At 42.2% G+C, this 141,274-nt stretch overlaps 3 pseudogenes; 2 read left to right on the top strand and 1 right to left on the bottom strand.

Annotated features, from left to right (window-relative positions):
- The first annotated feature begins 72,433 nt into the window (after window positions 1–72,433).
- On the top strand, window positions 72,434–89,034 carry LOC122448410 (annotated as a pseudogene).
- Window positions 88,712–129,775, top strand: LOC122448409 (annotated as a pseudogene).
- Window positions 129,776–140,533: 10,758 nt separating this feature from the next.
- The window catches only part of LOC122448408, a 3,379-nt pseudogene continuing 2,638 nt past the window's right edge, over window positions 140,534–141,274 (bottom strand).

Genomic DNA, 141,274 nt, shown 5'->3' with positions numbered 1-141,274 from the left:
CCTCTTACACTGTTGGTGGGAATGCAAACTAGTACAGCCACTATGGAGAACAGTGTGGAGATTCCTTAAAAAACTGGAAATAGAACTGCCATATGACCCAGCAATCCCACTCCTGGGCATACACACCGAGGAAACCAGATCTGAAGAGACACGTGCACCCCAATGTTCATCGCAGCACTGTTTATAATAGCCAGGACATGGAAGCAACCTAGATGCCCATCAGCAGATGAATGGATAAGGAAGCTGTGGTACATATACACCATGGAATATTACTCAGCCATTAAAAAGAATTCATTTGAATCAGTCCTAATGAGATGGATGAAACTGGAGCCCATTATACAGAGTGAAGTAAGCCAGAAAGATAAGAACATTACAGCATACTAACACATATATATGGAATTTAGAAAGATGGTAACGATAACCCTATATGCAAAACAGAAAAAGAGACACAGAAATACAGAACAGACTTTTGAACTCTGTGGGAGAAGGTGAGGGTGGGATGTTTCAAAAGAACAGCATGTATACTATCTATGGTGAAACAGATCACCAGCCCAGGTGGGATGCATGAGACAAGTGCTCGGGCTTGGTGCACTGGGAAGACCCAGAGGAATCGGGTGGAGAGGGAGGTGGGAGGGGGGATCGGGATGGGGAATACGTGTAAATCTATGGCTGATTCATATCAATGTATGACAAAACCCACTGAAATGTTGTGAAGTAATTAGCCTCCAACTAATAAAAAAATTTTAAAAAATAAAAAAAAAAAAAAATAAAATTGAAGTATAGTTGATGTCCAACGTTGTATTTGTTTCAGGTGTTCAATAGAGTTGATTGATTACTTTTATAGGTTATACTCCCATTTTAAGTTATGATACTGGTTATATCCCTATGCTGAATATTACATCCTTGTATCTTGTAGATTTTATACCTAGTAGCTTGTACCTCTTTTCCCCTTCCCCTCTCTTGCCCCTCCGGTTGGTCTCTTGCCCCTCTGGTTGGTAACCACTAGTTTGTTGAGTCTGTACAAGGCACTGGTTTGTATGAGTCTGTTTCTGTTTTATAATATTCGTTTGTTGGTTTTATTTTTTTAGATTCTACATACTAGTGAAAGCATTTTGAATGCCCATTGTTTAATCAGAGAATGTTCCCCCTCTCTTTCTTCCACAGAGCAGAATCTCAGGTCAGAGAAGGTTCATATAACTGAACAGTTGCAGGATGTAGAGGAGGAAAAGGATGATTCAAATGAAGAAGAAAACAAGGACAACCTTGTAGATGACGAGGATGAGAAAGAGGACCTTGGTTACGAGGAGGAAGCAGAGGAAGAAGAGGAGGACGGCCCGGCTGCTGGTGTGGATGAGGAGAAGAATGATGCCCAGGACCCAGAGCCCCCGAGGGAGGCCCCGGAGGACGAAGGGGCTGGTGAGGTGGGAGATGACAGCCTGGAGCAGCCCTGCCCGGCTGCCACAGAGGCGGTGGGAGACTCGTTGAGACAGCGCAGAAGTCAGCATGCTGACAAGGGACCGTCGGCCTGAGGACAGTGTTTCAAGGAATACAAACCAAAAGAATATGTTAACTTCCCCTTTTGTCTGCAGTTTAAACCAAATTCTTATTTTCTTTTTGAATGAGCAAGCTTCTATTGAACAATAGTCTTTAGCCATTTAGTCTCATGGCATTAAGCCTCATGTATGTTAGGGAGAATCTTTCAGGCATGACAATCAGGATACAGAAAAAGAAACACGGTGCTAGGGTCTGTTTGGGGCCGGGGGTGAGCACACGTTTGTTTACTCCGGGCTACAGAGCTCTGACCAGAGAAGGCGGTCCCCAGTGTCAGGAGCACTGTTACGGGCACATCCAAGGCTGCAGGCCCTTTAAGTGAACGCAGGGCAAGCTGAGCACCCTCAGAGTGTAGCAGACATCTTGCTTCCTCTTGTTTGAGTGTTTATTTCTGTCAAACTGTGAGAAACATCAGGCACCATACACAGGGGTACTTTTTAGAGACAGAAGTTGAGAGGGCCTTGGAGATTATTGTAGAAAAAAGCTTGGAAATGTTCCTAACTCAGCCTCCCTTCTTGTGTTTTATTTCTTACCTTTAACATTTCCAGTTTTCCCACCATGGGCCTGTGGGCTCCCCACCCTCTGAACAATACTTCTTCAATGAGAGGACTCAGGCAGCAGTCAGCTCGATATCAGCTATATTTATTTTGCCTTAACGGTTTAGATAATCAAGCAGCACAGCCCATGAAGCCATGACTGCCAAGCATCTCAAACAAAATGTTGTAACCTTTGGAGATTCAAAAGGAAGTAGCAGTTTTACAGGAGAGATTTTGGTTGTTTTTAGCCAAAATGTAGTCTTTTTTAAATTTTTTTCAAAAAGCTCCTTTAGCAATATTCTTTTATTGAAGAATATTGAAGTCAGAAGTCTCCTACGTCTTGCCAGTGCAAGGTAATCTTATGATGAAAACTTGAATACTGTGTTGTTTTGTTTCCATTTCAAGGGGTTCCCTGACTCTTGAACCAGTTAAATAATAACTGAAGAAACATTTCTGGTTTTCCTTCACTGATATGCTTTTGCTGAAAGAACTAACGAAAGTGTATATCTGAAAATGAAAGGTTTGATTTCGTTTGCTTCTTCCTTAATCTTGTAAAGAATTTTATTCCTGTAAATCTCAATGCTTAGTCTGCTAAAAGTACCCAGGGGGCTCAATGTCCTTTAAAAAATCCACCCATCTATCTGATTTATGTCTTAGAATAAATTCAGAATATTAGATTCCAAGCTTATGAAAGGTGTCTAAAGTATATCATACATCCCTTGAGTCCAGATGGAATAAGTAGTACAGGTTTATGGAATTCAAAAAGCTTCTGTCATTTTTTTTCTTTTTAGTTTATTTTTTGTTGAAGGATAATTGCTTTATAGGATTTTGCTGTTTTCTGTCAAACCTCAACATGAATCAGCCACAGGTAAACACACATCCCCTCCCTCTTGAACCTCCCTCCCCATCCCACCCCCTAGGTTGATTCAGAGCCCCTGTTTGGGTTTCCTGAGCCATATAGCAAATTTCCCTTGGCTATCTCGTTTACATATGGTAATGTAAGTTTCCATGTTACTCTTCATCTTTAAGGAGAAATATGCAGTACACTCCTATCTGCTGTTTAGATAACCCTTACCTTGTATTAACTTTGAACATGGGCTCACTGGAGGAGGGGGAGGTTCTGAAACTCTGCCCTGATGTGGCTGAATGAGCCTATTGCAAGCCTCACACAAAGGGAGTTTTTATTCTGACAGAGTCCAGTTTTTAGAGTTGGTTATTTTTCATCTTTCCCACTTAGTCACCTGATAGTCTCATCCCCCAGTGTGATGACAGTAAGAGTTGCCGATAATTTTTCTCTTTAGACAGCAATACAACCTCAAGTTTGAGGCCATCACAGAACTGACAGGCTGGGAAAACCTTGACTTGTGCTCACCTCTTGCCCGACCACCATCTGGGGCTCTGACACCTCCTGACCCGAAGCACCAGTACCAATGGTACCTCCAGGGGGGCAGCTCCATCTGCCTGACACCAGGAAGCCTTTCTGGAGCAGAGACAAGCTGAACCTGCCCTCCTGGCACTGGATTCTGTTTTCTTTTCTAATCAGCTGAAACAAAGTTTTCAAAGATAATTCAATTCAAGTTCAACAGTATGGAATAAGAAAGTCTTCATAGTTTGGCTTTTCTGTATGATACTTACCCCCAAGCCCCCTCCCCCATATTGAAATAATTCTTTTTCTGTGAGTGAAGTATTTTACTAAAGGAGACAGAATGAAGAAATAAAATCTACTCTGGCTTTTTATAAATGTAAGGCCAATTTCCAGCTGGACTTCTAATAGTATTTAATTATATAATAAAACTGTATTTTCTTTCTCAGCAATACTTTAAAAAAAAAATAGAGGAAGAGGAGAAAACAGTTTGGAGATGTGGATTCATTAAAAGTTGAAGTATTTGCTATGGGGACTGTTTTTACAGGTTTTTTTTTTTTTTTTTTTTTTGGTGAAAGATGTACACAATAGAATTTAATTTCTTTCCACTTGCAACTTTTAGGCTCATTTTAAGTACTTTCTGAATATAAAACTAAAGGAAAATATCAACTCAAAATAATTTAAAATTAGATTAACCTTTCAGTAAGATTTGATAGGTTTTTCCTGTAGGTAATATATTTAATCCAGAAGTCAAGTGCATAGAAATATGATTTTGACTCAAAAAATAAATTATCATACCTCCCTGTATTTCAGTATCAGTTACTTAGTTATAGAATATCAAAGTTAGGTGAATTAAACAAACTGTTCATTTGGGAATGGGGGCAGTGCCTTCTATGTGAGAAGTGAGAGCAGCGTGCCTGTTCACTGGTTAGAGGGGAAGGGAAACCTCCAGTTATGTTTCCTTGATTTCTTCCTTTTATTATTTATCTCTTGGCGAACGACCCCAGCTTGCTTAGAGTTCTCATTCTGAAGCAACATGTAGGCAGTCTACTTCTTTCTTTCCCTTTAAACTGTAAGTGTGAATGGATGGGAAGCTGGTTCATTCAACTCGCATGGCTTGACACCCCTGAGCACACACCCACTGCTTTATCTTGGCACAAGATCCCAGTTAGCCACAAGCCTCTCTGACTGCAAGAAGAAATCCGAAATTACTACTGTGATAAAAAGCAAGAAGCTTTGGTCAGGCTGACACTGCCAGTGGAGAAAGCCAAATTTTGACTCTCTTAGGGCCCAAATCCTTGTTGATAGCTGTGGTATTTCTACATGATTTGGGTGTGTGTGATTTGCGTAGATGATAGAAGTGTCTTTTAAGGCAAGTACTTGGCATGTGACTTTTTATTACCAAGTCCTTTAAGAGGGAAGCCTGATTTACAGAATGAGAAACATGAAAGAGTCCAAAGAAGGGTACAAATGATAAGGCATACCTGAGCTTTTAGCCTAAAACATTAAATTGGCATGAAGTAAGAAAAGGAAGGGGAGACTGGTGCTTTTGTTAATGTGTATCAGTAGTTTCCTTATGTCCTTTATCTCAGTGTTAAAGTGTTATTTCTGCCAGTATTATAAATGTGTGGTTCATCCATCCTTTCAAATAATAGCATTTGGAAAAATAGTGATGTAAATCTTCTGTGCCAATAGAAAAGTTCCTTCTTGTTCAGTATCTGTTTATATCAGTCTACATTATGATCCCCTTTAGAAGATTATAGCTTATTTTGAAAACCAAAAGTGGAGTCAAGTCAGATCAGTCTGGATGGGGCAGCTTTTTGAGCATCTTTCCTGAGCCAGGAGGTTTGCTTGAAAGGCCTTTGATAGTCTCAGATCAGGACACATGGCCTTCAGATGGCTTATTCTCAGTGAAACTTCGTGTGAACTGTGACACTGTACATATGTGACTCACAACTTTAACGTGTTTCAGTGTATTTTAATCATTTGTTACTAAGCAGTGCAAATGTAGCTTCTTCATGCAAATGTAGCTTTATACTAAAAATACTATTTATTTGTATTGCAATACATTATAAATTTGTTATTTATATTCTTGTAATTGTCTTAATTTTTTTAGCCTAGTGATACTTATTTTTCTCTTCATCTGTATTTTCCTCAAATGGCATCAGCAGCAACTGGAGTAGGAGATCAAGATATGAGCCTCAAGCAGTACATTGCCTGAATTACAGATCACCTTATCACAGAATTGTATGTGATCCTTGATGCTATTTGTTTTAATTTTATTGTAAATTTCCACTTGCATCAAAACCTAATGATGGTGATAACTAAGTAAAAAGAAAACAAAACAAAAGTTCTTTTTCATACAAGAAATTCACAGAAGTCATTTGCCTAGGCAGTGAAAAATATTACTTTGTTAAAAAGTAATTTTCATGAGTCCATCCTCCATCCTGTCTGTTCATTGTTCCTCTCTTCCTCCTCCTTGACTTGAATCCCGAACCCTTGCTTTAGTTTCTCTGACAGGTTCACAAAAACTCAGGAATGAGTGCAAAGATCCAAGGCTTCCTCCTCATCATAGTTGTGTTGCCTATGGAAACTCGCTGCCTTCAGGTCCCCTCTTTCCTGAGGCCTAGAAGTGGCCGACGCTGGAGCAGATGGCATGGGATGCTGCTAACCCTGCAGGACACTGAGCTGACCTGGTCTCCTGGGACATACAGAGGACTGCACTGATCCTTCCTCGTCAGTATAGCAGTGGAAAAGCCCAAAGGACAAACTCCCTCAGAGACTGGGGTGAAATAATGGAATTAGAGTTTTCACTTTTGAAAGATGTTAGGGACATGTGTGGGCTTTCCTGGTAGCTCAGCTGGTAAAGAGTCTGCCCACAATGCAGGAGACCCCAGTTCAATTCCTGGGTCGGGAAGATCCCCTGGAGAAGGGATAGGCTACCCACTCAAGTACTCTTGGGCTTCCCTGGTGGCTCAGATGGTAAAGAATCCACTTGCAATGTGGGAGAACTGGATTCAATCCCTGGGTTGGGAAGGTGCTGCCCTGGAGGAGGGCATGCAAACCACTCAGTGTTCTTGCCTGGAGAATTCCATGGACAGAGGAGCCTGGCAGGCTGCAGTCCTTGGGGTCACAGAGAGCTGGACATGACTAAGCAACCAAGCACACAGGGATGTGTAGTAAGAACAAAATGATTAAATTTCCATGTGACCAAGTCTTTAGAGAAACTTGCTCAGCATGCTAGTGAAAGAACATCCACTCTGTGGTATCTTGACCTACTTGAACTTGGTCATGCATCCTTGGTGGGAGCAAAGCCTGCAGCTTTTGAAACCAACACTGAGATGCAGTCCCCTTCTTTGCTCCAATCTTGGGGGTTCTTTGAAACCTATTCCACTATAATAGGTTATGTCTTCTTAGGACATATGACCCTCTTGAGACTTAGAAAAGGATTAGGCAGTCTAGCCTGTGTTAGTTCAGATCAGTTCAGTTGCTTAGTCGTGTCCAACTCTTTGTGACCCCATGGACTGCAGCATGCCAGGCCTTCCTGTCCGTCACTAACTCCCGGAGTCTACCCAACTCATGTCCATCGAGTTGGTGATGCCATCCAACCATCTCATCCTCTGTTGTCCCCTTCTCCTCCTCCCCTCAATATTTCCCAGCATCAGGGTCTTTTCCAATGAGTCAGCTCTTTGCATCAGGTGGCCAAAGTATTGGAGTTTCAGCTTCAGCATCCTTCCAATGAACACCCAGGACTGATTTCCTTTAGGATGGACTGGTTGGATCTCCTTGCAGTCCAAGGGACTGTCAAGAGTCTTCTCCAACACCACAGTTCAAAAGCATCAATTCTTCAGTGCTCAGCTTTCTTTATAGTCCAACTCTCACATACATACATGACTACTGGAAAAACCACATGGAACAACAGATTGGTTCCAAATAGGAAAAGGAGTATGTCAAGGCTGTATGTTGTCACCCTGCTTATTTAACTTATATGCAGAGTACATCATGAGAAACCCTGGGCTGAAAGAAGCACAAGCTGGAATCAAGATTGCCAGGAGAAATACCAATAACCTCAGATAGGCAGATGACACCATCCTTGTGGCAGAAAGTGAAGATTAACTAAAGAGCCTCTTGATGAAAGTGAAAGAGGAGAGTGAAAATGTTTGCTTAAAGCTCAGCATTCACAAAACTAAGATCATGGTATCTGATCCCATCACTTCATGGCAAATAGATGGGGAAACAGTGGAAACAGTGGCTGACTTTATTTTGGGGGGCTCAAAAATCACTGCAGATGGTGACTGTAGCCATGAAATTCAAAGACACTTACTCCTTGGAGGGAAAGTTATGACCATCCTAGACAGCCTGTGTTAACAGACTCCCAAATCTCAGGGGCTTTCAGAACAAGGATAATTTTATTATTGTTTCTCTGAGTTCAGCCGTCCCAGACAGCAAAGGCTGTCATGCAGGTTTTCCTCTGCATGACTGCAGTCAAGGGAGACTCTGGGTGCTTAATGTGTGGCTTCTGAGGCAGCTGTGTTCACTCTGCCCCAATCACTGTGGAGGTGGGAGCACAAGGAGTGCTTCCAGGGGGTGTCAGAGCCTGGCTGAGTCCCTTCTGTGCACACGTCCTGGGAGAGTTCACGGCCGACCTGCAGTGGGGTTGGGCTGTGTTGTCTTGCCATGTGCTTAAGAAAAGTGAGGATTGCGAGCCAGCATCTCTGCCACAGTGACTTATCTTACCTATCTGTAACTCAAGTGCCTCACGAAAGGTAAGCTCCTGAGAAATGTTAGTAATATGAATGTCATGTCACTGGAGAGGGAAGAACACATGCGGACCCAGGGCTGGCTTCCTTCTGAACATTCCTATCATTGATCGTCAGGATACCAGAGTTTTCAGAATGTTAGAGGTATGTTCTCATGGAGTTCATGTTTGGAGAGATGGAAATCAATGAGTGCAATAAGAATGACAAATAAAAGAATTAAGAGATGCTATGTGAGTTTATAAGAAAGGAACCTGGTCTGGGTGGAGAGTTTGAATGGTATGTGTGACCAGGAGGGAAAGATTAGGAGTTTCTAAGACAGATACGGACTTGGAACCCCTCTGATGAACACAAGCAACTTTTAAGCTGCAAATATTGAAAAACAGTATTAGCATTTATCTCAATGGGAGATTCTTAATATTCAGAGTGGGTTCTGGACTTCATTTTTTCCTTTTTTTTTAGGAAATGAGAGAGGAAGTTTCTTGTTAACCCTTGCATGAGATTTTTCTCCCATTTCTATATCTTTGATATCTAATCAGTAATTTATAAATCTCCCTAAATGGGTTTCTAGTTAATAGATGTCTGATTAATCATGTTAACCTTAAAAATTATACTTTGGGAAATTTTATACCATCAGAATTCTTTGTGTTTTGTTGTCCCTGTTGGGACATATAATTCCTAAAATTATGATTAGTTACTTTGGTAGAGTTCAGAGGATAAAGCCCAAACTCAGAGGAACAACCTGCCAAGTTTACAAAATTACAGAGCTGATACTCTATGGAATTGTCCTTCAATCTCTAGATCTCTGTAAAATAAATTCTGAGCATGAGTCTTGATCTAATAAATAGCATTAGAAACCAGCAGGTTATGGATTAACCATTGACTTTTAACTGTTTTGACTAATAAAAATATTGTACAGGATATTCTAAGACTTTTCACATCCTTAACTCCTTCTTAGATGGGAAGCAGCTGTGGGCAAAGCTATAGCTATACTGTGGCATCAGATTTTTTGACCCTCCTTCAGAGCCTTTATTCCACTGACTCTGGAAAAGTGTCACCTCCTAACAGGGTCAAATTGTCCTATTAAATGGCACAAAATAAGGTGATTTTTTCTTCTATGCTTCTAAACACATATGAATAGTGTCGACATTTGTTTTAAAATTGCTACCTGTTTTAATGCTATAGCAGAAAGCAACCTCCCTACCCACCTCCATCCTGTGAGTACAGCACAATCCTATTGACAGGTTAAAGTAGTGACCTCAAGAAACAGTTAAGCCCATGACTGTCTATGAACTTTCTCATGAGATGAACTGCCTCATTCATATTATACAAACAACACAGTGATTCTGGGGCAAACCCACAACAGGAGAAGTGTTAGCATACATTGTTCAAAAAAGGTTTAAATTTAAATTGTTGTCTTTTGCAGGTTAATGATGCAAATCTCCAAGGAACAGGAAGGGAAAAAAATCTCCAAGGAAGCGGTGAGTTTAGCATTTCTAAAACTTATTTGATAAACAACATTGACGGAACAGAAAACTTGAAAACTCTCCCACCACAAAAACTAGAAATCTTGGCTAAACTGTAGCTGACATCTAATTTTAAAGGCAAAGTTAGCCATTAGAGAAGGAAAAATTCACAGGGGTCAAAAATCATGAAGTAAATAAACATGACCTGGTACTAGGACCGGCCTAGTAGGGGTGGTGGTGTGGGGGTGATGTTAGTGTTGGAAGCTGTGGCCCTAGGTAACCGGATGGTGTGTGGATTTTTGACCACATAGCTATGGGATACAAAGTCTTGACTATACCAAGGTGGGAAGTTGGAACCAAAACGGTATAAAATTCCCAATTACATCCTCAATGAAACAAAAAAAATCTACTCACTAGCACATGGGGAAAGTTTATCTGTTTTGGCCTCATCTGTGTGTAGAAAACAGTAGTCTTCCTTGGGAAATCATAACCACAGGCCTGACTTTTATAAATTTAAGTTTGGATTTACATAAGCTTCATAGTCTCAAAAGGCTCCAAATCAAAAAATTTTCATAAATTTGGGGCAGGAGGGTATACTAGCAAAAGAGGACAAAACTAAATACTCTTGAAAACACTGTTGACCTGGCATAAAAATTCCATTGATAAAGCCCACTTAAAGATTAATTCACAATTCAAAATTACAAATTACATAGGGAGACTTTTTACCAGACACAACGATTAGATTTGCCCTAATCCCTGAGATAATATCAGATAAAAACTTTAAATTTTTAAGATATAAAAGAAGAGGGAACTTTTTCTACCCTTATAATAATATATTTTAGTTTCATCCATGCTGCAGCTATAAACAGTTCAATCCTTTTTATTGGTATGTAGCATTTCATTTGATGAATATGCAACACATTATTCTTCTGTTAACAGACATGCAGAGTACTTCTAGTTTTTGGCTGGCCCATGTTATCTTCTGACTTTACTATTATAGTAATCTTTGGTAGAAATATTGGGATGAATACCAGAAATATATTCCTCAGGATTTTCCAAGGTTTGTTCTTATGTCTTAACCTGTCTTCTGAGAAACGTGTATGAGGATCAAGAAGCAACAGTTAGAATCCGGTATGGAACAACTGATTGGTTCAAGGTTGAGAAAGAAATACGACAGGGCTGTCTGCTGTCACCCTGTTTGTTTAAACTGTACGTTGAACACATCACAAGAACTGCTGGGCAGGATGAGTTACAAGCCAAAAATCAAGATAGGCAGGAGAAACATCAACAACCTCAGATATGCAGATGACACCACCCCAATGGCAGAAAGCGAAGAGGAACTAAAGAACCTCTTGATGAGGGTGAAGGAGGAGAGTGAAGGAGCTGGCTTAAGACTAAATATTAAAGAAAACTAAGATCATGGCATCCGGCCCCATTACTACATGTTAAATAGAAAGGGAAAAGGTGGAAGTAGTGACAAATTTCCTCTTCTTGAGCTCTAAAATCACTGGGGACGGTGACTGCAGCCATGAAATCAGGAGACAATTGCTTCTTGGCAGGAAAGCAATGACAAACCTAGACAGCGTGTTGAAAAGCAGATGCATTACTCTGCCAACAAAGGTCTGTATAGTCAAGGCTATGGTGTTCCCAGTGGTCACATACGGTTGTGATAGCTGGACCATAAAGAAGGCAGAACACCAAAGAATTGATGCCTTCAAACTGTGGTGCTAGAGAAGACCTGAAAGTCCCTTGAACAGCACGGAGATCAAACCAGTCAATGTGAAGCAAGATCAATCCTGAATATTCACTGGAAGGACTGACGCTGAAGCTGAAGCTCCAGTATTTTGGTCATCTGATGCGAACAAACAACTCACTGGAAAAGTCCCTGGTGCTGGGAAAGATCAAGGGCAGGAGAAGGCAGCATCAGAGGATGAAATGGGTAGATGGCATCACCAATACAATGAACATGAACTTGGGCAAACTCCAGGGAGATGGTGAGAGACAGGGAGGCCTGGTGTGCTGCAGTCCATGGGATTGCAAAGAGTCAGACAGGACTGGGCAGCTGAACAACAACTATCTTTGATAGAAATATTGAAATGAATACCAGAAATATATTCCTCAAGATTTTCTAAGATTTGTTCTTATGTCACCAAAAGGCAATGTATTTTACCCCTGCAGGCAGCAGATACTGGAGCAGGTCTTCTGGGGTGAATCCCAGGTCCACCATTTGCCATGATTTGAACTTGAGCAAGTTATCTAACTTTTCTGTGCCTCATCTTTACAGTGGGTATATTAAGGGACATTCACATCCATTGATGACATTCTAGACAATTCTAACCAATCCTCCTAATGAGGACAACTAGAAAAACTGCTTTATATATACATATACATGTACATATACACACATGCATGTGTATACGTATGAAAGTGGTATTCCCAAAGACTGAGCATTAATCAATCTCACCTAACCTCCATTTTCCTGTCACCTACCACCTCTCCTTTCTTACCCTTTCTGGAGAAAGGCCCTTTCTCTGCAGATCCTTTCTGATAGAGATACCCCATCTCAGCTCCTAAGTTTCTTTCACTGTACAATTAGGCCATGTACCCAGGAAAGTTGTAAATATCAAAGTGACATTGCCAGAATTTTGCTTGATTGTGAGGGGAAGTGGGAGAGAGGCCATGCAAGGACATGTGTCAAAAGAAACTGTGCTGATTACACTTTCCATCTGCTGCCCCCAACTTCCCTGGCTCATGCAAGGAAGATCAAGCCCCTGGCAGGGGTCTCTGTCAGGAGACATTGTCAAATTCAGCAGCTTCTGCCAGCATTCATCACTGGAGGCAGAAAATGGGAAAATTCACTAATGGAATTTCTAGAAGAGTATGAGACTGAGTGATGAATCCCCCTGCCTGCCCAGAGGGTCTTAGGCCCTCGGCTTCAGTGCCTGCTCTTCAAAGAGGGAAATGTGATTCATCTGACAAACCTCCTCGGGGCAGAGGCCTCACCAGATGCCCCCCTCTCCTCCACTGTAGATGGGGACAGGGGCACACCTGGCCTTCCAGGTCCCACTGCAGAGGCAGAGGTGAGCCCTGTGTGGACTCACCACTGCTGACTTCTTTCTGGTTTCCACCTGTTGTTGGAAAACTACTGCACTGGAAGCACATTAGTGCCCACCCTGTGAGAAGAGCTGTCTTTCAGGGTCTCTGACTGGGACTTGGGTCTTGTTTACACTTCCCTGAGAAATCTTCAATGAGAGGGAGTATCCCTGCTGTAACTTCCAGTTCCCTAATTCTGCTCCAGGCCTCTGGCATGAGCCCCCCTGGGTGATCCTGAAAGCTGTAAATATGCATTCTTTATCCTCCTCAGCCTAGGTCTCCTTTACCAGTAGTGAGAATTCATGAGGCTTTTCAAGATTAAAACCCAGCAAATTTTTGCTCCCTCACTTAATTGTTCCAACCAGGAGGTTTGCCAAGCCTCCTTCCATCACCCTTGACAGACAGACCACCTTGGGCATGCTTTCTGCCACATATGGGCACATCCTCTCAAAACCATTCTACATTAATTGCAGCTTGTATAGCTTCTGACTTCCTAAGTCAGTCATGGTGTCAGATGTTAGATGCTATAACATCTCACTATTCTGTGTCTGTGCATATTTGTATCATTTTAGTAGGATTGTCAAATTACAACTATGTTTTTTACTTGACCCTTCCCTGGCATGATATTTCCCACGGATTTCTCAATGTTCTGGGGGCAATTATTTTGTTCTGGTGGCTCAAAATTCTGAAGTCAACTTTCATAGCAGCAGCCAGAAGCCAGGTCACCCAGAATAAAGCCGTTCACCACCAGTGAAAATACTGCTTTTACCATCAGGCCCAATTCCCAGGTTTACAGAAAACATGTTTCCCTGCAGTTTCGGAGCTGTGTAAGGACAGGACACAGGACACACTGCGTGTGCATACAGGACACTGCTACTCCATAAGGATGAGAAGAGCCTCCCTGGGGGCTCAGCTGGTAAAGAACGCACCTGCAATGCAGGGGACCTGGGCTTGGTCCCTGGATTGGGAAGGTCCCCTGGAGAAGGGAAAGGCTACCTATCCAGTATTCTGGCCTGGAGAATCCCATGGTCTATGAAGTCCATGGGTTCACAGAGTCAGACACGACTGAGCGACATTCAAGCACTCAAGCAAGCCTGCAGTTTCAGAGCTATATAAAGACACATCTTGGACACACGGTACCATTCCATGAGAAAAAAAGGGTAGGGGAGAGTGTTCTGTGAGTTTTAACTGTCTTACCTGTTGTTACCTTGATTTGGTGAAACTCTACTGTCAGATGACTTCCCACAAGTAGTGGCAAGCAGCCTGCTTCTTTCGGACTACTCAAATACTTGACCATAGTAGTTGTTGTAATGAAGAGAAAAATGAAATAGAGTGTTTTTCTGGCAGGTTTGAGGAGGCAATTATCCGGCTTTCACAGGGGTAAAATTGCTTTTGCATCAGGCTTCAATTCCCAGGTTCACAAAGATATGTTTCCCTGCAGTTTCATAGTGGTATAAAGACACTCCTGGGACCCACCGTACCATTTCTTGAGAAAATAAGTTGGGAGAGTGTTTTGTGAGTGTTGACTGCCATACCTATTTTTACTGTGATCAGGTGAAGTTGTACTGTCAGATGACATCCCAGCAAAAAGTGGCAGACAGCCTGTTTCCTTCAGGAAACTCAAATACTTGACCATAGTTATTGTTTTATTGAATAGAAATCATGTTTTTCTGGCAGGTTTGAGGGTATGATTTTTCAGGTTTCACTGGGGAAAATTACCAATTTTGCCATCAGACCCCAATTCACAGACTCACAAAAGTATGTCTCCCTGTAGTTTAAGAACTGTGTAAAGGTCCTCCTAGGACACACTGTACCAGTCCATGAGAGATTATGTCAGGATACCGTGTTTTGTGATTGTTGGCTACCATACTTTGTTTACCTTGATAAGGTGAAACTGCAATGTCAGATAAATTTCCAGAAAGTAGTGGTAAGCAGCCTCTTTCTTTAGAAAAATGTTTAGAAAACTCAAATATTGACCAAAGTTGATGTTTTAATAAAGAGAAAAATGAAACTGTGTTTTCCTGGCAGGTTTGAGTCTGCAACCATCCAGCTTTCACAGGGCAAAAATACTGCTTGTTCCATCTGGCCCCAAATCCAAGGTTTACAAAAACATGGTTCCTTAGAGTTTCAGAGCTAAGTAAGTGCACACTTGGACACAATGTACTATTTCATGAGAGAAGATATCAAGGGAGAGTGTTCTGTGAGTATTGACTGCCATACCTGTTGTTACCCTGATTAGGTGAAACTGTACTTTCAGATAACTTCCCGGCAAGAAGTTGCAAGCAGGCAGTTTCTTTCAGAAAGCATAAATACGTGACTAAAATGGTTGTAATAAAGAGAAAAATAAACCAGTATATTTTGGGGACAGGTTTGAGGCTGCAACTAACCAACTTTCACAGGAGGAAAATATGCCTTTTAACATCATGCCCTTTATCCAGGTTCACAAAAGCACGTTTTTCCTGCAGTTTCAGAGCTGTGTAAAGACATTCCTGGGTCACACTGTACCACTCCATGTGAATCGATGTGAGGGGAGTGTGTTTTGTAATCATTGACGACCATACATATTGTTACCCTGATAAGGTGAACATGGAGTGTCAGATGCCTTCCCAGAAAGGAGTGGCAAGCAGCTGTTTCAATCAGAAAACTCAAATACTTGACAAAAACTGTTGTTGAAAAGGAAGAGAACAATGAGCCAGGATGTTTTTCTGACGGGCTTGAAGCGCCAACTATCCAGTTTTCACAGGAGGAGACTACTGCTTTACCATCAGGCCCCAGTTCCTAGATTCACAAAAACATGTTTCCCTGCAGTTGCAAAGCTGTTTAAATATACCCCTAGGACACTGTACCATTCCATGAGAAAAAATATCAAGTCATGAGAGGTTAACAGGCAGGAAGGCCAGGGGTCTCCAAACAGAGGAAATAGGCTCAAGCATCAGACATTTTTTATGTCTCTCTTAAGCAGCAGGAGAAAACAAACTACAAGTGTTAAGATTTTTTCCCCTTCTCTATACAAGTTTAAAAGGAGTTTTCTCTTAAAAAGTCTGTATTGCCATGATGACACCTGGCTCCACCTGAACTTAACTTTTCTCAAACCTTGAGCTAACTAATGTGTTTTTCTTATGCAAGGTTTTCTCAAGCTATGCTAATGAACCCTATGTTATTTACCCTCGACTCCATCTTCAGTTCTACCTAAGACTCAGAACCAACTTGACAAACCAGTATGTTTTACTCATGCAAATGTTCTCTTAAGCTATGTTAATGAGACTGTATTTGCTTGGCAACCTGCCTTTCTTCAAGATTCATGTCAATCAGATTATGGCCCAGGACAACTCACTTTGTGCCAATGTCGTCTCAAAATGCAGGTTGTGGGTGAGGGGCCTGGTGCCAGTCTCTGAGTTTTAAGACATTTCCTTTCTCTAATTAGCAGACTGCTAGTAGCTATGTAACATCCAGCTAAAGACTAGTAGGGGGGTACCCTTCTGGCATCTATGTCAGAAGCTTTATCTGTTTTATGCTTTAATAAAACTTTATTACACAAAAGCTCTGAGTGATCAAGCCTTGTCACTGGCCCCGGATTGAATGCTCCTCCTCCGGAGGCCAAGAATCCCATCATCTTTCGTGGTTCAGCAACAACCTTTCAGTAAATGTGTTCTGCAAGTACTGACTGCCATACCTGTTGTAACCCTAATTAGGTGTAGTTGTATTGTCAGCTTACTTCCCAGTAGTAAGTGGCAAGCAGCCTCTAAAACTTGACTCCAGTTGTTGTAATGAAGATAAAAATGAACCAATGTGTTTTTCTGGTAGGCCTTAGGGTGCAATTATCTAGCTTCCAAAGCAGAAATACTAATTTTTCCATCAGGCCCCAATTCACAGGTTTGCAACAGCATGTTTACCTGCCATTTCAGAGCTGTGTAAAGATAATCCTAGGACATACTGTACCATTGCATGAGAAAAGAGATCGGGGGAGAGTGTTCTGTGTTTGACTGCCATACCTGTTGTTACCCTGATAAGGTGAAACTGTACTGTCAGATGACTCCCAACATGAAGTGACAAACAGCCTGTTTCTTTGAGAAAACTCAAATACATGACCAAAGTTGTTGCTTAATAAAGAGGAAGATGAACCAGTGTGTTTTTCTGGCTGGGTTAAAGCTGCAACTATCCAGGTTTAAAAGGGGGAAATAGTATTTTGGTATCAGGCCTCAATTACCTGTTTCACCAAAACTTGTTTCCCTGCAGTTTCCAAACTGTGTAAAGACACTCTTAGGAAATACTATGCCATTCCATGGGAAAATATATCAAGGGAGAGTGTTCTGAGAGTGTTGACTGCCATACCTGTTGTTACCTTGATTAGTTGAAACTGTACTGTTAGATGACTTTCCAACAACAAATGGCAAGCAACCTGTTTCTTTCAGACCACTCAAATAATAGACCAAAATTGTTGTTGAAATAAAGAGAAAAATGAACCTGAGTATTTTTTCTGGCAGATTTAAGGCTGCAACTATGCAGCTGTCACAAGAAGAAAATAGTGCTTCTGTCATCAGGCCCCAGTTCCCTGTTCACAAAACCGTGTTTCCCTGATGTTTCAGAGCTGAGTAAAGACACATCTAGGACACACTCTACCATTCCATGAGAAAAAAAGGTCAGGTTAGAGTGTTCTGTGAGTGTTGACTGGCATAATTGTTGTTACCCTGATTAGGTGAAACTGTACTGTCAGATGGCTTGCCAGCGATAAGTGTCAAGCAGCCTGTTTCTTTCAGGAAACTCAAATGCTTGACCAAAGCTGTTGTTGTAATGAAGAGAAAAATGAACTAGTGTGTTTTCTGGCAGGTTTGAGGCTGCAGCTATCCAGATTACACAGGGGGAATTTTTGTGTAAAGACACTCTTAAAATACCCTGTACCATTCCATGAAAACTATGTCAGGGGAATGTGTTCTGTGAGTTTTGACTACAATATCTATTGTTACCTGATAAAGTGAAACTGTAATAGAAGATGACTTTCCAGCAAGGAGTGACAAGCAGCTAGTTTCTTTCACAAAACTCAAATGCTTGACCAAAGTATTTGCTGTAATGAGAAAAAAATGAACCAGTATATTTTTCTGGCAGATTTGACACTGCAACTATCCTGCTTTCATGGGTGGAAAATACTGCTTTAACAATTAGGCCCAGGTCACAGGTTCATAAAAACATGCTTACCTGTAGTTTCAGAGATCTTAATGATACACCAAGTACACACTGTAAGAATCCATGAGAAAGAAGTCAGGGGAAAGTGTACCTGTGTACAGGTAACCCTTGTTACCCTGATTAGGTGAAACCGTCCTGTGAGAGGACTTCCTAGCAAGGGGCAAGCATCCTGTTCCTATCAGAAAACTCAAATACTTGACCAAATTTTTGTTGTGGTGAACAGAAAACTCAGTGTGTTTTTCTGGCTGGTTTGAGGCTGAAAGTATCCACTTTTCACAGGAGGAACGTACTGCTTTTACAATCTTCACACAGTTCCCAGATTCCCCAAAAAAGGTTTTCCTGCAGTCTCAGAGCTGTGTAAAGACACACCTATGACACATTGTACCATTCCATGAAAAAAGAGGTCAGGGGAGAGTGCTGTGTGAGGGCTGACTGCCATACCTGTTGTTATGCTAATTAAGTGAAACCATACTGTCAAGTGACTTCCCAGTAAGAGGTGGCAAGCAGTCTGTTTTTTCAGTAAAATCAAATACTTGAAAAAGTTGTTGTAATGAAGAGAAAAATGAATCAATGTATTTTTCTTGCAGGTTTTCACAGAAGGAAAATACTGCTTTTACCATCAGGCCCTAATTCCCAGGTTCAGAAAACCATGTTCCCCTGCAGTTTCAAGCTGTGTAAAGACGCACCTAGGATACATGGAATTGTACAATTCCGTGAGAAAATCAGTTACAGGAGTGTGTTCTGTAAGTGTTGACTCCCATAATTGTTACCCAGATAAAATGAAACTGTACTGTCAAATGACTTCCCAGCAAGAAGTGCCAAGTAAACAGTTTCTTTCAAAAAACTAAAAAACTCAAAACTTGACCAAAGTTCTTGCTGTAATGGAAAATCAATCAGGGTGTTTTTCTGACAGCTTTGAGGCTGCAACTCTCCAGGTTTCACAGGGGGATAATATTGCTTTACCATCAGGCCCCAATTTCCAGGTTCACAAAGACATTTCCCTGCAGTTTCAGAGCTGGGAAAACAACACCTGGAACACACAGTACCATTCCATGAGAAAAGAGGTCAAGGGAGAGTGTTTTGTAAGTGTTGACTACCACACCTGCAGCTGCCCTAATTAAGTGAGACCTTATGGTCAGGTGACATCCCAGCAAGAATGGCACTCAGCCTCTTTCTTTCAGAAAACTCAAATACTTGTCTAAATTTGTTGTTGTAATTAAGAGAGAAATGAACCAGATTGTTTTTCTGGCAGGCTTGAGGCTGCAACTATCTAGCTTTCACAGGGGGAACATACTGCTTTTGCCATGAGGCTCCAATTCCCAGGTTTAAAAAAAAACATGTTTTCCTGCAATTTCAGAGCTGTGTAAATATACTCTTAGGATATACAGTACCATTCCATGAGAAAATAGATCAGGGGAAGGGTGTTTTTTGAGTAATGACTGTCATACTTGTTGTTACCCTGAATAAATGAAATGTAATTGTCATATGTCATCCCACAAGTAGTGGCATGCATCCTTGTTTCTTTCAGAAAGCTCAAATACATGAAGAAAGTTTTTTTGAAGAGAAAAATTAACATGGGTGTTTTTGCAGCAGGTTTGAGGACACACCTATAAAGCTTTCACAGGGGTAAATACTGTTTTTGCCATCATACCTCAATTCCAAGGTTCACAAAAGCAAATTTCCCTGCAGCATCAGAGTTGTATAAAGACATTCCTAGGACACACGGAGAAAAGTGATCAGGGGATAGTGTTCAACGAGTTGACTGCCATATCTATTGTTACCATGATTAGGTGAAAAGATACTGTCAGACGACTTCCCAGCAGAAGTGGCAGCTACCTGTTTGTTTTAGAAAACTCAAACACTTGACCAAAGTTGTCATTGTTATGAAAAGAAAAATGAACCAGAGTGTTTTTGTGGCAGGTTTGAGGCTGCAACTATCCAGGTTTCACAGGTGGAATATACTGCCTTTTCGCTCAGGCCCCAATTCCCAGGTTCACAAAATCATGTTTCCCAGCAGTTTCAGAGGTGTGTAAAGACACTCCTGAGACACACAGCACCATTCCAGGAGCAGTGAGTAAGGGGAGAATGTTCTGTGAGTGTTGACTGCCATACTGTTCTTACTTTGATCAGATGAAACTGTATTGTCAGATGACTTCCCAGCAAGAAGTGGCAAGCAGCCTGTTACTTTGAGAAAACTCAAATGCTTGACCAAAGTTGTTGCTGTAATAAAGAGAAAAATGAAATAGCATGTTTTCCCTGCAGGTTTGAGGAGACAATTTTCCAGCTTTTACAGGGGGAAAATACTTCTTTTGCCATCAGGCCTCAATTCCCAGGTTCACAAAAACATGCTTTGCTGGAGTTTCTGTGCCTTGTAAACACACCCATAAACACCCTGTACAATTGCATGAGAAAAGAGGTCAGGGGAGAGTCTTCTGTGAGTGTGACTGGCGTACCTATTGTTACCCCAATCACGTGAAACTGTCCTGTCAGATGAATTCCAAGCAAGATGTGGCATGCATTTTTCCTCCAGAAAACTCAGATATTTGACCAAATGTGTTGTTGAAGAGAAAAATGAAGCAGTGTGTCTTTCTGGCAGGTTTGAGGGTGCAACTATCCTGCTTACACAGAGGGGAATTATTGCTTTTGCCATCATGCCCATGTTCCCAGGTTCAGGAAATCATCTTTATCGCAGTTTCAGAGGTTTGTAAAGACACTCCTAGGGCACACTGTACCATTCAGTGAGAAAAGAGGCCAGTCAAAAGTGTTCTGTGGGTACTGACTGCCGTACATGTTGTTACTCTGGTTAGGTGAAAGTGTACTGTCAGATGACACCCATCCCATCTAAAAGCCGCAAGTGGCCTGTTTCATTAAAAAAACTCAAATCCCTGACCAAGGTTGTGTTTGTCTTGAAGAGATTCTGGTTCATTTTCTTTTCATTACAACCACAGTTTTGTTAAAGCATTTGAGTTTTCTGAAAGAAACAGGCGTCTTACCACTTCTTGCTAGGAAAACATCTGACAGTATACTTTCACTTAATCAGGAAACAAGAGGTATGGCAGTCAACACTCAAAGAAAATCCTCCCCTGAACATTTTTTTTTTTCATGGAATGGAACAATGTGTCCTAGGAGTCTCTTTACATAATCTTGAAAGTACAGGGAAACATGTTTAGTGAACCTGAAATTGGGGCCTGATGGCAAAAGAAGTATTTTCCTTCTGTGAAAGCTGGATATTTTCAGCTTGAAAGCTGGATATTTTCAGCTTTAAACCTGGAGGGAAAACACACTGGTTCATTTCTCTCTTCATTGCAATAACAGCTTTGGTCAGGTTTTGAGTTATCTGAAGGCAACAGGCTGGCTGCCACTTCTTACTGGGAAGTCATCTGACAGTACAGTTTCATCTAATCTAGAGGTATGGTAGTCAACACTCGCAGTACACTCTCCCCAGACTTCTTTTCTCATGAAATGGTACAGTGTGTCCTAGGTGTGTCTTTATGTAAATCTAAAGCAGCCAGGAAACATGATTTTGTGAATCTGGGAAATGGTCCCTTATGGTAAAAGCAGTATTTTCCACCTATAGAAGCTGGATAATTGCAGCTTCAAACCTGCCAGAAAAAAACACACTGGTTCATTTTTCTCTGCATTACAACATCTTTTGTCAACTTTTTGAGTTTTCTGGAAAAAACAGGCTGCTTGCCACTTCATGCTGGGAAGTCATCTGACACTACAGTTTCACCTAATCATGTTAACTAGAGGTATGTCAGTCAACATGCACAGAACACTCTCCCCTGACCTTTTTTCTCATATAGAGTGGTACAGTGTGTGCTTGGTATGTCTTTACACAACTCTGAAACAACCAAGAAACATGATTTTGTGAACCTGGGAATTGGGCCCTTATGGTAAAAGCAATATTTTCCACCTGTGGAAGCTGGATTATTGCAACCTCAAATCTGCAAGAAAAACACTTTACTCTTCATTACAACAGCTTTGATCAAGTATTTGAGCTTTCTGAAAGTAATGGGCTGCTTCCTTCTTCTGGCTGGGAAGTCTCATGAAATGGTAGAGTGTGCCCTAGAAGTGTCTTGCACAGCTCTGAAACTGAAGGGGGACATGCTTTTATGAACCTGTGAATTGTGGCTGGATGGCAAAAAAAAAAAAAAAAAAAAAGTATTTCCCCCAGTGAAAGCTGGATAGTTGCAGTATTAAACTTGCCAGAAAAACACACTGGTTCATTTTTCTCTTCATGACAACAACAGCTTTGGTCATGATTTTGAGTTTTCTGAAATAAAAAGGATGTCTCTGACTTCTTGCTGGAAGTCACCTGACAGTACTGTTTCACCAGATGAAGGTAACAACAGTTATGGTGTCAAAACTCACAGAACACTCTCCTCTGACATTTTTTTCTCATGGAATGGTACAGCACGTCCTAGGTGTGTCTTTACACAACTTTGAAACAACCAGGAAACATGTTTTTGTGAACCTGGGAATTGGGCCCTTATGGTAAAACCAATGTTTTTCTTTTTTGGATCCTGGATAATTGCAGCTTCAAACCAGACAAAACCATGGTGATTCATTCTTCTCTTCATCACAACAACAGCTTTGGTCAAGGTTTTGGTTTTCTGAACACAACAGGTTGCTAGCCACTTCTTGCTGGGGAGTCATCTTACAGTACAGTTTCACCTAATCAGAGTTAAAAATGTTGTGGTAGTCAGAACATTCTCCCCTAACATATTTTCTCATGGAATGGTACAATGTGTCCAATGAGTGTCTTTACATAGCTCTGGAACTGCAGGGAAACATATAGTTTTGAACCTGGGAATTGGGACCTGGTGGCAAAAGATTTATTTTTCCCAGGTGAAAACTGGAGAATTGCAGCCTCATACTTGCCAGAAAAACAGTGTTTTTTTTTTTTTTCTCTGCATTACAACAACAGCTGTAGTCAAGATTTTGAAATAAAAAGGATGCTTCCTACATCTGGCTTAAAAGTGAAATTGACACTACAGTTTCACCTAATCAGGAACAACACATATGGGAGTCAAAACTCACAGAACACTCTCCCCTGACATTTTTTTTTTCTCATGGAATGGTCCACTGTGTCCCTGGTGTGTCTTTGTACAACCCTAAAACAGCCAGTAAACATGCTTTTGAGAACCTATGAATAGGGCCCTTATGGTAAAAGCAATATTTTCCACCTGTGAAGCCTCAAACCTGCCAGAAAAACCCACTGCTTCAATTTCTCTTTATTATAACTACTCTAGTCGTGGTTTTGAGTTTTCTGAAAGAAACATGCTGCTTCCTACTTCTCTCTGGGAACACATCTGACACTACCACTTCACCTGATCAGGGTAACAGCAGGTATGGCAGGCAACATTCAAAGAATACTCTCCCCTGACCGCTTTTCTCATGGAATGGTACAGAGTTTCTTAGGTTTGCCATTACAAAGCTCTGGAAAGTCAGGAAAACATGTTTTGTGAACCTGAGAATGGTAGCTGGATGACAAAAAGTATTTCCAACTGTGAAAGGTGGATACTGGCAGCCTCAAACCTGTGAGACAAACACATGGGTTCTTTTTCTCTTAATTACAACAAAAATTTTGAACTAATTATTAGCTTTCTGTAAGAAACAGGTTGCTTGTCACATTTTGGTGAGAAAACATCTGACAGTACAGTTTCACCCAATCAGGGTAACGACAGGCATGGCTGTCCACTTGCGCAGAATAGTCTCCCAGACTTATTTTCTGAATAGTACAAGGCATTATGAACCTAGATGTTCAATGAGATGACTGCTAAGAAAGAGATCCTGAATGATTCTTTCTTCAGAAAAGTGAGTTGCTTGGGCAAAAATTGACTTCAGTGAACAGAGTCTTCACCCAGAGTGTTTTCCTAGATATTTTGAGTGTGAAACATTTTAGCTGACACAAGGCAAAAACACTGTTTTGGCAAGCAGACCCCAATTGACAGGTTCACACCCAGCACATTACCCTGCAGTGTCACAGCACTGAAAATACACACTTGGAAAAAGCTCGTCTCATCCATGGAGGAAATGGTGTGAACTGGTAGTTATTTGTGTGGTGAATGGCATGCCCATTAAAGACAGTAGGAACCTACATGTTTTATGAGATATGCTCCTAGTAGGAGATGCAAGCAAAGTGTTTCCTTCAGAAAAGTCATTTGATGCACCAAAAATGGATTGTAGTGAAGAGAGAATCAGCACCCAGGGTGTTTTCCTAGGTGGGTTTCAGAGTGAAATATTCTGACTTTTATAGGCTGAGAATGTTGGTCTTGCCAACAGGGGCGAATTGGCAGGTTGATACCCAGTGTATTTCGTGGCAGTGTCCCAGCACTGAAACTACATGTGCAGGACAAACGGATGCATTCCTCTAAGGAAGTGCTGAAAACTGTAGTTCTCTGTTAGTGAGGGGCACACTTAAGAGCTCAAGAGATGTGCTCTTAGTCAGGAGACCCAAGCCCAGAAGTCCCCTGCTTGCGCCAAGAATTAACTGTAGTGCAGAGAGAATCAGACCCCAGGGAGTTTTCTGAGGGAGGTTTGAGAGTGAAACATCCCAGCTTTGACATGGTGAGAACACTCTATTTTTCAAGAGAGCCCAATGAGAACGTTCAAACCCAGGATGCGTCCCTGCAGTGTTCCAGCACAATAATACACGCTTGAGAGGAACTGGTCTTTTCCGTGAAGGAAGTGGTGTGAGCCGGTAATTGACTGTTTGGCCAGTGCCCTACCCATATGATGCATTATGACCCTAAATGTTCTTTGAGATGAGCTCCAAGTAAGAAGCTCCAGACACAGTGTTTCCTTTAAAAAAGTGACTTTGTTGTACCAAGAATTAACTACAGAGAATAGAGAATCAGAATCTAGGAGGTTTTCCTAGCTGGGTTTGAGAGTGAAACTTTCTATCTTTCAGACGGTGTGAACTCTGTTTTTGTCAGAAGACCACATATTAGCATTTTTACACCCAGCATATTTCCCTGCACTGTCCCAGGAGAGAAAATACACCTGGGGACAAACATGTTTTCCATGAAGGAAGTGTTATGAACTGGTACTTTTCATTGTGGTGTCATACCCTTAAAATGCAGTAGGGATCAAGGAGCTCTAGGAGATGAGCTCTTAGGCAGGAGATTCAAGCAGTGTTCCTTGCAGAGAACACCCCTGCTTGTGGAGAGACTCTGAACCCAAGGAGACTTCCGAGGTGTGTTTGAGAATGAGCCATGTTAGCTTTTCCTGAATGGGAGCACTTTTTATACCTGCAGGCCGCAGTTGGCTGGTTCTCACCCCGCATATTTCCCTGCAGCGTCCCAGCACTGAAAGGACCCATGCGGGACAAACTGATGCTTTCCGTGAAGGAAGTGCTGTGAACTGGTAGTTCTCTGTTAGTGAGTAGCATCCCCAAATTCTAGGAGATGCTCTCTTAGGCAGGAGATCCGAGGGCAGTGTTTCTTTCAGAGAACTCCCCTGCTTGTGCCAAGAATTAGCTATAGCGTGGAGATAATCAGAACCCAAGGAGTTTTCCGAGGCGGGTTTGACAAGGAAACATTCTAGCTGACACATGGTGAGAACACTCTTAATGCCAGCGGGCCCCAATAAGGTTCAAACCTAGCATGTTTCACTGCAGTGTTCCAGCACAAAAATGCACACTTGGAAAGAACTGGTCTTTTCTGTGAGTGAAGTGGTGTGAGCTGGTAATTCACTATGCGGCCAGTGGCCTACCCATATGACACCTTATGAACCTAAATGTTCTTCGAGATGAGCTCTCAGTAAGGAATTCCTGACACAATGTTTCCTTTAAAAAGTCATTTATGGACCCAGAATAAACTATAGTGAAGAGAAAATCAGAACCTAGGAGGTCTTCCTAGCTGTTTTTGAGAGTGAATTATTCTAGCTTTCAAACGGGGTGAACTGTGTTTTTGTCAGGACACCCCAAGTTAGCATTTAACACCTAGCACATTTTCTGTTTGTCCCAGGAGTGTAACTACACATGGGGGACAAACGGATGCTTTCCATGAAGAAAGTGTTGTGAACTGGTACTTCTCAAAGAATTCTAGGAGGTCCCCTCTTAGGCAAGAATCCAAGCACAGTGTTTCTTAGAGAAGTCCCCTGCTTGCACCAAGCATTAACAATAGTGTGGAGAGAATCAGAACCCAGGGAGTTTTCAGAGGTGTGCTTCAGAGTGAAACATGCTAGCTTTCACACGTTGAGAACAGCCATTTGGACCTCAGACCCAAATTCGCATTTTCACACCCCGCATATTTCTTGCAATGTCCCAGCACTGTAAATACATGCCAGGGACTAGCTGATGCTTTCGATGAAGGAAGTGCTGTGAAATGGTAGTTCTCTGTTGGTGGTGGCATTAAGAACCTAAGTGTTCTAAGAGATGCACTCTTAGGCAGAAGATCCAAGCATTGTGCTTCTTTCACAGAAGGCCCCTGCTTCCACTTAGTATTAATTATATTGCTGACAGAAGCATAACCCAAGGAGTTTTCTGAGGTGGATCTGTGTGTGAAACATTCTAGTTTTGACACAGTTCAGTTCTGTTCACTTGCTCAGTCGGGTCTGACTCTGCCACTCCAGGACTGCAGCACACCAGGCTTCCCTGTCCATCACCAGCGCCTGGAGCTTGCTCTAACTCATGTCCATCAAGTCAGTGATGCCATTCAACCATCTCATCCTCAGTCATCCCCTTCTCCTCCTGCCTTCAGTCTTTCCCAGCATCAGGGTCTTTTCCAGTGAGTTCTTTGCTTCAGGTGGCCCAAATATTGGAGTTTCAGCTTCAGCATCAGTTCTTCCAATGAATATTCAGGACTGATTGCTTGAGCACTGATGGGTTTGATCTCCCTGCAGTCCAAGGGACTCTCAAGTGTCTTCTTCAACACCACAGTTCAAAAGCATCAATTCTTTGACACTCAGCTTTCTTTATGGTTCAACTCTCACTCACATACATACATGACTACTGGAAAAAAACATAGCTTTGACTAGACAAAATTTTGTCAGCAAAGTAATGACTCCCCTTTTTAATATGCTGTCTAGGTTGGTCATAGCTTCTCTTCCAAGGAGCAAGCGTCTTTTAATGTCATGGATGCAGTCACCCCCTGCAGTGATTTTGGAGCCCAAAAAGATAAAGTCTGTCACTGTTTCCCCATCTATTTGCCATGAAGTGATGGAACCAGATGCCATGAACTTCATTTTTTGAATGTTGAGTTTTAAGCCAGCTTTTTCACTCTCCTTTTTCACTTTCATCAAGAGGCTCTTTAGTTCTTCTTCACTTTCTGCCAAAAGGGTGGTGTCATCTGCATATCTGAAGTTACTGATATTTCTCCTGGCAATCTTGATTCCAGTTTGTGCTTCATCCAGCCCAGCATTTCTCATGATGTACTCTGCATATAAGTTAAATAAGCAGGGTGACAATACACAGCCTTGATGTATTCCTTTCCCAATTTGGAACCTGTTTGTTATTCCCTGTCCAGTTCTAACTATTGCTTCTTGATCTGCACACAGATTTCTCAGGAGGCAGATCAGGTGACCTGGTATTCCCATCTCTTTCAGAATTTTCCACAGTTTGTTGTGATCCACACAGTCAAAGGCTTTTGCATAGTCAATAAAGCAGAAGTAGATGTTTTTCTGGAACTCTCTTTCTTTTCGATGATCCAATGGATGTTGGCAATTTGATTTCTGGTCCCTCTGTCTTTTCTAAATCCAGCTTGAACATTGGGAAGTTCACGGTTCATGTTCTTGAAACCTGGCTTGGAGAACTTTGAGAATTGCTTTGCTAGCCTGTGAGATGAATGCAATTCTGTGGTAGTTTGAATACTCTTTGGCGCTGCCTTTCTTTGGGATTGGAATGAAAACTGACCATTTCCAGTTCGGTGGCCATGGCTATGTTTTCCAAATTTCCGTATTTCCAATATGCCATGACTGGCATATTGAGTGCAGCACTTTAACAGAATCATCTTTTAGGATTTGAGATAGCTCAACTGGAATTCCATCACCTCCACTAGCTTTATTCATAGTGATGCTTCCTATGGCCCACTAGACTTTGGATTCCAGGGTGTCTAGGTGAGTGATCACACAATTGTGATTACCTGCATCATGAAGATCTTTTCTGTATAGTTCTTCTGTGTGTTCTTGCAACCTCATCTTAATATTTTCTTCTTCTTTTAGGCCATACTGTTTCTGTCCTTTATTGTGCCCATCTTTGCATGAAATGATCCCTTGGTATCTCTAACTTTTCTAAAGAGACTTCTGGTCTTTCCCATTCTATTGTTTTCCTCTATTTCTTGCACTGATCACTGAAGAAGGCTTTCTTATCTCTCCTAGCTCTTATTTGGAGCCCTGCACTCAGATGGGTATATCTTTCCTTTTCTCCTTTCCTTTCCCGTCTCTTCTTTTTGTAAGGCCTCCTCATATAACCATTTTGCTCTTTTGCATCTCTTTTTTGGGGATGGTCTTGATCCCTGTCTCCTGTACAATGTCATGAACCTCTGTCCATAGTTCTTTAGGCACTCTGTCTATCTGATATAATCCCTGGAATCTATTTGTCACTTCCACTGTATAGTCATAAGGGGTTTGATTTAGGTCATACCTGAATGGTCTAGTGGTTTTTGCCTACTTTCTTCAATTTAAGTCTGAATTTTGCAGCAAGGAGCTCATGATCTTATCCACAGTCAGCTCTCAGTCTTGTTGTGGCTATCTGTAGAGCGCTTCTCCTTCTTTGCCTGCAAAGAATATAATCAATCTGATTTTGGTATTGACCATCTGGTGATGTCCATGTGTAGTGTTCTCTTCTGTTGTTGGAAGAGGGTGTTTGCTATGACCAGTGCATTCCTTGGCAAATCTCTGTTAGCCTTTGCCCTGCTTCATTTTGCACTCAAAGGCCAAATTTGCCTGTTACTACAGGTATCTCTTGACTTCCCACTTTGCATTCCAGTCCCCTATGATGAAAAGGACATCTTTTTTGGGTGTTAGCTCTAGAAGGTCTTGTAAATCTTCATAGAACCATTGAACCTCAGCTTCCTCAGCATTACTGATTGGGGCATAGACTTAGATTACCCTGATATTGAATGGCTTGCCTTGGAAACAAGCAGAGATCATTCTGTTGTTTTTGAGATTACACCCAAGTACTGCATTTCAGGCTCTTTTGTTGACTGAGAGCTACTCCATGTCTTCTAAGGGATTTTGCCCACAGTAGTAGATATAATGATCACCTGAATTAAATTCGCCCATTCCAGTCCATTTTAGTTCACTGATTCTTAAAATGTCAATGTTCACTCTTGCCCTCTTCTATTTGACCACTTCCAATTTGCCTTGATTCATTGACCTAACATTCCAGGTTCCTATGCAAGATTTTTCTTTATAGCATCGGACTTTACTTCCATCACCAGTCACATCCACAACTGGGCCTTGTTTTCTTGCTGGGGTCCAGCCCCAGCAGGATCCTGGGGGTACCCTCAGGATGAATGGCGTCGGTGAGAGATAGAAGACACATGAGACCAGCCTTGATAGGGCCAAGTCTGTCTTTTATTTTTTGACAACAGTTTATATACCCTCACTCAGAATGTATCCAAGATACAAGATGCTTACTCATGTTTATACAGGGTTAGTTTACATTACATCAGTTTGTCCTTAAGGAAGAACAAGATGCTTTCTGCATTTTTTTTTCTATAATAAATCTTTACACATTATCTTTTGGCCTTAGGGCTTATTAACATTTTATGTAAGTCAGGTGAATATAAGCCTGTTTTCTGTTTCTGCGGTGATCTTAACAGAAGAGTTACAGTCTCATAGGGCAACAGTACAGCATGTCACAACATAGTAAAAATATGACCCTGTTAATACCAACATCAATTCTTCTGCAAAAGTTGTCAGTTAAATTTATCTAAAAGTTTTACCCCATACAGACTCTGCGGCTCTAATAAGGCAGCCTCTGCCTAGCACTCCTGGCTAATAATTAACAACTATTTCATTGTTACAACACTAGGGCTAAGCTCTTATTTTTCTAGATCTGTAACTATATTAACAGTGGTTTCCATAGTACAGCCTTAGCACACTAAAAGCAAAAACATAGCAAGAAAACGTTAACCCAATAACCACTTTTATAACATTTTTTTCTTATATTTTCTAATAGGGCTCCTTCACCCCCCAAAGGTCTCTATATTGATTCTCTGTTTTGATGACCTGTCCATTGTTGTAAGTGGGGTTTTAAAGTCCCCTACTAGTATTGTGTTACTGTAGATTTCCCCTCTTATGCCTGTCAGTGTTGCCTTATGTATTGACGTGCTCCTATGTTGTGTGCATAAATATTTACAATCTTCTTCTTGGACTGATTCCTTGATCATTATGTAGTGTCTTTCTTTGTCTCTTAAAATATTCTTTAAAGTCTATTTTGTCTGAAATAAGGATTGCCACTCTGTTTTTCTTTTGGTTTTCATTCACATGGAATATATTTCTCCATTCTTTTGCTTTCAGTCTGTATGTGTCTCTAGCTCTGAAGTGGGTGTCTAGTAGGCAGCATATATATGGGTCTTGTTTTTGTATCCATTCAGTCAGTCTCTATCTTTTCGTTGGTGCATTTAATCCATTTACATTTAAGGTAATGATTGATATATGTGTTCCTATTGGCATTTTCTTGATTGTTTTGGGTTTGTATTTATAGGTCTTTCCTTTCTCTTTTTTTCCCCCATTTTTTTTAAATTTTATTTTTTCTTTTTTTTTTTCTTTTTTATTTATTTTTATTAGTTGGAGGCTAATTACTTTACAATATTGTAGTGGTTTTTGCCATACATTGACATGAATCAGCAATGGATTTACATGTATTCCCCATCCAGATCCTCCCTCCCACCTCCCTCCCCATCCGATCCCTCTGGGTCTTCCCAGTGCACCAGCCCTGAGCACTTGTCTTATGCATCCAACCTGGGCTGATGGTCTGTTCCACCATTGATAGTATACTTGTTTCAATGCTGTTCTCTCAGGACATCCCACCCTCGCCTTCTCACACAGAGTCCCAAAGTCTGTTCTGTACATCTGTGTCTCTTTTTCTGTTTTGCATATAAGGTTATCGTTACCATCTTTTAAAATTCCATATATATGTGTTAGTATCCTGTATTGGTCTTTATCTTTCTGGCTTACTTCAGTCTGTATAACGGGCTCCAGTTTCATCCATCTCATTAGAACTGATTCAAATGAATTCTTTTTAATAGCTGAGTAATATTCCATGGTGTATATGTACCACAGCTTTCTTATCCATTCGTCTGCTGATGGGCATCTAGGTTGCTTCCATGTCCTGCCTATTATAAACAGTGCTGCGATGAACATTGGGGTGCATGTGTCTCTTTCAGTTCTGGTTTCCTCGGTGTGTATGCCCAGAAGTGGGATTGCTGGGTCATATGGCAGTTCTATTTCCAGTTTTTTAAGGAACCTCCACACTGTTCTCCATAGTGGCTGTACTAGTTTGCATTCCCACCAACAGTGTAAGAGGGTTCCCTTTTCTCCACACCCTCTCCAGCATTTATTGCTTGTAGACTTTTGGATAGCAGCCATCCTGACTGGCGTGTAATGGTACCTCATTGTGGTTTTGATTTGCATTTCTCTGATAATGAGTGATGTTGAGCATCTTTTCATGTGTTTGTTAGCCATCTGTATGTCTTCTTTGGAGAAATGTCTGTTTGGTCCTTTGGCCCATTTTTTGATTGGGTCATTTATTTTTCTGGAATTGAGCTGCAGGAGTTGCTTGTATATTTTCGAGATTAATCCTTTGTTGCTTCATTTGCTATTATTTTCTCCCATTCTGAAGGCTGTCTTTTCACCTTGCTTATAGGTTCCTTTGTTGTGCAAAAGCTTTTAAGGTTCATTAGGTCCCATTTGTTTATTTTTGCTTCTATTTCCAATATTCTGGGAGGTGGGTCATAGAGGATCCTGCTTTGATTTATGTTGGAGAGTGTTTTGCCTATGTTCTCCTCTAGGAGTTGTATAGTTTCTGGTCTTAGATTTAGATCTTTAATCCATTTTGAGTTTATTTTTGTGTATGGTGTTAGAAGGTGTTCTAGTTTCATTCTTTTACAAGTGGTTGACCAGTTTTCCCAGCACCGCTTGTTAAAGAGGTTGTCTTTTTTCCATTGTATATCCTTGCATCCTTTGTCAAAGATAAGGTGTCCATAAGTACGTGGATTCATCTCTGGGCTTTCAATTCTGTTCCATTGGTCTATATTTCTGTCTTTGTGCCAGTACCATACTCTCTTGATGACTGTGGCTTTGTAGTATAGTCTGAAGTCAGGCAGGTTGATTCCTCCAGTTCCATTCTTCTTTCTCAAGATGCTTTGGCTCTTCGAGGTATTTGTATTTCCATACGAATCATGAAATTATTTGTTCTAGTTCTGTGAAAAATACCGTTGGTAGCTTGATAGGGATTGCATTGAATCTATAGATTGCTTTGGGTAGTATAGCCATTTTCACAATATTGAGTCTTCCAATCCATGAACACAGTATACATCTCCATCTATTTGTGTCCTCTTTGATTTCTTTCATCAGTGTTTTATAGTTTTCTATATATAGGTCTTTCGTTTATTTAGGTAGATATACTCCTAAGTATTTTATTGTTTTGGTTGCAATGGTGAATGGTATTGTTTCCTTAATTTCTCTTTCTGTTTTCTCATTGTTAGCATATAGGAATGCAAGGGATTTCTGTGTGTTAATTTTATATCCTGCAACATTACTGTATTCATTGATTAGCTGTAGTAATTTTCTGGTGGAGTCTTTAGGGTTTTCTATGTAGAGGATCATGTCGTCTGCAAACAGTGAGAGTTTTACTTCTTCTTTCCCTATCTGGATTCCTTTTATTTCTTTTTCTGCTCTGATTGCTGTGGCCAACACTTCCAAAACTATGTTGAATAGTAGTGGTGAGAGTGGACACCCTTGTCTTTTTCCTGACTTTAAGGGAAATGCTTTCAATTTTTCACCATTGAGAATAATGTTTACTGTGGGTTTGTCATATATAGCTTTTATTATGTTGAGGTATGTTCCTTCTATGCCTGCTTTCTGGAGACGTTTTATCATAAATGACTGTTGAATTTTGTCAAAGGCTTTGTCTGCATCTATTGAGATAACCATATGGTTTTTATCTTTCAATTTGTTAATGTGGTGTATTACATTGATTGATTTGTGGATATTAAAGAATCCTTGCATTCCTGGGATAAAGCCCACTTGGTCATGATGTACGATCTTTTTAGTATGTTGTTGGATTCTGTTTGCTAGAATTTTGTTAAGGATTTTTGCATCTATGTTCATCAGTGATATTGGCCTGTAGTTTTCTTTTTCTTTCTTTCTTTCTTTCTTTTTTTTTTTTTTGTGGCATCCTTGTCTGGTTTTGGTATTAGGGTGATGGTGGCATCATAGAATGAGTTTGGAAGTTTACCTTCTTCTGCAATTTTCTGGAAGAGTTTGAGTAAGATAGGTGTTAGCTCTTCTCTAAATTTTTGGAATTCAGCTGTGAAGCCATCTGGTCCTGGGCTTTTGTTTGCTGGAAGATTTCTGATTACAGTTTCGATTTCCGTGCTTGTGATGGGTCTGTTACGATCTATTTCTTCCTGGTTCAGTTTTGGAAAGTTATACTTTTCTAAGAATTTGTCCATTTCTTCCAAGTTGTCCATTTTATTGGCATAGAGCTGCTGGTAGTAGTCTTTTATGATCCTTTGTATTTCAGAGTTGTCTGTTGTGATCTCTCCATTTTCATTTCTAATTTTGTTGATTTGGTTCTTCTCCCTTTGTTTCTTGGTGAGTCTGGCTAGCGGTTTGTCAATTTCATTTACCTTTTCAAAAAACCAACTTTTAGCTTTGTTGATTTTTGCTATGGTCTCTTGTTTCTTTTACATTTATTTCTGCCCTAATTTTTAAGATTTCTTTCCTTCTGCTAACCCTGGGGTTCTTCATTTCTTCCTTCTCTAGTTGCTTTAGGTGTAGAGTTAGGTTAGTTATTTGATTTTTTTCTTGTTTCTTGAGGTAAGCCTGTATTGCTATGAACCTTCCCCTTAGCACTGCTTTTACAGTATCCCATAGGTTTTGGGTTGTTGTGTTTTTGTTTTCATTTTCATTCATTTCTATGCATATTTTGATTTCTTTTTTGATTTCTTCTATGATTTGTTGGTTATTCAGAAGCGTGTTATTGAGCCTCCATATGTTTGAATTTTTAATAGTTTTTTTTTTCCCTGTAATTGAGGTCTAATCTTACTGCATTGTGGTCAGAAAAGATGACTGGAATGACTTCAATTTTTTTGAATTTACCAAGGCTAGATTTATGGCCTAGGATGTGATCTATCCTGGAGAAGGTTCCATGTGCACTTGAGAAAAAGGTGAAATTGATTGTTTGGGGGTGAAATGTCCCATAGATATCAATTAGGACTAGCTGTACCATTGTGTCATTTAAAGTTTGTGTTTCCCTGTTAATTTTCTGTTTAGTTGATCTGTCCATGGGTGTGAGTAGGGTATTAAAGTCTCCCACTATTATTGTGTTATTGTTAATTTCCCCCTTCATTCTTGTTAGCATTTGCCTTACTTATTGCGGTGCTCCTATGTTGGGTGCATATATATTTATAATTGTTATATCTTCTTCTTGGATTGATCCTTTGATCATTATGTAGTGTCCTTCTTTGTCTCTTTTCACAGCCTTTATTTTGAAGTCACTTTATCTGATATAAGTATTGAGACTCCTGCTTTCTTTTGGTCTCCGTTTGCGTGAAGTATTTTTTTCCAGCCCTTCACTTTCAGTCTGTATGTGTCCCTTGCTTTGAGGTTGGTCTCTTGTAGACAGCATATATAGGGGTCTTGCTTTTGTATCCATTCAGCCATCTTTGTCTTTTGGTTGGGGCATTCAACCCACTTACATTTAAGGTAATTATTGATAAGAATGGTCCCGTTGCCATTTGGTTTGTTATTTTGGGTTCACGTTCATACAACCTTTCTGTGTTTCCTGTCTAGAGAAGACTGTTTAGCATTTGTTGAAGAGCTGGTTTGTTGGTGCTGAATTCTCTCAGTTTTTATTTGTCTGTAAAGCTTTTGATTTCTCCTTCATATTTGAATGAGATCCTTGCTGGGTACAGTAATCTAGGTTGTAGGTTATTCTCTTTCATCACTTTAAGTATGTCCTGCCATCCCCTTCTGGCCTGAAGAGTTTCTATTGTAAGATCAGCTGTTATCCTTATGGGAATCCCCTTGTGTGTTATTTGTTGTTTCTCCCTTGCTGCTTTTAATATTTGTTCTTTGTGTTTGATCTTTGTTAATTTGATTAATATGTGTCATGGGGTGTTTCACCTTGGGTTTATCCTGTTTAGGACTCTCTGGGTTTCTTGGACTTGGGTGGCTATTTCCTTCCTCATTTTGGGGAAGTATTCAGCTATCATCTCCTCGAGTATCTTCTCATGGCCTTTCTTTTTCTCTTCTTCTTCTGGGACTCCTATGATTCAAATGTTGGGGTGTTTCACATTGTCCCAGAGGTCCCTGAGGTTGTCCTCATTTCTTTTAGTTCTTTTTTCTTTTTTCCTCTCTGTTCCATTTATTTTCACCATTTTATCTTCTACCTCACTTATCCTATCTTCTGCCTCCGTTATTCTACTGTTGGTTCCCTCCAGAGTGTTTTTTATCTCATTTATTGCATTATTCATTTTTAATTGACTCTTTTTTATTTCTTCTAGGTCCTTGTTAAACATTTCTTGCATCTTCTCAATCCTTGTCTCCAGGTTATTTATCTGTAACTCCATTTTGTTTTCAAGACTTTGGATCACTTTTATTATCATTATTCTAAATTCTTTTTCTGGTAGATTCCCTATCTCCTCCTCTTTTGTTTGGCTTGGTGGGCATTTTTCATGTTCCTTTACCTGATGGGTATTTCTCTGTCTTTTCATCTTATTCAGATTGCTGGGTTTGGGGTGGCCTTTCTGTATTCTGGTAGTCTGTGGTTCCTTTTTATTGTGGAGGTTTCTCTCAGTGGGTGGATCTGGATGTTTGGCTTGTCAAGGTTTGCTGGATAGAGAAGCTTGTGTTGGTGTTCTGGTGGGTGGAGCTGGATTTTTTTCTCTCTGGAGTGCAATGGAGTGTCCAGTAGTGAATTTTGAGATGGGTCTATGGGTTTGGTGTGACTTTGGGCAGCTTGTATATTGACGCTCATGGCTATGTTCCTTCATTGCTGGAGAATTTGCATGGTATGTCTTGCTCTGGAAATAATGCCTCTTGGGTGGCAGTTGGTTTCAGTGTAGGTATGGAGGCTTTTGGATGATCTCTTATTAATTTTTGGGCTTAAGCCTCTTGCCTCTGGATTTCAGTCTTATTCTTTCGGTAGCCTCAAGACTTCTCCCTCCATACAGCACTGATAATAAAACTTCTAGGTTAATGGTGAAAGGATTGTCCACAGTGAGGGACACCCAGGGAGGTTCACAGAGTTACATGAAGAAGAGGAGAGGGAGGAAGGAGATAGAGATGAGCAGGAGGAGAAAAGGGGGGATTCAAGGGAGGAGAGACAGATCTAGGTCGTACTCTGTTCCCTAAGTGTTCTCCGCATCCCAGAACACCCACAGAGATTCACAGAATTGGACTGAGAAGAGAAGGGGGAGGGAGGAAATAGAGGTGATCTGGGGGAGAAAAAGGAGAGTCAAAAGGGGGAGAGAGTGATCAAACCAGTAATCACACTCCTGAGTAAAAATGGGTACTGAAGGTTGGATTCCTAAATGTCCAAAATTGATATCAAATACTGAAAAACAAAGAGTAAAAATCTAGAGTAGAGGTTAGACTCTTAAAAGTACAATAATAAAAAACCACAAAAACATAAAAAATTTAAGGAATATATATGAAGTTTGCTTTAAAAATAGGGTCCTTTTTTTTTTTTTTTTTTTTGGCCAGATTATAGTGGGGTTGTAAAAACGAAAATTAAGAAGTAATAGAGGAGTAATAGAGGACTTTTTAAAAAAAGAAAAAAGAAGAAAGAGAAAAAAAATTTTTAATTAAAAAAAATAATAGTAAAAATATATCTAGGAATTTCTCTGGAGCTGTTGTGGGCAGTGTGGGTTTGGTTCAGTTTCAGATAGCTCCTTGTTCCAGCTTACACTTCTCGATATCTATAGGCCCCTTCCGGTAGACGGTGTTAACTACAGGGATTATAATCTGTTGCCCCTGTCACTTCTGAAGCAGTTCCCTTTGTTTATTTGGCTTCTGTTTGCTGGTCTCTTCAGTGTCTAATTTCCGCCCTGACACAGGCCGGCGGAGGTGGTCTCTTGTTTAGGTTCGCTTGTTCAGTCGTGCTGCGGGGAGGGAGGGACGCTGCAGACAAATGTCACTGGCCTGTGTGGGGAGCACGCGCAGTGTTCCGGCCACACTGGGTTTGCGCCCCCTCGCGGGTGTGTGTGCTTCCCCCGTCTACACTGCTCAGGCTCCAGGCTGCTCTACAGGGAGCGGGCCCTGAGTTGCATGCACTTCCCAGGCCTAAACCACTCAGATTCGGGTTTTTGGGTCCTCCACAAAGACGCAGACTTGGTTGGGCCTGCGTTTTGTGCCTTCCCCAGTCGGAGCAGCTCAGGCAGCCAGGAGCTTGACAAGCGCACTCTCCCCAGGTGCGGTGCGCCTTATCCCCTCTGCGGTCTCAGCCTCAGTTTCCGGGTGCGCTGGTCGGGTGCGCCTTGTGTCTGTTCAATGAAGCTGATTTCTGTCTGGACCCTCCCGGTGGATGTCAACCATCCAGAATTTCAGGAAGTCTTTGGTTAGAGGCTGGAAACCTGTTTGCAGTTTGATAAGGGATGCCATCTCTGGGGCCGAGTTTGCCCCTTTCCTCTCCCCCCTGCCTCCTGCCTCTGGCAGGGGATGGTCCAGGCCGCAGCCGGCTAGCTCTTCTCTTGTATTCACTCTGTACTTCGTTCTGGGAATGGGCAGGTAGTGCCTAAGTTTAGTGCTTTTCCCAAGTTAATTCTCTCTTGCAATCCCACAGTTTAAGTTGCTATCTCACGTTAGCTCTCTCCAATTGCCCTCAGGGCATTCAGGCCCCGTCCTTACCCTAAGCAATGCCGCCCGCTCCTCTCCGTTCTGCCCCCACTTGCTGGTGGTGGATGCGAGTGTCTGGGGTAGTTTTCTGCTGGGAGTTGTTTTTAGGCATGTAGTCTGTGGGTTTTATTTATTTTCCCTCCCAGTTAGGTTGCCCTCTGGGATTCGAAAACTTCCCCCAGACCCGCCAGTGAGAGGGTTTCCTGGTGTTTGGAAACTTCCTCTATTAAGACTCCCTTCCCAGGATGGATCTCCGTCCCTAACTCTCTTGTTTCTCTTTTTATCTTATATTTTGTCCTACCTCCTTTCAAAGACAATAGTCTGCTTTTCTGGGTGTCTGACGTCCTCTGCTAGTGATTAGATTTTGTTTTGTGGAGTTTGCTCAGCGTTCAAGTCTTTCCTTCCTCTTGTGTTTACTGACTATGTAAGTCCTTTTAGTATTTGTTGTAAGGTTAATTTGGTGTGCTAAATTCTCTTAACTTTTTCTTGTCTGTAAAGCTTTTGATTTCTCCATCAATTTTGAATGAGATCTTTGCTGGGTATAGTAATCTTGGTTGTAGATTTCTTTTTCTTTCTGTTCTTTAAATATATCCTGCCATTCCCTTCTGGCCTACAGAGTTTCTGTTGAAAGATCTGCTGTTAATTGTATGGATTTTCCCTTGTATGTTACTTGCTGCCTTTCCCTTGCTGCTTTTAATATCCTTTCTTTGTGCTTAATCTCTGTTAGCTTGATTAATATGTGTCTTGATGTGTTTTTTTTTTTTAATTTTTTTCCATTTATTTTTATTAGTTGGAGGCTAATTACTTTACAATATTGTAGTGGTTTTTGTCATACATTGACATGAATCAGACATGGATTTACATTGACGTGTTTTTCCTTGGGTTTATCCTGTAAGGGACTCTGCATTTCTTGGGCTTGACTGACTGTTTTCTTTCCCATGCTGCGGGAGCTTTCAACTATAATTTCTTCAAAAGTTTTCTCAGTGCCTTTCTTTTTTTCTTCTGCCTCTGGGACCCCGATAACTCAAATGTTGGTGCATTTAATATTGCCAAAGATTGTTTCTAAGGCTATCCTCAATTCTTTTCATTCTTTCCCCTTTATTCTGTTCTTCAGCACTTATTTCCACCATCCTATCTTCCAGCTCACTTATCTGTTCCTCTAACTCAGTTATTCTGCTATTGGTTCCTTCTAGAGTATTTTTAATTTCAGTAATTGTGTTATTCATCTCTGTTTGCTTATCCTTTATTTCTTCTATGTCCTTGGTGATTGTATTAACTCTGTTGTTTCTTCCATTTTTCTCCATTCTATTTTCAAGTCCATAGTTATCAGGCACTCTGTCTAGAAGATCTAATCCCTTGAATCTACTTGTCACTTCCACTGTATAGTTGTAAGGGATTTGATTTAGGTCATACCTGAATGGTCTATTGGTTTTCCCTACTTTCTTCAATTTAAGTCTGAATTGGCAGTTAGGAGTTCATGATCTGAGCCACATTCAACTCCTGATGGTGTTTTTGCTGACTTTATAGAGCTTCTCCATCTTTGGCTGCAAAGAATATAATCAATCTGATTTCAGTGTTGACCATCTGGTGATGTTCATATGTAGAGTCTTCTCTTGTTGTTGAAAGAGTGTGTTTGCTATGACCATTGCATTCTCTTGGCAAAATTCTGTTAGCCTTTGCCCTGCTTCATGTTGTACTCCATGGCCAAATTTGCCTGTTACTCCAGGTATTTCTTGACTTCCTACTTTTGCATTCCAGTCCTCTATAATGAAAAGGACATCTTTTTTAGGTGTTAGTTCTAGAACGTCTTGTAGGTATTCATAGAACTGTTCAATTTCAGCTTCTTCAGCATTACTGGTTGGGGCATAGACTTGGATTACTGTGATATTGAATGGTTTGCCTTGGAAATGAACAGAGATCATTCTGTCTTTTTTGAGATTGCACCCAAGTACTGCATTTCAGACTCTTGTTGACTAGTGTGGCTACTCCATTTCTTGTAAGGGATTCCTGCCCAAAGTAGTAGATATAATGGTCATCTGAGTTAAATTCACCCATTCCAGTCCATTTTAGTTCGCTGATTCCTAAAATGTCGATGTTAACTCTTCACATCTCCTGTTTGACCACTTCCAATTTGCCTTGATTCATGAACCTAATATTCCAGGTTCCTATGCAATATTGCTCTTTACAGCATCAGACTTGACTTCCATCACCAGTCACATCCACAACTGGGTGTTGTTTTTGATTTGCCTCCATCTCTTCATTCTTTCTGGAGTTAGTTCTCCACTGATCTCCAGTAGCATGTTGGGCACCTACCAACCTGGGGAGTTCATCTTTCAGTGTCCTATCTTTTTGCCTTTTCATACTGTTCATGGGGTTCTCAAGGCAAGAATACTGAAGTGGTTTGCCATTCCCTTCTCAAGTGGACCATGTTTTGTCAGAACTCTCCACCGTGACCTGTCCATCTTAGGTGGCCCTACACAGCGTGGCTCAGTTTCATTGAGTTAGACAAGGCTGTGGTCTATGTGATCAGGATGATAAGTTTTCTGTGATTGTGGTTTTCAGTCTGTCTGCCCTCTGATGGAGAAGGATAAGAGGCTTTTGGAAGCTTCCTGATGGGAGAGACTGACTGAGGGGGGAAACTAGGTCTTGTTCTGATGGGTGGGGCCACATTCAGTAAACCTTTAATCCAATTTTCAGTTGAAGGGCGGAGCTGTGTTCTCTCCCTGTTATTTGACCTGAGGCCAAACTCTGATGGAGGCAATGAAGACTTCCTTCAGAAGGTCCCATGTAGCACTGCTCCACTCAGTGCCCCCAACTCTGCAGAGGCCACCACTGACCCAAGCCTCCATCAGAGATTCCTGGACACCCAAGGACAAGTCTGGGTCAGTCTCTTGTTGGGTCACTGCTCCTTTCTCCTGGGTCCTGTTTTGCACAAGGTTCTGTTTGTGCCCTTGCAGCATCTGTTTCCCCAGTCCTGTGTAAGTTCTGGTGGCTCTATGGTGAGTTAATAGCAACCTCCTGCAAGATGGCTTATGCCATACCCAAGTCTACTGCACCCAGAGCCTCTGACCCCAAAGCAGTCCACTACTGACCCCTACCTCCTCAGAAGACACCCAAACACCGTTCTGTCTCAGTCTCTGGGTCCTAGTGCACACAAGGTATGTTTGAGCCCTCTAAGCGTCTCTGGTGGATATGAGGTTTGATTCTAAACTCAATTTCACCCCTCCTACCTTCTTGCTGGGGCTTCTCCTTTGCCCTTGGATGTAGGATATCTCCTCAAAGTCTCTCAGCACCATGCAGTCACTGCTCTAGTGCCACACGGATGCCGCTCCAGTGCCTACCATCTTGCTGGGACCTCTCTGCCCTTGGACGTGGGGTATCACCTCACAGTCGCTCCAGCAAGGAAATAAGGGAGAAGAAAAAGAAAAGATAGGGAAAAAAGAGGACGAGGGAGGGAAAAGAGAAATGGAGGGGATGGAAAAGAGGGTTAAAAAAGAGAGAGAAAAGAAAAAAATAGAAAAGCAAAGATAAATAGAGGCATGTGAAAAAGATTTTTATATATTCAGGAATAGCTACAGTTGGTGTAGAGCTATAAAAATAGCAGATGAATGTACCAAAGAAAAATCACCCAAAAGGAGAGGGGTGAAAAAGGAACAAAAAAAGAAGAAGAAAAAAAATCTTGAATTGTTTTCACAAGAAAAGCAAAGACAAAAAAAAAAAAAAAGAGAGAGAAAAACTCCACAGCACCACAAAAGGCAGAAAGAGTAGGGGGAGTAAACAGTGTGATTTATAAGAAAAAAGAAAAAAAAAAATGTTCTCAAGGTCGTCGTTCTTCTTGGCTGTGGAGTCTGCCCCCATGGATGGGGTTGGGTTAGTGTCCTTTGATGTCTTCCTAGTTGGGGGCGGGGGGTGAGGCTTGTGTGTGTTCTGGTCGATGGAGCTGGATCTCTTCTCTCTGAAGGGCAGTGCAGTGTACAGTAGTAGGTTTTAGGGTGTTCAGAATGTCTTTGGGCAATCCTGGCTTTGGAAGTGTTCAGTTCAGTTCAGTTCAGTCTCTCAGTCGTGTCCAACTCTTTGTGACCCCATGAATCGCAGCACGCCAGGTCTCCCTGTCCATCCCCAACTCCCAGAGCTTACTCAAACCCATGTCCATCGAGTCGGTGATGCTATCCGGCCATCTGATCCTCCTGCCCGCAATCCCTCCCAGCATCATGGTCTTTTCTAATGAGTCAACTCTTTGCATGAGGTGGCCAAAGTATTGGAGTTTCAGCTTCAGCATCAGTCCTTCCAATGAACACCCAGGACTGATCTCCTTTAGGATGGACTGGTTGGATCTCCTTGCAGTCCAAGGGACTCTCAAGAGTCTTCTCCAACACCATAGTTCAAAAGCATCAAATGTTTGGCACTCAGCTTTCTTCACAGTCCAACTCTCACATCCATGCATGACCACTGGAAAAACCATAGCCTTGACCAGACGGACCTTTGTTGGCAAAGTAACATCTCTGCTTTTTAATATGCTGTCTAGGTTGGTCAGAACTTTCCTTCCAAGGAGTAAACGTCTTTTAATTTCATGACTGCAATCACCATCTGCAGTGATTTTGGAGCCCCCAAAAATAAAGTCTGACACTGTTTCCACTGTCTCCCCATCTATTTCCCATGAAGTGATGGGACCAGATGCCATGATCTTAGTTTTCTGAATGTTGAGCTTTAAGCCAACTTTTTCACTCTCCTCTTTCACTTTCATCAAGAGGCTCTTTAGTTCCTCTTCATTTTCTGCCATAAGGGTGGTGTCATCTGCATATCCGAGGTTATTGATATTTCTCCCAGCAGTCTTGATTCCAGCTTGTTGTTCTTCCAGCCCAGTGTTTCTCATGATATACTCTGTATATAAGTTAGATAAGCAGGGTGACAATATACAGCCTTGACGTACTCCTTTTCCTATTGGGAACCAGTCTGTTCCATGTCCAGCTCTAATTGTTGCCTTTTGACCTGCATACAGGTTTCTCAAGAGGCAGGTCATGTGGTCTGGGATTCCCATCTCTTTCAGAATTTTCCACAGTTTATTGTGATCCACATAGTCAAAGGCTTTGGCATAGTCAATAAAACAGAAATAGATGTTTTTCTGGAACTCTCTTGCTTTTTTGATGATCCAGCAGATGTTGGCAATTTGATCTCTGGTTCCTCTGCCCTTTTCAAAACCAGCTGGAACATCTGGAAGTTCACGGTTCACGTATTGGAAGTGTTAGACACATCTATTTCCACAGCCACTTCAAAGTAGCCCTCTCAGCATATCTTCACTGCCACCAGCCCCCTACTTCTCCCTAAAATCAAGGCTGGTGCTTCTGTTCCTGGTCCCACCCTGAATTTCTGTCCAAAACTTGCTAGGTAGGGGCTTGTGTGGATCTTTTCCTGGCTCCCTGATCATGCCCTCTGAATCACGGAGACTTGTGTGGGCTTCCCTCAGAGCTCACCCTCTGTGTGGCAGGGCTTGTGTGCACTTGTTTCATCGCACCGGCCCACTGCGGGGCTTGTGTGTTCTTCTTTTGGCTCCCCAGGCCATCCCCCTGTGCTGCGAGGGTTGTGTGTGCTGCAGAGGTTTGTATGCCTCCCCTCTCTCGACTACCCAGGCCTGCCCTCTGTGCCACGGGGTTTCTATGGACTTCTCTCGGTTCCCTGAGCCCATCGTCTGGTTGGGGCCATAGTCCATGAGCTGTTCACAGGCTGAGAAATGCAACTTTCTCTGTTATCTGCCCCCTAAGTCCCTGCTTTGCCTAGTTTTCCGAGACTCTACAGCTCCTCCTTGGGCCCACCTGCAAGGGAGATTCCCTGCGCACCAGAACTCTTCCTGTTTCAGGACTCCCTCCATCCCTCGGGGCACAAGCTCCCATCCAGAAGTTCTCAGTCTTTTCCTTTTTCATGTCTCCATCCTCACTCCTACCTCAGTTTAGGGAGTTTTGCCTGTTCCCCTGGAGGCCTGGACTCTTCTGCTGTTGCCTAGAGGTTGCTTTGTAGGAGTCATTCCATATCTTGACAAGTTTTTGATGTATTTGCTGGGAGGCTGGCTATGCCCGTAAGACAGGAATGTCTTACTCCTCCACCGCCCTAACCTTTGTTTTTCACTGCTTTTTATTATTATAATCATACATAATCATGTGCCTAGGGGAACCCTGCACCTCTGCTTGAAGAGATTAACACTTTCCCCACCCGGAGGCTGCTCATACCAGGAGATAGTTGCAAGGTAATGGTCTTCCTCAACTTCTCCCCCTGTCTGTCCTATAAAAGAAACTGGCATCTAGACCTTGACAAGATGGTTATTTTGAGACATTAGTCTGACATCTTTTTGGTCAGCCAGCTTTCCTAATAAAGTTATATTCTTTGCCTCAACACCTTGTCTCTCACTGAACTGGCCTGTCATGCATTAAGCAGTTGAAACTTGGAAAGTGAAAATGTTAGTCGTCCAGTTTTGTCTGATTTTTTGCAATCCTGTGGACTGTAACCCCCCAGGTCCCTCGCTCCATGGGATTCTTCAGGCAAGAAAACTGGAGGGGGTTGCCATTCCTTTCTCCAGGGAATTTCTTGATCCAGAGATTAAACCCAGGTCTCCTGAACTGCAGGCAGATTTTTTACCTTCTGAACCATCAGAAGGTAATAACCACAAGTTTTGTTGGAGGCTTGGTTATACACTGAGTACTAAAAGAGACACAACAATCTTATAAATTAGACAAGATACAAGTAATGCAGCTAGTGATATTGAAAAGGATATAGTGCTGCATGGAGGCACAAAACACAAACAATTTGAAACAAGGAACAAATTAAAACAATTATTAATTAGTTTAAGGGGAAGATTCCCCTTACCCCTGGAAAGCACAGATTTAAACCGGCCATATTTTTCAGATGGAAACCATAAAATTTACACATATATCTGCCAGTTCACTCAGTCCCCTGTAACTAATCCTTTTCATTAACAACTTTATGAAGGCATCAGTTTTCCCATTAGAATTATTTGCATTTATCCAAAAGTTCTTTTCATAAATCTCGAAGGGAAAGGATTTTGTGAAGGGATCAGAATGTAACTATAACTATCTACAATGACAAAGACTTAAGAAAGCACATTTAAATCTGACTACAATGCAAATATTATGGGCGGAGATTCCTAACATTGTACAGGAGGCAGTGATCAATATCATTTCAAAGTAAAAAAAATGAAAGAAAGCAAGATAGTTATCTGAGGAGGCCTTACAAATAGCTGAGAGAAGAGGAGAGGTGAAAGGCAAAGGAGAAAGGAAAAGATATTCCCAACTGAATGCAGAGTTCCAAAGAATAGCAGGAGAGATAAGAAAGCCTTCTTAAGTGAACAGTGCAAAGAAATAGAGAGAAGCAATAGAATGGCGAAGACTAGAGATTTCTTCAAGAAACTTAGAGACACCAAGAGAACATTTCATGCAAAGATGGGCACAATAAAGGACAGAAATAGTAAGAACCTAACTGAAGCAAAAGAGATAACAAGAATATACAGAAGAACTGTACAAAAAAGATTGTAATGACCTCATGACCATGAGGGTGTGGCCACTCACCTAGAGGCAGACATCCTGGAGTGTGAAGTTAAGTGGACCTTAGGAAGCATCACTATGAACAAAGCTAGTAGAGGTGATGGAATTCCAGCTGAGTTATTTAAAAATCCTGAAATACAATGTTGTACTCAATATGCCAGCAAATTTGGAAAACTCAGCAGAGGACACAAGACTGGAAAAGTCAGCTTTCATCCTAAACCTAAAGAAGGGCCATGCCCCCAAATATTCAAACTACCACATAATTGTTCTCATCTCACATGTTAGCAAGGTAATGCTCAAAAGCTTTCAAGTTAGATTTCAACATTACATAAACTGAGAACTTCCAGATGTACAAGTTGGATTTAGAAAAGGCAGAGACCAGAGATCAAATTGCCAACATCTGTTGGCTCATAATAAAAAGCAAGAGAATTCCAGATAAACATTTACTTCTGCTTCATTGACTACACTAAAGCCTTGGACTGTGTGGATCACAACAAACTGTGGAAAATTCTGAAAGAGATGGGAATACCAGAATACCTTACCTGCCTCCTGAGAAACCTGTATGCAGGTCAAGAAACAACAGTTAGAACCTAACATGGAACAATGAACTGGTTCCAAATTGGGAAAGGATTACTTCAAGGTTGTATATTGTCACCCTGCTTATTTAATGTACAATAAGAGTACATCATGTGAAATACCAGGCTGGATGAATGACAAGCTGAATCAAGATTGCCAAGAGAAATAGCAATGCCTCAACTAGGCAGATGACACCACTCTAATGGAAGAAAGTGAAGAGGAACTAAAGAGCCTCTTGATGAAGGTGAGAGAGGAGAGTGAAAAAGCTGGCTTAAAACTCAACATTAAAAAAAACTATGATTATTGGCATCTGGTCCCATCACTTCATGGCAAGTATATGGGAAAAAACTGAAAACAGTGACAGACTTCATTTTTGGGGGCTCCAAAATCAAGAGAGATGGTGACTGCAGCCATGAAATTAAAAGACACTTGCTCCTTGGGAGAAAAGCTATGTCAAATCTAGACAAGGTACTAAAAAGCAGAGACATCACTTTGCAGTCAAAGTTACACCCAGTCAAAGCTATGGTTTTTCCAGTAGTCAAGTACAGATGTGAGAGTTGGACTATAAAGAAAGCTGAGCACCAAAGAATTGATGCTTTAAAACTGATGTTGGAGAAGACTCTTGAGAGTTCGTTAGAAAGCATGGAGATCAAATCAGTCAATCCTAAAGGAAATCAAACCTGAATATTCATTGGAAGGACTGAAGCTGAGGCTCCAATACTTTGGCCACCTGATAAGAAGAGCTGACTCATTGGAAAAGACTATAATGCCTGGAAAGATTGAGAGGAGATAGTGAAGGGCGAGGAAGCCTGGCATGCTGCAATCCATGGAGTTGCAAAGAGTCTGATATGACTTAGTGACTGAACAACAACAAAGCAATTGACAAGGCAATCCAGTTACTGATGTGACTTATCAGAATTTCATATAATCTCTAGAATATCTGTATTATTTACCATACAATAAAAACTGAGAAAATGTATTGCTTATTTGATCATTCTTCCCTTGTAATTTAACATAACAAGTGAACCTAATTAATTAATATATATTTTGGGTGTTTCAAGGACCCTTTGGAGCAGCCCACAGTTAGTTAGAGGTCAAAGAAACAATTTGATTTGGGAAGTTCTGTCAAAAGAACATCAAAAGATCTTAAAACACAACAGGATCATAGGTCACAAAGCCAAAGTAACAATAAAAGATTTCAAAGGCAAATGCAGGACAACTCACTTACAAGGTAAAGAAACTTCAAATCTGTTATAAAAGGCATCTTAAGAATTTGAATTTGTCTTTCTAACAGAGAAGTCAAATTGAAGTTTTGCACCAGCTTACTTTTAAGACCCAGAGGAATCGGGTCATTTACTATGGCTGATTCATATCAATGTATGACAAAACCCACTGAAATGTTGTGAAGCAATTAGCCTCCAACTAATAAAAAAATTAAAAAAAAAAAAAAAGAGAGAATTTGTCTTTCTAACAGAGAAGTCAAATTGAAGTTTTGCACCAGCTTACTTTTAAGTTCATTTACTCACGTAAACATATTTTAAACTTACTTAATCTTGATTGATCGCTTAACTTATTTTAACACAATTTTTAACTTTCAATTTGTAGAATATGTGGAGAGATAATTATCACTAAAAGTTCACTCAAAACTCTTATTTGTATTTTCTTTCCATAAATTTTCTTCGCATCACAATTACTTTCCTTGCTGACAAATGTGTAAAAACAAATAAATATTAATACCAGGTACTAATTTAACGTTAAGTATTTTTTAGTTCATGTGACCTGAATCTCATTTTACCTTAATTTTTCTTGTATTTAGAATTACTTGATTTATTAGCACTTATTTTTCTGTAAGCCAATTAAATAGAGTTCTCTTACAAATCAATAGGGCAATGATATCCAAAGACAAAGACACAAACATATGGACAAAGAGGCCTCAGAGAAGAGTCTCATTTCAAGATTTCAGCCTTCAGTCTGGTTGTTGTTGTTTTCAGTCACTCGGTCCCGTCTGACTGTTTGTGACCCCATGGACTGTGGCACGCAGGCTTCACTGTCCTTCACTATCTCCTGGAGCTGGCTCAAAATCATGTCCATTGAGTCATTGATGCCATCCAGCCCTCTGTTGTCCCCCTCTGCTACCTTCAATCTTTCCCAGCATCAGGGTCTTTTCCAATGAGTCAGTTTTACACATCAGGTGGCCAAAATATTGGAGCTTCAGCTTTGCCATCAGTCCTTCCAACGAATACTCAGGACTGATTTCATGTAGGATTGACTGGTTGGATCTCCTCGCAGTCCAAGGGACTCTCAAGAGTCATCTCCAACACCACAGTTCAAAAGCATCAATTCTTTGGCACTCAGCCTTCTTTATGGTCCAACTCTCACATCCATACATGACTACTGGAAAAACAATGGCTTTGACTAGACGGATCTTTGTCAGCAAAGTAATGTCTATGCTTTTTAATATGCTGTCTAGGCTATGACTTTTCTTCCAAAGAGCAAGTGTCTTTTAATTTCATGGCTGCAGTCACCATCTGCATTGATTTTGGAAACCAAGAAAATAAAGTCTTTGACTGTTTCCATTGTTTCCCCATCTATTTGCCATGAAGTGATGGGACTAGATGCCATGATCTTCATTATTTGAATTTTTTTATTTTATTTTTTATTTTATTTAACATTATTTGAATGTTAAGTTTTTCACTCTCTTCTTTCACCTTTATCAAGAGGCTCTTTAGTTCTTTGCTTTTTGCCATAAGGGTGGTGTCATCTGCATTTCTGAGGTTACTGATATTTCTCCCAGCAATCTTGATTCCAGTTTGTGCTTCATCCAGGTCAGCATTTCAAATGATGTAATGTGCATATAAGTTAAATAAGCAGAATGGCAGTACATAGCCTTGATGTATTCCTTTCCTAAGTGGAACCAGTCCATTCATTATTCCATGTCTGGTTCTAACTGTTGCTTCTTGACCTGCATACAGGTTTCTCAGGAGGCAGGTAATGTAGTCTGCTATTCCCATCTCTTGAAGAATTTTCCACAATTTGTTGTGATTCACACAGTCCAAGACTTTGGAGTAGTCATTGAAGCAGAAGTAGATGTTTTTCTGAAATTTTCTTGCTTTATCTATGATCCAGCAGATGATAGCAATTTGATCTCTGGTTCCTCTGTCTTTTCTAAATCCAGCTTGTATATATGGAAGTTCTCGATTCACATACTATTGAAGCCTAGCTTGGAGATTTTGAGCATTACTTTGTTCATATGTGAGATGAGTGCAATTGTGCAGTAATTTGAACATTCTTTGTCATTGCCCTTCTTTGGGATTGGAATGAAAACTGACTTTTCCAGTTCTGTGGCCATGGCTGAGTTTTCCAAATTTGCTGGCATTTTGAGTGCAGCACTTCCATATCATCATCTTTTAGGATTGAAATAGCTCAGCTGGAATTCCATAGCTTTGTTCATAGTGATGCTTCCTAAGGTTACTTGAATTCACACTCCAAGATGTTTGGTTCTAGGTGAGTGATGACACCATCGTGGTTATCTGGGTCATTAAGATATTTTTTATAGTTCTTCTATTTATTCTTACTATCTCTTCTTTTGGAGAAGGAAATGGCAACCCACTCCAGTATTCTTGCCTGGAGAATCCCATGGACGGAGGAGCCTGGTGGGCTACAGTCCACGGGGTCGCAAAGAGCCGGACACGACTGAGCCACTTCACTCACTCACTCACTCACTCACTCACTCACTCACTTTATATCTTCTTCTGTTTGGTCAATACTGTTTTTGTCCTTTATTGTGCCCATCTTTGCATAAAATGTTCCCTTGGCATCGCATTGCCTTGAAGAGTTGTCTAGTCTTTCCCATTCTACTGTTTTCCTTTATTTCTTTACATTGTTCACTTAGGAATGCTTTCTTATCTTTCCTTGCTATTCTTTGGAACTCTGCATTCAGATGTCTGTATCTTTCTTTTTCTCCCCTTTTTTGTTGGAAGTTTTTTTTTTTTAATAGTTTTTCTTTTTGTGCTTGTGAGTCATCAGTTCCTACTTTCTGTTTCTTCCTGGCTCAGTTTTGGAAGGTTATGCTTTTCTAAGAATATGTTCATTTTTTCCAAGTTGTCCATTTTTTTTGGCATATGCTCATAGTAATCTCTTATTATTGCTTCTATTTCTGTGTTGTCTGTTGTAACTTCTGTTCCACTTATTATTTTATTGACTTGAGTCTTCTCCCTTTTATTCTTGATGACTGTGGCTAATGGTTTGTCTAATTTGTTTATCTTCTCAAAAACCCAGCTTTTAGCTTTATTTATCTTTTCTATAGTCTCCTTAATTTCTTTTTCATTTATTTCTGCTCTGGTCTTTATGATCTTTCTTTCTATCAACTTTGGGGGATTTTTTGGTTCTTTCTTCTAGCTGCTTTAGGTGTAAGTTTAGGTTGTTTATTTGATGTTTCTCTTGTCTTTTGAGGTAGGCTTGTATTGCTATGACATTCCCTCTTAGCAAGGTTTTTACTGAATCTCATAGGATTTGAGATGTCATGTTTTCATTATCGGGCTTCCCTTGTGGTTCACCTGGTAAGGAATCTGCCTGCAATGTGGAGACCTGAGTTCAATACATGGGTTGGTAAGATCCCCTGGAGAAGGTATTTCATTATCATTTGTTTCATTTCACTATCATTTGTTTCTATGCATATTTTGATTTCCTTTTTTATTTCTTCAGTGATCTGTTGATTATTCAGAAGCATGTTGTTTCACCTCCACGTGTTTGTTTTTTTAGTAATTTTCTTCCCCTGTGGTTGATATGTACTCTTATAGCATTGTGATCAGGAAAGATGCTTAAAATGATCTCATTTTTAAAAATTTATCAAGGCTTGGTTTGTGGCCCAAGATGTGATCTATCCTAGAGAATGTTCCTTGTGCACTTGAGAAAACATGTAGCATCTATTGGTTTTTAATGAAATGCCCTGTAGATATCAATTAGGTCTAACTCTTTAAAAACAGTCATTTAAAACTTGTGTTTACTTGTTAATTTTCTGTCTGGATGATCTGTCTTTTGGTGTGAGTGGGGTGTCAGGTGATGTTTAACAGTAGGATTCCTGTGTGCTGTTTCCTAACTCTCTTGAGCCCTCTGTTCTTTATCAGTCCCTGTCAGGGGCTAGAGGAGCGGCAAGTGGCTCCCAGGACTGAGATCATAGAGACAGGATGCTTGCATAAGATTTCCTTCATTAGCTTTCCCATTTGGTGAAAGGGATTATTTACGACCCTCTTTTGATATGGATTACCTTTTGACCTTATGGCCTCTATTGCTCTTTGTTTCCTTGGTAACTTGTAAAGTCTGGTCTTTTGATCTTTATCTGAAGAAGCTACCTTGTAATATGATATATATACTCACACAGATTTCAATAAAGCACCCTTGTTCCACCAGAGACTTGGGTCCCCATGTCCTTCTTTCTCTCTCTCTCTCTTTCTGGCTGATTCCCTGGAGCACGGAGACCTGCTGCATAACCCAGGGAATATTAGCCTCTTTCCTTCTTTCACTTTCTTATCGTTGACTCCAGACCACCAGGTTCTGGTCCATTAAAGAACAGCAACAGTGGGGTATTAAAGTCCCCCACTATTATTGTGCTACTGTTGATTTCTCCTTTAATAGTTGTTAGCATTTGCCTTATATATTGAAGTGCTCCTATGCTGGGTGCATGTATATTAGTAATTGTTATGTCCTCATCTTGGATTGATCCCGTGATCATTATGTAATGTCTTTCTTTGTCTCTTATAGCGGCCTTTATTTTAAAGTTTATCTTTTATGCTATGAGTACTGCTGCATCCACTTTCTTTTGATTTCCATTTGCATGAAATATCTTTTTCAAGCCCCTCACTTTCAGTCTGTATGTGTCCCTAGGTTTGAGGTGGGTCTCTTATCGACAGCCTATATAGTGGTCTTATTTTTTTGTCCAGTCTATGTTTTTTGGTGGGAGCATTTAACCCTTTTACATTTAAGGTAATAATTGATAAGTATGATCCTGTCACCATTTACTTTATTGTTTTGGTTTGATTTTTATAAACCTTTTCTGTGTTTTCTGTTTAGAGAATTTCCTTTAGCATTTGTTGAAGAGCTAGTTTGGTGGGACTGAATTCTCTTAGCTTTTGCTTGTCTGTATCACTTTTGATTTCTCCTTTGAATCTGAATGATATCCTTGCTGGGTAGAGTGATCTTCTTTGTAGATTTTCCCCTTTCATCAGTTTAAGTGTGTCCTACCATTCCCTTCTTGCCTACAGAGTTCCTGTTGAAAGATCAACGGTTAGCCTTATGGGAACCCCCTTGTATCTTATAGGTTGCTTTTCTCTTGCTGCTTTTAATATTTGTCCTTTGTTTAATTTTTGTTAGTTTGATTATTATGTGTCCTGGCTTGTTTCTCCTTGGGTTTATCCTCTATGGGACTCTCTGGGCTTTTTGGACTTGGGAGGCTATTTCCCTCCCCATTTTAGAGAATATTTTTGACTATTATCTCCTCAAATATTTTCTCATATTCTTGCTTTTTGTCTTCTTCTTCTGGAATACCTATGATTCGAATATTGGGGTGCTTAACATTGTCCCAGAGTTCTTCCAAGATTTCCTCATTTCCTTTTATTCTTTTTTTCTTTTCCACTCTGTTTCATTTATTTCCACAATTCTATCTTCCAGCTCACTTATCATTTATTCTGCCTCAGTTATTGTACTGTTGGTTCCCTCCAAAGTGGTTTTAATCTCAGTTATTACATTGCCCATTGCTGATTGTTATTCTTTATTTCTTCTAGGTCCTTGTTAACCATTTCTTGCATCTTCTCAATTCATGTCTCTAGTTCATTTATCTGTATCTCCATTTTATTTTCGAGATTTTGGATCATCTTTACTATCATTATTCTGAATTCTTTTTCAGGTAGACTCCCTATCTCCTCTTTGGTTTGGTGGGTTTTTAACATGTTCTTTCACCTGCTGGATATTTCTCTGCCTTTTCATTTTGTTTAGCTTGCTTTTGGGGTGATCTCCTTTCTGCAGGCTGGAGGGCCATTGTTCCTCTATATTGCAGGGTCTGTTCCCTGTGGGTGTGGTTGGACCAGTGACTTGTGAAGGTTTCCTGGTTTAGGAAACCTGTGTTTGTGTTCTGGTGGGTGGATCTGGATCTCATCTCTCTGGAGGGCAGTACAGTACCATTAGTGAGTTTTGGGGTGTTTATGGATTTGGCATGGCTTTAAGCAACCTATTTATTAATGCTCAGGGTTATGTTCCTGTTTTGCTGGAGGACTGGCATGGTGTATCTTGCATTGGAGCTTGCTGACTCTTGGGTGGAGCTTGGTCTCAGTGTAGGTATGGAGGCTTTGGGGTGGGCTCTTGTCTATTAATGTTCCCTGGTGTCGAGTTCTATAATGGTACAAAGTTCTGGAGTTGAGTGTCCTTCCTCTGGGTTTCAGTCTTGGCCTCTTACAATAGCATCAAGACTTCTCAGTTCACACAGCACAGAAGACAAAACCCCTAGGTTAATGGTGAAACAGCTCTCCATAGCCAGGGACAACCAAAGAGATTCAGAGTTATATAGAGAAGAGGAGAGGGAGGAAGGAGAATGAGTTGACCAGGAGGAGAAAAGGGAGAGTCAGAAAGAAAGAGAGCAGCTGGGGGGCGGTCCTATGATGGCAGAGGAATAGGACGAGGAGACCACTTTCTCCCCAAAAAATTCATCGAAAGAACATTTGAACGCTAAGTAAATTCCACAAAACAACTTCTGAGTGCTGGCAGAGGACATTAGGCACCCAGAAAGGCAGCCATTGTCTTCAAAAGGAGGTAGGAAAAATATAAAAAATAAAAAGAGAGACAAAAGAGGTAGAGACGGAGATCTGTCCCAGGAAGGGAGTCTTAAAAAAGAGAGAAGTTTCCAAACACCAGGAAACTCTCTCACTGGCAAGTCTGTGGAGAGCCTTGGAACCTCAGAGGGCAACATAACCAGGAGGAAAAATAAATAAGTAACAAAAACCCGCAGATTACATGCCTAAGGGCAACTCTTAGTGGAGAAGCAGTTCAGACGCTCGCATCAGCCACTAGCAAGCAGGGGCCAGACAGGGAGGAGCAGGCTGCATTGCTTAGGGTAAGGACTGGGCCTGAATGCCCTGATGGCAACCTAAGGGAACTAGCTTGAGATAGCAACCCAGACTGTGGGATAGTTATCCTGCGAAAAGCCCTAACCTAAGACACCACCAGGCCCGCTCACAGAACAAAGGACTGAGTAGAGCTAGCCAGCTGTGGACTGCCCCATCCCGCTGGAGACAGGCAGGCGAGGGCAGCCAGAGCTGGAAGAGGGCAATCACGGTCCCAGAGAGGCATCCTATACCAAACTGCAAGCAGGCTTCATTGTTAACCAAGAGTTCTTGGCATTCTGGATGGTCGACATCCACCGGGAGGGTTGCAGCCAGAGATCAGCTCCCCAGAAGAGACACATGGCACACCTCAGAAGGTGTGCCGGTTGTACACCAAGAAAACCAAACAGCAGGGATGGGGGAGGTGATAAGTCACAGCGCCCACCTGGGGACAACCACGCTTACCAAGCACCTGGTTACCTGAGCTGCTTGGACCTGGGAAGGGTACAAAACGCAGGCCCAACCAAGTCTGTGCCTCGGTAGAGTACCAGAGAACCTGAGCGGCTTAGACCTGGGAAGTGCATACAACTCAGGGCCCGCCTCAGACAGTTCCTGGCAGAGCAACCTAGAGCCTAAACAGCGTAGACTGGGAAAGCACATACGCCATGAGCGGGGGCAAACCCAGTGTGGCCAAGACCCTGCAAGCACATGCCAGTGATGTTTGTTTGCGGTGTTCCTCCCTCCCCACTGCACGACTGAACAAGTGAGCCTAAAAACGTGACCACCACCGGCCCCTTGTGTCAGGGTGGAAATTAGACACTGAAGAGACCACCAAACAGAAGAAGCTAAAACAAACAGAGGGAACGCCTTGGAAGTGACAGGTTCAATAGATTAAAACCCTATAGTTAGCACTGACTACATAGGAAGGGGCCTATAGATCTTGAGAAGTATAAGCCAGATCAAGGAACTATCTGAAAATGAACTGACCCCACACTGTCCACAACAACACCAGAGAAAGTCCTAGATATATTTTTTACTATTATCATTTTTTAAATTTATAAAAAAAATTTTTTTAATTTTTAAGCCCTCTATTACTCCTTTAATTTTCATTTTTATAACCTACTATTACTTGGCAAGAAAAACGACCCTATTTTTTAAAGCCAACTTCATATATATATATATATATATATATTATAATTTTTGTGACTTTGTTTTTTTCTTTAATATTGTATTTTTGAGAATCCAACCTCTACTCTAGATTTTGAAACTTTTCTTTTTAGTATTTGTTATCAATTTTATACCTTTAAGAACCCAATCTTCAGTACACATTTTTACTTGGGAGTGTGATTCCTGGCTTGATTGCTCTCTCCCCCTTTTGACTCTCCTTTGTCTCTGCTAGGTCACCTCTATCTCTGCCCTCTCCTTTCTCTTCTCTACCCAACTCTGTGAATCTCTTTCTGTGTTCCGAGATGTGGAGAACACTAAGGGAACTGATTACTGGCTGGATCTGTCTCTCTCCTTTTGATTCCCCCTTTTATCCTCCTGGCCACCTCTGTCTCCCTCCTCCCTCTTCTCTTCTCTGTGTAACACCGTGAACCTCTCTGAGGGGTCCAGACTGTGGAGAGCACATAGGGAAGTGATTACTGGTTAGCTTGCTCTCTCCTCTTTTGATTCCCCCTCTTCTCCTCCTGGTCACCTCTATCTCTCTCCTCCCTTTTCTCTTCTCCATGTAACTTTGTGTACCTCTCTGGGTATCTTTCACTGTGGAGAAACTTTTCATCTTTAACCTAGATGTTTTATCATCAGTGCTGTATAGATGGAGAAGTCTTGAGAGTATTGTAAGAATAAGAACAAAAACCAGAGGCAGGAGGCTTAAGTCCAAATCCTGAGAACACCAGAGAACTCCTGACTCCAGGGAACATTAATCAATAGTAGCTCATCAAACGCCTCCATACCTACACTGAAACCAAGCACCACCTAAGGGCCAACAAGTTCCAGAGCAAAACATACCACACAAATTCTCCAGCAACGCAGGAACATATCCCTGAGCTTCAATATACAGGCTGCCCAAAGTCACACCAAACCCATTGACATCTCAAAACTCATAACTGTACACTTTATTGCACTCCAGAGAGAAGAAATCCAGCTCCACCCACCAGAACACCGACACAAGCTTCCCTAACCAGGAAACCTTGACAAGCCACCCTTCCAACCCCACCCACAGTGAGGAACCTCCACAATAAAGAGGAACCATAAACTGCCAGAATAAGGAAAGGCCACCCCAAATACAGTAATATAAACAAGATGAAAAGGCAGAGAAATACCCAGCAGGTAAAGGAACAGAATAAATGTCCACCAAACCAAACAAAAGAGGAAGAGATAGGGAATCTACCTGATAAAGAATTCCAAATAATGATAGTGACAATGATCCAAAATCTTGAAAACAAAATGGAGTTACAAACAAATAGCCTGGAGACAAGGACTGAGAAGATGCAAGGAAGGTTTAACAAGGACCTAGAAGAAATAAAAAAGCAGTCAACATATAATGAATAATGCAATAAATGAGATCAAAAACACTCTGGAGGGAAGCAACAGTAGAATAACGGAGGCAGAAGATAGGATAAGTGAGGTAGAAGATAGAATGGTAGGAATAAATGAAACAGAGAAATCACTCAAGTCCAAGAAACCCAGAGAGTCCCAAACAGGATAAACTCAAGGCAAAACACCCCAAGATGCTTATTAATCAAATTAACAAAGATCAAACACAAAGAACAATTATTAAAAGCAGCAAGGGAAAAACCACAAATAACACACAAAGGGATTCCCATAAGGATAACAGCTGGTCTTTCAATAGAAACTCTTCAGGCCAGGAAGGAATGGCAGGATATACTTAAAATGATGAAAGAAAATAACCTACAGGCCAGAGTACTGTACCCAGCAAGGATCTTATTCAGATATGAAGGAGAAATCAAAAGCTTTACAGACAAGCAAAAGCTGAGAGAATTTAGCACCACCAAACCAGCTCTCCAAAAAATGCTAAAGTATCTTCTCTAGACAGGAAACACAGAAAGGGTGTATAAACTCAAACTCAAAACAATAAAGTAAATGACAACGGGATCATACTTACCAATAATTACTTTAAATGTGAATGTATTGAATGCCCCAACCAAAAGACAAAGACTGGTTGAATGAATACAAAAACAAGACCTCTATATATGTTGTCTACAAGAGATCCACCTCGAAACAAGAGACACATACAGACTGAAAGTAAAGGGCGGAAAAAGATATTCCATGCAAATAGAGACCAAAATAAAGCAGGAGTAACAATACTCATATCAGACAAAATAGACTTTAAAGCAAAGGCTGTTAAAAGAGACAAAGAAGGACACTACATAATGATCAAAATATCAATCCAAGAAGTAGATATAACAATTATAAATATATATGCACCCAACATGGGAGCACTGCAATATGTAAGACAAATGCCAAGTATGAAAGGGGAAATTAACAATAACACAATAATACTGGGAGACTTTAATATCCCACTCACACCTATGGATAGATCAACTAAACAGAAAATTAACAAGGAAGCACAAACTTTAAATGATACAATAGACCAGCTAGACCTAATTGATATCTATAGGACATTTCACCCCAAAACAATGAATTTCATCTTTTTCTCAAGCTCACATGGAAATTTCTCCAGGATAGATCCCATCCTGGGCCATAAATCTAGCCTTGGTAAATTGAAAAAAAATTAAAATCATTCCAAGCATCTTTTCTGACCAAAATGCAGTAAGATTAGATGTCAATTACAGGAGAAAACACTATTAAAAATGCCAACATATGGAGGCTGAACAGCACACTGATGAATAACCAACAAATCACAGAAGAAATAAAAAAGGAAATCAAAATATGCATAGAAATGAATGAAAATGAATACACAACAGCCCCAAACCTGTGGAACACTGTAAAAGCAGTGCTAAGGGGAAGGTTCATAGCAATACAGGCTTACCTCAAGAAATAAGAGAAAAACTCAAAGAAATAACCTAACTCTACACCTAAAGCAACTAGAGAAGGAAGAAATAAAGAACCCCAGGGTTAGTAGAAGGAAAGAAATCTTAAAAATTAGGGCAGAAATAAATGCAAAAGAAACAAAAGAGACCATAGCAAAAATCAACAAAGCCAAAAGCTGGTTCTTTGAGAAGATAAATAAAATTGACAAACCATTGCCAGACTCACCAAAAAACAAAGGGAGAAAAACCAAATCAATAAAATTAGAAATGAAAATGGAGAGATCACAACAGACAACACAGAAATACAAAGGATCATAAGAGACTACTGTCAGCAACTATATGTAAATAAAATGGACAACTTGGAAGAAATGGACAAATTCTTAGAAAAGTATAACTTTCCAAAACTGTACCAGGAAGAAATAGAAAATCTTAACAGAGCCATCACAAGCACAGAAATTGAAACTGTAATCAGAAATCTTCCAACAAACAAGAGCCCAGGACCAGACTGCTTCACAGCTAAATTCTACCAAAAATTTAGAGAAGAGCTAACACCTATCTTACTCAAACTCTTCCAGAAAATGGCAGAGGAAGGTAAACTTCCAAACTCATTCTATGAGGCCACCATCACCCTAATATGAAAACCTGACAAAAATGTCACAAAAAAGGAAAACTACAGGCCAATATCACTAATGAACATAGATGCAAAAATCCTTAACAAAATTCTAGCAAACAGAATCCAACAACATATTAAAAAGATCATACATCATGACCAAGTGGGCTTTATCCCAGGGATGCAAGGATTCTGCAATATTTGCAAATCAATCTATGTTAATCTATACCACATTAACAAATTGAAAAACAAAAACCATATGATTATCTCAATAGATGCAGAGAAAGACTTTGACAAAATTCAACATCCATTTATGATAAAACCCCCCAGAAAGTAGGAATAGAAGGAACATACCTCAACATAACAAAAGCTATATATGACAAACCCACAGCAAACATTATCCTCAATGGTGAAAAATTGAAAGCATTTCCCCTAAAGTCAGGAACAAGACAAGGGTGCCCACTCTCACTACTATTCAACATAGTTTTGGCAGTTTTGGCCACAGAAATCAGAGGAGAAAAAGAAATAAAAGGAATCCAGATTGGAAAAGAAGAAGTAAAACTCTCACTGTTTGCAGATGACATGATCCTCTACATAGAAAACCCTAAAGACTCCACCAGAAAATTACTAGAGCTAATCAATGAATACAGTAGTTACAGGATATAAAATCAACACACAGACATCCCTTGCATTCCTATACACTGATAATGAGAAAATAGAGAAATTAAGGAAACGATTTCATTCACCATTACAATGAAAAGAGTAAAATACTTAGAAATATATCTACTTAAAGGAACAAAAGACCTATATATAGAAAACTATAAAACACTGATGAAAGAAATCAAAGAGGACACAAATAGAAGGAGAAATATACCATATTCATGGATCAGCAGAATCAATATAGTGAAAATGAGTATACTATCCAAAGCAATGTATAGATTCAATGCAATCCCTATCAAGCTACCAATGGTATTTTTCAGACAACTAGAACAAATAATTTCACAATTTGTATGGAAATACTAAAAATCATCAAATTGCCAAAGCAATCTTGAGAAAGAAGAATGGAACTGGAGGAATCAACCCGCCTGACTTCAGGCTCTACTACAAAGCCACACTCATCAAGACAGTATGGTATCGGCACAAAGACAGATATATAGATCAATGGAACAGAATTGAAAGCCCAGAGATAAATCCACGCACTGATGGACACCTTATCTTTGACAAAAGAGGCAAGAATATACAATGGAAAAAAGACAATCTCTTTAACAAGTGGTGCTGGGAAAACTGGTCAACCACTTGTAAAAGAGTGAAACTAGAACACTTTCTAACACCATGCACAAAAATAAACTCAAAATGGATTAAAGATCTAAATGTAAGACCAGAAACTATAAAACTCCTAGAGGAGAACATAGGCAAAACACTCTCCAACATAAATCACAGCAAGATCCTCTATGACCCACCTCCCAGAATATTGAAAATAAAAGCAAAAATAAACAAATGGAACCTAATTAAAATTAAAAGCTCCTGTACAACAGAGGAAAGTATAAACAAGGTGAAAATACAGCCTTCAGAATGGGAGAAAATAATAGGAAATAAAGCAACTGACAAATAATTAATCTCAAAAATATACAAGCAACTCCTGCAGCTCAATTCCAGAAAATTAAACGACCCAATAAAAAAATAGGCCAAAGAACTAAGCAAACATTTCTCCAAAGAAGACATACAGATGGATAACAAACACATGAAGAGATGCTCAACATCACTCATTATCAGAGAAATGCAAATTCAAACCACAATGAGGTACCATTACATGCAAGTCAGGATGGCTGCTATCCAAAAGTCTACAAGCAATAAATGCTGGAGAGGGTGTGGATAAAAGGGAACCCTCTTACACTGTCAGTGGGAATTCAAACTAGTACAGCCACTATGGAGAACAGTGTGGAGGTTCCTTTAAAAACTGGAAATAGAACTGCCATATAACCAAGCAATCCCACTGCTGGGCATACACACCAAGGAAACCAGAAATGAAAGAGACACGTGTATCCCAATGATCATCGCAGCACTATTTATAATAGGCAGGACATGGAAGCAACCTAGATGTCCATCAGCAGACGAATGGATAAGAAAGTTGTGGTACATATACACTATGGAATATTACTCAGCTATTACAAAGAGTACATTTTAATCTGTTCTAAATAGGTGGATGAAACTGGAGCCTATTATGCAGAGTGTAGTAAGCCAGAAAAACAACACACCAATACAGTATAATAACACATATATATGGAATTTAGAAAGATGGTAACGATAATACTGTGTGTGAGACAGCAAAAGAGACACAGATGTATAGAACCGTCTCTTGGACTCTGTGGGAGAGGGTGAGGGTGGGATGATTTTAGAGAATGGCATTAAAACATGTATATTATCATATGTGAAATGAATCACCAGTCCAGGTTCAATGCATGATACAGGGTGCTTGGTCCTGGTGCACTGGGATGACCCAGAGGGATCAGATGGGGAGGGAGGTGGGAGGGGGGTTCAGGATGAGTAACACATGTACACCCATGGTGGATTCATGTCAATGTATGGCAAAACCAATACAATATTGTAAAGTAATTAGCCTCCAATTAAAATAAATAAATTTATATTTAAAAAAAGAAAGAGCAATCAAGCCAATAATCAAATCCCTAAGTGAAAATAGATACTAAAAATTAAAGTCTTAAAGATACAAAACTAATAATAAAAGATCCAGAAGCAAAAATTAAAAACCTATAATAAAAATTAAACTCTTAAAAGTACAATATAAAAAACCAAAATCGAACACAAAAATTTTTAAAAATATGTGTTTTTTTTTTTCAAAACGAAGGTTTTTTTTTTTTTTAAGAAAGGTAAAAGTAGGCTATAAAAAAAAGTTAAAGGAATAATAAAGAACTATATTAGGACAGTGTGAGGGAAATAAGGAGAAAAAGAAGGGAAGAAAGGAAAAACAATGAAAATATGAATAAAAATTAATTAAAAATAATAAAATTGAAAAACTAAGAAATCATAATAATAAAAAAAATCTTAGAGGAGGTAGGGAGATATATATGTTAATAGTGAGATGAATGTTTGTAATTCCTCCGTTTTCCTGCTCCAATCGAATTTCCTACTCAGAAGGTCCTCCAGTATATATAGAAAGGTCTCTAGGAGCTGTTGTGGGCAGTGTAGAAGTGAGTTTGGTGTTAGATATTCTCTTATTTTGGCTTGTACTTATTCTCAAAGTCTACAGTTGCCCCTCAAGTGCATAGTCTTAGTTTAACTGCAGAATTTTAATCTGTTGCATCTGCCACATCTGGGGCTATTACTCCTTTTCTTTGCTTAAGTTGGCTGCATCTACTTGCAAGTCTCTCTCTCAGTGTCTGATCTCTACCCTGACATGAGAGGGTGAAACTAACCACTTATTTAGGCTCACTTGCTCAGCTGTGCTGTGGAGAGGGAAGGACACTGCAAGCAATTGTTGCTGGCATGCGTAGGAGCACTGGCAGGTTGGACCACACAGGGGTTGCCACAGCCCAATGTGGGTGTGCACCTCCCAGGTCCAAGGAGCTCGGGCTCCTGTGTGCACCACAAGGGCACTGTCCCAGGTCGGCTGTGCATCTCCTCAGGGAAGCTGGTCTCAGGCTGTGACACTCCCAGCAGATATGAGCCATCCAGGGTCCCAGGAAGATGTTGGTAGCGACTGGCAGTCAGCTCACAGTTTGGCAGATGCAGCCTCTGAGGCCGAGATCGCAGCAGTCTCTTGTCTTCTGCCTCTGTCTGTGGCACATCTGCCTCTCTGTCTCTGAGGAGGGCCATAAATGGCAACCAGCTCAACCTCCTTTGGTATTCATTAGGGCACAATCCTTTGTTCTATGAGCACTCCAGGGGTCAGGGTGCAGTGCTAGAGCTTTCTTGAAGGAATGATCCTTTGCTTTTCTTTGTTTCTCTGAAGATCCCACGGTTTGGGTTTTCCCTGTCCCGCCTGTGTTATGTCACATTAGTCCCCCCAGAGTGTCCTCATGGCGTTCAACCCTGGTTCTTTACCTGTGGACCACTGACACAGCCCAAGTCTCCCCACCTGGCCCCCACTCAGTGCTGGTGGGTATGAGCTTGTGAGCTGCTTTTTGGCTGGTGTTTGCCATTTGGCATGACTTCTGTGGCAAATTTTCTTGGTTATGCTTCTCTCCTAAGCTCCCCACTGACCCCAAACTGTGAGAGGGTTTCCTATTGTGTGCAAACTTCTCCTCCACGGCTCCCTCCAAAGGCTAGATCTCCATCCTGAAATCCTTTGTCTCCCTTTTTCTCTTCGTCCTTTATCCTACCTTATTCTAAAGAGATTGGTTTGCTTTTCTGGGCCTCTGGGGTTCTCCACCAGCATTCAGAAGTTGTTCTGTGGGAGCTGCTCTGCATGTAGATAATCTTTTGATATATTGGTGTGTGTGTGTGTGGGGGGGGGGGGGGAATTGGTCTTCCTGACCTATTCCTCTGCCATTTTGAAAGTGTGGAGATTTAACCACTGGATGCCCAGGAATATCCCAGTATCCCATCATTTTAGATCAGCAATTCCCAACTCTGGCTGCACACTGAAATCCCCTAGGGAGCATTTAAATTTCCTTAAAATCCTTAGTTCCTAGGCCTTGCTAACAGTTACTTCAGATTTAGGGATGGGCTTAGCCATCATAATTTTTAAAGCTCCCATGGGATTCTGCTGTGGAGTCATTTTTTTAAACCCTGTTAACTTAAAAAATATTCACAACTTAAAGAGCTATGCTTTATTCAGTGAGAATTTTTAAGACTTCAAGCCCAGGAGACAAAATCTCAATTGACCCTGAGAGAATTGCTCCAAGGAGGGAAAGGGAGGAGCCAGGTTATATAGAAGTTTTGCAACAAAGGGCAGGTAAGTCTGACCATCAAAAGATTATTGTTGATTAAAGAAAACCAGATATCCCAAGTTAAGGAAGTTAGCACTTTCCTATGTATGGGAAGATGCAAGAGTCTTTGCCCACTGAAATCACTCCTTTCATATGCACATCACCTATCTGGAACCAGTATCCTGTTTTCATATTCTGAGTTTTCTTTCCTCAGGGTTCACCTGAGAACTGGCTGTAGTTCGATGGCTAGTTAATGGCAGGTTTTCTTTCCTTCCTGAGTCCATTCAGGGCTTACCAGCTCACATTGGAGGGCTGCAATCACTGATGACTGTGACATCCTTGTTTACTGATATGGTAGGAATTATTTCATTTCTAATACACTATGTTAGGAACTTTGACATCTCCTGGGGGTTTGGTTGAAAAGACCCAGCTTCGAGGTCAACTGTGAGCCACTAGTAGAAATGGAAGGGTAAGATGCCAATCTCAACAGCTTCACTTATGCAGGCTTTTGCTGCCCCCACTTCTGCAACTCTGAAGGTAAGGGTCTATTTTCTTCAGGTAATCTGGCCTTCAGGTGACCAATTCACTGCAGCATGGCTATAGGTGCCAGACCACTTTTCTTTTCCCCTCCTCCTACTTAACTCTACTGAATTGCTAAGTCAGGGGTTAGTAGGGCTGGATTGGTGTTTAAAGTGAGGGTTTTGGCCATTTTGGTGAGTTGCTAACTTCTAGGTCTGTCCAAATTAAAATGTTGTTAAAATTTTGTTTGATTGTTTCCTGTTGATCTGTCTCATGTCAGCTTGATTCTTAGACCAGCGGAAGAACAGAGAAAGGTAGAGGAAAATATCTTCTTCCCTGAAAGAATAAATGTACCTCCCAGGTAATTCTAATGTGTCCCCAGGGGTGAGATCTGTGCTCTTCATTAAAAACAGTGCTTCTCAAGCTACAGTGCGCATAGGGGATCTCATCCAAATGCAGATTCACTTCAGCAGGTCTGAGGTGGTGCCTGGAATTTCTATTGCATTCCCAGAGGGAACTGCTGTGGTTCTGGGGATCATAGTTTAAGTGGTGAGGGTTAAAAAATGACATATTTCCTGCAATATCAATAAACAAGAATGTCACAGTTGTCAGTGATTGCAACCCTGAAATACAAGCTGGTGATTCCTAAAGGCACTCAGAAAGGAGAAGAATACCTGCCATCTAACAGCCATCAGATTGCAGCCAGCCACTCCCTGTGGTGAACCCTGAGGAAGTTCAGAATGTAAAAAACAGGATACTAGTCCCAGATAGGCGATGTGCATATGAAAGGAATATAACTGTGAAACACTCACTCCCATAGCATGGATTGCTACTATGCCCTGGCTGGCCTGCTGTATGCCATATTCGGGAGTTGTTGCTCAGGATCTTGCTTTGGACATGTCTAATAACCACTGATGTCTCTGTTGCTGTCTGTGGGCTCTTTCTTATGTCTTGAGTCTGGACAACTACAGAGCTTGCTGACCTGTAGGTGCAGCTATGGATGAAAAAATTTACCAGGCATATGAGCAGTCCATCAAGTCATCAACCACTAAAGCCACTATTGATGGTGAACCCTGAGGGAACTCAGGATGGAGACAAACAAGCTCTCTGTTGCCAAGCGCTCAGCCACTGCAGGCACCCCCAACTGTGCACCCTGTAGGGATTCAGGATGGAGAGAAGCAGGATATTCACCTTGATAACTAAGGTACATATCAAAGGAATGATTTCAATGAGCCCAGACTCTTGCATTCTCCCATACATAGAAAAACACCAAATTAAATAACTGAGAATGTCTGCTTTTCTTTAATTAGCAATAAGATATATATATATATATATTTTAATACTCTGATTACTTAGTTTAGTTGCAAAACTCCTATGTATTCTGGCTCTTCTTCCTTTATCTCTTTTGCACAGTCCCTCAGAGTGATTTGAGAGGCTATTTTCTGGGTTTTGGATGAGTGCATGCTGTCATGTCAGTCATGTCTGACTCTGTGCAATCCTATGGACTGCTGCTGAAAGGTTGTTGCTGAACGATAAGACATGGGATTCTTGGCCTCAGGAGGAGACGAATTCAATCTGGGGCCAGAGACGAGGCTGGATCGCTCAGAGCTTTTGTGTAATAAAGTTTTATTAAAGTATAAAGGAGATAGAGAAAGCTTCTGACGTAGGCATCAGAAGGGGGCAAAAGAGTACCCTCCTCCTAGTCTTTAGCTGTATGTTATATAGTCACTCACAGTCTGTTAATGAAAAGAAAGGAGTGTCATAAAATTTAGAATGGCACCAGATAATTCATTGACTTGAATCTTATGGAAGGGCAGAATACCAACAAATAGTTTTGTTTACATAGATTAGGGGAACAATACCTGAGTAAGTAAGTTAGGCCATTTGGCAGAACCAACTTGAAGATAGAGTCTGGGGTACATTAACATAGCTTCAGACAACATTTCCATAAGAAAAAGAAATGTATTGGTTAACTCAAGGTTTGAGAGTAGTTAGCTTTAGGTGAGACCAGGTGTCATGGCAACACAGCATTTTAAGAGAAACCTCCTTTTAAATTTGTATAGAGAAGGAAAAACATATCGCTGGTTTTTTTCCTCCTGCCGCTTAAGAGAGAGAAAAATGTCTGGCACTTGCAGCCTCTTTCCTCCATTTGGAGACCCCTGGCCTTCCTGCCTGTTACCCTCTCACTGCCTACCAGGCTTGTATGTCCATGGGATTCTCCAGGAAGAATAATGAGGGTTGCCATACCCTCCTCCAGGGGATCTTCCCAACACAGGGATCAAACACACAACTCTTACCAACATGGGCAGGCGCTACAGGAGGGCTCTTTTCTGGGCTTCAGTCCTCAGAAAATATGCCAAATAAGACAGAATTCTCAATTTTTAGATTGTGCTTTTTTTTTTTTTTTTCAGACACACCCCAATGATCCCTTTTCCATAAGACTTAGATAAGAATCACAGATGCGACCTCCATCTTGAGCAGACACAGACCCCACCAGACCCCCTGCTAGCCCCCAATCATCAAAATGCTTGTTAACCAAACTTTGCTTAAGATTCTTTCCTTCCCTCAATTCCCTGAACTTTGACCCACGCTCAGCCTGAACCAGCATACAGCCCCTCCTCAACAGCCCCTCCTGACAGCATCCTGGCCTCAGGGTAAAATATCATCTAATGCAAGCCTGATGTTGTCACTCCCCTTCATCCTAAGTCCCTACCCCTGTTCTTTTTATCTTTCTACCTTTAAAGACAACCCCCTCTTTGTCTAATTATTGAGACACAGAGATTTTATGGTCAGAGTGCTTTCCCTCTGCTCCATCCCTTTTCCCTTTCAATAGTACTTTCCCTTCAATAATCCTTTCAAATAAAGTGTCCTTTTATAGATATCAGACATGTTATTTCCATTTGATAGGGGAAATGGAAAAGTTAGGGGCTAGATATTTAGGACAAGTCACCCAAAGGTTGGCATGAGGAGGCTCTAACTGGGGAGGGTCAGAGGGTTAAAGATAGGAAGCGGGGTCCTAAGGACTAGATGGGATGGTGACCTTTTGCCCAAGGTTGGCAAGGAAGAATAGTACTGAGGATCCAGGGGGCTGTGAGAGTTTGGAGAGTCTGCTATCCCAGACTCAGGCCTAGATGTCATTTAAAATGCTCTCACCCCTTCTTCCCCACTCTTCAATTCCCTAGTATTGACTTAAAAAAAAAAAAATAGTCACAACCTAGAAGTTGAGAGTTATGTTTTATTTGGTGACAGTTTTTAGGACTTCAAGCCCAGGAGACAGCATCTCAAGTGACCCTGAGAGAACTGTTCTGGGGGCGGGGGAGGAGTTAGGTTATGTAGAAGTTTGTGACAAGGAACAGGTCTTCTGAGCATCAAAAGATTATTGTTAATTAATGTGAGAAACACGCTCACCAGCCCAAACTCAAAGAATGGACTTGGAGACTTGAAGTGCAGTTGGAAGAAAGGCTTTAATGATGGTCTTGCAAGATTGAGTGTCTGGTGACAGGAACACCCAGAATCATTACAATGAGCAATTTATCACTGGATGCAAAGCCCTCCCCCAGTTCCCCACTGGCTGAGTACTATGGGGTGAACAATCTTACCGGACGTCACCTAGGTTTATCCCTTCCATCTTCCCTCCCTGACATATTGTTTCCTCCTTTCCTGCATGCCTATTCCCACTCTTACATTTTGAATTCACCAATAGAATGAACCCGTGCAAAAATCCTAGGCATCCTACCCTGTCTTTCAGAATTGAAAGAGACATGTATATTCCAATGTTCATCACAGCACTGTTTACAATAGCCAGGACATGGAAGCGACCTAGATGTCCATCGGCAGATGAATGGATAAGAAAGTTGTGGGTACATATACACAATGGAATATTACTCAGCTATTAACAAGAATGCATTTGAATCAGTTCTAATGAGATGGATGAAACTGGAGCCTATTAGACAGAAAGAAAAACACCAATACAGTATATTAACACATCTACATTGAATTTAGAAAGATGGTAATGATGACCCTATATGCAAGACAGCAAAAGAGATAGAGATGTAAAGAATAGGCTGTTGGACTCTGTGGGAGAAGGCAAGGGTGGGATGACTTGAGAGAATAGCATTGAAACATGTATATTATCATATGTGAAATAGATCTCCAGTCCAGGTTTGATGTATGAGGCAGGGTGCTTAGGGCTGGTGCACTAAGGTGACCCTGAGGGATGGGATGGGGAGGGAGGTGGGAGGGGGGTGCAGGATGGGCAACACATGTACATCCATGGCTGATTCATGTGAATGTATGGCAAAAACCACCACAACGTTGTAAAGTAATTAGCCTCCAATTTAAAAAAATAATTAATTAATTAAAAAAAAACCCAAAGACTCAATTTACACACATTTTTACTTGTAGAACTTACTGACCCCAACATACAACATAGGAGTAATACATATATCAGGAATGAAAACTACTTTTGTCTTTCTCCACTCTAATTTCTAGTTACCTTTCCTTAAAAAGAAACCTTTCCCGTTCCACCAATGAGAGTTTATATTTCATTATCCTCTCCTTTCCTAAATAGTTTTTCCCAATGCCAAGTTCTTTAATTGAAACTTCACACAAAATTTTATATTAGAACTTTTCCCTAATCCCCCTATTGAGTTTAATAATCATGTATTTCCTAGTCTAGATCCGCACTATCTAATAAGGTAGGCATAGCTTCATATAACAATCGAGCACTTGAAATGAGGCTAGTCTAACAAAGAGGTATTGTAAGATATTCATATTTGACATGATATGAAAAACAATGTAAAATATCTTAATCTTTATATTGATTACATTTTGAAATAATAATATGGATATATTAGATTAAATAAAGTATGACCTTAAAGTTAAAATTTTTTTTTTTAAAAAGAAAGAAAAAGTAACAATGTAACAATGCCCAGTGCTTGCTACCATGCTTTTTTGTGTGTTTGGAATACTCACAGGAATCAGAGCTACCTTGGATGGTGGGGTAGATGGGTGAAGAGACAGGACACTGACCCAAGACTGGAGTCCAGAATGACCCAAGCTGAGGGGAAATAGTGGGGCATGCCTGCCCCTGAGTCATTCCCAGGCCTGAGGCATGTTTCTCTAGGACAGTCAGCAGACCATGAGTGTCGTTTTAGGTGGGGGCAGGAGGCAGGACCCCAGGGTAATCTCTTCCTCTCCAGTCCCTGGTGTTCCAGATGTCCACAACAAAAATATGTTCTATACTAAAAGACTGAAGGGTGGGTTGTCTCTGTCCTGTCATGCCTTGCCCTGGGAGAAGGGGGGCTGATGAAATGAAAACATGAATGGATTGTTCATACATCACAGAGCTAATCCTCTCAAGTGCTGATTGCTGATAGAATCAGGAAGATTAAGTAAGAGATCCCAAATCTCAAAGCCAGAGTGATATGAAATTAACATGAAGTTAATTAATACATTTGATTTATGAAAATAATTTTGTCCTATAGAGGAATGAGGTGTTAAAAAATGATGGACTCTGTTTGTCAAATGTGATACATTCCACAAATATTTTCTAAGTGCCATGTTAGAAGAAACACTAGGTGTATGGTAACTGGAAGAGGCACCAAATGGGAGTCAGAGAAGGCCCATAAAGAGGTAATATCAGAGCTGATACCTGAGCAGGTGTTAGTTATGGAAGCATTGGAGCACTGCTTCTCAAGGGCCTGTCTTCTTAGTGAAGACACTGATTCTTAAGACTTATTATCTTACCTGTTACAATAGAGCAGAAGTCCCTGCTCTCACCAAAAGCTCTCTTCTCTATCTGCACGTTGGGTCTTGTCTGTTCTTCCCTTATCATTGTCACTCCTACAATTAAACCCTCTCTCTGCTTAAATGTCAGTTTCAGACTCCTTGGGAAAAGTTGTTTATCATACTGTCTCTACCTTATCAGCACCTGTTCCCTTCTTACCCACTCCAGTCAGGCTTCCATCTCCTCTGTAGCTTTTGTCAAAGTCTCCAAGGATCTCCACACTGTCAAATCTAAAAGGCTCTTACCTGGTTCTTAGCAAAATTTGATGTAGTTTAACATTTCCTCTTTTACATCCATTTTTTTTTCCGTCCCACCCCATGGCTTGTGGAATCTGGGCCCCCTTCAGTGGAAGCCCAGAGACCTAACAAATGGACTGCCAGCGAATTCCCTCTCTTGGCTTCTTGAAATATAATTTCCTGACTTTTCCTCTATCTGGTGGTTATTTCTCAGTGTCTTTGGATGACCTCACTATTATACCTGATTTTAAATGTAGGGGGAACTTGGGTTCTATCCTGTTATCTCCCTAGTCGAAATCATCCATTCTTATGACCTTAAAACCACCATCTCTATGCTGACAACACTTAAATTTACATTTACACCCCTGATCTCTCTCTGAGCATATTTAATTTGTTTGTTATTTATTTTAGTTGCTAAGTCATGTCTGACACTTTTGCAGCCTCATGGGCTGTAGCCCACCAGGCTCCTCAGTCCATGGGATTTCCCAGGCAAGAATACTGGAGTGGGTTGCCATATTCTTCTTCAGGGGATCTTCCCGACCCAGGGATTGAACCCACATCTCCTGCATTGGCAGGTGGGTTGTTTACCTCTGAGTTACCAGGAAAGTCACCTCCAAGTCAACATGTCTAAAGTGGAATTCTTGTCTCAGCAGCTTCTATATCTTCTCAAATTCCTATCTTTCAGTATTACCAAATGGTGCAGTCATCACTTGGTTGCTTCCCCAGTAATCTAAGGGTTACCTTTAATTCCTCTTTTCTTCCCAGTCCCTTACCATTCAAATCTACTACCAAGTCCCATCTTTTTAAATTCTAAAATACTCTTTAATGACCATCACCACCACCCTCCCCCTGGCCACTGAACAGTGACTTCTTTCTTGGAGACCTTCTTTAGCTTTCAAACTGGTGTCCATAAGCCTCAAAGGAATGGAAGGATTATTTTATTTTTATCAAGGTACAGTTACTTTACAATGTTGTGTTAGTCTCAAGCGTACAGCAAAGTGATTCAGATTCCTTCCCATGATAAGTTATTACAAGACACTAGATATAGTTCCCTGTGCTATACAGTAGGTCCCCATCTGATAATTATTTTAAAAACTTAGATCATACCAATTTCTTGCTTAAAAACCCTTCAGTGGTTTCCCATCACCCTTAGAATAAAATCCAAACTACTTTCCACAGTCTCCAACTCCCTGCCCATCTCTGCTGTCATGTCATTCCATCCTCCCCCTTTATTCACATCACTGAGGTCCACTGGCCCACCCTTGCCCAACTGGCCTACCAAGGTCTTTCTTCTTCCATCTTCCTCCAATCTTCCTATGTCTGGTTCCTTTCAGGCACTAGGTTCTCAGCTCACCTGAGAACCTAGTGTCTGAAACAGAATAGCTGACTTGTCCTGTTTTGTTTTCTCCACAGTGCTCGTCCCCATCTAAAATTATGTTGACTACTGATTTTATTATATTCTTTTCCGGTCTGCCAATTTAGGATGAAAATTCCCTGAGCGCAAGGACTTGGTTCTGTCTCATTTGTCATTGTAACCCTAGTTCCAAAAGACAGCGCCCAACACACAGTGGGAAGTCCCGAAGTACCATAGAAAAAAAGACTTTTGTTTCCCAGAGCTCCCAGTCTTCAGCTGGGACATCGGTACCTGGCCTATAGTGGAGGAGATCCAGCTCACGGCAAGAACCCCGAGCTGGTGGGGTGGTGCTAGAAGCGCTCCTGTCTGCAGACGCCCTACATCCTGACCTGCTGTTCTCTCCAGCCTCCTTTCCTCGTCCCTCCATAAAGTCAACATGGCCTGACCGAAGTCTGAAACCTCGGGGTCCCCACCCTCACTTAGGCCAAAGAGAAATGCTCAGAAAGGTGGGTGGGGTAGGTCGATGGCAAAGACTGAGGCACAAGTAATGAAAGTCTTGAGGTCCCCTGTTAGTGATCCAGCTGCCTTAGGGCAGGATCAGCGCCAGGCGGAAGGGCGGAAGGGCGGCAGGGTGGGGCAGTGTGTGCTGGGTGGGTCGATGGGTGCGGCCCTTGGCTCCGCTCCACTCACCTCCCCCCCACCCCCTGCAGCGGTGAGAAGCAGAAGCTGGGCAGCTGATTGTGGCGTGGTAGACCAGACCTGCGACGCACAGTGAGTCTCAGCTTTGCCCGGGTGTGGGTCTGGACCCTAGCGCAGTGTCAATGTGCAACCCATCCCAAGTTCAAATGGAGCAGGGGGCCGAGGGCCTGAACCAGTGGCATGTGGCTTCACACCAGTTCACAGAGGTGAGTAGGGCGTCACCCCAGGACACTGCATGGGGGCTGAGAGCATGGAGGTTGGGGAAGTCGAGGAAAGCAGAAATCTGGAGGATTAGGGGTCCAGGGAATAGTTTGGGAAGGGAAGGGATGCGAGGAAGGGAACATTAATCATGTGTCGTTTGTTTTGTTAGCAGTCAGCGTTGGGTGCTGGGAGTAAAGAGATTTCAGGTAACTTCTGATAGAGACTTTTTTGAGTACTCTGGAAAGAAGACAGAGAAAGTTGGCAGAAGCAGACAGAGAGGAAAAATTTACTAATTGGCAGACCTTTGGCAGACCCTAGGAATAGGACAGTGAGTTTACCATCAGATATTTCATCGATCATTTTACTAATAAGTAGCTGGATGGGGTCACACAGAGTCGGACACGACTGAAGTGACTTAGCAGCAGTAGCAGTAGCAGCTGAAGAAGGCAGGCAATGGCAACCCACTCCAGTATTCTTGCCTAGAGAATCCCAGGGACAGAGGAGTCTGGTGGGCTGCCGTCTATGGGGTCGCAGAGTCGGACACGACTGAAACGACTGAGCAGCAGCAGCAGCTGAGTGATTGGAAGTGTAGAAATAACTGTAAAGAAAAAAATACAGGGGCCACAGGAACAAAGAGTAGAGTGTTTGATCTGATTTAGGATGTGGAGAAGACAGCTGAATATTCATTCCAGGACCAGAGAAAAATGGTTAGGTGAAAGGTTGGCAGGTCCTGAGACCAGAGACAGAATGCCTCCACCTTGGAGGTAGTAAAGATGCAGGAAGAGACCAAGGCCAAGAGAGTGATGGGAGAGTGGTCAAGGGGAGGGGAGGCAGGGATTCCAGAACCACCTAAGGCCTGCTGGGCTTGAGTTGGTTGTTTCAAGAGCAGGGGAAAGCCATTGAAGAGTTTAAGTATGATAAATCACAATTGAATTTGTTTTTTTAAAAAGTATTTATTAATAAATGGTAAAATATATAATGGTAAACTTATCATTGTACTTCTAGTGTTTGTCAAAGGCCTGCCAATCAGTAATTTTTTCCTCCCTCCCTATCTGCTTCCCACTGACTTTATAATTTTGTCTTCTTCCCTGAGTACTCAAAAGTCTCTATCAAAGTTACCTGGAATCTCTTTAACCCCAGCACCCAATGCTGAGACTATTAACTGAATAAATGACACGTGATTTATGTCCTGGTGGGCATGGGCAGAATTCAAGGCAATAATTAGAAAGCTATGGTGATAATCCAGTCAAAGTGGTGTCCGAACTAGAAAGGTGAGAGTGGAGAAGATGGAATAGATCTTGGAGACGTTTTGGAGGTAGACACCACAAGAATTGGTAATTAACTTGAATTGGCGACATTTTCTGGGAGCAGAGGATGAGAAGGAACGGGAATAATAGTTTTTTTCTCCTGGGGGAAGATTGCGGGGTGGGTGAGTGGATAAAGCAGATCCTAGATTTTGGACTTAGTCCAAAAACTAAGTGCCTTTGGGCTATCCAAATAGACTGAGCGTTAAGCAACTGGAAGATTAAGCACAGGTCTGCCCTGGAGCTATTGATTTAAGAATAATTGACTGTAAATGGAAGTGGGTTTATTAACATGAGAAAGGTTGCCCAGAGAGTAGCATAATGAAAAAGGGGACTGAGGAGGGAGGCCAGAGTGAAGGGAAGAAGAAAAACCTGGCCAGTGTGTCCATTTGTTCCAGAAGCCAAGGGGAAGGAACCATTTAAGGAAACAATGGCCATTATTCTTTTTATGGGAAAAGAATCTAAAAAAAAGAATGGGTATATGTATATGTATACGTATAACAGATTCACTTTGCTATACAGCAGAAAATAATACAACATTGTAAATCAATTATACTCCAATAAAAGTTTTTAAAAAGAAAGAGAACAATGGCCAGTAGTCTCAGATACTCGTGAAAGGTCAAGCATGGGAGGACTCTGACCGTGTTTGGACTTGATAACATGGAGATCTTCAGTGGCCTTTATGAAAGCTGTTTCTGTGGAAAAATGGGAGCCTGACCAAACTTGGAGGAATAGTCAATTGAGATAGTGGTAAAGTGTTGTAGACCTCCCCAAAGTAGTTTGCCTGTGAAGAATCAGGAAAGGAACAGGGAGGGAAAAGGGGCTGTGTACCCCAGAAATACCTATCCGGTAGGTAGACCTCTGGTGCCTGTTATGTGCCTACTTTATGTTAGTTACTGAGTGTAAGTGGTGAATAAAATGGATGGAGTTTTGATAAAACAGATAAGATGACAATTTCTTTTCTTCCATAGTCAAAACACATTAAAACATCTTCAGAGTTAATGAATGATAATTTCTAAATATCATCTTAGATGTAATTCTTTCATAATTTATTAAAAAATTGTTTTGAAGTACAGTTGATTTACAATGTCATGTTAATTTCTGTTGTACAGCAACGTGATTTAATCACACACACACACATATGTATATATATTCTTTTTTGTATTCTTTTCCATTATGGTTTATCACAGGATATTGTATATAGTTCCCTGTGCTATATGGTAGCACCTTGTTGTTTACTTAGATGTAATTCTTATTCAAATTATCTAGTTGCTCCTAAAATGCCCTTTCCAGTTAGTGTGTCCAAACCAAAATTCAATTTAAGTCTCTTTGAAATTAGAGTTTTCTTTTTCCCTGACTGATCTTTCATTCTTCATATTAACTTTTGCCTTGTAGACTATTCCTCCTTGTGGACTTATTGGGTTGCTTTCTTCTGGTATTATTTCAGTTCAGTTCAGTTCAGTTGCTCAGTCATGTCTGACTTTTTGTGACCCCATGGGCTGCAGCACACCCGGCCAACCTGTCGATCACCAACTCCCAGAGTTTACTCAAACGATGTCCATTAAGTTGGTGATGCCATCCAACCATCTCATCCTCTGTTGCCCCCTTCTCCTCCTGCCCTCAATCTTTCCCAGAATCAGGGTCTTTTCAAATGCGTCAGTTCTTCCCATCAGGTGGCCAAAGTATTGTATTTTCAGCTTCAACCTCAGTCCTTCCAATGAATATTCAGGACTGATTTCCTTTAGGATGGACTGGTTGGATCTCCTTGCAGTCCAAGGGACTTTTGAGAGTCTTCTCCAACACCACAGTTCAAAAGCTTTAATTCTTCAGCGCTCAGTTTTCTTTATAGTCCAACACTCACATCCATACATGACTACCGGAAAAAATATGACTTTGACTAGACACACCTTTGTCAGCAAAGTAATGTCTCTGCTTTTTAATAAGCTGTCTAGGTTTGTCATAACTTTTCTTCCAAGGAACAAGCGTCTTTTAATTTCATGGGTGAAGTCACCATCTGCAGTCATTTTGGAGCCTAAGAAAATAAAGGCTGTCACTGTTTCCATTGTTTCCCCATCTATTTGCCATGAAGTGATGGGACCAGATACCATGATCTTAGTTTTCTGAATGTTGAGTTTTAAGCCAAATTTTTCGCTCTCCTCTTTCACCTTCCTCATTATGATTTAGCCTGATCTAAATTATTATATACTGATTCTCTCTAAAGATCTTAAAGCTAATTGGATCCTTGATTTAGGGAAAGGATGTCTCAAAGGTACTATCCGAAGATACATCTGGCTCCCACCTTTGGTGACATTAGGTGTGGCCCTTGAATTAGGGGAGAGAAAAGCCTCATTGATCTGTTTGAACTTATATTTCAGCTTTATTGTCAGAAAGTAGTTTGTAATTTTACCTTGGATTCATCCAAATGTCCCCCTCCCCACTAATCATTCACTTTCATTTAAACAAATACTAATTTTTCCCTAATCAAAAGTCTCTTAGAAGTTGTACCTTGGTTTTCTATTTCCACCACTCCTTCTGTATGTATTAGTTTGTACTCTTCTGTAAAGTAGGAATTTTCTTAAACAACGAATTTTTTGGTGAATTTGAAATAATAGTTTCCTATCAGATAGAACATGTGCTTAATTTTTCACTTCAGTTCGCAATGTTCAGAGCTGGGATAATAGCTGACCCATTGTCACTTTTGGTTCATGAATTTTCATAAATTTAATCTATTAAAATCAACAATTGTTCTTTTTGATTCTCAAACTGTTACAAATTTGGCCAGTGGGAACCCCTTCTGTGCCACTTTTTAAACATTTAAAAAATTATGGTAAAATCTGTATAACATAAAAATATCATTATACATAGTGATGTTTACATAGTTCAGTGGGATTAGACACATTCACATTACTACTTTCTGTCTTCTTGAATTTGACTTCCTTTAGTATCTCATGAATAGAATCATATATCATTTTTTTGACTGGCTTATTTCACTTGGCTTAATGTCTTAATGTTGAAGCCGGTGTCAGAATTTCCTTCCATTTTAGGACTGAATGATATTCTACTGTATGCATATATCATGTTTTGTTTATCTGTTGATGGACACTTGGCTTGCTTCCACATTTTGGCTATTGTGATAATGCTGCTTGAATATGTGTGTACAAGTATTTATTCCGGTTCTTGCTTTTGAATGGGTTGCCTTTAGGCTCTTTTGATAGTGTCTTTTGATGCAGAAAAGTTTTAAACTTTGATGGTCAATTTTGTCTATATTTTCTTTTGTTACCTATGCCTTCAGTATCATCTCTTAGAAATTATTGCCAATCCAATATCATGAAACTTTTGTTTTTTTTTCCCCAAGAGTTTTATAGTTTGGCTCTTACATTTAGATTTTTTATCCATTTTGAGTTAATTTTGTATTTTTTTTTAAATTTTTTAAACCCTTGCCTGAGATCAACATGTACACACTGCTGTATTTACTTATTTATATCATTTGTTTATTTTTGACTGTGTGGGGCCTTCACTGCTGCATGTGGGCTTCCTCTAGTTGCAGAGAGCAGGGGCTACTCTCCAGCTGCGATCACGTCTCTGGTAGTGGAGCACAGGCTCTAGGCCTACTGACTTCCGTAGTTGCAGCACAGGGGCTCAGTAGTTGTGGCTTGGGGACCCTGGAGCGTACAAGCTTCAGTAATTGTGGCTTGTGGGCTCCAGACTGCGGGCTCCGTAGTTGTGGTACATGGGCTTAGTTGCTCTGAGGCATGTGGACTCTTCCCAGACCAGAGGTCAAACCCAAGTCCCCTGTCTTGGCAGGTGGGTTTTTATCCACTGCGTCCACCACCAGGGAAACCTGTGTACATGGTGTTAGGTAAGGGTCCAACTTCATTTCTTTCCATGTGGATATCCAATTATACCAGCACCATTTATTGAAGAGATTGTCCTTTCCCCTATTGGATGGTCTTGTCATCTTTTGACAGTCATTTGGCCATATATGTAAGGATTTATTTCTTGGTTTTCTTCCTTTCTGTTGGTCTATCCTTAATGCCAAAAATACTGTTTTGATTCTGTAGTTTTATAGTGAGTTTTGAGTCAGGAAGTGTGAATTTTCCAATTTTGTTCTTTCTCTTCAAGATTGTTTTTGGATATTTGGGACTTGGTATAAATTTCAGGACAGATTTTTCTATTTGTGCAAAAAGTAGATTTTGGCAGGGATTGTATTAAAACTGTATATTGCTTTGGCTATATTATTTCTTCACCCTTTTTCTATGTCTTTAATTTCCTTCAGCAGTATTTTGTTTTCAGTGATTAAGTTGAACTCTGGTTATTTTTAAGTAATTATTTTTGAAATTTTATTTATTTCTAGCTGCACTGGATATTTCTCTAGTTACAGTGTGTGGACTTCTCATAGCAGTGACTTCTCTTGTTGCAGAGGACCAGTTCCAGGGCACTCAGGCTTCAATAGTTGTGACTTCTGGGCTTAGTTGCCTTGTGGCACATCCCTTCCTGGACCAGGGATCAAACCTGTGTTCCCTGCATTGGCAGGCAGATATTCCTAACCACTGAAGCACCAAAGAAGTCCCTAAGTAATTATTTTTGAGGCTATTGTATATTGTTTTCCTACTTTCATTGTTAGGTTATTCATTGCAGCATATAGAAACAGTGAATTTTTGTGTGCTGAATTTGTATCCTGGTTGTTTGCTTAACTTATTTATTGGTTCTAACAGGTCTGTATGTCTATAATCTTTAGGATTTTCTACATGTAATGTTGTATCATCTGGGAACAGAGATAGTTTTACTTCTTTTCCCGTTTGGATGCCTTGTATTTATTTTTCTTGCCTAATTGCTTTGGCTGGAACTTCCATTGATATGTGAATAGACGTGATGGAGGCAGGCAACTTTGTCTTTTTTCTAATCTTAGAGGGAAAGCATTCAGTCTTTGACCATTTACTGTGATGTTAGCAGTGGGTTTTTCATGTTGAATTTTTTTATATCCCTAGTTTCTTTTAGTTTCTTTTTCTTTTTTTTTGTAAATCATGAAAGGGTATTGGATTTTTCAAATGCTTTTTCTGCATCAGTTGAGATGATGTGGTTTTTTTCACCTTTATTTTACTTATGTAATATATTACATTGATTGCTTTTTGTATGTTGAATCAGCCTTGCATTCCTGGATAAATTCCTCTTGGTCATTTTGTATAATCTGCTTAATATGCAGGTGGATTTGTTTTGCTAGGGTTTGCTTTTTTTTTTTTTTTTTGAGAATTTTTGTACCTATATTCATAAAAATGTTGGTTTATAGTTTTCTTTACTTGTGATATCTTTGTCTAGCTTTGGTATCAGGGCAATGCTTAGCTCATAGAATAGATTAAGAAGTAATCCCCTTTTTTCAGTTTTTTTTTTTGTTTGTTTTTTTTTTAGCTGCATTGGGTCTTAGTTGTGGCACTTGGGATCTTTGTTGCATCACACAGGATCTCTAGTTGTGGAGCGTGGTCTCAGTAGTTGCAGTACATGGGCTTAGTTGCCCTACAGAGTATAGATAATTCCCTAACAAGGGACTTAACCCGGGTCCCCTGCATTGTATGGTGGATTCTTAGCCAGTGGACAATTTCTGTATAATTGGTAGTAATGCATGGAAACGACCCTGATGCTGGGAGGGATTGGGGGCAGGAGGAGAAGGGGATGACAGAGGATGAGATGGCTGGGTGGCATCACTGACTCAATGGACATGAGTTTGAGTAAACTCCAGGAGTTGGTGATGTACAGGGAGGCCTGGGGTGCTGTGATTCTTGGGGTCGCAAAGAGTCGGACACGACTGAGCGACTGAACTGAACTGAACTGAACTGAACTTTGGGTTAATTTTATCCTTTTTCTAGTTCCTTAAGGCATAAAACTAGGTTGTTGGTTTGAGATCTTTTTAAATTATAAGCATTTACAGTTATAAATTCCCTCTTAGCATTGCTTTTGCTGAACCTTGCAAGTTTTTTAGTGTTGTTTTCATTTTCGTTTGTCTTAAGTATTTTCTCATTTCCCGTGTGATTCCTTTTTTGACCTATTGGTTGTTTAAGAGTATGTTGTTTAATTCCATAAATTTGAATATTTTCCAGCAGTCTTGCCATTATTGATTTCTGTCTTTTAAAATCTCTTGAGCCTTAATTTGTGACTTGACATATGATCTATTCTGAAGAAGAATGTACCATGTGCATTTGAGAAGAATGTGTATCTTGTTGTTGAGTAGAATGTTCTGTATATGTTTGTTATATCTAGTTGGTCTATGTGTTCAACTTCTGTTTCCCTACTCATCTTCTGTCTGGTTGTTCTATTTATTATTTAGAGTGAGATATTGAAATCTCCAATTGTTACTTAGAACTGTTTATTTGTCCCTTCAAATCTGTCAGTTTTGGTTTCAGATACTTTGACCTATCATTAGGTGTAAATCTTTATAATTATGCATCCTTTTGCTGTGTTGAATCTTTATTAATATACTGATATATAATATCCTTTGTCTCTTGCAACCTTTTTTGATTTAAAGTCTATTATATTTGATAGCCACTAGTATAGCCATGCCAACTCTTTTGTTTACTATTTCCATGGAATATCTTTTCCCATCTTTTCACTTTCAGCCTATTTTTATCTCTGGATCTAAAGTAGTCTCTTGTAAACAGCATATAATTATACCATGTTTATTTGAATCCATTCTTCCAACCTCTGTCTTGATTGGAGAGTTTAAGCTGTTTATACTTAAAGTATTAATGATAAGGAGGGACTTCTGTCATTTTGACTTTGTTTTCAGAATACATTTAGCTTGGCCCTTGTTTCCTGTATTATATATTTTTTTGTGTTTAGTTGATTGTTTTGTTTTGTTTTTTGTAGTGAAACTTTAATTCCCTTCTCATTTCCTTTTGTATGTATCATTTAACTATTTTCTTTGTGTTCACTGTAGGGATTAAATTTGACATCCCCAAATTATACCATACTAATTTGAATTTTTGCCACTTTAATGTGATTAAAATAAAAGCTTGATCCCGTACTGTCCCCATTCCAATTCAGTTATTAATGTCACAAAGTTACATCTTTATGTAGTAAGAGTCCAAAAGTACAAAGTGGTCACATTTTTTATGCATTGGTACCTAAGAAAACTGTCTTCCTTCATCCTCACTCTCACAACACTTATGACATCAGATATGTGGGTTTTCTGCAGCAGGAAACTAACTGCCTGGAATTAGTGCCCAGTCCTTCAGGTTAAGGGCTTAATCGCATAGACTGTCCCCTACCATTTATTTCCTCTTTTCTTTAATATTTATTTTTAAATTAAAAAAATTTTTATTTATTTATGCTATTTAATTTTGACTGTGCTGGGTCTTTGTTGCTGTGTGGGTTTTTCTCTAGTTGCAGTTTGAGGGCTTCTCATTGAGTGGACTCTCTTGTTGTGGAGCACAGGCTCTATGGAGCTCAGGCTTCAGCAGTGGTGACGCATGGCCTCAGCAGTTGCAGCGCCTGGACTCTTGAACACAGGCTCAGTAGTTGTGGTGCACAGGCTTAGTTACTCCATGGCATGTGGGATCTTCTCAGCCCAGAGATCAATCCCATGTCTCCTGCATTGGCAGGTGGGGTTTTTTTTTTTTTTTTTTTTCACCACTGAGCCACAAGGGAAGCCCCGTTATTTTTATGTTGGTTGGCTGTGCTGGGTCTTAGTTGTGACATGCAGGATTTTTAGTTGAGGCATACAAGATCCTCTAGTTACAGCAAGGTCCTCTAGTGGGACCTTGATTTGTGGCATGGGAACTCTCAGTTGCAGCATGTGGCATCTAGTTTCCTCACCAGGGATGGAGCCCAGGTCCTCTGCATTGGGAGCATTGAATCTTAGCCATGGGACAACCAGGGAAGTCCTTACCCCCTGATTCAGACACCAATCACAAATCCAGGTTGTCACCTTGGCTTCTGACCAACTGTCTGTAAATTGGGACCAGTTTCTATGACCTCCTCCTGAGGTCTGATAATTTTCTAGAGCAGCTCACAGAACCCAGGAAAAGTTTATTTACTATTGCTGATTTATTACAAAATGATACCTTAAAGATACAATTGAACAGCCAGATAAAGAGCTACATAGAGGGTGAGGTATGGAAGAGGGGCATAGAGCTTCCATTCCCTCTCTTAGGTAGGGGCATAGAGCTTCCATTCCCTCCCTCTCTCCTAGCACCTCCATATGTTCAACAACCCAGAAGCTCTCTGAGCTCTGTACTTTGGGGATTTTTATGAGACTTGATCATGTAGATATCATCAATTATTATCATAATTATTTATAATCATCAATTATTAATTCATTTTGTAGACCCTCTCTTGTCTCTGGAGAATGAGGGATAGGGCCCAAAAGTCCAAGCTTCTAATGATGACTTGGTCTTTTTGGTGACCAGCCCCTATCCAAGTCACCAAGAGTCACCACCTCATTAGAATGAAAGATGCTCTAATGGTAATAAACTCTTCTAGCATTTATCTGGGAATGACTTAATATCTCCTTCATGTTTGAAGGACAGTTTTGCCAGTTATGAGACTTGTGGTTAGACAGTTTCTTTCAGCGTTTTGAATATATCAACCCACTGCCTTTTGGCATCCAAGGTTTCTAATGAGAAATCTGTTAAGAATCTTATCTGGGATCCCTTATATGTGATGATTTACTTTCTTACTGCTCTCAAGATTCTCTTTGTCTTTAGACAGTTTAATTATAATGTATCTCAGTATGGATTTCCTTGATTGCTTTTATCTTACTTGAAGTTCACTGAGCTCTTTGGAGGGCTATATGCATGTCTTTCATCACATTTGAGATGTTTTCACCCATTATTTTTTCAAGCGGTCTCTCTGCTCCTTTCTCTCTTCTGGGATTCCTACAATGCATATGTTGATCTGCTTGATGTTGTCCCACAGGTCATTTAGGCCTTCATTTCAGTTTTCTTCAATATTTTTTTCTTGTTACTTAACTTGACAATTTCAATTGTCCTATCTTCAAAGTGGCTGATTCTTCTGCCTACTCAAATCTGCTTTTGAATCCCTCTAGTCAGTTTTATTTTAACTATATTTTTAAGCTCCAAAATTTCTTTTTAGTTTATTTTTAGGTTTTCTGTCTCTTTATCAGAATTGCCATTTTGTTCATACATTAGTTTTATGACTTTGTTCACATCTTCTTTTAGCTCTTTGAGCATCTTTAAGACAGAAAGCTATTTTGGTGTAGGAAGTTCACCATCTGGCCTTTCTTAGACATTTATTTATTTTTTTCCCCTTTGAATGGGTCATAACATTCCTGTCCTTTTATGACTCATGAGTTTTTTTTTGTTGTTGTTGTTGAAAGCAGGACATTTGAATCTTATGATGTAGGAACTCTGGAAATCAAATTCTTCTTCTTCCTCAGGGTTTCCTGATTTTATTTACAGTTTATTTAAGTTGGTGTATGTTGTCTCTGTGACAGCATCAGCCCGAGAGGTAAGCTTAAGGTTTCCCAGATATTTTATGAGTCTGGATCTTTTCTTACATATGTATGGTGACTTTCTAAGTTTTCTATATATGTTGTTGCTTTTGAGTATGTGTGTGTGTGTGTGTGTGTGTGTGTGTGTGTGTGTGTGTGTGTGTGTACTCAGCCGCTTCAGTCGTGTCTGACTTTTTGCGACCCCAAGAGCTGTAGCAGACCAGGCTCCTCTGTCCATGGGATTCTCCAGGCAAGAATACTGGAGCGGGTTGCCATTTCCTCCTCTAGGGTATCTTCCCGACCCAGGGATTGAACCCTTGTCTCCTGTGTCTCCTGCATTCCAGGCAGATTCTTTACCCACTGAGCCACTTAAGAAGCTTCTGAGTATACTAGTTCTTAAATGTATGGTTCCCAAAAGGTGAAAAAGAGAAAAATGAAGGGAAAAAACAACAGATGCCAGGGACTTCCCTGGCAGCCCACTGGTTAAGACTGTGCCTCCACTGCAGGGGGCACAGTTTCCATCTCTGGTCTGGGAACTAAGATCCCACAAGCCATGCAACATGGCCAGAGAGAGAGAGAGAGAGAGAGAGGTGCCAGTCCTTTGAAATACCCTGTAGGTTCTGTCATTTGGAGGGGGAGAGGTTTGTGACGATTGCAGTGGGAGTTGCAACAATGGCTTCCCACCGCTGTCTGCACATGATCAGAAGCAGCAATTAGTGATTAGAACACAGATTACCCATGATTTGGAACCCAAGGTTTTCCTTGCCCACTCTGACTCCCACAAGCTGAGGCAGGCTGCTCCAGAAATGTGTGCACAGCTTCCTGGTATGGGACCCGGATGTTTGGGGATAGCTACTAGCTACCTAAGAGCTCAAACTGACTGTAATTAACTTCAGTATACCTTTCCCAACTCCCCTTGAAGTCACAAGCATTTAATAGACTCCATTGTTCCCAAGTAATTACATCAGGCAAATTCTGCCATCAGGGACGTGAATTCCTGGTGCTTCCTAGTCAACTATCTTCCCTGGTGTCACTTCAGCTGTGTCCATTTGACACAGTCCTAATTATCTTGGGAAGTTCCCTTATTTTCTGGCACAATAAGAAGCACCAGGTTCACTTGTTCATTCCTTGTTCCAGACTTGAAGTGAGGAAATTCTCCTAACTCTTCCTTTCAATAAGGAATGGAATTGAAGGCAAAAATCTGAGCATGAGGGATTTGTGCTTGTATAAAACATTTCCTATTTCAATATAGCATTATTTTTATGATTTTTATAATTTCACTTATGCTGAAAATCCAGATTCTCACAATATTGTGTTAAAACCTTTTTATTGTGATAAATAGCACTCAAACAGAAAAGTGAATGTAAGCGCACAGCTTAATGGTTATTACAGAATAAAGACCTTTGAAACATTGTTAGCACCAGGGAAGCCCCTATAGTTTCCCTTATCATTGTCTCCTCGCCTCCCTCCCCTCTATTATTACTCATAGCCTATTGTCTGGACATAACTTCTTTGAATTCCTCTGTCTGCCCTGTGGTGTTCCTGTAATTGGTAAAAGCTGCAATTACTGACTTTCTTGTTTTGTTTTCCTTTTTTTTTTTTAATTTGTGCTTGAATGTTGTTAATTTTTCCTTGATTTTCAACAGCACTTTTCTGGTGAATTTTCTTTCTCTTTTGAGAAGTTACACTCTTCCATTTCTGTTTTGGTGTTTTAGTATCTTTTGTGGATACTGTATTTTAATCATGTTTTGGTTTTCATTTTGAATGGATTGGTCTTTTCTGGAGAGATATTGGGGTTGTGTTCCCAGTTTCTCAGCTCAAGAGCTATGTCTATTGGAACTGTAATTGACATCTTTAAAAAATATGATTCTTGGATCCTGTCCTGTTTCAAGAAGCCCTACCACCAATCTCTTCTCTTTTCCCTTAATATCAGTCAGTCAAGGAATACTGCCCTTGACTTCCAAGACAATCCCTGACATTTTTAAACAGTGCTCTTAAAAGTCTTCCCCTTTTCTTTACTTCCTCCAGTGCTTGATCTCAGACTTAACCATTGCATTCCTACTCAAACGAGAGCCTCTCCCCTCCCCCAAATTAGTACCTCTAAAATTATTAAATTTATTTTTGGTTGTGGTGGGTCTTTGTTGCAGCACACAGTCTTTCTCTGGTTGTGGTGAGTGGGCTCCTCCTTGCAATGACTTCTCCTGCTGGAGCACGGGCTTTAGGAGAGGGGGCTCAGTAGTTGTGGTGCACAGGCTTACCTGCTCTGCAGCATATGGGATCTTCCTGGACCAGGGATCCAACCCGTGTCCCCTGCATTGGCAGGCGGATTCTTAACCACTGAACCACCAGGGAAGTCCTGAGAGCCTCTTCTCTAGGAAAATATTTGTGAATAGTTTCTAAGTTTTGCCAAAGCCAAGACCTTTCTGAATCCTCCATTCTTCTTACCTTTATGGTTTTCTGAACCTGTTCTGCTAGTTTGGGATGATCTTTCACCCTCACACTTAAACATAATCTGGAATTTGAGAGTTTTCTCAGAGTCTTAGCTGAAAGTACAGGTTGTGGACTATTTAATTTGCTCTTTGTACTTTTTATTGTCAGGCTAGTGTAATCTCCTCAGTTCTCTTGTCTCAACAGAAATTTGAAGCGACAGACATTAAAGCCCTCGGCATGTCACAGCTCTTGGACAGACAGTGTTAATAGCTCTTGGGTCTCAAGCAGACTGTGTTATAGCTCTTAAACAGATCAGTGTTACAGCTCCGTGTTACAGCTCAGTTTTATTTAGAAAATAGCAGGAAAATACATCCTTGAGGTGTGAGGGCATGCTGACCCAAAGATGTAAAGAGAAGAGAGAGCCCAGGCCATTTGGCTCCTCTTTTTGTATGTTTTTTTCCTCTCACCTGGGCCTGCCCTATGTAAATTGGGCTAGCCACGAGTGCTGTTTGTTCTACCTGAGGTCCTCACTCCACTCCTCGGACCTTCCTTTGAACTTCTTTTGTTCTATTTTCATGGGCTTTTCCTTTCCTTGTCTTCTACGCACTGCTATTCTGGACTCCTGTTTCCTATTCTAACTACCTAACATTAGGAAATAAAACTAAAAGCATGCTGAGCAGGTAGAGTGGCACGAGTCACTTCTAGGCTCCCGCCATGCTTCTATCAGCCAAACTGGCATTTTATTTATTTATTTGCCACACTGCATGGCATGTGGAATCTTAGTTTCCTGAAGACAGATAGAACCCAAGCTCCGTGCAGTAGAAGCTAGGAGTCTTATCTACTGGATTGCCGGGAAGTCTCTCAGACTTGCATTTTTGCAAACCCAAACTGGAGAATGGCCTGAAGGTGGGGTGATTCAGGCAAGAGATAATGAGGGCTTGGATTAAGGTGGGGTCTGGAAATGGGGACATGAGGAAGTGTGGTTTAAGCTATGGTGAATCTCTCCTGACTTTCTTTCTCCAAGAATGCTGAGAAGTCAGTGTCCAACTTGACCATGTCTTCATCTCCTGGAAGCAGTGAAATGCACACCTCTTGGAACCATAGTCCATTAGGCATTCAACACATCCCTCAGTGCACAGAGCTGCAGAGGATCCCCTTGGCTTCTGCTGAGGCACCCAGGCAGAATTCCAGTGAAATGGGGCCACAGTTCAGTATGGCCTGACCACCGTGTGAGCTACTGCCCCCAGCTGACTTTCACCCCTTCCCAGATGATTTTCACTCAAGGAATGTCTTCTTGCAGCCAGGAATGATGATTTTTCAAGGGACCCCTGATGATGCCCTTAGGAGAACCCAATATTCCGGGGATGGCCTTGACCTTTGGTGGGAATCTAAGGATGCCACCAGCCTCACCTCCCAGTGGAATCCCAATGATGTCCTACATTAGAATGTGAACAATGTCTTATCCTGGCCTCTCAACAGTATCTTCTAACAGAGACCCTTTATCACCTAAAACGTTATTAAATCTGTCAGGTAGTTAGAATAGGAAACCGGAGTCCAAAATGGCAGTGGCTAAAAGAGAAGGAAGGGAAACGTCCTAAAAATAGAACAAAGGAAGGTCAAAGGAAAGTCCAAGGACTGGAGTGAGGACCTAGGTAGAACAAACAGCACTCGTGGCTAGCCCAGTTTGCATAGGGCAGGCCCAGGGGGAGGAGAAAAACATTAAAAAAAGGAGCCAAAGGGGCAGGGCTCTCTCTTCTCTTCACGTCTTTGGGTCCCTCACGCCTCAAGGATGTATTTTCCTGCTACTTTCTAAATAAAACTGAGCTGTAACATGGAGCTGTAACACTGATCTGTCTAAGAGCTATAACACAGTCTGTTCGAGACCCGAGAGCTATAACACGGTCTGTCCAAGAGCTGTGACACACTGAGGGCTTTAATGTCCGTCGCTTCAAATTTTTATTGAGATGAGACAGAACTGAGGAGATTACACTCACCTGACAAATCCAACCGTGCCTTCCCCTGAGACCCAAGAAATGCTCCCTTCTTTGGCTCAGATGTTGCTTCCTAGAGAGTCCCACAACTTTGGGATGCCCCCTGGTGGATCTCCATTATTGCTGGTTTTGGAATCCCAGGGCTCCTTTGTGAACCAGCCAGTTTCCCAGGAAGACCCCTTCCTACTTAAGCAGCCCATACCTGCTCCACAAAGAGCAGAGCAGCAATACTCTGGGGCCCAGGAAAAGGCTCCCAGGAGGAGATCCCCAGTTTCAAGGCTTTACCGCTGCGACTATGAGAACTGTGAGAAGGCTTACCCTAAGCACTCCCACCTCATGAGTCACCAGTGCAAACACACAGGTAAATGAGGTATTAGACATGTAGGGTGGGTGGAGAAACCTCTGGGTTTTAGATTTCTGGGGGACCCCTGGTTTGTAATGGTTTGGAATTAGCCTGTCATCCTTAAAGGTTGGGATCAAACTCTGTTGGCCCCACTGACCTCCTTTCCCACAGTCTGGTATGCCTGTGCTGAGATGATGGAGACTGCTAGTTATGCCATCTCCTCACTGCTTTCCTACACGTTTCCTTCTGATTCGTCAACATTGATGGCTCTGCTTTATCAAGTCAGACCCCTTTCTTCCTACCTGCTAGCCTGTTCCTCTAAATTCCTTCTCTCCCTTGTCATTCCCCAGATGAACGGCCCTATAAATGCACATGGGAAGCCTGTACATGGTCCTTCTTCTGTTCTGATGATGAACTTGGAAGACATACACCCTCGGATACACACCAAACATCGACCACAAAAATATGACCAATGCTGCTGACAGTTCATGAGATCTGACCATCTCAGGCAAAGGACTCATATGCAGATGCCAACATCTCCAGACCCACCAGCTGACAATGGGTGTATGGCTGGTCCTCCTCCTACTCCTGGCCTTTAGGTCAATCTGCTCTTCCCCTCATTTTGGCTTCTCCACCCAGATCCTGCCTGCCTCTGACCAGCTAGTCTCTTTGGTGGGTGTAGGCTTTGATGAAGACACTAAGATTATGAGGCAATGGTGAAGCCCATATGCGCGCTGGACCCAGTCAGGGCTCCTCAGAAACTGTTGGATGTCCTCACATCTCTGGGGCCACCTACTTGTGCCAAGTTCAGCCACATGGGAAGATGGAGCAAAGTAAAGAATGGGAGCTTTATTCAAAAGCTCTTTATCTTATGTCACTCCCAGCTTGAAACCCTTTAGCGACTCTACTTTGCCTGTTACACAAAATCCAAGTTCCTTATCTTGGTCTTTGACAGCTTCCAGAGCCAGTTCAGTTCAGTTCAGTCACTCAGTCATGTCCGACTCTTTGCGACCCCATGAATAAAGCAGCATGCCAGGCCTCCCTGTCCATCACCAACTCCCGGAGCTTACTCAAACCCATGTCCATTGAGTCGGTGACGCCATCCAGCCATTTCATCCTCTGTTGTCCCCTTCTCCTCCTGCCCCCAATCCCTCCCAGCATCAGGGTCTTTTCCAATGAGTCAACTCTTCGCATGAGGTGGCTAAAGTATTTGACTTTCAGCTTCAGCATCAGTCCTTCCAATCAACACCTAGGGCTGATATCCTTTAGGATGAACTGGTTGGATCTCCTTGCAGCCCAAGGGACTCTCAAGAGTCTTCTCCAATACCACAGTTCAAAAGCATCAATTTTTCGGTGCTCAGCTTTCTTCACAGTCCAACTCTCACATCCATGCATGACCACTGGAAAAACCATAGCCTTGACTAGATGGACCTTTGTTGGCAAAGTAACATCTCTGCTTTTTAATATGCTGTCTAGGTTGGTCAGAACTTTCCTTCCAAGGAGTAAGTGTCTTTTAATTTCATGGCTTCAGTCACCATCTGCAGTGATTTTGGAGCCCAGAAAAATAAAGTCTGACACTGTTTCCACTGTTTCCCCATCTATTTCCCATGAAGTGATGGGACCAGATGCCATGATCTTAGTTTTCTGAACGTTGAGCTTTAAGCCAACTTTTTCACTCTCCTCTTTCACTTTCATCAAGAGGCTCTTTAGTTCCTCTTCATTTTCTGCCATAAGGGTGGTGTCATCTGCATATCCGAGGTTATTGTTATTTCTCCCAGCAATCTTGATTCCAGCTTGTTGTTCTTCCAGCCCAGTGTTTCTCATGATATACTCTGTATATAAGTTAGATAAGCAGGGTGACAATATACAGCCTTGACATACTCCTTTTCCTATTTGGAATGAGTCTGTTGTTCCATGTCCAGTTCTAACTGTTGCTTCCTGACCTGCATACAGGTTTCTCAAGAGGCAGGTCAGGTGGTCTGGTATTCCCATCTCTTTCAGACTTCCAGAGCCAGATTATGTTCAAATCCTGAATTTACCACTTACTAGCCATGTGAACTTGGGAAAGGTTTTTGACTATTATGCCAAGTTTCCTCTTCTGATAAATGAGGAAAACAGTATCAGACTGTTTTGAACACGTCTTATGTACAATATCAGATACACTCTGGCACTCACTACCCATATATCCAGTTTGTCTCCTCCCATAATTTCCAAACTTGGATGAAATGCTCTCCACAGGACATGGGATCTGACATCTGAAGCAGCCACTAGCAACCCAAGAGTGTGGGAGAGTAAATGCTCCAGGTGTAGTGTTTGATGATTGGGAGTTGGGGAAAATCCAAGCAGATAAATAACCTCTTCTTCACTCCCTTCCCTGAACTGGTGCAAGATTTCTCCCAGCAGGGAGACCATTTCTCCCAGTGGGGAGACCTCCTAGGCAGCCAGTGTACACAGCTTCTGTGCCTCTTCCAGGCTTGTCATGAAGCAGACTCAGTGTGCTGTCACCTTGCATTACCTCCCATTATTCCTTACCTTGTGTCCCTTTTCTCATCCTCAATGCCCTGGGTTTTTGTCACCCAAATAAAACATTGATACTTAGTTCATGTTCCAGGCTCTGTTTTCTAGGTGACTTGCAGGTGGAGGACATTAGACTGGGACAGAGAAGGATGAACCCCACTGTAAGTTCCCCTCTGCCCACCACCAAGCCCAGGTACCTGGACTTCTAAATATCAGCTATCACAGGGCCTGTTCTGCCCTGCCCCTCCCCTGGGGTTAAGGGCATAATGACTCCCCTGGCAACTCAACCACAATTAGTTCAGAGCCTCATTTCTGGACCTCAGCTGGCTGTTTTACTGACCACCAAACTAACAGGAACTGGCCTAAGTCCTCAAGTAGCAGAGCTGGAATCCCAACCAGTAGCTGTCCACTTCAGAGGTGGATCTCTTACCTTAAAGGTGATATCTTCTACAGGTGTCTCCTGAGCCCAGCACTGCCAGGAGATGGCCACAGTGAAATGAGTCAAGTCTGGTTCCTGTGGCCCAGGGACCATCTTGGTCTAGGGGCTAAGAGGTCCACCTTGGTGCAGTGGCCATGGAGAGGAGGAATACCTGAGGAGGGAAGGTCAAAGACTTTCTGGAGGAGGTAACCCTCGAGCTCAGTAAGTGAGGGTATGTAACATCTAGTAACCCCTTAGTGTTGAAATAAGCCCATCAGATGAAAGAAGAGAATTCCAAGCAGAGGAAAGCTGGATCTGGTAATCTTCTCTGAGGAAAGTCAACCTGCAAGCTTCCTTTCATTCAGCTTCTTGAAAGAACCCACAATACAGACAGCACCACAGTTGTAAGGACAACTCATAGTAAGGGGCACAGAGAAAATGAAAGCATGAGTCAGGGAAGAAAGACTTCTCAAAGAGGTGCCTGAATCAGACCTAAAGGATTTATGGGGGCTAGTTGGGCCTCCCATTTCCTGGATGTCAACCTTTGGTCATGCCCTGTGCTGGACAGTAAGGACCCAGAGAATGACAGTGCCTTGTGGAGGCCAGAAAGATCATGGGTGAAAGTTCTGAAAGTGCTCCACGCTGCCGAGGAGAAGAGTCAAGGACTCAGACTTCTTCTGAGCATCTGGGGGTGTTCTCATGGCCTTGGTTGTGTCTGCCTCTCCCCCTTCCACCCTGACCCTGTCCTGCAGGACACCTTGGTCTGTTTCCTAAGTGACCCCCTCACACCTGGGCCTGGCATACTGGTAGCTTCCATCTCAAATGTGAACCAGGGTAGTGGATCTGATTTTAAAAAATGGGGGCAGAGGGCAATCTTTTGTGACCAATTTCTGGCCCCAGGGACTGGAGTCTTAGGTGTCCGAAGTCCCTTTGGTTTCCACCTGAGCACTGGGTCCTTTCCACGGAGTGGGGCATCCCAGACTCCGTGGGCCAGGGCTGGTCTTTATTGGCAGCCCTGTTGGTAGGTTGTTTGTTGGGATACAAGAGAGATCTGTTGGTGACCCATCACTTTCACTGAGGAATGGGAGCAGGTAGGAATCAGAGTGGGCAAGAGTGTGCCATGTATGCTGCAACGGTGGGAAAGACAGGCCTCCACCCCTTGGAGGTCACAGTCTCATAGAGGAGGGATGTAGGAAATGTACAGCATGCTGTGAGGACAAGTATCTGAAGGTGACTATACTAGGCCAAAGGAGTTAGGAAGGCATTCCATAGGAAGTGTAATTTGATCTCAGAGTTAAGGATTAAGGAGGAGTTAGGAAGATAAAGGAGGTAAGAGGATGATTGGAGAAGAAATAAATCTATCCTTTATATTCAGTGATTATTCTATGGCAGGCGTGGCTAAGCATCTCCTAATGTTCCCTTGGTATCCTGCCACAAGGCAGGATAATGGATGGATAAGACACTGTGGACTCTCAAGTAAGTCTAGGTTTTAATCCTGCCTTTGCCATACCCTCTGTGTGTGTGTGTGTGTGTTAGTCACTCAGCCATGTCCATCCTTTTGCGACCCCATAGACTGTAGCCTGCCAGGCTCCTCTGTCCATGGAATTTTCGAGGCAAGAATACTGGAGTGGGTTGCAGGTCCCTTCTCTAGGGGATCTTCCCAACCCAGGGATCAAACATGGGTCTCCCACATTGCAGGCAGATTCTTTACCATCTGAGCCACCAGGGAAGCCCTTAGGCAAATTAGTTATCTCTGCTTCAAATAGCAGTGATGCCAGATTAATAGATTCAAGCTCAAGAGAGACAGAGCTAATCACATTCAAAAATGGTTTGACTTACACCCAGGTTTCTGGCTTGTGTTGTAAGTAACACAGAAAGAGAACTGGATGAAAATTATTTATTTTTATTGTGATATTTAATATGTGCAAAAAAATCTTATATATATATATATATATATATATATATACAATTTAATAATTTTAAAAAAAATTATTTGCTTTTATGACACTTGAGAAAAAGAACACACACTAATACATTTGAAGACTTTTGAGTTCCTCTCTCTGTACACTCCTCATCCTATCCTGAATTTCGGTTGATCTTGTCTTTGCTTTTCTTTGTTGTTACTATATATGTATTCTTAAACAATATAATGATTGGTTTTATATAGTTTTGAATTTTGTGTTTATTCTATTTGGGGTTCATTAAGCTTCTTTAAAGTTTTATTGTCTTAATAAAATTTTGAAAAAAATTTGGCCATCGTTTTGTCAATATTTTGTCTCCACTCCTCTCCTTCTGACACACAGACACACAGTCTGACACACAGTCCAGCTAAAGTTGGAAATTTTAGTCATGTCTGACTCTTTGCGACCCTCTGGACTGTAGTCCACCAGACTCCTCTTTCCATGGGATTCTCCAGGCAAGAATACTGGAGAGGGTTGCCTTGCCCTTCTCCAGGTGATCTTCCCAACCCAAGGATTGAACCAGCGTCTCTAGCATCTCCTGTATTGACAAGCAGGTTCTTTATCACTAGTGCCACCTGGGAAGCATTGTCCCAAAGATCAGTAATATTCAAATTTTTTTCAGTCTTTGAATGGCTGACAGTTTTTTTTCTGGATGTCAGAAAGTTGTGAATTTACATTATTGATTGTTGGATTGTTTTATTCCTTTAAGTGTGGTGTTAGCTTTTATTTCTGGCATGAATTTTTCTTGGAATTAGTTGGATCTCTTTGAGGCTTACTATTTTTCTCCCTTTGTTGTTGTTCAGTCACTCCATTGTGTCTGACTCTTGACAACCCTATGGACTGCACCACACCAGGCTTCCCTGCCCTTCACTATCTCCTGGAGTTGGCTCAAACTCATGTTCACTGGGTCGGTGATGCCATACAACCATTTCATCCTTCATCACCCTCTTCTCCTGCTGTCAGTCTTTCCCAGCTTCAGGGTCTTTTCCGGTGAGTCAGTTCTTCGTATCAGATGGCCAAAGCATTGGAGCTTAAGCTTCAGCGTCAGTCTTTCCAATGAATATTCAGTGTTGATTTCCTTTAGGACTGACTGGTTTGATCTCCTTGCAGCCCAAGGGATTCTCAAGAGTATTTCTCCAGTACCACAGTTCGAAAACATCAATTTTTTGTAACGCAGCCATCTTTGTTTGTCTTTAACTTTTCTTCCAAGGAGCAAGCGTTTTTCAATTTTGTGGCTGCAGTCACCATCTGCAGTGATTTTTGGAGCCCAAGAAAATAAAACCTGCCACTTGAACTTTCAAACAATGAATGACAACTAGATTTCTTTTTATATATTTATGAGCTATTATTCTTTGGTGTCAGTTATCTGTTCATGATTTTGTCCATTTTTTCCCTCTCGGTTTTGGTGTATTTTCCCCTCACTTTTAGAGGTTGAGTTGTCTTTTGATTCTATCTATCAGTGTTTATATACTTATGGCCATGTAAAAGATTTTTATTTTCATGCACTCAATTTTCCTCACCTACTTTTATCGAATCTGGATTTGAGTCATAGTTAGAACCCTTTGTCTAAATTCTGGTTAGAGAGGAATTCACCTTTTTTTTCCCCTAGTAATTGTATCTTGAATATTTTACTTTAGATTCTTGATCCATCTGAGATTAGTTTTACTCATGGAATCAGCTATAGATCTAATATCAACTTTTGCTGGTAGGTTAAGCAGCTATCCGAGAACAATTTCTCTTCTTATTTACTTATTTATTTTGGCCATTCTGCACAGCATGTGGGATCTTAGTTCCCCAACCAGGAATTGAACGCATGCCCCCTGCATTGGAAGTCCAGAATCTTAACCAATGGACTGGCAGGGAAGTCCCTCTTAAAAAAAAAAAAAAAAAATCTGATTGATTTTTGGCTACTCTGGGTCTTTGTTGCTTCACAGGCTTTCTCTAGTTCTGTCAAGCAGGGGCTACCTTCTAGTTGCAGCATGGGCTTCTCACTGCAGTGACTTCTCTTGTTGCAGAGCACAGGCTCAGAACTCGTGACACACAAGCTTAGTTACCCCACAGCGTGTGGAATCTTCTCGGACCCAGGATCGCATGTGTGTCCCCTACACTGGCAGGCAGATTCTTAACCACTGGGTCACCAGAGCACCCTCAGTCCCTCTGCTAACTCTCAGGGCTGTCTCCTGTGACTCCCCCAACACCACAGCCCGCCCACCATGGACACTGTGTATTCTGTGCCTCAGGCCCACACTAGTACCTCCATTCCCTCTCAGGCACCCAGCCCCTGTCGACAGCTCACCTGCATCCTGCAGGGTTCCTTGCTGCTTGATCAGTGACTGTGGACCAGCTCTGCTTCCGCAATGACTACAAATCTGCAAATTTGTCTGTTAGCCACCTTCTGCAAATATATTCGTCAATAAGATCTGAACCCCAACCTCAGAGAAAGGGCTCATCTTCCAAGCTTATCCTTACTCCTAAGCTTGTCCCGAGCAACAGTTAGAACTGGACATGGAAAAACAGACTGGTTCCAAATAGGAAAAGGAGTATGTCAAGGCTGTATATTAACTTATATGCAGAGTGTATAATGAGAAACACTGGGCTGGATGAAGCACAAGCTGGAATCAAGATTGCCAGGAGAAATATCAATAACCTCAGATATACAGATGACACCACCCTTATTGCAGATAGTGAAGAAGAACTAAAGAGCCTCTTGATGAAAGTGAAAGAGGTGAGTGAAAAAGTTGGCTTAAAGCTCAACATTCAGAAAACTAAGATCATGGCATCTGGTCCCATCACTTCATGGCAAATAGTTGGGAAAATAATGGAAACAGTGTCAGACTTTATTTTTCTGGGCTCCAAAATCACTGCAGATGGTGACTGCAGCCATGAAATTAAAAGACACTTGCTCTTTGGAAGAAAAGTTATGACCAACCTAGATAGCATATTAAAAAGCAGAGACATTACTTTGCCAACAAAGGTCCATCTAGTCAAAGCTATGGTTTTTCCAGTGGTCATGTATGGATGTGAGAGTTGGACTATAAAGAAAGCTGAGCACTAAAGAATTGATGCTTTTGAACTGTGGTGTTGGAGAAGACTCTTGAGAGTCCCTTGGACTGCAAGGAGATCCAACCAGTCCATCCTAAAGGAAATCAGTTCTGAATATTCATTGGAAGGACCGATGTTGAAACTGAAACTCTAATACTTTGGCCACCTGAAATGGATTAAAGATCTAAATATAAGACCAGAAACTATACAACTCCTAGAGGAAAACATAGGCAAAATACTCTCTGACATAAATCAAAGCAGGATCCTCTAAGACCCACCTCCCACAGAGTAACGGAAATAAAAGCAAAAATAAACAAATGGGACCTAATTAAAATTAAAGGCTGCACAACAAAAGAAACTATAAGCAAGGTGAAAAGACAGCTTTCAGAATGGGAGAAAATAATAGCAAATGAAGCAAAAGACAAAGAATGAATCTCAAAAATAAACAAGCAGCTCCTGCAGCTCAATTCCAGAAAAATAAACAACCCAGTCAAAAACTGGGCCAAAGAACTAAACAGACATTACTCCAAAGAAGACATATAGATGGCTAACAAACACATGAAAAGATGGTCAACATCACTCATTATCAGAGAAATGCAAATCAAAACCACCATGAGGTACCATCTCACATCGGAGAGAATGACGGCTATCAAAAAGTCTACAAACAATAAATTCTGGAAACGGTGCCGAGAAAAAGTTACTCTCTTACACTGTTGGTGAGAATGCAAACTAGTAAAGCCACTATGGAGAGCAGTGTGGAGATTCCTTTAAAAACTGGAAATAGAACTGCCATACGACACAGCAATCCCACTGCTGGGCATACACACCGAGAAAACCAGAATTGAAAGGACATGTGTACCCAAATGTTCATCACAGCACTGTTTACAATAGCCAGGACATGGAAGCAACGTAGATGTCCATTGGCAGATGAATGGATAAGAAAGCTGTGGTACACATACACAATGGAATATTATTCAGCTATTAAAAAGAATGTATTTTAATCAGTTCTAATGAGGTGGATGAAACTGGAGCCTATTATACAGAGTGAAGTAAGTCAGAAAGAAAAACACCAATATAGTATATTAAGGCATATATATGGAATTTAGAAAGATGGTAACGATGACCCCATATATGAGACAGCAAAAGAGACACAGATGTAAAGAACAGACTGTTGGACTCTGAGTGAGAAGGCAAGGGTGGGATGATTTGAGAGAATAGCATTGAAACATGTATATTACCATATGTGAAATAGATTGCCAGTCCAGGTTCAATGTATGAGAGAGGGTGCCTAGGGCTGGTGCACTGGGAAGACCCTGAGGGATGGGATGGGGAGGGAAGAGGAGGGGGGGTCAGGATGGGGACACATGTACACCCATGGCTGATTCGTGTGAACGTATGTCAAAAACCACCGCAATATTGTAAAGCAATTAGACTTCAATTACAATAAATAATTTTTTTTAAAAAAGAAAAAGAAATGGAAGCACTGATCCAATCTATTACCAAAGCCAAATGAGGAAGTAGACAAAAGCTTATGTAATAGAAAAAAGGCATTTTTATCTGTGGATATTAGCTCCTGTGCTAAGCTTAAGCTAATCTCTCAACCCACTTGGAAAATGGAAGCAACAGATGTATTAAAATAAGAATAAATATTCTCCAATAATAAAATCCTCACATGGGGGTTTCTCGGCTTAAAAACTTGATTCCTTGACTGAGATACTCACCAGCGCTTGGCTTTGGGGAAAGAGAACATGTTACATTAGAGGAAGATTTTCTTAAAGTCTCTAGATTGTGAGTTTAGCAAGATCTTCAACTCTCTGAGTGCATGACATCTTTGTTTTCTCCTTCTGAAAGAAAGTATGAGTTGGCTGAGAGATGGAGAGTGGAGATTTTAGGAAAATTATGGAACCCCAAAATTACTTTTTGAAAAAAAAAGTTTTATTTTGAAATCATTTCAAACTTACAGAAAAGTTGCAGGAATAGTATACAGGACTCCCATATGTCCAACCAGATTCCCCAAGTTTTAGTATTTTGCCACATCTACCTTATCATCCTTATTGTAACTCTCTCTGTTTCTCTGTATATATGTAGACATATTTGTTTTTTTCCTGAACCATTTAAAAGTTAGGTTGCACACAATGCTCCATTAATACATCAGTATTATCCTTTAATACTATAGCGTCAATTTTCTCCACAGTGAAACCAATCAACAAATCAGAAAATTAACATTAGTGCAATTTGACTATGTAATTTATATGCCCCACTCACATCACTATTATTCTGATATTTTCTGTAGGTCCAGGATCCAATCCAGAATCATGCATTTAGTTGTTATGTCTCTTTATTCTCTTTCAATATGCAACAGCTCTTTGGTCTTTCTTTGCTTTTAATCATCTTGACATTTTTTAAAGAGTGCAGACTCGCACTCTAGAGCCCCTTCTCTGCAACAAGAGAAGCCACCCCAATGAGAAGCCTGAGCATAGCAATGGAGAGTAGACCCTGCTCACCACAACTAGAGAAAGCCCATGAGCAGCAATGAAGACCCAGCACAGCCAACATAAATAATTAAAAAAAAAGAAAATTGAAATAATGGGAGAAGACAAAAAAATTACAAAGGAAAGAATAGGACAGACTTTTACCAAAGATTTTGAGTGGAAAAGTTTACATTTCTACAGTCAGAGAGTTCTGGAAAAAGTAAGTACCCATACTGACCTCAGTCAGAAGTAATTCATTGGGGGCCACCTCTTTAGTGGGCTCAGAATCAAGACACACCCCCCAAATCTGCCCTCTTCTTATGAGAGCCGAGGCATTAGAAGGTCATTTCTACATGGGGCGGAACTCCTACATCACTCAGGTCTTCCTGTTTTCCATATACTAGGTGACACCCAAGTCAAGGGCTTGTCACCATGTTCAGCTCAGGCAAGTTTTGGTTTATTCCTCTCTCTTCAAAAATATCTAATGTGGGGATTACTAATCAAAGTGTGACTTCTTCCAACTCTCTCCCTGTAAATGTTACCTTAGGGCTATTCAGCATTTTTTATTAAATCCTTCGTTTCCTGTCAACCTGATGTAGACCGGATGGAGAGGGTTTCTGGATGACACCACATTCCCCCAGGAAAGGAGGGGAGGGAAGCAGGTGGACTTATAAGACTCCCAGGCACTTCTAGCCCTCTGTATGGTAGGGTAAAGGTAGGGCAATGCATGCTTTGCCACAAGTGTAAGATTTTAGCACCAAAGCATGCAGAAGCTTGGGGGAAGGCACACAGAGCAGATAAAGGGAAAACAAGACTGTCTGGGGAGGGCCCGGCAGTGACCACTTGTACATAAATCTCTTCTCCAAGTACCTGCTAGGAGCTGAATTGTGTTCCCTTTAAATCCAAGAAGATGGTGTATTAACGTACTAACTCCCAGTTATTTCAGAATGTGACTGTATTTGGAGATAAGATCTTTAAAGAAGTAAGCTAAAATGGAGGTGGTTAGAGTGTGTCCTAATCTTGGTATTAGTCACTAATATGACTGGTATGTTTATTATTTATTTATTTATTTCACTGGCTGTGTTGCAGCATGTGAGATCTTTCTAGTGGCTGTGATGTGGGATCTAGTTCCCGGAGCCAGGGATCAAACCCAGGCTCCCTGCTTTGGGAGCATAGAGTCATAGCCACTGGACCACAGGAAAGTCCTTGCTATCTTTATGAGAAGAGGAAATTTGGACACAGACATGCACAGAGGAGAGATGCAGGGAGAAGACAGCCATCTATAGGACAAGGAGAGAGGTCTCAGAAGAAACTAACCCTGCCAACACCTTGATCTTGGACTTCTAGCCTCCAAAACTGTGAGAAAATGAATTTCTATCTTGTAAGTCATTCAGTCTGTAATATTTTGTTATGGCAGCCCAGGCAAACTAGTATAGAATCTATTGCATCTGGAAGCAGGTCTTTCTGTAATTATATCACTTTTAAAGACAAGTATTTTTCAAACAAGAGCCTTTCTGTACCTGGATACCTCTATGAAGGTCACAAAGTTAGTCAAAATATGTTTTTTAATCAAAGATGTCCACTGTTAATGAAGCAATGCTGCCTTCATTTCCAGTCATAATGCTGCTAAATATTTCACAGTCACAACCTTGGGTTCTACCTTTTTCTCTGTTCCAGTGTACTAGGAAAACATTCCAGAGACTATCCGTTTTTTTCTAAATGCTTTGAAAGGGTTTAAATATTATGCTTCCTGGTTGTTTAGTCTCATCTGACACAGTGATGACCTATTGCTCTTCTGTTCTTCAGTAGATGCCTGCAAACAGAGCAACTGTCTTTCCTGTGTAGCCTAAGAGAGCTGCAATGCTTTTGTGAAAATTATTACAAAATTTTAGGGGACTCTGGCTCCACTACCTAGAACATAATAAATCTTCAAGGGAATAGCATCTTTCCAACAACTGAGAAAAAACTATTTTCAAGGACTCCAGACATATTGCAGTTTCACAGATGTACTCTTCATTGGACATGACTGGAAATTTTCTCTTTTCTTTCATACATAAGAATAAGATAGACCTATGGCTAATGGGATTCCATATTCAAAATGTGTTGGGTTTCTTTGTGCATTTAAATGAACATGATTCATATGTATGAGTTAGAATAACAGCATAAGGCATTGAACAACCTTGGGGCAGTAGTGCTGCCAGAGACATGGTGAGCAGGGGAATCAAATCCAAATCAGAATAAGTCTCTATTTCCATGGGGGTTAAATCACTACTATGTTTGATTTGTAGTGCCTGACTACCTTCAGGTGCCTGACTGTCCCCAAGGGCAGGGGGCTAAGGATTTTGTGACTTGCTGATAAACCAGGCCTCAGTAATGGCAATACGGGCTTCCCTGGTGGCTCAGGCAGGAAAGAATCTGTCTGCAATGTGGAAGATCTGGGTTCGATCCCTGGGTTGGGAAGAACCACTGGAGAAGGGAATGGCTACCCACTCCATTATTCTTGCCAGGAGAATTCCATGGACAAAGGAAACTTGTGGGCTATACTCCATGGGGTCACAAATAGTCAGACAACTGAGTGTCTAACCCTTCACTTCAATGGCAATAAACATGTCAACCTTGGGAAGGGGAAGTCCATGTGATTTAGCTGGGCTCAATTTAATTTATTACTCCATGGGGCAAGTACTGGAGTGACTGGGGAGGGAGGCTGACTGACATTCACGGAACAGGTCTTTTGTTCAACAGGTTATGGAGTGTCTCCTCCATTCTGAAGATTCTCAAGGTGAATAAATACCTTCATAATCTAGACCCATTTTAAGAGGGTCTTAAATCTACCTACATACCCCTTCTCCAATCTTCCTTGTCATCAATTTTCTTATCTTGTCCCTTCCAAGTCCCTGACCATAGAGTTAATAGTTTACCACTTTTTTGTATGTCCTTGGGGGGCCTTACCTTGGAACATCTTCCCTAATAGGGAGAGTGGACAACAAGCTGTGGTATTGAGTTCTGCCCACTAGAAGGATTTCCCCTCTCTGTAGTCTGTCAGGGACACTCTGAAAGTAATATACAACACAGTAGTACACTGCTGGCCACTACCAGTATCTTGTGCTGAGTATTCTGTAAAAAGTTGAAATGTTTCCTCTCCTGGCTCACTGATCATAGGAAACTCTCTGTGAGGTCACTGACATTGGCTGAGGGATGGATGGCATGTGATGAGAGTGGACACATTAGGAATGTAAACAGCTCGTGCAACTTTCACGCATATTCAGACTTGAGCCTGGTCTTGTAGGACCACTTCCACTTGATGGATGAAGTGCCCTCTGTTTTAGGGTTTGAGATCAGTTGGGGATGTATAATCAATCACCAAGTATTTCATGGTTAAGTGTTGTTGTACTCTGCTGGAGTCCAGGAGCAAGCCAAGTGCTAGTTCCCAAAAGAGCCATTTGCTGAATTTGACATGCTTTCAACAATAGTCTATTAGGATAAAGTTATCTGACAACTTCAGATGATTGTACTTGCAGATTTGTTGTATGTTTGTTTCTATCACACCAGAGTATCTCAAACCAAAGGCCACCAGCCCCATTCTTTACTTTGCTCTAACTAGTCAAATAGGAGATTTTTTTCATGCATCCATTTTTCCCCTATCTGCATCCCATCCCGATTTTAAAAATTTAAAGAGAAGAAAAGGAAGGATGGAGTGTTAGAGAGTCCTTTAGGAAAATTTTCTATATTAGGTCCTGAATCCCTTAAAACTGCCATATAACTATTTATCCTTCTCATGGGAAGCATATGAGATTAACAGACTGTGATAATGGTCTTTTATTTTTCCATAATATTTTAACTTCTATCTGTTAAAAGGCTTTCAAGACCAAAGAAAGCAACTTTAAGAAAGTAATTTATATTATAAAAATTTTATTTGGTCTAACATTTGATCTTGCTCTTTCGAGTTCAATGGCTTCACCTAGGGAGATATAGGAGTGACAGAATTCACACCTTTTTATTATGGAAAATTTCAAATACACATAAAGCTGAGAGAATAGTATAATAAGCCTCAAAGCACCTATTTTCCAGCTTCATCAGTAATCAACATTCTATTCTTGTTATTTATACTCTATCCTTCCTACTACTACCTTTTTTCTTTTGCTGGAGTATTCTAAAACAATCCAAGACAGCATATAGTTCCACTTTGTAAATTCTTCAGTAAAATAGACTAATTTTAGAAACATAACATAATCACAATTTCCTTATCTTTCTCCCCAAAATCAACAATTAACTCCTTAATATCATCTAATAATCAGTCCATGTTCAGTTTTTCCCAATGGTCTCAAAATGCCTTTTTATATTTGATTTATTTAAATCAAGATCTAAACAAGATGTACATATTGCATTTGGTTGCAAGACTTAAGATCTCTTAAGTCTCTCTCATTTTCTAGGTTAATACAGTCTTTTCTATTGAAGTAATTTGTGTTTTTTTCTAGTTCCCAAAATAGACATCAGGTTTCTAAATAGAAGGAAAAAGCCTTAGCCAAGGAGTCACATATTATTCAGAATAGTCTAAGAAAACTAATAAATTGAGTAAATGAACTTGAATAGATTAAAAGCGCATATCAGAATAGAATTGTAGGCCTTCCCTGGTGACCCAGCAGTGAGAAGTCTGCCTGCCAATGCAGGAGGCATGGATGGGATCCCTAGTCCAGGAGGACGCCACATGCCACCGAGCGACTGGGCCCCTGTGCTTGCAACTATGGAGCCTGTGCACTGGAACCCAGGAATAGCAACCACTGAGCCCACCCACTGCAATTACATAGGTCGGTGCCCTGGAGCCCCTGCTCTGCAAGGGGGCGGGGGGCACCACAAGCCTGCGCATAGCAACTGAATGGTGGCACCCCACGCCCTCATCGAAACTACAGAAAAGCCTGCGCAGCGGCGAAGACCCAGCACAGCCAGAGAGAAAGAACAGAATTGTCCGTTTTGGTCAGAATCATACGAACCAAAGGCAAAAATCTGCCAAGCTTAAGCCCAATTAGTGTGTGTGTGTATATATATATACACACAACACTGTATTTTTCCCATTTTGCATTTATCTTGATATTGCATAAAGTGCATTTCCAAGCTAAAATACAAGCTTCCTGGGACTTCCCTGGAGGTCCAGTGGTTAAGATTCTGCACTTCCAGTGCAGGGGGCACAGGTTTGATCCATGGTCAAGGAGCTAAGAACCCACAGGCTGTGCAGCCAAATAAATAAATAATAAAATAAATACAAGCTTCCTAGTTAAAAAAAAAATGGCATATGAATTTTCCCTTTATTTTAAAGTCTTCCTTATACCTATTAATGGTATTTTGTTTTTGCCCTCACTTCGTATAGGACATTGCTGCAACAAGCATATGACTCTAAGGCAAAAGTTTGGGCACAAAGCCTGACAACCTTCAGCGTGATGGCCGTAGTAAGGAATTATTGCTTTTTTCTTTGTGGTTAAGTTTTGTTTTTTAATTGTGTGTATGTTTTATTATATCAAAAGTATAAAATAAGGTACATTCAGGGAGATACATCCATACCCTTTTCCTTACAGGTAGTCATTTTTATTTATTAGTTTTTGGTTTATGCACTTTAAAATTTTGTATATATATGTGTGTGTGTTTTTGTGTGTGTATATATATATGTATGTGTATATATATATATATATACTTTTTCCATTCTTATACAAAAAATATAATACTATACATACTCTCCTGCATGTTGGTTTTTTGCACTTTTATCCTGGAGGTCACTCTTTAGCAATACGTAGAAATAGTCTTCTTTTCACATTGATGAATACCCCACTGCATGTATTTACCATTGTTTATTCACCTGTGCTCTATAGATAGACATGTGAACTGTTGATACTCTTGTATTATTACAAAGTCTGCTGCAATAAATAGCCTTGAGCATTCATCATTTCAAGTTTTTGCCATTTTGTCTTACCTAGGAAGGAGGTTTCTTGGGCATAGAATAAATGCACACATAATTTTGCTAGCTAATGTCAAATCTCCCTCCACAGTTGTACCATTTCTCATCTCCATCAGCAATACATGAAAGTACCTGTTTCTGCACAGTCTCACCAGCTTAGTGTGTTATCAAGTTTGCGATTTTTGCAAATCTGATAGATATGTAGTGTTATCTTATTTTAGTATTAATATACATTTATCTTACTATACAAGTAGCAAATTAAAGTTAAGCATCTTTTCATATACTTAAGAGCTATTTGCATTTACTTTTATTTAACTTTTGCATATATTACTGGATTGTTAGACCAAGATTTGAATTTCTTTTCAATATTTAGAAAAATTTTACATATTCGGGATATTGGCCTTTTGTGATATTAGTTACAATTTTGTCTTAGTTTTTATTTAACTTTGACACTGCTCATGGTATTTCAGGCATGCAATTTTTTAATTTTTGAAAGTTTCAGGTAGATAAATTTACCCATCTTTCTGTTAGTGAATCCAGGTATGGAATCACAGGAAAGTCCTCCTCATTTCTAAGTTGTAAAAAAATTGACCTATGTTATCCTCTAGTATTTGTATGACTTTCTATTTTTACATTTAGATATCTGACTCACTTGGAATTTATCCAAGTGCAAGTCATGAAGAATGGATCCAATTTTATCTTTATCCACTTGACCATCAGTTGTTCCAACACCATTTGTCTATCAAACATTAAATGTCTGTATACTTTTGGAATCTATCTTTAGATTTTATATCCTGTTCAATTAACTATATATCTATTTATGCACCAATACCATGTTTTAATAAAAGAGTTTTTAAAAGCTAGAGTTGATTTCCAATATTGTATTAGTTTCTGATGTACACCAAAGTGATTATATACTATATGAATAAATATATTATTTCCCATTATGGTTTATTACAGTATATTGAATATAGTTCCCTGTGCTATACAGTGGGACCTTTTTGTTTACCTATTTTATACATTGCAGTTTGTATATGCTTTTCCCAAATTCTTAATTTATCCCTCCCCCATCCCCTTTCCCTTTTGGTCACCTTAAGTTTGTTTTCTATATCTGTGAGTCTGTATCTTCTTTTTTTTGTCTCTGCTGGGTCTTTGTTGCTGCTTTCTCTAGCTCAGAGATTGGGTGCTACTCTCTAGTTGTGGAGCATGAGATTCTCATTGCAGTAGCTTCTCATTGCAGAGCATGACCAGCTCTAGGCACATCTAGCTCTATTCATGTTGCTGAAAATGGTATTGTTTCATTCAATAAGAGAGTTTTAATAAATGTTTCAATGTGAAGTAGGGCTAGTCTCCCACTTCTCTTCTTTTTTAAGAGATTTCTGGTTAGTCTTGTATTTATTTTCCAAAATAATATATAATCAGTCTGGCTCCAGAAAAAAATTAATAACCTTAAGATAATTCCCTGGTAGAAGAATCGCCTGCAATGCAGGAGACCCTGATTCAATTCCTGGGTCAGGAAGTTCCCCTGGAGAAGGGATAGGCTACCCACTCCAATATTATTGGGCTTCCCTGGTGGCTCAGATGGGAAAGAGTCTGCCTGCAATGCAGGAGGCCTGGGTTCAATCTATGGGTTGGGAAGATCCCCCGGAGGAGAGCATGGCAACCCACTCCAGTATTCTTGCCTAGAGAATCCTGATGCACCGAGGAGCCTGGTGGGCTATAGTCCATGGGGTCTGAAAGAGTCAGACACCACTAAGCACAGCACAGAAGATAATTTTATTGGGATCACAAATTTTAACTTGTAGAGTATCAGTATCTTTCTGATATTGAGTCTCCTGATCAATAATATGGTATGTTTTCTCATTTGTTCAAATCAACTTTTTGTCCTATAGGAATATTTTATAGTTTTCCTCATGTAGGTTTTATGCAATTCTCATTAAATTTGTGCCTGCATTTTATTTCATTTTGCTTTTGCTGTTGTAAATGGAATCAGGACTCTCCTCTTCCTTTATTTCTTACAAGTGATTACTATTTCTTCCAAGTGGTTACAAAGCTCTTTATTTCTATATGCTAGTTTTATAACATACTACTTGACAAAATACATTTATTCTTCATAAGAGGTTTTCCATTTATTATAAGTTTCCTAGAACTATATCATTTGCACATGAACATATATTTATCTCTTCTTTTTCCATTCTTATGTTTCTAATTGTTTTCTCTTCTGTTAAAATAGTGGACATCCTTGTCTTTATGATATTTGCAATGAGTTCCAACCCTATTTGTCTGATACTAGCTCTGTGCCCTACAATTCAATTCAGTTCTGACACCAGCTATCCACAGTTAGTGAAGATTCCACAGGTTAAGGCTCTCAGTCCCACGAGCCTATCCCCACACCAGGCCCTGTGTGTCCCCAACCCACCCACACTTCTGCCCAGCTGGATACAAATTTGGGACTTCCCACAACATCCTCAAGTGAAAAATTTACTAGACCCACTCACAGAACTCAGGAAAGTGCTATACTTACATTTACCATTTTATTACAAAAGATATTAGTGAATAGCCAGAGGAAGAGATACTACACTCCTAGCCTATTAAGATGTTTTCCAGCTGGGAAAGCTCCCTTAGCATCCCGGCCCTGAGTTTTTAAATCATCAGTTTGGTGATTGAACTCAATCTCCAGTTCCTCTCCACTTCTTGAGGTTGAGGGTGGGGCTGAGAGTTCCAATGCCCTAAGAAGGTGGTTTGGTTCTTCTGGCTACAGGCTTCATCCTGAAGCTACCAAACCCCTCTCTGCTGTGAATCATCACCATGAAACCCCTTATTAACAAAAACTCAAGTATCAGAGAAGGGAATGGCAAACCACTTTAGTATTCTTGCTTTTGGAATTCCATGAACAGTATGAAAAGGCAACAAGATAGGACACTGAAAGATGAACTCCCCAGGTTGGTAGGTGCCCAATATGCTACTAGAGATCAGTGGAGAAATAACTCCAGAAAAAATGAAGAGATGGAGCCAAAGAAAAAACAAGACCCAGTTGTGGATATGACTGGTGACAGAAGCAAGGTCTGATGCTGTAAAGAGCAATATTGCATAGGAACCTGGAATGTTAGGTCCATGAATCAAGGCAAAATGGAAGTGGTCAAACAGGAGATGGCAGGAGTAAATGTTACATTCTGGGAATCAGTGAACTAAAATGGATTGGAATGGATGAATTTAATTAAAATGACCATTATATCTACTACTGTGGGGAAGGATCCCTTAGGAGAAATGGAATAGCTGTCATAGTCAACAAAAGAGTCCAAAATGCAGTACTCGGATGCAATCTCAGAAACGACAGAATGATCTCTGTTCGTTTCCAATGCAAACCATTCACTATCACAGTAATCTAAGTCTATGCCCCAACCAGTAATGCTGAAGAAGCTGAACAGTTCTATGAAGACCTATAGGACCTTTTAGAATGAACACCCAAAAAAGATGTCCTTTACATTGTAGGGGACTGGAAAGCAAAAGTAGGAAGTCAAGAAACACCTGGAGTAACAGGCAAATTTGGCCTCGGAGTACAGAATGAAGCAGGGCAAAGGCTAATAGAGTTTTGCCAAGAGAACGCACTGGTCATAACAAACACCCTCTTTGAACAACACAAGAGAAGACTCTACACATGGACCTCACCAGATGGTCGACACCAAAATCAGATTGATGATATTCTTTGTAGCCAAAGATGGAGAAGGTCTATACAGTCAGCAAAAACAAGACCGGGAGCTGACTGTGGCTCAGATCATGAACTCCTTATTGCCAAATTCAGACTTAAATTAAAGAAAGTAGAAAATACACTAGACCATTCAGGTATGACCTAAATCAAATCCCTTATGATTATACAGTGGAAGTGAGAAATAGGTTTAAGGGACCAGATCTGATAGACAGAGTGCCTGATGAAGTATGGATGGAGGTTCATGACATTGTACAGGAGACAGGAATCAAGACGATCCCAAAGAAAAAGAAATGCAAAAAAGCAAAATGGCTGTCTGAGGAGGCCTTACAAATAGCTGTGAGAAGAAGAGAAGCAAAAAGCAAAGGAGAAAAGGAAAGATACACCCATCTGAACGCTGAGCTCCAAAAAATAACAAGGAGAGATAAGAAAGCCTTCCTCAGTGATCATTGCAAAGAAATAGAGGAAAACAATAGAATGGGAAAGACAAGCGATCTTTTCAAGAAAATTAGAGATACAAGGGAAAATTTCATGCAAAGATGGGCTCAATAAAGGACAGAAATGGTACAGACCTAACAGAAGCAAAATATATTAAGAAGAGGTGGCAAGAATACAGGGAAGAACTGTACAAAAAAGATCTTCACGACACAGATAATCACGATGGTGTGATCACTCACCTAGAGCCAGACATCCTGGAATATGAAGTCAAGTGGGCCTTAGGAAGCATCACTATGATAAAAGCTAGTGGAGGTGATGGAATTTCAGTTGACTATTTCAAATCCTGAAAGATGATGCTGTGAAAGTGCTGCACTCAATATGCCAGCAAATTTGGAAAACTCAGAAGTGGCCACAGGACAGGAAAAGGTCAGTTTTCATTCCAGTCCCAAAGAAAGGCAATGCCAAAGAATGCTCAAACTACTGCACAGTTGCACTCATCTCACACGCTAGTAAAGTAATGCCCAAAATTCTCCAAGCCAGGTTTCAGCAGTAAGTGAACCATGAACTTCCAGATGTTTAAGCTGGTTTTAGAAAAGGCAGAGGAACCAGAGATCAAATTGCCAAATTGGATCATCGAAGAAGCAAGACAGTTCCAGAAAAAAAACATCTATTTCTGCTTTATTGACTACGCCAAAGCCTTTGACTGTGTGGATCACAATGAACTGTGGAAAGTTCTGAAAGAGATGGGAATACCAGACCACCTGACCTGCCTCTTGAGAAACCTGTATGCAAGTCAGGAAGCAACAGTTAGAACTGGACATGGAACAACAGACTCATTCCAAATAGGAAAAGGAGTACCTCAAGGCTGTATATTGTCAGCCTGCTTATTTAACTTATATGCAGAGTACATCATGAGAAATGCTGGGCTGGATGAAAGCACAAAGCTGGAATCAAGATTGCCGGGAGAAATATTAATAATCTCAGATATGCAGATGACACCACCCTTATAGCAGATAGTGAAGAAGAACTAAAGAGCCTCTTGATGAAAGTGAAAGAAGAGAGTGAAAAAGTTGGCTTAAAGCTCAACATTCAGAAAACTAAGATTATGGCATCTGGTCCCATCACTTCATGGGAAATAGATGGGGAGACAGTGGAAACAGTGTCAGACTTTATTTTTCTGGGCTCCAAAATCACTGCAGATGGTGATTGAATCCATGAAATTAAAAGACACTTACTCCTTGGAAGGAAAGTTATGACCAATCTAGACATCATATTAAAAAACAGAGACATTACTTTGCCAACAAAGGTCGGTCTAGTCAAGGCTATGGTTTTTCCAGTATGTATGGATATGAGAGTTGGACTATAAAGAAAGCTGAGCACTGAAGAATTGGTGCTTTTGAACTGTGGTGTTGGAGAAGAGTCTTGAGAGTCCCTTGGACTGCAGGGAGATCCAACCAGTCCATCCTAAATGAGATCAGTCCTGGATATTCATTGGAAGGACTGATGCTGAAGCTGAAACTCCAATACTTTGGCCACCTGATGCGAAGGGTTGACTCATTGGAAAAGACCCTGATGCTGGGAAAGATTGAGGGCAGGAGGAGAAGGGGATGACAGAGGATGAGATGGTTGGATGGCATCACTGACTCAATGGATATGAGTTTGGGTGAACTCCGGGAGATGGTGATGGACAGGGAGGCCTGGCATGCTGTGGTTCATGGGGTCTTAAAGAGCCAGACAGGACTGAGTGACTGAACTGACTGACTGACTGACAAATGAGCAGTAAATGTAGAGAAAGATAAATTCAACTGATAGTGAAAAAAAAAAAAAAACCTCAAAACAATGAGTTTTGTTTTTGCTTGCTACATTGGCAAAGTTATTTTTTTTAATAATTCTAAATCTTTACCCAGATGGGCTGAATACTGAAAATATAGATTATTATTAAGCTGTATAAAACCAGTAATATGGCACCATGGGTCAAGAATCTTCAAACATTCATTCCTTTTCACCCCACATTTCATATTTTAAAAAACTCTGGTTGAAGAAATGAATAGAGATACAAAGACATATATAGAATCATGTTCACATCAGCACTTTAAAACCTAGAAAGAGTTTTCTGTGTACATCTAAGAAGAAGAGTAAATAAATTATGGAATGGCTATCTAAGAAGACTAAGAAAAACTTACAGTGTAGATGAGCATTTGATTATGTGAGGAAATATTAATGTAATGGTAAGTGAGAAATACATTTTAAGCAGGGCCACAAAGGTAAATAGATTTTATGATCTCATTTTCATTCTTAAACGTGCTCTTATGCTATGTATATATATATGTGTATATATATATATATATATATAACTGGTAGGAATCCACCAAATATTGCCAGTGGCTTTCTATTCAAGGAAGATTACATAGGAATTTTATTTTCTTCTTCATAGTCTAGATTCCAGTCATTCTACAAAGAATATGATTTTCATAATAAAAATACAATGACTTTTTAAAGTATATCAGTGTTCTATTAAGATGTCAACGTGACTGGAAGATAAAAATTAGTGTAATTCAGTGTCTAGAAAAAGGCAAACTATATCAGGCTGGCTTCATCAGTATCTGCAAGCAGATATCACCACTGGGTTGGGGCTTGGGGGGGGGGGTAGTCATTAGTCTGGGTCATGAGGCACCAGGTAGGATGAAGGGACCAACTCACTTCACTTCAGCCCCAAGCCTCTCAAAGCAGGATTTCCACCTCCTGGGACAGGAAGTGGAGAATATGGAGAGAGTATACATGCTGAGAGTATACGGAGCCAAGGTACTAGCCTTGAGTTGAAACTTTGCATTAGCCAATGGTAAACAATTTGTGCCATTATTTTTATATTAAAAGTGAAAGGTCATTGCTGAGCTGTGAAAGATGCTGGGGTTTTTGGCCTCCAGAGAGGGGAATTCAATCTGGGGCCAATGACAAGTCTTGATAGCTCAGAGCTGTTCTGCCCGTAGTCCGAGTCCCTGGTCCGGAAAGAAGACTCCTCAAAACAATGCAACTTGCAATAGGGGAATTTATTACTGACTCGAGCCAGGGCCTCCCGCCCTCACCAGTGTGTGAGGACGAAAGGCCCCGAGCCCCAGTTCTCTCAGGTATTTATTAGGTCAAAATAAGCAGCAGGTAGTTGGTGCAATCGGATTGGTTACACAGCAGGTAGTTGGCGTAAGCGGATTGGTTACACAGTTGCAAGGTAATTTTTGTTGGCCCAATGTGGGGCTTTCAGCTTTCCCCTGATAGGTTCCCTTTTTTCTGGCTAGGCATATATTGATTGGCTGGTTCCAGGAGGCCTGATAATTATGTTACCCCGGGAAACCAGGCCTACTCCTAATCTAGGCTGCCTGCCATGGCGTTAGCCGTGACAGCCTCACAAAAGCTTTGGTGTGATAAAATTTTATTAAAGTATAAAAGAGACAGAGAAAATTTCTGACATAGACATCGGAAGGGAGCAGAAAGAGTGCTCCCTGCTAGTCTTTAGCGGGATGTTATACAACTACTATAAGTGAAGTCGCTCAGTCGTGTCCAACTCTTTGTGACCCCATGGACTGAAGCCCACCAAGCTCCTTGGTCCATGGAATTCTCCAGAAAAGAATACTGGACTGGGTTGCCATTTCCTTCTCCAGGGGATCTTCCCGACCCAGGGATCGAACCATGGTCTCCTACATTGTAGGCAGAGGTTTGCCATCTGAGCTACCAGGGAAGCTAGGCTGCTAATTAGCGAAAGGGAATGTCGCAAAACTCAGAGACTGGCACCAGGCCCCTCACCCACAACATGCATTTTGAGATAACATTGACACAAGGTGAGTCGTCCTGGGCCATAAAATGATTGACATGACTCTTGAAAGGCAGGTTTCCAAGTAAACATATAGCTTCATTAACATAGATTAGGAGAACAATGTGTGAGTAAAACAGTTTTGTTGAGCCCTTATCTGTTCTGAGAGTGTTAAGCAGAACCAACTTGAAGAAAGAGAGTCTAGGGTAAATACTTAGTTCATTAACATAGTTTAAGAAAAACATTTCCATAAGAAAAATGCATTGGCTAGCTCAAGGTTTGAGAAAAGTTAAGTTCAAGTGGAACCAGGTGTCCTCATGGCAACACAAAATTTTAATAGAAACCTCCTTTTAATTTTCTATAGAGAAGAGAAAAAAATTGACACTTGTAGTTTATTTCCTCCTGCTGCTTAAGAAAGAGATAAAAAAAAAAAAAAAAAATGTCTGACACTTGCAGCCTATTTCCTCCATTTGGAGACCCCTAGCCTCCCTGCCTGTTACTCTCTCAAAAGCAAACTACAAAATCCATATGAACTTTTAAGAAACTTGGGGTCTGTGAAAGGCTGCTTTAGGCTATGCTCTTAAAAATCACTGCCTTTACCAATAGGTTAGTGGAAAGACACAGCCTCTGCACTGTTGACACTTAGTTGTCAGTGGTAGGGGCAGGGGGCAGGGGGCTGTCCTCTGCGTTAAAAGTTTAGCATCCTTGGCCTCCACCCACTAGATGCTGGTAGTGAACATCAAAATGCCTCCAACCGTGCCAAATGCCCCCTGGGGCACAAAATCACCCCTGGTTGAGAACACCGGTGGCTAAATACCATCAATAGTGCTTTGTTGACAAATTCTCATTTCGTGAAATCTTTTAAGAGAAATTAATCCTGCTAAACTCCAAAGACTAATACAAAGAGAGAATTCAAAGTGGAGTTGCACCACATATTAAATTTCATCTAAGTGCACTTGCCTTAAAAAAAAATGAGGGGGAAAAAAAAAAAAAAGAGCGGAAGGGTAGGAGAGGCAGAGAAGGTAATTGCAGCCTAAACCAGATAAACATGGAGGGCAGGTAGACAGTCTCCTTCAAGCATGGGCTGCAGAGTAAGGGCGGGGGACCCCGGAAGGCAGCCCACCCTGAGCAGGGCAGGCTCCTGGACCATCTCCTCCCTCATCTCTGGGTGACCTCCACACCCCAATTGGGGTTTTGGTTCTTTACTACTTTCTTCCTGGATAAAACTCCCTGAAGTGAACTGCCCAGCATGGCAGACTCTGCCTGATTGAATCCCAAACGACACAGTGCATCTGTCGGGACCACGTTAAATTTCGAAGTTAACTTGGGGAAAATTGACAACCCTGAGATGCTGTCTTTCTCTTCAGTGGTCATATTTTCATCTGTGACCCCAGAATTTCAAAGTCTTACTTAGCTGTTGTGTTTGTTTGTTGTGCTCCTTCCTATGTATATTGTCTTCCCTGTGACTGGTATGAACGGTACTGCTGCAGAGGATGGCTGTAAGGATGCAGTGAGTGACCATGTAAGGTGTTCAGGGTGGTCCCCGCCTCACACTAAGTGCCCTATAAGTGTGTGCTGTGATTATCATCTGATTTCTCCCTGTACCCTCGAAATGATTGTTTGAATGTGAGTCAGTTGTTCTGTTTCAGTTTCATCCCAGCTGCAGTTCAGGTGAAGCTGGGGAGCAGGACTGGATCTTGGGGTGTCGTTCTAACAGGACAGTGTGGTGTGCTGGTAACAGACCCATCCCACAGTCAGTTCTCAGCCCTCTTATAGATGCCCCTTCCCCACTTGTCTTCCCCCAGAACTAGGGTCTTCTCTTTAGTGGCCCATCTTGCCCAGAAGTCAGGGACTATTTGCTACTGATATCCAATTATTAGAAGCAAGAATGTAATTATTATCACCCTCATGAACACACACACACACAAACAGCTTAGGAAAATGAAGTTTAAAATTCCTAGCAATCAAAATATTCCTGTGGGTTAAGTCTTACAGTCCAAAACAAAACTAATGTTTGCTGCCAACTCTTCAGAAACATGCTGATACTGCTCTCTGTGTATCAGTGAGCAAAACCACATAACAAACTTCCCCAAAACTCAGTAGTTTAAAATAACAACCAATTAACTCCGATCGTGGGTCTACAGGTCAGCTGGGTTGCTCTGCCAACCTGGGCCATCCTTGGCGAATCTCAGGTGGCCTCACTCATGCATCTGTGGTCAGCTGGAAGATGAGCCACAGACTGGCTGGTCTGGGGTGGCCTCCCATGTGGGGTCACTGTTAGCTGTGGCAGCGAACCTGACCAGGCTGTCTGTCATCACCTGCATGCTAACTCAGGTTGGTTCCTGAGGGAACCTCTGAGGGAAAGCGGACATGGGTTGGGCTCCTTGAGACTTACGCTCAGAATCAACCCAGCACCACTGCCCACCACATCCCATTTGCTGAAGCAAGGCAGGAAGCCAACCCAGACTCAAGGGTGGGAAACAGACTTCCCTCTCTTAGTGGGAAGGGCTATAGACTATAATATAAAGGGGCCAAGAATACAGAGAAAGCCTAACAGGTTAGAGTCACAACCAGTCTCCCTACATCAAGGTGAGGATGCTTTCAGCATTGGTTTCCTTTTAGCAGAGGCTGCCTGTCTCACTAGCAGCCCACCTGTGGGCTGGTTCAAGGGAAGGTTCCCCAGCGGGTAGCCTCACTCACTGATGCTGATTCACGTCTGTTTCACTTTCCAAGGGCCCCATCCTTGACACTGAGCCCTAATCTGAGCCTGCTTGAGAGGGTGAGCCTTGCACCCTCTCAGTTGTAAAGATGCTACGGTTCCCTCTGGGTCTTGGTTTCTGCGGGCAGTTGCCAGTTTGGATGAAGTTTTCCAAGACAGATTTACCAAGACACTGAGGACACTTCCTAGCTAGTGGCTGAATCAATCTTTGTTGATGTTTCAACTCAGTCAGTCACAGGCTAATTAACTCCAAGTCCTATTAGAAGCAATCAAAATGTGACTTCTCATTGTCAGGAGGCAGGAGACCTTGTAGGTAATTCAGACATCTCTTTTCCTCTGGCGTGTGTGCATGCTCAACTGCTAAGACTGACTCTTTCCGACCCCGTAGACTGCAGACCTCCAGGCTCCTCTGTCCATGGGATTCTCCAGGCAGGAATACTGGAGTGGGTTACCATGCCCTCCTCCAGGGGATCTTCCCAGGGATATGTATCATATATATATGTATATGTATATATATGTATCCATATATATATATATATATATATATATATATATAACATATATATATATATAATCTGTAAGTAAATGTGTATTTAATTCTTACAATATCTACATACACATGTAAACCTATGTAAAATATACATAATATGTGTAAAACAGAAGCTAGATATAAATATCTTTTACATTTTACACAGCTAAGTATAAATTTACAAGTACTTTTGCATTTTTGCTGAAAAATGCCTGAAAGAATGTAAGTATTGCATGTAGAGGGATTTTTTTTTTTTCATTTTCCTTTCCATATACTTTGATTTTTTACCATGAGGATGTTCTATGTTTAAAAGCAGTTCACTTGTCAGTTTTAAGGAGATTCTTCCAGTCTTTCCCACCTTGTTATTCCCAGATTATATTGTAAATTGAGGTGACTTTATACTGAATCCTTCCTGCAAAGAAAAATTCTCAGGGTGCCTGTTCAGAAGGACAGTGGTTTTTAAGGGCAGATAGAAACAAAGCCAGCCCTTGGCTTCAACTGCTTAAGAGGCCAGGCGGACCCCCCTGCAGCCCGCGCATCCCTCTCTGTCCCCCACCCCCAGGGCCGCGGGGACACAGGCAGCATCTACGTGTGGGCCTCAGGCTACGGCGGCAGCTATGACGACTGCAACTGCGATGGCTACGCATCGAGCATGTGGACGATCTCCATCAACTCGGCCATCAACGATGGCAGGACCACGCTCTACCACAAGAGCTTCTCCTCCACGCTGGCCTTCACCTTCAACAACGGGCGCAAGCGGAACCCCGAGGCCGGTGTGGTGAGTGCGGGCCAGGGGTGCGCGTAGACATTCGTGACGTCATACCCAGACACGGTGACATCATGGAAGGAGGGCCCTCCTTCAAAGAGTCAGCCCCCCATTCCGAGGGGAGATGCCCCCTCTTCTAGGCTGGTGATGCTTTGTTATCAAGGTCGAGACCTCACGAAAAACAAGAACGCCATGACCTCCTTCCCGCTCATGGTCCACAGATTTTCCTGTTCGTTGTTCTGGCTTACAAATAATGATGAACTCTAGTTTACCAAGATGTTGCCCCAGCACATTGCTTATAAGGTAACTAATATTAAGAACTGGAGCATCAAACATGCACCCCATCTGAGCCAAGAACATATCCATTTATTAGAGTAATTTAGAAATGGCATCCACGGATGGACTTTTCCTGGTCCCTAGACCTCCCTAGAAGTGGGCACATGTGTGTTTTTGCAAAGGAAGAGTAGTGTGTTTCATAATATTTTTAAACCGGGTCCACAATTGAGAAACCAAAAGATTAAGAATCACAGACATTTATTGCACTCTTCTGAGCAACTCTTCCTTCCTGGGCACTTAGGTTTAATAGTGAATTTTCCAAGTCCGCTAGACATACAGCCTTTTCTCAGTCCTCCAAGCCAGGCATTTACTGGGTGGCTCAATAGTCCTGCTGGGCTGCATCCTGCCTTGTCACCACCTTCTCCAGGGTTGGGAGTAAGGCAGGAACAAGAATGCAGTCATCAGTACCAGCTAGCCCTTCAGTCACAAGGTCCTGCCTGGGCTCCACCCATCCAGCCGGCCAGGTTCTCACATGAGCTAGCAGAAGTTCCTTGCCTGCAAGAGACCCAGGCCTTAGCCTGGCTCCCCCATGAGGCCCCCTGATTTCTCCCATGAGCCCCCTAAGCTCCCCTTAGTCTTGGGGAGGATGGGAAATGTGTCAGCTCCTCCCAAGTGGAAAGAGGTTTCACTCTCTCATCTTCTGAGCTGTGTGGGCAGAAAGGGACAAGTGAGGGTGGTCCCAAACTCATTCTGCTTGTAAACCTTTTCCCATACACTCCCCCAGAAGCTCCCCTCCCTGTCCCAAGGGCCTTCCAGTGGGATCACTCTGTCCTTAGCCCCTGTCTGTGACTCTTTCTACTACAGCTGAGGAGGGGCACCGAATTCTCTTTGAATACAGTCACTTTCCCCAGGAGATGATGTTAAACCTCCCTGATGCTTTGTTCCCCAAAATAATAGACCCACTCAAGGAGCCTACAGAAAAACAGGAGAAATGAGTATTCTCATGGTTTATAAAACAATGAAAACCCTGTCTCTCACAAACATTGAAGATGAGGATTTTCTCTTTCATCCTTTAAAACAGCTTATCAGCCTCCCCACTAAGAAGAGTCTTGGAGTGATCACTGATGTAGCAATTGTCTTTTTCACTGTGTTCCAGAATCTCTTGGTGGATTTTAGATGTAGAGAATGTAACATTTTCTCTTTAATGGCTGTCCTTCTAGGTAAACTTTAGCTGAACTTGTTTCATTTTTCCTCTTTGGGAATGCCACCCATTTTTCCTGAAGGGAAAAGAGATTGTTGATGAAATGGCCCTGAGCTTTCTGAGCTAATCTCAGTGTAACAAACCCCAGCATTGCTTTAACTATGGTGGTGGCATTGGCTTGTCACTTTCCACCTATAATGTTTCCTTTTAGGGTCCAGAAAATAAATATCTCTTTATTAGAATAGCTGCTGAGTTGCCTCTCTAAACAGTTGACTTGCTTGTATCTTATGGACACTATAACTGATTGTGTTTCCCTTTTTGCATAGGCTACTAGGAAGCTCAGATAAAATGTCTGGCAAAATAGATACATGAGTGCTAAGCTTATTCTTAACTCTATCTAAATCGTCTTCAGAACAAGGCAGACTTTAAGTAAAAGAAACAGAAGATCCTCTGCTTTGTGTTGTTTTGGGTTTAAAGCAGTGGGGTTTCTTCACTTATTCCTCACTCTTTTCCCATCCAGGCAACCCCAGATTTATATGGCAACTGCACCCTCAGGCATTCTGGAACATCCGCGGCTGCTCCTGAAGCAGCTGGAGTGTTCGCACTGGCTTTAGAGGCTAAGTGTGTCTGCAGCTCGGGACCAAGAGCCAGCTCCACAGGGTGAACTAACACAAGTATCCCAACCCAACACCAAGTGTCCATGGAGGCAAAAGTGGGTGTGAGAGTCAGTAAAAAGTCAGGGCCAATGAACTCTGGCAGGCATTGCTAATGAAACACACACACACACATCCCACAAAATTACATCCCTGAGAGAGCACAAGAGCCCAACACCCAACCACACATGGGGGTACATGGATATTTTCTTTCATCTGTGGGTTTCATGGCCGTTTCACTCTAATAATATTCCCAATCAGCTAAATGAAAGAAGATCATTGCCAAGCTGGTTATCTAGCAAGGTTTTCAGAACATGTGGTGGAAACAGGATGCTCTTGCTCCAGATTTGTTAACTTCTATGATGAACTCACTTTAATAATGAGACAATGTGGGCAAAGTCACACAGTGTAGTCCAAGAAATGGGCTTTGCTGCTACCTTCCAGCTACCAGTGAGAGGAGCCCACCCTCTCTGTTCTCACCATCCCATGGAGAGGCCACACATCACTGCTGCTGGACCCACCTTGGATTTGAGCATCAGCAGAGGTCCCTGCCCACCTGCTCCCCTGGCTTAGTGCAAACCAGAGACTCACCTTTGGTTTGAGCAATGAACTTGTGGCTTCAGGCAACATCCATGTGGTATAAGTGCAGATGCCCACTATGCAAGGAATTATCAGAGAATACAGAACCAGCAACTTGTAAGAAGTTGGATTCTGGCTCCTGGGGAAGGGAAGTTGAGTTCCCATCCCTGTCAGCTGTTGTTGGGCAACCAGAGCTTCTAGCATCAATCTTCAGGCATCCCTGCTTGACTCTCCACAGATGCAGTGCATTTTCTGACTTGCAAAGGAGGTAAGAGCTGATTCCCTGAATAGGGAAGGACTTCAAAAGATTATCTAGTCCAACCCCTATGCCTTTAAGCAGAAAAAGGCATCATTATCCTCCTTTTACAGATAAAGCCCCAAATTGGGAATGATTTCTGTCTTTGAGCGAAGCCAAACTTTGATTCTGTTAACAAAACTCAGGTGGAAAATTTAAGAAAGAAGAGATGGACACTCTCTTCCTATTAAGCACCAAGACAAAAAAAAAAAAAAAACTTATATATTATGTGCATTTCCTAAAAATGAAACTGTTCTCCTCAGGACCTGTTGGGTCTTAGAGTCTGAGTTGGTCTCGTTCACTCTAGATGGGAGCAGATAAGGAGGCTGCTCCTGCCACAGTCTCACAGAGGACAGGGAACAAGAAGGAGTTTTTGGTCTCCTCTTAAATTGAAGAGGGCAGAACTCAACTCAAAGTCTCCCTGGATTCTGGCAAGCAAAAAGTCACCTGCCCAGGTGTATATGCCAACAACTTAGCCCACCAGGCTCCTCTGTCCCTGGGATCCTTCAAGCAAGAATACAGGGGATCTTCCCGACCCAGGGATCAAACTCACATCTCTTATGTCTCCTGAATTAGCAGGCTAGTTCTTTGCCACTAAGCTACCTATATGCCAACAAAGTGACATCTAGATCAATCAAAGTGCTGGAACAGGCTGCTGGAACTTTCAACAGATTCATGGGCTCTGCACCAATTATTCCTCATTCTTTACCACACTCGCAGCTTTCCTCACAGAAAAGAATGCAGGCACTGTTTAGGCATACTTCATTTTGGAGCAGTGGTCATCAACTGAGCACTCTCTTGCCATAAACAGGGGGGAAAGTGATACCCGGTAGGAGGTGGTTCAAGCCCATCTTGGAAGCCAGTCCTCAAATTTCTCAGAACACCAGCCACCTGGGTTGGAAACACACCCTGAGATTAGAGTTTGGTGTGATTCATTAAGAATGTGTTCCCAGCAGAGACCACTGGGAAAGAGAGGAAGCAGGTTAGAGATGGGAAAGGATCTGATCAAGGATGTGATTCCAGAGGTTCTGGCCTCAGCCTGACCCCAGGGGGAGTTCTAGAGTGTAAATCATGCCTCAGAGTTTATTCCAAATCAAGGCAAGGGAGCCGGGCTGCATAAACCCTTCCTGGGGTGGTAAAGTCCAAGGCTTTTCAGTGGGCAAAAGTGCTCCAATGTTCATTGGGAAGATGAAGCTGAAGCTCCAATACTTTGGCCACCTGATTTGAAGAGCTGACTCATTGAAAAAGATCTTGATGCTGGGAAAGATTGAGGGCGGGAGGAGAAGGGGGTGACAGAGGATGAGATGGTTGGATGGCATCACTGACTCAATGGACATAGGTTTGAGCAAACTCCCAGAGATGGTGAAGGACAGGGCAGCCTGGCATGCTGCAATCCATGGGGTCGTGAAGAGTCGGACACCACTGAGCGATTGAACAACAACAAAACCAGGAGTTAAAACCTCTGATCAGCATGAAATAGCCCCGGGAGAGAGCCCAGAGGGAGGAAGCTCTCTTTGTGAACACTTTCTGCAGCTCACCTCTCTTTGTGTTCAGACGAGGCACCTGGGAGTCGTTGGGGACATATGTGGCAGCAGTCAGGGCTGTTTCCCACTCTGAGGGCCAACCAGAAAGCTTTTCCAAAGCAACCTGAATGCAGTAAACAAATTATCCTGTCTAAAACATCCGCCCATCAGGACCATGAAAGAGGTAGAAGGACCATCCCTGTGGCTCCAGGGAACAAAGGGAACCAATTCTTCTGTCCTGATTAGTCATCACCTTGTTGTTTAATCTCATAAAATGCTTTTCTGCCAAATGCTTGAAAACACTTTCTTGATTCCCCAGGGATCATTGCTCATATTTCCCAGGGAGTCCAATATTAGAGAAGTTTCGCAGGATATCTCTAGTGGAGGTTAGGTGGTGCTAGTGGTAAAGAACCCGTCTGCCAATGCAGGAGATGTAAGAGACGCAGGTTTGATCCCAGACTCAGGAAGATCCCCTGGAGAAGGAAATGGCAACCCACTCCAATATTCTTGCGTGGAGAATCCCTTGGGTAGAGGAGTCTGGAGGGCTGCAGTCCACAGGGTCACACAGAGTTGGACATGACTGAAGCGACTTAGCACACACATACACAGTTACCTTCCCATATGTGGGGTTTTCTCCATTACTCCAGACTTTCTGTGGGGTTCTAGAGGGCCAAGCCAGGTCTGAGGGGGTCATAAGGAGGCAAACTTCTGGCCCAGGAGAATCATCCACAGTAAAGCAGCCCACGTTCTAGGCTAGAACAGTGTTTCTGAAAGTGACCTTCCAAGGATGGATTTTGTCATGTAAGCCCCATCAAAGTATAATAGGCATAGAGACAAGTGTACACATGTTAGGGACAGCTCAAAGACTTCTTATAAAGTTAACACATCCATGTAATATTGGTGTTAGTCACTCAGTTGCATCTAACTCTTTGAGACCCCACGGACTGTAGCCCACCAGGCTCCTCTGTCCATGGGATTCTCCAGGCAAGAATACTGGAGTGGGTAGCCATTTCCTTCTCTAGGGGATCTTGCCCACCCAAGGATCGAACACAGATCTCCCACATTGCAGGGAGATTCTTTACCATCTGAGCAACCAGGGAAGCCTTAAACATCAATGTAACCAGCACCCAAATCAGGAAATAGACCATCACCTAAGTATCAGTATGGGCATTTTGGTTCAGCATTATGTCTGAGAGATTCCTCCATACTGCTGTTAAATATTACTGCCTTCCAATCCCACACGTCTTAATTCCTTCTTTGGATAATGTTTCTAAAGACCAGCTCAAGTGCCTCTGCCTTCGTATCTATTCCTCAGATAAAATTCTGACTTCCTAAAGTGTGGTTCTCTCCTGCCTCAGTCCCCAGCTCTCTCTCCCTGACACTCGGGGCTCTGGACCTCCTGTGATTTTTAAAGTTTATCACCTGCATAATACTTGCCTTCTCCCGCCTCTGGATCCTTCAAGCCTTTGGCAGAGGTATGGACAGGTCTGTGGAAGCAACAATTCTGGGTCCTGTCTGACGTCATCGTTGTGTTCATGCTGTCCACACGTGCAGCTGAGGTTGTGAACCGCCGTCTCAGACCCGTGTTCTCAAACCCTGTGTGCAGAAGCATCACCTGGGCACAGTCCTAAGTGTGCATCCTCAGGCCCACAGCCTCCAGGAGGTCCGATGCCAGAGACCTGAGGTTGAGACCAGGAGTCCATGTTTGTCATGGGTCCCCACGTGGTTCTGATGCTGGTCCACATTCTGTGAGATGCTCTCCTTGGGATAACTCCAGGTCCCCATTGCTGACTCCCTTGGCATGACAGGGAGGGAGCTCGGCTCCCCCCTGTTTAAATATTGAGCTGTCTGTCTGCCTCCTGGACTGCAGGCTCTGGGACCTTCCCACAGCCTGCTCAGAACTAGTGTAGAGCCTGGACATGATACACACTCAATAGATGTTCATAGAATCACTTGACTGTGCAGTGCTTTTCCATAGATCTGTCTTACTTTCCCAACTCTTATATAAACTATTTAAGAGCATGACCTATTCCTTGCTTTTAACACTGAACAGAGTGATTTCCATACTGTAGATATTCTGTACATTTATTTTGTGTTAGTTAATAGGTGTCACCTACAACCCTTGAGCTGCCGTAGTAGGATTAAAGCTTGAAGCAGGTTGTGAGATCCCTGCTTTACACAATGGGGCTTCCCTGGTGGCTCAGACAGGAAAGGGTCTGCCTGCAATGCAGGAGACCCAGGTTCGATCCCTTGGTTGGGAAGATCCCCTGGAGAAGGGAATAGCAGACCACTCCAGTATTCTTGCCTGAAGAATTCCATGGACAGAGGAGCCTGGCAGGCTTCAGGCCATGGGGTTGCAAAGAGCTGGACACAACTGGACTACTAACACTAACACACTGTCTTCTGTCAGGCCTTCCCAGGTGGTGCTAGTGATAAAGAACCCGCCTGCCAATGCAGGAATCATAAGATGTGGGTTCGATCCCTAGGTTGGGAAGATCCCCTGGAGAAGGGCATTGCAACCCACTCCAGTATTGTTGCCTGGAGAATCCCATGGACAGAGGAGCCTGAGGTCACAAAGAGTCAGATATGACTGAAGAGACTTAGCACATATGCATGTCTTTGATCAATTCAGAAGTTGCTCAGAATATAAAACTAGGAGAGACTCAGTGTTACTTTTCAGGCATAAGCAAATGGTTGTTCAACCAGTGTCACAAATTCTGATGCTGGACTATGGACCTTGCTCTGATTTAGTTTAGAAATGAGAACATCCTCATTCTGACACACTCTTTCTCTTTCACGGGCCCCATGAGAGTAAATCCATGGAGGTCCTTCAGGAAGCATAGCACATTATTGTGGCAAAACCCCTTGCAAAGGTGAGAGCTACTCCACCTGCCAGCTAGCCTTCTGATCACCTTGAAGTTAGCAGATCCTCATTTATCAACACTTTTGGGTTAAATGATTCAGAATCCTGTTCTACCAAAACACTGAGCTTTCAGCCACAATTAATGTCAGGAAATTTCACACTGTTCACCTAGTCTGTATGTCCAGGGGACCATATGTCCTAAATAAATATGTTCTTAAATTTCTCAAATAAGCATTGACTTTCCTTGAAACTTTCTCCTTAAAAACTGAAAGTCTATATTTCAAGAGCATATGAATCACTAGCATCTTCTGACCCTCATTCAAAGTTTTGAACCAATGAAACCTGCCCATATGAGATTTTTTCAAATGAGTGATTTTCTTTGAATCATTTGATTCTGAGGAGAACTGTAGTGCAAAATTTTTACAACTTTTTTGACCATGACTCTCAGTGAGAAATACATTTTGCATTCCAACCCAACACATAACACACACACACTTTCCCCATTTTACAGTCACACTGTTATTCTTTTCTGTTCTCTTCCACTCTTGACCGCTTCATTCATAAAGAACCTACTTCTCAACCTCAGCTGTCTCCTGGAATGACCTGAGAAGTGTTAACAATTTCCCAAGCCTGGGTCCCCCTCCCAGAGATTCCGATTTACTTAATCTGAGATGAGGCTGGAGCGGTTTGGTCTTAAATGTCCCACAAATGATTTTACTGTGCAACCCAGATACACAGCCCATGCAGTCAACCTTCTAGCCCACAAATGGGTCATGACTGAGACTTTGAAAAACACAGACATTGAGTAATAGTGGACACTAACTTCCAGAGACACCTCTGCAAGCCAACTTGTTTATTTGCTGAATGAAGAGAGTGCCGAGGAGGGCCGTCCTGGACCCTGGGGAGCCAGCTATTGTGGCTGTTGTCTCTGCTCTTGAAGAACTGCCAGCCCGTGTTCCCAAACGGAACGGTTCCACGCGGCCAACACTCAGACCCGGAAACAGAGCTCAGCGCGCGCCCAGCAGCCTCCGTGTCCCTCCAGCACCGCCTGCCCGAGACCCACCACCAGCCTGGCTTCTGACAGCACGCAGTGGCTGTGCCTGTGTTTCCACTTTAAGTGACTGGAATCATACAGTTTGTTCTCCTCTGTGTCTGACTTCTTTGGGTCAGCATTCTCTTCATCCCAGTTATTCTGAGTAGCTATGTTTCATTCTCACTGCAGTGCAGTGTTCCACGTCCAATAAATACATCTCAGTTGGCTTATCCACTTTACTGTGGATGGGCATTTGGGGGCTTCATAGTTTGGGCTTATGGACATTTCCAGTACGTATATGTCTGGTGAATATATACACACATTTTTGTTGGCTACACGCCTAGAAATGGAACTTCTGGGCCACAGCTTAAGCACTTGGGCAACATCAGAAGAAGATAAGAGTCAAACTGTTTTCCAAAGTGTTTGCAGTAATTTATACTCCCATCTGCAGAGTACTCAGTTGTCCTTCATCTTTGTCAACACTTGGTATTGTCTGCCTTTTTCATTTTAGCCATCCCAGTGTGTGTCAGTTTTTGCATTTGAAATATATTTAAGTAAGAAAGGCAAGACTTTTAATTGATGTACAGCTATACCTATGTTATAAATAATGCATGAATAATCCTCCCTTGACTCGGGGGTTCATAGATGTTCCAAAATCTTACTGGAGGTCTAGGTGCTATCTTAGTCATTGTGTCTCTTTTTCCTTCCCTTCATCCCTGTCCCATGCCCTTGTCCTCAAACGCCCTGCCTCCGGTCCACAGCCTGGGTCTGATCTGGAGAGACATGCAGCATCTGACTGTGCTCACCTCCAAGCAGAACCAGCTTCACAACGAGGTCCATCAGTGGTGGAGGAACTGGGTTGGCCTGGAGTTTGATCACCTCTTTGGCTACGGGGTCCTAGACACAGGTGCCATGGTGAAGATGGCCAAAGACTGGAAGACAGTGCCTGAGAGGTTCCACTGTGTGGGCGGCTCTGTGCAGGACCTGGAGTAAGTGGGCACAGTAAGCTCTGCTGCTAGTCGTGGAAAATACACTGAAGATGCCACCACCGCACTGTGATGCCTCTCTGTGGCCTTCTGAGACGCCCTGGATTTGATTCGGGGACAGACAGCTTCCAGGCAGAGCTGTATCATTAGTCAGTTTCAGAGTATCCAATCTCCAGAGCCCTGGGGCCTGGAACTTCCATCCCTTATTGCCAAGAGGGAGAGATTTACAAAGAGGGACTTTGCTAAGGGGAAGCCTTACAGCATCTGTGCCTTTGCAGGCTCTGGGCCACAGCAGGTGGGGGCTGTGGGCAGTGTGACGAGAGCAGGATGTAGTTAGCTGCATCTTGGCTTACGTTCCCAATTAGCAGAAAGGTGGTACAACCACAGTATTGAGGAGAAGGAGCTCTGGGACTCCGCTTAGTCGTGGTTTGTGCTGACATCAGACCTTGTTCTCCACAATGGCCGTGGACAGGAAGACTGGCTTTCTGTTGATCCTCATGCTCTGTGCTTTTGGGGGGGATGGGGAAGGGAGATGGAGAATGTATGCCAGGAGGAATGACCGTTTCCTTCCTAGTTCCAAGTGCACTTAGCACTCTGTCCTAATCCAGATACTTGTTGGAATTTGGAGCCAGAGGCAACACTGGAAATAGGCCGTCTGATGCCCTCATGTTAGTTAAGGAATCTGAAGCCCTGAAGTGTGACCGTCACAGCGGCTCACCCCAGCTGGGAGCTTACCTAGTGTTAGCAGCATTATTTTTTTTAATCTGGAAAAGTATTTTATTGTGTTTCAGTTGATCAAGTTAAATTCCTCTCACTATATATGTAGATGTTCTTGCCTATATGTTTCTTACAGGGTTTTATACAAATTCATCAAGAATTTACATTTCCCAAATGATCTTCTGTTGTGACAGTTTTATTCTCAGCAAAATGCACATGTACACATATACTATGACAGCAACTTTAAACTTTAAAATATATAGAAATTTCTTAGAAAAAAAAGGGAGGGACTTCTCTGGTGATCCAGTGGTTAGAACTTGGTGCTTCCACTGCAGGGAACCCAGTTTTGATCACTGATTGGGGAACTAACATCCCACAAGACACATAGTGTGCCCAAATAATAGAAGAAGAAAGTACATACAAATGTGTTGGTTTGTGTGTAAAAATATATCTCTCAAGGCCCCACTCCTCAGAGGTTCTCATTTCTGAGATTTTGAATAAGGTCCAGAAGACTGAATTTTGTGGGTGGTCTCAGAAGCATTATTTCAATGAAAGGAAAGTTGAGAGCTCTTTTTTTTTTTTTTTTAATTTATTTAATTGGAGAATATATCCTGTACAATGTCATGTAGGTTTCTGCCATACAACAAAGCAAGTCAGTCATGAAAAGTGAAAATGTTAGTCACTCAGTGGTGTCTGACTCTTTGAGAGCCCATGGACTGTAGCCTGCCAGGCTCCTGTGTCCATGGAATTCTCCAGGCAAGAATACTAGAGTGGGTTGCCATTCCCTTCACCAAGGAATCAAACCCATGTTTCCTGCATTGCAGACAGGTTCTTTACCATCTGAGCCAGCAGGGAAGCCCCGAGGCAGTCATAACTATATGTATATAGCCCCTCCCTCGAGAGCACTTTCAGAACTAATTCAGCTGGGCTCCCCGAGAACAGGAACCTAGCCTGTCCCATTTGCTGGTGTGTCTTCAGGGCCTAGAACTTAGCAGTCATGGGATCAATATTTGTGGAATGAATGAATGAATGACTATTCAGCCAGCTTCTCCGGGCACAAGGAAGGCGTCTAAACAGTGGTGATAGGCAATAGGGCGGTCAGACCAGTCAGGGAAATTTGGGGTGAGGGAGGTTGGGCCTTGATGGAAGGGCTCTGGTCTCCTGGGTGCCCTCTGCCCCCTCACCCACCGCCCACCTGAACTTGATCTCAGGTGCTGATGAGCAAGGTCTGGGGCAGATGCCATGCTGGAAGAGCTCAGAGGCTGGGCAGGGAGGCTCCAATGGCAGCGCCCAGGCCGGCTGGGCCTCTGGCAGAAGCAGCCCTTAGTGCCAGGAATCCAGCTTCTCATGGGCCAGCTGCAGGGCTCCACGGCCCCCTGGCAGCGGCCAAGTCTACCCCGGGCTGCACAGAAACGGGCTGGGAGCCGCTGAGTGGCAACTGTCAAGTTTATGAGTCTCCTCAGCGCTCATCTTCTCGGAGAAGCAGTCAGCTCAAAAAGCAATTTTCTAAAGAGACTTTATCAGGAGAGTCCGTGAAGGGTGCTTGACTAAAATAAAAGGGAAGAATAGAACTGGCTGTGAGTCATCTGCACTGGACCATCCAAGTCAGTGAGCAGAGGCAGCCTGGCCCACCCCGCCACCATCATGTTCCCAGAGCACCCAGTCCAGCTCAGCCCCCACCCTCCCCTGCCCACTCAGCTCCTTGAGCAAAGTATTAGTTGCTCAGTCTTGTCAGACTTTTTGCAACCCCATGGACTGTAGCCTACCAGGTTCCTCTGTCCATGGCCCCAGGCAAGAATACTGGAGTCGGTTGCCATTCTCTGCTCCAAAGGATCTTCCCCACCCAAGGATTGAACCTGGGTCTCCCGCATTGCAGGCAGATTCTTTATCATCTGAACCACCAGGGAAGCCCCTGAAGGCTGTGGCAAACTCTGGATTTTAAGTGAATTTGGAAATCAACATTAACACTTGACCTGAATAGCAGAAGCTCAGTAGAGAGGGGAGAGTGTGCTCAACCTCATACCAGTCAGGTGTGGCCATGACCAGTCACTTCTGAGCTGCAATCATATTGTTACGATAGTCATAACAATCATTTCAGCAATGATTTATCTTTATCAAAGTACTGAGTGCTGTAAAAGAAAGACATCTGAGCTCCCGTCCCACTCTCAGTTGCCCTAGTGGGACGTGGGTGCTGACAGTTTTTTTTCTGAAAGATGATCTCAGGAGACACAGGTGAGGAGGAGGCGATGTAGGCAGGGAGAGAGAGCAACCCAATAGAGAAGACACAGAGGATGCGCTGACTGGCGTCTAGCTGCCCCGGGCAACTAGGCTCAACCCCACCGGGGACACAGAGTTGTTCCCGCCAGCAGTGAGGAACCCAGGCTGTATTGACTCACATCCTCCTGTCAATCATTGGTTAGGGTTTTTCCTTCCGGATCAAATCCCTGACATTTTGCCATCAGGGTCCACAGGGGCCTCAGCTGCAAGAGAACCCAGCAGAGACCTAGGAGAAGTGGGAAGGGGGTCAACTGCATCAGCTGCATCCCCCGTCCAAACAGATTAGAGACTGCAAGTGACATTCTCAGGGTCACACAGCTGGTATAATAATAAACCCCAGAGTCCGTGCTCTCCCCGCTCCCCAGAGTGGCCTTCAAAACCCCTGGGATAAGAATCCTCCAGCAGTCCTGTGATCAAGACTCTGACTTCCAATGCAGGGGACATGGGTTCGATCTTTGGTGGGGGAGCAAAGGTCCCATATGCCCCTGGATGCAGTCAAAAATTAAAAAAAAAAAAAAAAAACCTGGGATAGTGTCCCCACCTCTCACTGTGTCTCCTCGCCACTCTGCCCTCAGGAAAATTCTGACCACTGGCAAGCTGGTGCTGACACTCACGACCGACGCATGCGAGGGGAAGGAAAACTTCGTCCACTATCTGGAGCACGTCCAAGCAGTCGTCACGGTCAACGCGACCAGGAGAGGGGACCTGAACATCAACATGATGTCCCCTGTGTGCACCAAGTCCATCCTGCTGAGCCAGTGCCCCCGAGACGCCACTGCCAAGGTGGCTTGGACAAGTGGCCTTTCATGACCACCCACACTTGGGGGGAGGACGCCCGGGGCACCTGGACCCTGGAGCTGGGCTTCGTGGGGAGTGCACCCCAGAAGGGGGTGCTGAAGGAGTGGACGCTGATGCTGCACAGCTCACAGAGTGCCCCCTACATTGACCAGGTGGTGTGGGATCACCAGTCCAAACTGGCCATGTCCAAGAAGGAGGAGCTGGAGGAAGAGCTGGACGAAGTCATGCAGAGAAGCCTGAAGAGCATCCTTGGCAAGGACTAGCGCCTGGCCCCCTCCCCCATCCCCACTGCCTCCTCCAGGAGCCTAGCAGTGACCACCCCCCCTACCCGACACCAGCAATGCCCACGTCTAGATCTGAAGCTTTGCTCACTGTCAGTGATTCGTTTCATTCCTATGGAAGCAACCTTTTCTATTCTATGCCCCAAATACAGTGCTCTCACCCACACCTCTGTCCTGTTTGTGACTCCAAGCTCTTCATTTCTGTCCTTCAGATAGGTGATATCATGCTAACCAACCCAGGACAGCTCTCCCCTCCATTTCTTTCATAGAAGAGAAGAGAATGCATTTAAATAAGCCAGGCCTGGGGACTCCAAGGATGTTTTATTCACGACCTCAAGGGAGGACCCGTTATGTAAAAGGAGGAGCCAGGTTTACGACAGAGGTGAGCTCTGAGTCTCTTAAAGCCCAGATGCTGTAAATCCTTTGGGGAAAGATGTATTGACTTTTAGCAAGATTTTCCAGGGATGTAAATGAAGGTGGCATGAATCAAAAAGTCCCCTAGTTACCAGATGGGTTGGATAGAGTCCAAAAGCATGAACACAGGAAATCTTACCACCACGGTCAGTGTCGTAGCTTGTTTGGCTTGCCAGTGTAATAGGCGTAAGATCTCAGTGGCCTGGCTGCCTTTTCATCAGCCACTGCTCTAAGTTACGGTAAACTCTGGGAGATGCCCCCATCACTCTCCATGTGCCTAGCCTTTCTCCAGTCCCAGTTTTCTGGGGCTCCTCCCATAGTTATGCAAAAAAAAAAAAAAAAAAAATTGAAAGGCAGGATGACAACACATCTATAGGAAAGAGTAGCTTAGTAGTTCTTAGAACAGGGATGTTCCTTTCTGATGCTGCTCTGGGGCTTATTAATCTGATGGGGGTGGGGGAGAGAAGGTGAGCCTTTTTGAGAGCTTTCCATACACGATTGGAGGAAAACAGCTTCTGCAGTGGATGAGTTGGGGAAATGGCCTCTGTTCTGGAAGAGGTGTGTGAGGGCGAGGGGTCAGGTTTGGAGAGGTGGGCAACCACTTCACAGGAACCCCCATTTGTATGGAGCCCTTCCCACTGAAGGAGGAAAAGCCAGCTCATCTCCCCGTAACTTGAGATCCAAAGGAGGCAGAAGCCCTTCGCATGGAAAACACTACAGTCAGCTACAGTTGTGGCAGCCAAGCAGTCCAGGAGGGGCTTTAACCTGCACCCCAAAGGTGACATGCCCCCTTCCCCCGGTCACCCCCAGAGACAGCATCTCATCACCAAGTAGAAAGGCTTTCCGAGAGGCTGTCACTTTGTTCTCCTACCCAAGGAATAGCTCACCAGTGCCCACCCGACCCCCCAAACTGATGTGCTGGTTTGATTTGATTCCCAAGAACTGATGCACCCCTTCTGGCTACATTTCTCCCTTCCCGTGGGAGCAGCCTGGAGTTCCTCACCTCTAAGTTGGCAACACAGAGCCAGAGGGCCCTTCCTTAAAGGCAGAAAAGCCTGGAAAACCTGTGTTCTTTCTCTTTTCTCCCATGTTGGCATGGATTTCTACCTTCTCTAACACCATATGATCTCCTCTATAGAATGCTTTATGATGTCATATATTTATGATTTTAAAAAGAAATTTATTACATGTTGCAAAGGTCTTTTTAAACCAGTTTAGACTTAAAGCAAAATAAATGGAAATCATCAAAATTTCATTTCTCATTAACAGTCTGAAAATAAATCAAAGGACATTAAGTGTGCATGTGTGATTAAGTGCACACAGAAATATATATACATATGTAGACTAATACACATGTGTATATATGTGTATATATCTTTATATACACTTGTATAACTGTCTATACACACATATACCTAAAATGTGTGTATGTGTACTTACTGAAGAAACAAATACCACATTCATTTCTAAAAGTATATTCAGAGGATATCAAAATGATTCTGGCTGAAGAAAAAGGCCAGTGGAAATTCAGGTGAAATGTTCATGAATTCCCATTACTTTACCTCTGTAATTTTGCACCTTTCTATATAAACTTTAAGTATCTTATATAGCAGCACAGATACAAAATAGTTGTCCATATTTTCACAGTTGTGGCCTAATTTATGAAATTAGAGAGTAACTTATCAGCTTCTTAATAGAAATGGCAAGTTTTGATATGAGTATACAGTACATAAAATATATATAGTGCTATTTAAAAATATTTGGTCTCTATTTCATTTTTTACACAAGTATTAACACTAAAATATGTTCAGCTAGTGAGGTTTTGTGATATCCTGATTCTAATGCAAGAGATAGTTATTTATAGTCATTTATTTTAAAAAAAAGAAAATAAGTGAATAATAATCACATTAACATTGTTATTACCTGTGACAACATTTTATAAGTAAATTTAAAAATACATGATGTAAATTAGGAGATTCAACAATAAAACATTACCTTCCAGAAATTATGTGGGATGTGATATGTATTACATAGAAACACTTCCATCCATTCTGGGAGAGAAAATTAAAAGTTGCCAGAGAAAGAGCTAAAAAGTTTGCTTTCACAAATATGAATGAAAGATTTAGAATTAACAAATAATTCATACACAAATTATGATCTACAGCAGCATTTTTAGATTCAGGTTATACCCCATTGGCAGTTGTTATATAAATTTAGGGAGTTAAAACAAGCATTTTGGGTAGAATAAGATAGCATAACAAGAAATCATGCATATTAATGATAATTGTTTCCTGATTTTTTTTTCAGAAATGTGTGTGTGTACGTGTCTGAGTGTATTGTCTCACAATGTGTAATACATTTCTCACTGGAGTCATGGTCGAAGATCTTTCAGAACGCTCTTCTAGAATATATTCACCAAGCTAGACCAGTTCTACTGTAGTAAAACAGCCCCCAGATCTCAGAGGTTTCACACAACAAAGGTGTATTTATCATTTACACAAATTTCATGGAGGATCTGGGTAACTCCCCAAGACCACAGATTGCCATGCAGTGGCTCAGAGATTCAGGCTGCTCCGACCTTCACCGTCAGGTCTGTCATCACAGCACGAGGCTGTGAACGGTCAGCAGGCGAGAGAAAGAACCCATGAAGACCCACACCCTCTTCTACGTTCAGTACGAAGGAGACACACAAGTCATTTGACCTACCGTATGCTGGCCAGTCCTGGTCAATGACGCTGCTACACAGGAAGCAACTGAGAGATAACAGGACCGCTAGTAGAATCCTCGGTGAGCACCGGGGTCTCTGCCACAGAGAGGACTTGATAATCCCTTAAAACATATTCTTACATATTGATTTACATGGCAACCTGTTCATGAAAAGTGTCTCACACTGGCTCCACCCATGTGACCACACACTATTTTAGCAAATCTGGAGAGTTATTCATTAAATTACAAATATCTTACATTTATCATATTTGTTGTAAAAACAATTTTGGTTTTTTCCTGTGATCCACTACTTACAAAACCCAACTAGTAAAATATGAAAAAAAGCCTGTGGCTGAAAACACATACTGAAAGGCATAAGGTCCAACCTGATCTCATGACAGACTGAACACTGCTTTTCAACATTTAAGTCCAAAGAATGATTTCCCAAAGATAAAGTTTAAAAACTGATAATTCTTGGGACTCCCTTGGTGGTTCAGTGATTAAGACTTCATCTTCCAGTGCAGGAGTTGCAGGTTCGACCTCCTGGTTGGAGAGCTAAGACCCCACATGACCCAGGGCCAAAAAATCAAAACATACAACAGAAGTGATATTGTAACAAATTCAGTAAAGACTTTAAAAATAGTCACATCAAAAAATATTTTTTAAAAACCTGATAATTCTTACAGAGTCACTACCATGCGTCATTGTTGCCATCACTTATAAATTATGAAGAGCGATTTTCATGAGAGCGATCCCTTCATGGGTTGGCATCACCTGAGAACCACACATTACAGAACCTTTAGGATACGCAGCGAAGCATTAGGAGGATTGGTGAACTCATAGCAGCCAAGCATTAGGAGGATTGGTGAACTCATAGAGTAAGTTTTTGGATGCCAAGAGTCTAATTTGATAGAAATTTCTAGAACTCAGAATGCCAAGATTAGAGACACTGGCTGTGGGAGAGGAAAAGGCGATTGAAAAACACTGGGAGTTTGCAGCAAACATGAGCACAGGATGGGTCTTGGGCCAGCGAAGGTGATTTGACTGTGGCTGCCATGTGGTCTTCTGTCAAAGAAGGACAGAGTTGCAGGGGTGGGCGGAGCGGGCATGCAGCACGTGGGAGCTTAGGAAATGCAGAGTCATGATGGAAGTTGGGTGCTCAGTGTAGGGGAACACAGAGGCCGGTGTAAAGGGGGATTCTAGCCTCTGAAGAGCTGACGTCAGTTGAGGACCGGGCACAGGGAGGCCAGCCCCAGGCGTGCTCCTGGAAACCCCTCCACCTGCCAATGGTGAGTCCAAGCCCACGCACAGCCTCCCAACACCTTATTCAGCTTCCCAAGGACACTGGCACTGAGAGAGAGGGTGACCAGCACCTGGGTGTCCAAGAGAGAGGCTCCCTCTCTGCTTTACAAATTAATCAACTCCTGCTTGAGTTGGTTCACTAGTCTCTCATGCATTTCATTGCCAAGAGGCCCTTTCCTTGGGTTCAAACACCTCTCTGTTGAATTTGGTTTTGAGCTTATAAGCCAGGAATCAAAATCTGACCTGAGGCAAATTTCCCAAGCCAGCCTGCCAGCTTCATTTGTCTTATAGAACTTAGAAGACATGCACTGTCAACCTGGGGATAGAATAAACTGACGATGGACAAATGCGCTCGGCCCCAGAGATGAAGACTCTAATATTCAGTCCTGGGAGGTTTAGGATGGGATGGGGGTGATTAGAAGTCTCAGCCCACAGGGTTTTAGATGCCCAAACCGCTGAATGAGGCTGGGAACTCCTTAGTTCTAAAGTGAACTGTCACCGGTTCCCACCTGGATGGCTTCAGGCCACCCCACCTTCACCATCCCAGCATGGCAGTCTCATGTCATAATAGTGCCCTGAAAGATGTCCCGGTTCACCCAAGAGGACAGCCCTAGGCTACTCCAAGCTGGATGGAAGACAGAGACTGCAACTTATCTTTTTCTCTTTTGACCCTATGTCCTGGAACTGGTCACAGGTGACAGATAAGCTGTCAGGGAACTCCCTATCACAAGGACGCTAGCATGCAGGTGAAGGTGAGTTATTGACTAAGGATGTATCTCCTGATAGAATATACGTCTCCACTCAAAACCCCATTTCTTTGAGTAAAACACAGGTCAGCATGGCTCCTCTGTGGCATTTATTTGCTTTCATCCAAGCACGAGGGATCAGAGTCAAGCATTTGCAGTAATTGTGGCACTTAAATGATGCTCTTCATCATCAATCTGCCAAGTGCCACACAAGTTTTGAGGTGACTTCACTCATCACCAACGGCCCAACTACAAGTCCAGGGTATAGTGCTTTAGGATAAACTTGATCATAATGGTTGCTTGGAGATTCCTTCTTATAATAAAGCTTCAAGTCAAGGAGAGGCCTAAATGGAATTTTCTAACATGAAAAAGGAAGGGAAAAGCCAGCAGTGATGCCAGGTAAGAAGTGTCTTCTGATGTAAGTTGGATTTTGTATGAGACCTTGTTGGTGTGTGTGCCTTACAGCAGGGATCAGCAAACTACAGCCCAGGACCCAGTCTAGCCCCCTGCCTGGTATATGAATGCAAATATTCTTGTTTTTTAAATACAATTTTATTGGAAGTCATCACACCTATTTGCTTTTGTGTTGTCTGTGGCTGTTTTGATGCTAACATGGCAGAGTTGAGTAGTTATTAATACAAAAGAGCCTGAACAGCCTATAATCTGGCAGGAAAAAAAGTCTTCCAAACTTTCCCCTGCATCTCTCTCCTTGGACAGCCCCATAGGTCACCACACACACCAGGCATGCTCTCTCTGTCGGGGTGTCCTCTGGCTGCAGAGGTGCACAGGACCTCACGTGCGACAGGCAGAAAGGCCAGGGGATCAGTGCCCCAGAGGCACGCTCACCTGGAGAAGCGGGGGGCTGGTCCACAGACACCCCAGCTTCCTCACCTCCTGCAGGGACAACTGGCCTCTTCCCTGCGAGTGAAGCACAAAGCAATAGCCCGGATCAGTGCAGCCTGAAACACCACTGGTGACTTTAACAGACAGACCTGAGTATAAAGCACTATTTGTTGTTGTTTAGTTGCTAAGTCATGTCTGACTCTGCGATCCCACCGGCTGTAGCCCACCAGTCTCCTCAGCCCATGGGACTTCTCAGGCAAGAATACTGGGGTGGGTAGCCTTTTTCTTCTCCAAAAGCACTATAAAAGAGTTTAAAGAAGCATTACCTTCTTAAATAGAAAAGCAGAAGAGACCACTAATGTACCACATGCACCAAGCACCTGCATCAAACTAGCAGGCTTCCTGGATGTGTGGGACAGACAACAACCCCCCTCCTCCCTGCCCAGAGGTGGAGCATGAGCACCCCTGGCAGGACACCCTGGAAGACCCAGGTCTCTGAGGAGACTGTAGTGAGGCTGCTTCTGCAGATGTTGGAAAGACTGGGAACTGGCCTCAGCTGTTGCTCAGGGAAGGAAGTGCCATGACCAGGATGAAGTAGCAAAGAAGGACCACAGTGTCTCTCTTCCCGCCTTCCCTCTCCCCCACCAGGGGGATGATGGCGTATCAGGGACGAGACCGCAGCTTCACAACCCTGGCACCCACTGCAGCGTAGACAGGCTGGCTTGGAGCTAAGAGCCTGGGCTTTCTAATGGCAGGCCTAGTCTCTGTGATCACCGCTCTACAAACCACCGGCACCCGAGATCTTGTTTAGGGTTTGCTCTGGGGGCAATCCCACCTAACTGAAACCTCCATCAATCCCCACCTTGATACCAAACCTCCTTCACTGGAGGTTTTCATGGGGATCTCTGGGGTTGCAAGAACAGAAACCAACTCTGACTCATGAAGACACGGAAGCTGCATATCTAAAACAGGCAGTGTAGCACTCAGAACTGAAGGGAAGTCTAAGGAGCCAGCCTGAACCAGCCTCAAAAGGGACAGAGGCTGTATTGAGCCCTGGGACCGGGAGGCACAGTGGGGACTGTGGGGACCACATCAGGACTCCCCAATCACAGGGCGGCTCCTGCATGTTCATCCTGGCTCCGCTGGACTTGGATCTCCTATTCCAATAGTGGGTTTGATTTGGGACACTTGCCCACCCACAAGAAGAGGAAGGTGGGGTGTCTCGTGGGTCAGATCAGGGCTGTAACTCGTGTGAAGGAGCAGCTCCTCAGGACAAGATCAGGGCTGCCCCCACCCAGCAGTGGGGAGAGAGGGGTGTTTGCTGGGCAGACGCCAACCAGCCATCTCAGATTGTTCCTCCCAGAAGCTGACTCTGACACAGGAGCCAAGGTCAAGTCATTTATTTGGAAGGAAGCTTCTTTATGTAGGGAAGCAGGCATTGGGACAGGAGAGGAGGGGTCCCATTTGGGCCACAGGGATGAGTGGGTCTCTCCATCCACATCTGCAGCTGACACCCAGTGGGGACCATGTACAACAAGCCTCGGGGTGGTCCCAATGGAAGGTCAAAGAGAGCTGGGGTGTCCATGCACCCCAATGGCATCTCCATTCTAGATGAGGGCTGCTCCCGGAGGCCCAGTACTGCCAGCCTGCCCAGTGTGTGGACCGAGCTCACTCCTGGGGCTGCAGGAACCCCCGCAGAGTCACACGTGCCTGCTCTGCTGCTTGTGCATGGGGGCCTGAACCAGACCGGCGGGGGCGGGAGGAGCAACCTGGGGGCCAGCTCCTAACTGCGGCTGAAACAACAGTGGTCACTGGTCACCGTGACTCCAGTGCTTAGAGAATGGGGGCTCCTGGGAACTGGGAGGCAGCTTCTTTATGGAGGAGGTGGCTCTGGACACTCTCGGTCCTGGGCTTGAGGCTGAGTCCAAGAGGAGCCCAGCCTCCTCCTGCTCCCCGACACAGCAGTTTGGACCAGTCATCCGGGCACTGGCACTGTGGAGGTCTCAGTGTTTGGCAAAGCTCCAGCGTTCTCCTGTCATCCGTGTTGCTGGGGAACCTGCTTGGGGCCCCTGTGTTTATCTTTTTTATGCAAACTTAAGTGCTTGTTTTCAGAGACCTCAAGAGAGGAAAACCCAGGAAATGAACACGTTCTGCAGCTCTCCTGGGGGAAACAGAACCAAGTAGGAAAAGTGCAGAGGAGCAGCCAGGAAAATGAGTGGGTGGGGCACTGGGGCAGGGGGAGCGGGGAGGTGCAAGGGTCAGAGAGCCCTCCCAGACCCCAAGGCGCTCACCACAGGCTGCCCTGCACATCACACTGCAAGCCTGGCTTCAAGCAAGGGGGGCTCTGGGAGATGCTGCTCATCTGACCCCTCGGTCCCCCTCAACCCACCACCTTCCTCCCCTCCTCCTGTTTCTCCCACACTCCCCCCTTTACTTGTCTTCCTTGAACAGCCTAGTCCATTCCTGCCCCAGGACCTCTGCACCAGCCGTTCTTGCTACCTACAATGCTCTTCCCTCTGATCTGCACACAGTGGGCCCGTCTTGTCATCAGGTCATCACTTCATCCATGGGGTCTTCACTGGACTGTCCACCCCAGAAGAGACACCCTTTCTGTCTAGCACATGCACCTGTGGTGCCTTCTCTGCATGATTTTCTCTTATTTAGTTATCTTCCTGCCAGTGCAATTCATCCCTTGCCCAGAAAGTCATGACTGTGACAGCTGAACACATTCAGTGTCCCCTGCTGTCTCCCCGACAAAGCCTTGAATGATCAGAACAGGCCCCCAAGTCCACGTTTGATCACTGATTGAATAAAATATAAAAATGACATTTCTTTCCAAAAAGATATCCCCCACCTTTTAAAATAATTATCTGAACACATGACCCAAAAAATTAAAAGACTTACTGGGGAAAAGACAAGGTTTGCAGGAGTGGTTCTGTTGAATCTAATATATACACTGGTCCAAATTCCCAGCACAGTCTGGGCTCCAGGTAAAGGTTTCCATTATTCTCTCTTAAGCTTTTAAATGATACATATTTCAAAATGTGCCATGGAGCAGGTCCATCACTCATCTTATAGAAAGAACAACAAAAGCATATGTCTGTCTTGAAATCCAAGCCTCACATGAATTCAGAGAGAGATTTTTTTAAAGCTCTACACAGAAAGGAAAGGTGACTCCATTTAGTATTCTTTGTATGATTTCTAACAAAGAAATACTAGAATGTAATTTATGACACTATTAATTTTCTCTAATGACATGTGGTTGTCTTGCCAGATACCTTTGTTTAGGGAGATGTAATAATCCATTTCAGCACATTTATTCACTGCCCATAATGTATTTTGGAGCATCTACATGGAGAAGGAGTAATTTCTTATTTGGCTAAGCAAAAAGAAAAAAAAAAAAAAAACTTTTGGACTGTTGGTAGAGAAAAAGAGATGCCTATAGGCAGCATAAAAATGTTTGTAAAGATTCTGGTTTCAAGTAATTTCTGTTTCCTAGGATGTGACACTGCAGATACCTGAGTGCACATGTATGCACAGGAGAATACACATATGTGTATCATGGGACATTATATTATGGTAATTGAGATCATTAATAAACTTGTAAACCCTCCCTTATCAGCACTGCACTCTGCCTGGCAAACAGTATGTTCAGTAAATGTGCGTCTGTGCTCAGTCGCCCGGTCATGTCTGACTCTTTGCAACCCCATGGATGTAGCCCACCAGGCTCCTCTGTTCATGGAACTTCCCAGGCAAGAATACTGGAGTGGGTTGCCATTTCCATCTCCATGTGATCTCCCCAACCCCAGGATTGAACCAGCCTCTCCTATGTCTCCTGAATTGCAGGCAGATTCTTTACCACTTGAGCCATCAGGGAAGCCCCTCAGTAAATGTTAGGCAAGTTCATTAATTAACTGCTGAACAAGGAACTGCATGGTGACATTTGATTTTGCTTTTGAAGCCCGACCCAGGAGCGCAATCTCTGAGTGAGAAACTCTTAAGTGACTCAGCCAGAAGGACACAAGGCACTTGTGCTTTGCAGGTGGCCCTGGCACCCTACTTCCTGCCTGTGACCCCTACTGCTTCCATGCATCTCTACGCCGGGTGTCCAAATGCCTGCCTGTACCTGCTATTCTCAGTTGAGGGCTGTCCTGGGCCCTCCCTTCTGGCTGGGTGTTGACCCACCCAGCCCCTGCATCCTCAGGCAGGGTAACTGAAGACTGAATTCTACCCCATTTCCAAGAGCCCTGAGGGATGGGGGCTGAGCGCCAGCCGACCACGGTGCCAACCCACCTGGTAGCACCTCTCCTCTCTGATGCCCTGCTGCCCCCACCTCCGTCTCCTGCCCTCCTAGCACTTCCTGGGATCACATCCCCAGAAATGACATCAGATCCTTGCTGCAGGGTCAGCTTCTTGGGGAATTCAAACTGAGAGAGACACCTTTAATGATCTGACTTCTAACAAAGCATCCGTCGTGCAACCAGGTGCTTGTGCCTGAAACGTGGTGAAAACAAGCCGATTCATCACCTGACACGTTTCACATGTGAAATCCAGACTCTGAGCCTCTAATGAGACCTGCGATGCCCCAGGACAAAGGGCTCATCTACTTCCTTAAATGAGCTCAGCTCAGTGGCTGTTAGCAGGGCAACCCTGTCCTGAGTGAGGCTGGCCCACATGCAAGCCCAAGGCCCCTGTTAATCAGACAAAGGATGTGCAAGCAAAGAAAACATTTTAATTAAGGCTTCATTGGTAAGCCAGACAGGCCAACCATGGTCTAATCCAAACAAGAACCTTGTATCCTCACCCTTGTAACCTCTGTTCTAAGACATCGAAGCACATGTCTGCAGGGGCCCAGAGACACCTCCTCCTGGTTAGCTCAGGCGCTGGAGGATCCCTTCTCTCCCAGTTTCTTCTCGTTTGCCTTGTCTTTTCAATCATGGTCTCCACGATGACAACAGTCTCTTTGTACATCTGGATGCTCCCGGTGGAAAACTTCTCTATGGATTCCATCACCTCCACTTTCTTTTAGGCCAGCTTCCTGGGAGGGCTTCTCGCTGGCCGGCTGCCGCTCTGAGCCCCATGCCCCTTGGACCCACCCAGAGTGACCTGAGGCCCTTGAGACTGGGGTGTAGACAGCCCCTCTGGACCAGGTGCCACCATGGGACAGGGCCGTCTGTCCCCCTCCTCCTCCTTCTGGCCATCCTGTTTCCCCTGGAGGCCCTTCAGTTCTTTGGCATTTTTCTCATCCTCTTTGTCTGCAGGGTGTGGGGTCGGGGGGCATCCATGTTCTTTCCCCTTCAGGGGCCCCCTTCATCCTTCAGACCGTCTTATTTCCCCTTGGGGCCCCCCCTTCCTCCTTCAGACTGTCTTATTTCCCTTCGGGGCCCCCTTCATCCTTCAGACTGTCTTCTTTCACCTGTGGGGGCCCCCCTTCCTCCTTCAGACCATCTTCTTTCCCCTGGGGGCCCCC

This window comes from Cervus canadensis, chromosome 10 (assembly GCF_019320065.1).
Source record: "Cervus canadensis isolate Bull #8, Minnesota chromosome 10, ASM1932006v1, whole genome shotgun sequence".
Taxonomy (NCBI): Eukaryota; Metazoa; Chordata; class Mammalia; order Artiodactyla; family Cervidae; genus Cervus; species Cervus canadensis.
Note: the sequence above shows the minus strand (reverse complement) of the source record. Positions and strands in the feature narration are given on the sequence as shown.